Source organism: Macaca mulatta, chromosome 5 (genome assembly GCF_049350105.2).
Source record: "Macaca mulatta isolate MMU2019108-1 chromosome 5, T2T-MMU8v2.0, whole genome shotgun sequence".
NCBI classification, from domain to species: Eukaryota; Metazoa; Chordata; class Mammalia; order Primates; family Cercopithecidae; genus Macaca; species Macaca mulatta.
Window position 1 is genome coordinate 65,767,472 of NC_133410.1, and position 106,746 is coordinate 65,874,217.

Consider the following 106,746-nt stretch of genomic DNA (forward strand, 5'->3'; position numbering starts at 1 on the left):
AAAATCAAACAACCCCATCAAAAAGTGGGCAAAGGATATGAACAGACACTTTTCAAAAGAAGACATTTATTCCGTCAACAGACACATGAAAAGATGGTCATCATCACTGGTCATCAGAGAAATGCAAATCAAAACCACAGTGAGATACCATCTCACACTAGTTAGAATAGTGATCATTAAAAAGTCAGGAAACAACAGGTGCTGGAGAGGACATGGAGAAATAGGAACGCTTTTACACTATTGATGGGAGTGTAAACTAGTTCAACCATTGTAGAAGACAGTGTGGCAATTCCTCAGGGATCTAGAACTAGAAACACCATTTGACCCAGCCATCCCATTACTGGGTATATCCCAAAAGATTATGAATCATTCTACTGTAAAGAAACATTCACATGTATGTTTATTGTGGCACTATTCACAATAGCAAAGACTTGGAACCAACCCAAATGTCCATCAATGATAGACTGAATTAAGAAAATATGGCACATATACACCATGGAATGCTATGCAACCATAAAAAGGATGAGCTCACATCCTTTGTAGGGACATGGATGAAGCTGGAAACCATCATTCTGAGCAAACTATTGCAAGTACAGAAAACCAAAGACCGCATGTTCTCACTCATAGGTAGGAACTGAACAATGATAACAGGTGGACACAGGGTGGGGAACATCACACACCGGGGCCTGTTGTGGGGTGGAGGGATGGTGGAGTGATAGCATTAGGAGAAATACCTAATGTAAACGATGAGTTAATAGGTGCAGCAAACCAACACAGCACATGTATACATATGTAACAAACCTGCACGTTGTGCACATGTACCCTAGAACTTAAAGTATAATAAAAATAAATAAATGAATAAATAAATAATTAAAATACCATAGGCTAGGTGATTTAAACATAAGATTTAATTCTTACAGTTCTGTTGGCTGCAAAGTCTGAGATCAGGCTGATCACGTGGATGAGTTCTGGTGAGGGCCATTGTGGCTTGAAGATTTTTGCCTTTTGACTGTATCTTCACATGGGAAGGGAGGGGGGAGAGAGAGAGAGAGAGAGAAAGAGAGAGAGAGAGAGAGAGAAAGTGAGAGCACACTCTCATCTCTTTTTATAAGGATGCTAATCCCATCATGAGGGGCCTGCCATCACCACCATATCTGAAACTGCCTCCCAAAGGCCCCACCTCCTATAATACCATCACATTAGAGGTTAGGGCTTCAACAGATTAATCTGGGGAGACACAAGCATTCCATCCATACAGTGTCTGAAGGCCATCCCTCCCTCTTCAAGTAAGTAAATCACATCCCCGACTAAGATGCCCCATTGCTGTTTTTCTTCTCACTGTCTAGTGATGTCTTTCCATTTTCAGACATCTGCATAACATCCATTTGTCATTCATGAAAACAGTCATCATCCTAAAACAGTGTTGAGCCCCCATGTGAATGGTATCCTGTGTGGAAACCCCTATTTTCATCAGTCTACTCAATGAGGAGTGGTGGTGTTGTGGAAAAGGAAGCTCAGCATCAATAATTGAGTGGAACTGGACAGTGACAAATTCCTATACCAGTTCACTCTTAGCTCTGTGAAAGCTATAGAGACACTCTTATCTCTGTGAAACCATTTCCTCCTAGTCTTCCTCCTACCTCACTAGCAGTTTTTCCTCAGTGTTTTTCCTTTTCCTCTTCTACCTAACATTTATGTGGGCTCATATTTAGGGATTCTTGGTTTGTTTGTTCATTCTCTCCCCCTTGGGAATATCACTCAATTCTATATATGTATGTGTGTTTGTACATACATGTTTGTACACAAAAAAGTGCATGCATATGTATATAATTAAATTTATTTATTTATATATAATCTACATTAATATACAAATTTATATATATTAAATATATATAATTAAATTTATATATTTAGCTCAGATGTCTCTCGTGTGCTATGGATTCATAGATCCAAATTCCTACTTGGTTTCTCCAAATGCACAGCCATTAGACATCTTAAACTAAATAAGTCTGTAATGTTATAATGGACTCTCCATCTCTCCCCTAAATCACTTTCTCATCTAGTCTTCCCATCTCAATGAAGGCACCAACACTGCCCATTTTTTTCAAGCCAAAACCTGGGATTCATCCTTTATTCATCTTTCACTGGTGTCTCATATCCAGCCTGTCAACAAGTCTAATTGATTCAGTCTGAAAAATATTTCCCAAATTTCTATCTCCATTTTGCAAATCTCCATTTCACAAATTTATATCTCCATTGTTACTGATCTAGTCCTATCTGTCATCACTTCTATCACCTGATTAGAGCCACATTCTTCTCACCGATTCCCTATTGCTCTCCTATAACCGATTCTCCACTATGCAACTAGAATGCTCTTTTCAAAATATAATCAAAATGTAACTCACTTACATAAAATCCTTAATGACTCCCCATTGCACTTAAAGTAAAATCTGGATTTCCTTCCTTGATGTTCTAAAGAAACTTTGAACAATTGTTCCTGGCTTCAGGCTGAAAGGCTTTGGGACTTCGACAATGTAACATTTTTCCTTCTCCTGGGAAAAGATAGAATTAATAAAATGTCATCATGTTCCTAAAGAATAACACAGCAAGGCCTACCCTATACTCCAGGGAAATATATATGTGTATACATAATATGTATTTTATAGATATATCTATATTTAATTTAATAGATGCATGTGTATCTGTGTATACACATATATACACATGAATATATACATGTATATAGACATATATACACATATATACATGTGTAATACATATACAAAATATATATTATATATGCCTGTATAATATATAATTTATATGTAATATAATTATAAATATAATTTTTATATCATTTATAATGCATATAGATTATATATATTTGTAATTTTATAAATATATTTATATATACATAGTAAGAGAAATAACATACGCAAAGCTCTGCAAAATTCTTTGTGATACCTTTGTGTGGAAATGATACAAGTTTGCTATCTCAATGTTTTTATTAGATACTAGAGAAAAATACTACCTTTATCAGTTAGAATGCTTTAAGCTACAAGTAACTGAAAACACAACTAAAAATGGCTTAAGCAAAAAGACATTTACTATTTCACATAACAATCAATCCCAGGGTGAGTTGATTCAGAACTCCAGTGAATTTGGGACTTTAGCATATTCACTCTGTCAGTTTTTGATCTCAGGCTTCTCCATAATGGTCAGGAGAAATCTCTAACAGCTGCAAGTGTCACTCCCTCATAGAACAAGTCCAAAGACACAAAAAGGAATATTTTCTTAGCGTGTCTATTCTTTTTTTTTTTTTTTTTGAGACGGAGTCTAGCTCTGTTGCCCAGGCTGGAGTGCAGTGGCCAGATCTCAGCTCACTGCAAGCTCCGCCTCCCGGGTTCACGCCATTCTCCTGCCTCAGCCTCCCAAGTAGCTGGGACTACAGGTGCCCGCCACCTCGCCTGGCTAGTTTTTTGTATTTTTTAGTAGAGACAGGGTTTCACCGTGTTAACCAGGATGGTCTCGATCTCCTGACCTCGTGATCCGCCCGTCTCGGCCTCCCAAAGTGCTTAGTGTGTCTATTCTTATCAAAAGGAAGAATCTTCTTTAGTCACCCATCTGTAAGACTATCCCACACTTATCCAGAATTGTCTTACATGCCAATGCCTACGTCAATTCACTTTTGAGTAGACTGGGATTATGATTATTTTAGACCAATTGTTACAGGACCACCAGGTTCATATGCCTGCTGTGGAATAACAGACCAACACACTGAGACAGCAGAGTTAGCAGCAGAGAGTTTAATGATTACAGGGCAGCTGAGCAAGGACATGGAAAAAACCCTTAAATCCATATCCATGATGAGTTCTGGGCTGAGGTTTTTAAGGGGTTGTGGACAGCTAGGGGTTGGAAAATTGAGGTTGCTGATGGGTCAGAAGAAGAGAGATGAAATCATCAGGATGTGAAAACTACATTCTTTGGTGAGTCAACACCTCATGGGGTCCTTCAGACCTGCTGGCATCAGTAGTTTCACATCAGTAGTTTCACCGGTATGCAGGACTTCAAATAATATCTCAAATGGAAAAAAGCTTCACAATGCTTAAGATGTTATCTAGGGGAACTATAATCTTGTGACAGGGTCTATATGATTCTGGGGCAACAGGCAGGAAACAACCATGAGGAAGCAGGTCAGACAGCAAGCTGACTGAACGATTAATGCTGAATGTTCTCCAAGCTTGGTTCATTTTTGTTTCTCTCCTTCCCTTCTTCCCTGGTTAATTTTATGCAGTTGATAGGGACAGTTTCACAGTCATAGCTCAGTGTGAAGCACTAGGGAAAAACAGCCTGCCATGAAGCTCATGGCAGCACTATATCTGAACAAAATTGGGGTCCTGTTAGCAGGAAGAAAGGAGATCTCTTAAGAAATAAGGTATATGGTGTCTGTCACACTTTCAGCAACTAAATAGAATTTGCAATTAGGTGTCATCAATGTCCATCATTTCTGTCCAGTGGAAGTAATAAAAGTAATGGGACCATCTGGCACTTAAAGCATTCATCAGATTTATCCACAAAACTTTAAGGTGTAAAATCTATTTCTTACCTATTTCCTTCATCTTCAACTTCCCAAGACATGGAAATAACTATGGAATCTCACCAGCAGAGGGCTAAGAATTTATGCAGGTAATTTTATTATTATTATTATTATTACTATATTATCTTTATTTGATAATAAAGAACATGTAGGAAAACTTTTTGAGTAGTGTTTACCTCTTGGCATACTAAAACTGTCATTTCACTGCTTCATAAAAATAAATACTTTGATTCTCAGTTAGTAGGAGATGATAACCTGGACTTAGTATTTGCTCTCACATCTTTACTTCCTATCCCTGCCACTATGCATTAAAGCATCCCTAACTACATCGGTGAGGGTATTATCCAGATTGTAAATAACTGGTAGGAGTTCTAACGCATGGAATATAAAATTTAGCCCAAATCCAATGCCAAACAATAAGAGCATTCTGAGAGAAGATGACTCTTTCAACACCTTCTTCAATGGGACTATTGTGGTCAAGCATGACTCCACAAAATTGTTTGTGGACCTAGAGCCAATATTTGCTGATGAAGTTTGCCCTAGGATGCGATCACTAGCAAAGAAGATGCATCAAATAGCTTTGCCTCTAGTCACCACACTATTGAAAAGGAAAGCATTGACCAAGTGTTGGATAGGATTCAGAAGCTAGCTAACCTAAATACAGGTCTTCAGGCTTTTTTGAATTTTTGTTGGTTGGTGGTAAATACAGTTTTTATTTTGCCTTTCTGTTGATAGAATCTCTATCAGTTGATTATAGGACCAAAATTCTCCATTTACCCAGCTCCTTAGCTTTCCTTAGCTTAAGCTGAGGTCTTCAACTCCAGCAACTCTTTAGCACTTTGATAGTGTCTTCATATTAGATAATGAGGCCATCTGTAATATTTATGTAGAAACCTTAATATTGCATAGCCAATATACGACAACCTTAAGCACATTTGCAACCAGTGTGTATTTTCCATCACTGTTTCTCTCAAATTTCATGGTGCTTTGAATGTCAACATATCAAAATTTTATACTTATTTTCTATCTTTATGTTTACTTCCCTCCATATAAATATCCCACTTATCTCTGCTTGGAAAACCTACCACAAACATTTTCTGTAGCAGAGATAACTAGTGCTTGCTCTGAGCTAGCCAACCAGATGATATGTGACACTTGAAATGATAAATGTATGACTCACTACCTATTGTACAGTATTATGGTGATAATGTGTTATTACTATATCAGCATAATATGGTTTCCACAAATATGAAGGTTGCATTGCCACCATCAAGACAAGTTTGCAGATCTGTGCCTCTCTGGCTTCAAGGTTGGCATCAATTATCAGTGTCCCACTGCAGTTCTAGTAAAGACTGCCAAAACAAATGCAGTTGTGTGCTCATGGAGCAATACTGCAGTCACAGCTGAAGCCTGGGCTTGCCTAGACCACAAGTTGGTCATGCCAAGAGTGCCTTTGTTTACTCTGTGTAAGGGTGAAGAGATGAAAGAAGGGGAGTATTCAGAAACATGGATGGCCTAGGGAAAGGTTATAAGGTAATGTGGATTTCAGAGGATGGGGGAAAGGAGAGAAATATAAGTTGTCTATTCCCTTTAACTTGCCACATCTTAGCACAGCTTATCTTTAACTTAAATCATCAGTGTCTGGTTAGATTGTCTTTACTTTCAAGTGTAATCACTCCTACATAACTCATGTGTACCTACAAATTTTTTTTCTATTTTCATCCATGAAAGTAAAGGCTTTAACAAACAGAATGACATATAGATGTGTGTATGCATGAGGGTGTGTGGAGAGAGATGACAGAATAAGTTTAAGGGTGCGTGTGGTGGCTCACACCTGTAATCCCAGAACTTTGGGAGGCCCAGGCAGGTGGATCACTAGATCAAGAGTTCAAGACCAGCCTGGTGAATATGGTGAGACCCCCCTATACTAAAAGTACAAAAATTATCTAAGAGTCATGGAGGACACCTGGAGGGTGCCTGTAATCCCAGCTACTCAGGAGGCTGAGGCAGGAGAATCAATTGAACCTTGGAGGCAGAGGTTGCAGCAAGCCAAGATCTCACTACTGCACTCCAGCCTGGGCAAAAGAGCAAGATTGCATCAAAAAAAGAAAAGAAAAGAAGAGAAGAGAAGAGAAGAGAAGAGAAAAGAAAAGAAAAGGCTTAGGAAGGAAAGGTTATCATCCCTGAACTCGAACCTGAAATACCTGTTGTATTTACAAATCCCAAGTAACTCTGCTCATGCTCCTCTCTAGTTTTATTTTTCTTCCTCTTACTGACTACAGTCTAGCTGCATTAGCAGGCAGATCCTGATGCATTTAGACCATAAAGCCTAGAAAGTCATTTTATGTTATACACTTTTATTATTATATTTTGAAGTTATTATATTTTGTCTCCAGTCACTGTTTCTTAAGTAGTTAAGTCGAACAATAAAGTGTGAAGATAGTGGTGTTGGCAGCAGCAGAGGAACCAGCGGCCTGGGCTGGTCCCAAGTAGCGGAGGCAGCAGAGCTGAGTGGCACCCCAAGTGCTGGATGCCTCAGCTGGAGGCCATCAGCAAGCTGGGCTGCTGTCACTCGCTGGAAGAGGCAGTGAGGCCAGAGCGCCACCCAGTGCCCCCAGGCATGCCTGCAGTTGCCCAGCCAACTGCTCTGCCTGGCTGACCTAGTGAAGCAGTTACGTTGTCTGGGGTATATACCCTGGAGTTCGTCCTTGCATGCCAGGAAAATTTAGGACATGGACACACACCAAGAATTTTGGAGAGGAGGTTTAATAGGCAGAAGAGAAGAGATAGAGAAACAGCTCTCTTTATAGAGAGAGGGGTCTCTGAGCTGAAAGGACTGGCTGCTCGGCCAATGCACCTGATTTTTTAGTCAGGTTTGAGGAGGCAGCGTCTGATTTACATAGGGCTCACAGATTCGTTCGGTCAGGTATGACTTTTACATAGCGAGTGAGAAAGACTGGTCACCCCACCCTGATCTTATTATGCAAATAGATTTTCCAGTTGATCCTGGCGCCATCTTGTCTGCTCCTAACTGTACACTGGCTGCAGAGAAGGGAGGATGGAGCCGCCATCTTGAACATATCTAGTCCCTAGTTCCTGCTGGCATTCCTCCCTGCAAGCTCCCAACTTGCTTGTCTATGTCTGCAGTTCAACTTTACAGGCTGCCCTTTGTTAGAAAATGATTTGGGGCTGCTTTTCCTTAAAAAGAAAAGCATTACCGAGGACTCCCATACCCTTACTATTGGCCTAAGTAATTTCTTCTTTATCACCAGCAGAAAGTGCAGCACTCTAGCTGCACACCTGCTGGGCCTAGGCCTGCAGCATGCCATGTGGCCCCAGTGAGGCCCTACAGAGCAGGCAGCCATGGGAAGTGTGCAAGGTGCTGTGCAGGGCACTGTGCAGCTGTCCTACCTGGCAGTGGGCTTAGGAGACCCTTCGTTTGTTCCCTACCTGGGCACCATGTGTTTCCATTGTTGAAGAAAAGACTCAAACTTTGTAAAATATTTGGAGAGATATTTATTCTAAGCCAAATTTGAGTGATCATGACCCGTGACACAGCCCTCAGGAGACCCTGAGAACATGTACCCAAGGTGGTCGGGGAGCAGATTGGTTTTATATATTTTAGGGAAACATGAGACTTCAAGTACATTTAAGAAATACATTGGTTCCATCCAGAAAGGTAGGAGAACTCAAAGTGTGGGGAGGGGAGGGGAGCACGGAACTTCCAGCTTATAGGCAGATTTTAAAAATTTTTAGTTGACTATTGGTTAAGTTTATCTAAAGACCTGGGATCAATGGAAAGGAAATATCTGGGTTGCTATAAGAGGTTATGGAGAGCAAAGTTTTATCATACAGATGAAGCCTCCAAGGTAGTGGGCTTCAGAAAGAATGGGTTGTAAAAGTTTCTTAGACTTAAGGTTTATGTTGATGTTAATGCTGGAGAGTTATAATGAGGCATGTCTAACCCCCACTTCCCATCATGACCTGAACCAGTCTCTCAGGTTAAATTTTAAGAGCGCCCTGGCTGAGGAGGAAGTCCATTCAGGTAGTCTGGCTGGTGGTGGATTTAGAATTTTATTTTTGGCTTACACCATTAGCTCAGAGGCTCATTGATGATATCCCTCAAGTCTGACAAGTGGAGACCTCTTCTGGTGGTGTTACTGCAACACTGGCATGAGTTCTTTGGCTCACTCATAAGTAAAAATTAACACCAGTGTAAACAGGAATTTATTTCAGGCAAGTTTTAATAGGCTTGTGGCTCTAGCAGCACAAGGGAGCAGTGTATAGAAAAGGAGTCCTGATGTTATCTCCCAAAAGGGTTCTGCTCTTGTCATTTTAAGGAAGTTGAGGCAGGAAAAAGGAGCATTGTGTAGGCAATGTTTAGGAAGGGTATTCTCTGTACCTACACAGTACGGTCTCATGCCCAAACATGAAGCACATGTGTCAGAGGCATTTGAACCAGAGTCACTCCATCTTGAATAGGGGCTGGGTAAAATAAGGTTGACACCTACTGGGCTGCATTCCTGAGAGATTAGGCATTCTTACTCACAGGATGAGATAGGAGGTCGGCACTAAGTACAGGTCACAAAGACCTTGCTGATAAAAAGAGTGGTAAAGAAGCCAGCCAAAACCCACCAAAACCAAAATGGCAACAAAAATGACCTCGGGTCATCCTCACTGCTCATGCATTAGCATGCTAAAAGACACCTACCAATGGTGGCTGAGGCTCCAGCAGGAGAAGAAGCCCAATATCTTGAACAACACGATCAAGGAGTTCAGAGCGGTACCTGGGAATGTGGACCCAATGCTGGAGAAGAGGTCGGTGGGCTGCTGGCGCTGTGCTGTTGTGGGCAACTCAGGCAACCTGAGGCAATCATCGTATGGGCCTGAGATAGACAGTCACAATTTTGTGCTCAAGATGAACAAGGCACCCACGGCAGGGTTCGAAGCTGATGCTGGGAGCAAAATAGCCCACCTCTGGGGTACCCTGAGAGCTTCCGGGAGTTCGGGGACAATGTAAGCATGGTCCTGGTGCCCTTCAAGACCATTGACTTGTTGTGGGGGGTGAGAGCCACCATCACGGGTGCCATTTCCCACACCTACACCCCGTTCCCTGCAAAGATCAGAGTGAAACAAGATAAGATCCTGATCTACCACCCAGCCTTCATGAAGTATGTCTTCAATAACTAACTGCAGAGCCACAGGTGGTACCCATCCACAGGTATCCTCTCAGTCATCTTCTCAATGCACATCTGCGATTAGGTGGACTTGTATAGCTTCTGAGCAGACAGCAAAGGGAACTTACACTACTACTGGGAGAACAACCCGTCTGTGAGGCCTTTTTGCAAGATTGGGGTACACGATGCAGACTTTGAGTCTAACATGACGGCCACCTTGGCTTCATCAATAAAATCCGGATCTTCAAGGGGAGATGATGCAGTGAAGGGTTGAGGATGGATGCACTGTCATGCCTCTGTGTTTCCAGCCCCAGCATCTTGCCAGAGCCAGTTCATCCAGGAGCTTGGAGGGTCAGCCTCAGGTGTGTGCCTGGGTGCCACTCACAGCCTCTTGCACCCAGCCGTTGGCAGTATCTACTCAGGAAAGTCACTACCCGGCATGGCAGAGCACATCTCAAAACCTGTCTTGGGTGGGGACAACGTCCCCCTCACTGCTGCCCCAGGGCTGGGGAGATGCTGGAAAAGGTTCAACCTCCACACATTAAAATCATTTTGACTTCTGGGGTGGGCTTGGGGAACAAATGTGGAAGATGCCCATATTCTGAGAGACATCATGGATTCCCAAGGAAGATAGAGAGACTTGAGTGGTGATTACCTCCAGCGCAGAGACAAGCCAGGTGGTGTCGGCACTGGGGGCGAGATGCTGCCCTTCTTTGCATGAAGCTTGGCCTCTCCCTTGGCGTGATAACCCTGTCATCCCCGTCTTCCCAAAGCTCATTTAAGCACCACCAGAGGCTTCTACCCCAAAGATTTTCACAGAAACTTGAGGCCAGGTGCCGTGGCTCACACCTGTAATCCCAACAATTTGGGAGGCCACGGCAGGAGGATCACTTGAGCCCAGGAGTTTGAGACCAGCCTGGACAACATAGTGACACTCCTGTCTCTGCAAAAATAAAAGATTTAAAAAAAATTAGCCAGGCATGGTGGCATACACTAGGAGCCCCAACTACTAGGGAGGCTGAGGTGGGAGAATCTCTTGTACCCAGGAGTTCAAGGCTGCAATGAGCTGTGATCATACCAATGCACTCCAGCCCAGAGTGAGACCCTGTCTGAAAGAAAGAAAGAAAGAAAGAAAGAAAGAAAGAAAGAAAGAAAGAAAGAAAGAAAGAAAGAAAGAAAGAAAGAAAGAAAGAAAGAAAGAAAGAAAGAAAGAAAGAAAGAAAGAAAGAAAGAAAGAAAGAAAGAAAAAAAGAAAAGAAAAGAAAAGAAAAGAAAAGGAAAGGAAAAGGAAAAGGAAAAGAAAAGAAGAAAAGAGAAGAGAAGAGAAGAGAAAAGGGAAAAAACAAAACAAAACAAAACTTGGCACCGTGTTTCTGACTCCTGAAGATGCCTCTTCCCAAGCAGATATTCCTTTGAGCAGATCAGACCATTTCCATGTGCCTTTGTATTTGGTGAAGAAAAGCATGTATTGGCTGAAATAAAGCAAAAGCCCCTATTTGGGAAAAGGGACCCCCACAGGTGGCCCCACTTGCTCTGTAGCTGGAAACATCTTTTACATCTTTTCTGGTTTCCTGAGCTAGGACCTGAATTGGAACAAAGCTCTGAGGATACTCAATGCCCCCCAGCAGCATGTCAGAATGGGACCGTATATTCTCATTCTCATTCTCAGACTATTCAGTATTGTGCCCTTAACCTCCAAGGCCACACAGGAGGCTTCCAGCAGCATTTTCCCCAAAGGCCCGAGCTCAGGGTCAAGTCCCTTCTGGCCACCTTGGGGCTGCCACTGGGAGGCTGGGTCAGGGACATCCCAGGAATGGTGACTGGCACATACTTTATCTTCTCACTCCCCAGCTACTCTCTTTTCCTCGTTAGCCTTCCTGATTATTGATTTTTTATTTTTAATTCAATTGACATTGTTTGCACTGTGGCTCTGTTGGTGGTCCTGTTTTAATGAAACTTGCCTCACCCAGCTGCTGGGAAATAGGGGGGCTTAAGGAAGGCTTAAGGAGTCCTTGGACTTGGGATATTGGCGGTATCTAGAGATTGGATGGTTTGTGGAACGTCCACAGTATCCTCCCGTTCCAATCAAACCTTCCTTCTTCCTCACTGTGGACTTGGATTCATTCTCAGGCTAGGAGTCTGCAAAACTCTGTGAAACCTTATTGCTGCTGGGTAGGGAGTGAAAAGTGACAGGCATGGTGGGGACAGTGATTGTTGACTCCAGTTACTAATGTTTAAGCAGAAAACCCACTTTTCTTGTTAAAAAAACACATCTCTTAAAAGGACACTGCTGCTCTGAGGAGGTGTGACCTTATCCTGGTGGAGAGTGAAGGAGGCATGGGGCCCGTGCTCCCAGACTCGGGGAACCCGCCTCTGCACACTCGGAGAGAGGAGCTTAGGAACACCAGTCATGGGTAACAGGTGGCTTCAGGCCATTCACAAGAGTCTCTGGAAATCGCATGCCAAATTTGGTTTTTTCCTTGGATCTCTGCATATAAGCATTTTTCTGGAGAGAGGTTCCATAGCTTTCATTAGATTCTCAAGGGTTCAGAATGTGGAAAGTGTTAAACAAACAAAAAACCTGTTTCAGCTTTAAAATCCTGCAAAACTTTAAGACTTTTTTTTCTGATAAAGGTTGGTAAACCACTGAGTCATCATCATTCACATACATCCTCGAAGGGCAGAACTCACAGACAGGTATGACATGAAGAATTAAGCAAACGTTTGTTGATGGCTAGTCAAACACTGATAGAAAGAGCGATGCTGTCTCCTGAACTCTTCCCCTTCTCCTAAAAGTGAATCTATTCAGGGATGACCGGTCCAGGCTGAGCAATCGACTTCTCTGGGGTTTGCTGAGTAAGAATAGGTCCCTTGAAATGAAGATATGTCTGTGTCTGAGCCGGATGCTGCTTGGGTCGGTCATCTGCTCTCTGTCTGGTCTCCCTCCGTCCCACCAGGATGTTCAAGCTGTGAGATACCTTCTAGCCCCCAAATTCAGCTCTCCCATTTTACTGATAAGAAAAGCAAGGCCACATTGCAGTCGGGTGGGGAGTGGAGAGTGACAGGCATGGGAAGACACTGATTGTTGACTCTAGTTACTAAGTCAACAAGACTTCTACCAAAAGAAGGCAATGCTAGAGGCCAGTCCCACCTGGATGTGACTCTGGCTTCTTGGCAAAGGTGGAATAAAACCAAAGAGAACATTTAGAACTGGGATGTTTGCTTTGAGGTAATCTGAAAACAAGTAACAGAGAAACCAAAAGAACTCACTCTCCCTCACCTGGTTAGGATCAGAACTACTTTATGCAGGGAAGCCCACGCCCTGAGGGGCCACTGTCCAGCTAAAGATCACTGGATGCCAGGCATGTCTCATCAGGAATCAGCACCTGTCCTCACCCCTATGAAAAGCCCTGGGGGTATCATTATATCCATCATGAGCATCTCGTTTGCAGCAAATGTGACTACATGCCACCAAGATCATCCTGCCCTGTGGACTGGGCTAGCCAGTTTTGATATAGAGTCAACCTCCCTCTTCTTGTTTGTCATGAAAACACCAGCTCCTGCACCCCTGGGGTGCTACCTGACACCCGTGCAAAGAAAAGGAGGAAGACTAAGAAGAAAAGGCAGAGACAGGCAAAGCAGCATCTCAGCTTGTCAGGATCAGGACATTACCGACTTTTTTTCTTATCAAAAGAGCACTGAATTTCCTACTGGCAGTGAGGCGCCTTTGCATCTCCTGTTCTCCCTCCCAGCCTATCAGGTGATACCATCACCTAGCCTCATCACTCAGCTTCTTCCTAGTACAAAACTGCCATCAGTTGCACATTCTGAGCTGTGGGATGTCAGATTTAGCCACAGCTTGTGTCAGGGCCTCCCCCTCCAAGCCCTTGCCCCTTAGAGTGATCATGGGTTTATTCCCTTCCTCCTACACAGTCATTTCCCTTCACCGAATTCCCTTCAAAGGCAAAGTTTCTTGAGCACTTTTTCCTCTGTGCAGTCTTGTGTGTTTGGCTGTTAGTGTTTTAAAATTTGCTCTCTATTCTCCCTCACCTCTCTCTGTGTTGTTGTGCAGCTGAGCACTGGTTGGGATGCATTTGAATGATGTTAGCAAGATCCTGTTTTCCTCATCCCCTGCTCTGATTTATTTATTGTTGAATATTTCCAATGATCCAAATCAAAGTGAATAAAAAAAGAGCAATTTTACTTAAAAAAGAAAAAATACTACCATAGATTGGGTGGCTTCTAAATGACAGAAACTTATTTCTCACAGTTTTGGAGTTTGGGAAGTTGAAGGTTAAGATACTGGCAGATTCGGTGTCTAATGAGGCTGCACATCCTAATTTATAGACAGCTGTCTTCTCACCTGCCCATGGCTAAAAAGGCAAGGGAGTTCTCTAAGCGCTCATATCACAAAGACCTCATATGACACTGGGAATTAGGTTTGAATATATGAATTTGGTGGGGATATAACATTGTGTATAGCACACATATTCTAATTTATAGATAATTTAAGTAGATAATTATTCACATTTATTGAAAGGGTTATTTTCTTTACCATGGAATTCCCTCCGGGTTCTAATTAGCCTCCAAATAGTTCAAATGTTACTACAACACCTTTGGGCAAAGAAGCTATTTTTCAGATGCGAAAGATCAGCTGCTCTCCAACTGTGCTCATGAAGGCCTGACCTCAGGATTCAGTATTTCCTAGTCTTTTTGATAGTCACAAAACAGATGTTCCAATTTTTTATGTCTGGGCATAATATACTAGAAAAACACTAGATTAGGAAGAAAACTAGGTTCTAGTACTGACTCTGCATCTACAATTATGTGAATTTATTCAAGCCATTTAATGTCTTTGGGTCACCCTCTGTGAAACAAAGGGCTTGAACATTTAGATGATGGTAAAGCATTCTTTCTGTGCTAATACTCAATAATTCAGGAGTATGGGGTAAAAACAATACATTTTAAAAAGCTCTGTAACTATAAAACATTGGCATCCAACACCAGGGAGAGGCCATTTCCTGATGGTCCATGCCTATTGCACTAAAGTGTTCATTGAATGCAGATGCCAGTGAGAAGCAACTTCCTGGGCATGTGCATTAAGAGACAAAATGGCAGAACATGAGCTTCTAGGGGCACAACACCGGAAAAGGGAAGAAAGCCTCAAATGGGCATACATACAACTTCCTAAACACACTGCTTGTGCTCACCTCCCAAGTGTAACGAGGGCACTCTACATGCAGGAATTTCACCTTAAGGGAAGAATTATGGGAAAGGGGTGCAAGACACGGGAAGGAGGGCCAGCCTATGAGGTCTTGGAATCAAGGTTAAACACTGCATTTGACGTTCTCAGTGCCCACTTGGGTCTCTTCCAAGCACACTTTCCTTTCTTTCCTACTCTAAAGCTTTTTAATAAACTTTTATTCCTGCTCTGAAACTTACCTTGGTCTCTTTTTCTGCCTTATGCCCCTCAGTCAAATTCTTTTTTCTGAAGAGGCAAGAATTGAGGTTGCTGCAGACCCATATGGCCCCACTGGATTTTGGACTTGCATGGGGCCTATAGCCCTGTCATTTCGGCCAATTTCTTCCATTTGAAATGGGAGTATTTATCCAATGCCTGTACCTCCATTGTATCTAGGAAGTAACTAACTGGCTTTCGATTTTACAGGCTCATAGGCAGAAGGGATTTACCTTGTCTCAGATGAGACTTTGGACTGTGGACTTTTGAGTTAATGCCAAAATAAGTTAAGACTTTGGGGTACTGTTGGGAAGGCCTGATTGGTTTTGGAATGTGAGGACATGAAAGTTTGGGAGGGGCCAGAGTTGGAATGATATGGTTTGGCTATGTCCCCACCCAAATCTCCTCTTGAATGGTAGCTTCTGTAATCCCCATATATCATGGGAGGGAACTGGTGGGAGAAAACAGAATCATTGGGGTGGATTTTTCCCATGCTGTTCTCATGGCAGTGAATACCTCTCATGAGATCTGATGGTTATATAAAGGGCAGTTCCCCAGCATACGTGCTCTTGCCTGCTGCCATGTAAGATGTGCCCTTGCTCCTCCTTCAACTTCTGCCATGATTGTGAGGCCTCCCCAACCATGTGGAATTGTGAGTCCATTAAACCTCTATTTCTTTATAAATTACCCAGTCTTGGGTATTTCTTCATAGCAGTAAGAAAATTGACTAATCCACATGCAAATGCAAACCAAATGTGAGCAGGAATAGCTGTACTTTTATATAATACAGCAGTCTTTAAGTCAAAAGCAACAAAAAGAGACAAGGTCGTTATATAATGATAAAGGGATCAATTTAGAAAGAAGACATAACGATTATAAATATATATGCAAAACATCAGAGCACCCTGATATTTAAAACAAATATTACATATAAAGGAATAGATAGGCTCCAATACAATAATAGTTGGGGATATCAACACCTTGCTCAGGCATTTGACAGATCATCTACACAAAAAATTAACAAGGAAATATTTAATTTAAACTGCACTTCAGATCAAATGGACCTAATAGACATTTATAGCATATTTCATCCAACAGTCAGAGAATGCACATTCTTTTCATCACACATGGAAAATTTTCCAGAATAGACCACATATTAGGCCACAAAACAAGTCTCAAAGAATATTAAAAAATTGAAATCATATCAAGTATCTTTTCTGTCCACAATGAAAACTACAAATCAATAACAAGAAAATCTTTCAAAACTATACAAATGCATGGAAGTTAAACAACATATTCCTGAATGATCAATGGATCAATGTAGATATTAGAAAGGAAATCTAAAAATTTTCTTGAATCAAATGAAAATAAAAACATATGATACCAAAACCAATGGAATACAGCAAAAGAATATTGAAAAAAAGCATTATATTGCTATTTATAGCAATAAACACCTACATCAAAAAAATAGAGACTTCAGTTAAATCTAATAGTGCATTTCAAGGAACTAGAAAAGCAAGAACAAAACAACCTCAAAACTAATAGAAAATAAATAATAAAACCAGGGCAGAAATAAATAAAATTGAGATTAAAACACCATTAGGTAGACTAACCAAGAAAGAAAAAAAAAAAAGACCCAAATTTTAAAAATCAGAAATGAAAAAGGAGGCATTACCACTGATACCACAGAACTACAAAGGATCATTAGAGACTATTATGAATAACTATACACCAACAAATTGGCAAGCCTAATGAAAATGAATAAATTCCTGGACATTTACACCTACCAAGATTGAACTAAGAACAAATAGGAAACCCAAACAGACCAACTACAAGTAATTAAATTGAATTAGTAATAAAAAGTGTCCCATCAAAGAAAAGCCCAGGACCTGGTGGCTTCACTGTTGAATACTATCAAACATTTAAGGAACTAATATCAATTCTTCTCAAACTCTTCAAATTAAAGAGGAGAGAATTCTTTCAACTTATTCTGAGACCAGCATACCCTGATACCAAAACCAGACAAGGACACAACAGAAAAAGAAAACTATAGGACAATATCTAAGATGAACATAGATGCAAAAATCATCAACAAAATACCAGCAAACTGAATCCAGCGGCACATTAAAAAGATCATTCACCATGATCAAGTGGAATTTACCCTAGGGATGCAAGGATAGATTAACATATGAAAATCAATAAACATGATACATCACATCAACAAAATGAAGGACAAAAACCACTTAATCAACTAGGTGCAGTGGCTCACACCTGGAATCCCAGCACTTTGGGAGGCCAAGGCAGGCAGATCACGTGAGGTCAGGAGCTCAAGACCAGCCTGGCCAACATGGTGAAACTCCATCTCTACTAAAAGTACAAAAATTAGCCAGGCATGGTGATGCATGCCTGTAGTCCCAGCTACTTGGGAGGCTGAGGCAGGAAAATTGCTGGAACCCGGGAGGAGGAGGTTGCAGTGAGCTGAGATCGCGCCATTGCACTCCAGCCTGGGCAACAGAGAGAGACTCCATCCCAACCTATCCCCTCCTCCCAAAAAATAAAAAAACACACCACTTAATCATTTCAATAGTTGTTGGAAGAGTATTAATAAAATGCAACACCCTTCATAATAAAAATCTTCCAGGTATAGACTAGGTTTAAAAGAATATAACTCAATACAATAAAGGCCATATATGATAAACCTAAGGCTAAGATTATGCTAAATGGGGAAAAGCTGAAAGCTTTTCCTCTAAGAACTAAAATAAGACGTGGCTATTCATTTTTATCACTCTTATTCAGTGTAGTACTGCAAGTCCTAACAAGAGCAATTAGGCAAGAGAAAGAATAAAAGGCATTCAGATTGTAAAGAGGAAAGTCAAATTGTCCCTGTTTGCAGACAACATAATCTTATATAAAGAAAGCTTTTAAAGATTTATCAAAATACTCTTAGAACTGATTAAAAAAAAAAAAAACTCAGTAAAGTTGCAGGATACAAAATTAACATACAAAAATGAGTAGTGTTTTTATATATCAACAAGAAAATAGTGAAAACAGAAATCAAGAAAGCAATCTGATTTACAATACTTACAAAAAAAAGAAACCCTATGATATGTTTTGGCTGTATCCTCACCCAAATCTCATCATGAATTGTAACTCCCACAATTCCCACTTGTCATGGGAGGAAGCCGGTGGTAGGTGATTGAATTATGGGAGCAGGTCTTTCCTATACTGTTCCCATGATAGTGAATGAGTCTCATGAGATCTGATGGTTTTAAAATGGGGAGTTTCCCTGCACAAGTTCTCTTCTCTTGTTACCATGTAAGATGTGCCTTTCACCTTCCACCATGATTGTGAGGCTTCCCCAGCCATGTGGAACTGCAAGTCCAATAAACCTTTCTTTTGTAAATTGCCCAGTCTCAGGTACATCTTTATCAGCAGTGTGAAAATGGAGTAATACATCCTAGAAATAAATTTAACCAAGGAGGTGAAAAATTGTTATAAGGAAAATTATGAAACACTAATTAAGAGAATTGAAGAGGTCACATACAAAAAATGAAAAGATATCACATGCTTACAGACTGGAAGAATTAATATTTTTTAAATGATCACAATGCCAAAAGTCATCCACAGATTCAGTGCAATTACTATCAAACTTCCAATGACATTCTTCACAGAAATGGAAAAAAAACTCCTAGCGTTCATATGGAACCACAAAAGACCCTGAATAGCCATAGCAATCCTGAGCAAAAAGAACAAAGCTGGAGGCATCACAGTATACTTCAAAATATACTACAGAGGATCATGGTACTGGTGTAAAAACATACACGTAGAGCAATGAAACAGAAGAGAGAAACAAAAGGCATTCAAATTGTAAAGGAGAAAGTGAAATTGTACCTATTTGCAGACAACATGATATTACACTTTTTAAAAAGTCCTAAAAGCTTCATCAAAATACTCTTAAAGCTGATAAACAAATTCAGTAAAGTTCAACTTATTTTCAACAAAGGTGTTAAGAACATTCAATGGGGAAAGGACAGTCTTTTCAATAAATGGTGCTGGGAAAAACTGAATATCCATATGCCAAAAAATGAAATTAGATTGCTATATCTCATCATAGGCAAAAATCAAATCAAAATGCATTAAAGTCTTACATATAAGACCTGAACCTATGACACGCCTAGTAGAAAACATTAAGGACATACTTTAGGACATTGGTCTGGGCAAAAAATTTTGGGGTAAGACCTCAAAAGTACAAGCAACCAAAACAAAAATTGACAAATGGAATTACATCAAGCTAAAATTCTTCTGCATAGTAAAGTAAACAATCAATACAGTGAAGAGACAATGCATTGAATGGAAGAAAATATTTGAAAACTACTCATACAAGAGATTAATAATCAGCTTATATAAGTAACTCAAACAACTCAATAGCAAGAAGCCTCAAATAATCCAATTTTAAAATGGGCAAACGATCTAAATAGGTATTTATCAAAAGAAGGCATATACATGGCCAACAGACATATGAAAAAATGCTCAACATCACCAATCACCAGGGAAATGCAAATCAAAACCACAATAAGATATCATCTCACCTCAGTTAAGATTACTATTACCAAAAGGACAGAAAATAACAGATGCTGGTGAGGATGTGGCAAAAGGAGAACACTAGTGCATTGCTGGTGGGAACGTAAATTAGTACAGAAACTATGAAAACCAATATGGAAGTTTCTCAAAAATCTAAAAATAGATCTACCACATGATCCAACAATCCCATTCCTGAGTATACATACAAAAATGGAATTCAATAAATTTAAAAGGTATCTGCATGGCCATGTTTATTATAGTACTGTTCACAATAGCCAAGATATGGAATGAATATAAGTATCCATCAACAGATGAATGGATTTTAAAAATGTGTCATCTATACAAAAACACGAAATCATGTAGTGTGAAGCAACATAGATGGAACTGGAGGTCATTGTTAAGTGAAATGCCAGGCATAGAAAGACAAATAGCGCATATTCTCACTTATAAGTGAGAACTAAAAAAGTGGATCTCATGGCAGTAGAGAGTAGAATGATGGTTACTACAGGCTGGGAAGGTTGAGGGTAAGGAGGATGAAAATGGTTGGGTAATGGGCACAAAAACACAATTAGATAGAGGTAACAATTTGTAGTGTTCGATAGCACTAGAGGGTGACTATAGTTAACAATAATTTATCGTGTATTTCAAAATAGCTAGAAGGAAAGATGTGAAATGTTCCTGACACAAAGAAATGAACAATGTTTGAGGTGATGGATATCCCCATTACCCTGATTTTATCATTATACATTGTACGCAAATATCAAAATACCCTATAAACATATGCTTATTATGTATGCATTAATTTTAAAAAGAAATAAAACCATAATATTGTTGAACATTACATAAAAGCAACAGAAAAGGGAATTCCCTGAAATTAGAAAAGTTTTCCCCAAACCTGAGAGAAATCAAATAAGCATAGAATAAGAAAGTAAAAATCTGCTTTGCCATTCATCAGGTATGGGATAACAGGCATAAATAAAGCCAGCTGTGAAATTAACAGAAAATAATATTTCTCTCTGGAAGATGTTTCAAAATGTCACACATACACATACATACATACCCTTAGAGGAACTACTGATTTTTTACTCCCACAATGCCCTTTTCTCTAAAATCATAGAGAATTTATGACAATATCAAAAGATTGTCAAAAACTCTACTGTGTAAATCCTATTATTAAGGTTGAAATATCTCACTCTTGGCTAGAATATCTAAAGTCATATTGACACAGAGAAATAGCTTCTACTTCTGAGAGGCAGAACTTTGCACTTTCCAAAAAACAGAACCCTGGGTCCATCTGGTATTAGGTTGGTGCAAGAGTAATTGTGGTTTTTGCCATTACTAATAGTTTAGGTGTAGCGTAGACTTCTTTACAAACAGCCTTGCTTTCTTTTGAGTCTATCAAAGTACTACTTCATTTTAATTCCTTCTAAACTCCATACTTCCCCAAATTCCTACAATAAATCTATCTCTTCCTCTGTTGGTGAGGCACCCCATGGTTCTTCTGGAATGTGGGCTCCCTCCTTGCAATGAGCCAGTAAACCTGATGATATGGTTTGCTTTGTGTCCCCACCCAAATCTCATCTCAAATTGTAATTCCCATGTGTCCTGGGAGAGACCTGGTGGGAGGTGATTAGATCATGGGGGCGGTCCCCCCATGCTGTTTTTGTGATAATGAGGGAGTTCTCCTGAGATCTGATGGTTTTAAAAGTGGCAGTTTTTCCTGCACTCTCATTTCTCTCCTGCCACCATGTAAGATATGTCTTGCTTCTCCTTCACCTTCTGCCATGATTAAGTTTCCTGAGGACTCCCCAGCCATGCGGAACTGTGAGTCAACTAAATCTCTTTCCTTTATAAATTACCCAGTCTCGGGTATTTCTTTATAACACTGTGAAAAGAGACTAATACACCTGACTTTCTAGAATACAGTTTTGTTCCTGATAAACTTATTGGGCTAAGAAGCCTGTCTCATATTAGTTCAGGAACATCAATTTCACATAAAAATGAGCAACAACTCATGCCTGTAATCCCAGCACTTTGGGAGGCCGAGGCGGGTAGATCACGAGGTCAGGAGATCAAGACCATCCTGGCTAACACGGTGAAACCCTGTCTCTACTAAAAATACAAAAATTAGCCAGGCCTGGTGGCGGGCACCTGTAGTCCCAGCTACTCGGGAGGCTGAGGCAGGAGAACAGCATGAATCCGGGAGGCAGAGCTTGCAGTGAGCTGAGATCGTGCCACTGCACTCCAATCTGGGTGACACAGTGAGACTCCATCTAAAAGAAAAAAAAAATGAGCAACAAGAAAAGCATAAAGTTCAAATCCCATGCAAAGTTATTATGTGAAAAGAGAGAATAAGGAATATAACATCATCATCACAGATAACAAAAACATACCTGAAAGATGCACTACAAAACAGTTTATTATTTTGAAACTAGCTAAATGACATTAGAGAAATGATGCAAAATATGGAAGAACAACTCGATTCTGAATTAGAAAAACTTCAGAAATGAGGTGACAGAACTCAGGAGAATTAGTAATAACGAATAAACTAGAAGAAACACAAAAGCTAATAAATATAACAGATTATGATTTGCTGTAAAGAACCTGAGTCAATACTTAGATCAATGTTTCTGTAATACTTCTGATTGTCAGACACTCTTTCTCCAATTAATTATTCAGGAGGGGCTCATGAAAACACTAGTCTCATCAAATGTTGGTATATCAATTGTTGAAAACAGTTTGTACCTTTTGTATATGAGTTAGTTTTGCTGAATGTAAAAACCCTTGGCCTATACATTTTCCCCCTAAGTTTCCTCAATATGTCATTCTACTTTCTCATGACATAAAGCCTCACTGTCAAAAAGTTGTGATAGCCTAGTTTTCTTTCCCATTTTACATATGTGACAAAACATTAAAATCTGTTAAATCTGGTTGCTTGTTACATGCCTGAAATAATTAACACCGTATTTTATCAAATCTAACATGCCCTCAATTTTAAGATGCACCATTATTTTCTGTATTTATTTTTTAAAAATTCGTCCTCTATTCACGGATGTTAAAATATGAAGAAGTGTGGGTAATGGCAGGCCATTGTTTTGGACTAGCCTTCTACACGAGGCTCCATCAGGTCAAACCAGAATGGAGTTGCTCGTGCTAAGCACCATGTAATTAAAGTGGATTTTGAAAAACTGAGCCAGTTTTAAAAAACAAAAACAAAAAACGAAAACAAAACAAAACAAAAAAAACAAAAAACAAAAAAACCCAGGAGATTCTAGTGAACCTAGTGGGAATAATAAGGAAGTATGCTCTGTTTTAACATTTACAAAGAAAGAAATGTTGAAATAATCTGATTTTTGTTCTGTTTCTGCTTTCTTCAGTCCTTTTCTGCCCATAAAGCCAATGTTCTCTGTTCAGCTCATTGGAACACTCATTCTATTTCATAGAAAAGTTACTTTCTTAAATTAATTTTTCATTTACTTTCTATTTTTGGCTTCCCACGATGAACCTGATAAAACTGGTGAGCAATGTTATCTCTATTGTCTGCTTATTGTTTAGTCATTAGGTTCTTTATGTTTAATAGGCATTCAACAAATAGGAAGAAAATTTGTATGGAAGGGAAAGCAGAGGGAGGGAAACAAAGAAACTGACAGTATCTGTAGGATGGGCTAGCCAAATATATTTTACTTATTAACTTTAGAATAAAGAGAAAAGCCAGGGAATAAACTTAGTGCTAGAGCAGAGCCTTGAAAGAACACAACACAGATCAAGTAAATTCTAATGTGGAAAATGTTCACAACCGGATTGAGGAACACAGATAATGCTATAGGTGAGCAACATAAAGCTTCCAAGTATTTTAAGATGTGCAATTTTGAAGAGAGTAGAGGGGCACAAAGGATAATACAGTTTTGCCTGGACCCTCATCTCCACATGAGGGAGGAAAAATTTCTAATTAAAAATATGATACATCACTGAAAATTACATAATACTCAAAGTATATGCTAATTTTAAAAATCCTGCAGATGTTTATTCAAATATACAGTGTTAGAGTGAAAGACAAATCCTAATGTTATTGTGTCCAACTCATTGTTGCTTTCTAAGAAAGGTGACACGAAGTAAATGAAAAGAATTATATGAGAACTCCTTAGACATGTGTTCTGGTAATCTAACAGTTATCAGCTCTATGACCTTGACCAAGTCACTAGCACTGACCGGAAGTTCCTTTCCCTTACCCACAAATTTGAGGGACCAAACTGGATGATCTAACGTCATCTATGGCACTAAAAATCACATGATTCTATTAAATCTGAGGCAGTTCCTCACATGTAGTGGACTCCCAAAATTATTTATTAAATGTATAACATCTTTAAGTGGAATCCCCTCACTGACAATCTGGAGCTATTAGCAGCCTTCAGTTTATTTATAAAATAAAGCTGTTTCCTCTTCTTACTATAAGACTCTTTTAAGGATCTGCAACGCAATCCCATCATTTCGCGGGTTACTAGAGTCCTGCATGTTTGGCTGTAGAGCAAGGGTGACGCGTAACTTCTGGACTTTGGTTCCATCTACATCTGCCGAATGCGGATGCCAGTCGCAACAGTAACGCCCCCTTCGGCCACCTGCACCACAGCACTCCATGCGGCCACACCCAAACCGGAAACCAGGACGCCCCTAGGGTTGACGGGAAGGCGCTGCCGGGCTCCTAGCTTCCCGAGGCCCGCCCCTCTGATGACGTCGCCGCCCGCCCCTTGACCCCCGCGGTCCCGCCTCCTTCCTACCTCCCAGTAGCCGGCGGCGGTGTCTCAGGCGGCAATGGAAGGATCCAAGCCTGTGGCCGCCCCTCAGGGGGAAGAGGCATCCTGTTCTTCCTGGGGGACTGGCAGGTGAGAGGACGAGGCGGGTGAAAGTGAGGGGGTCGCGGGTGGGACCCAGGCTCCAGGTTTCTGCTTCTTTCTTTCCGGCGGGCTGGGGGCGCCAGAGAGGCCGTGGGGCCGAGCAGAGCCGGCCCTGGGAGGAGAGGGGCGCGCGGAGTGGGTGTGGCGACGTGGGCTAGGGCCTCTGCTGTTCCCGGCTTTCCTGAGGAAAAGTCCCCTTTCCGCACCTTTGAGCGCTTTCTCAGTTCTGGCTGGGATTCGGGATCCTCCTTCCTCCGAGTCACCAGACTTGAGGGGCTCCGGCCGAGAGCGAGTTCTGGTCCCGGTCACTTGGCGTGAGCTTCCTCGACTGGTGCCAAGCACCTTTCCTCCTTTCCGTAAAAAGAAAGCGAAGAGCGCCACTGTGCACCTCCACTGAGATCCTCTTTTGAAAACTGTTACCAGAAGGAACTTGGTAAGAATGAATCAGTAGCAATCTGGACACCCTGAGGCCTCTGTTGACTATGGAAGAAAAAAAAAAAAAAAGCCAGGAAAAAAAAATACACAAGTTACCCATTCTTATTTCCCACTTGGTTTTGAAATTCTTTAGGGCTTTCCCGCCCCTGTAAAATTAGGGGGGAAATATTTGTGCCAGGCCTTTACCAGTTTCTTGGTTAGTAGTTCCTCTTTCGATCATCTCATAATTAATAAAGCAGGTAGTTATATTCTGTCCACCGCTGTCAGAATACACCATGTCAAAGATAGAAGTGATGGATGTATTATTTTCAGCTGATGTGACACTTTGTAAACCTGTAGCCTTTTCGCCAGTTTCAGACTGAAGGGATGCTTTCAGTTTCATGGTATTGTCTGCCATTGCAGACACTGCCAGACTTGAGGGATATTATGTAATATAACCCGCGCCTTATTCGAAGCGTTTTTGATTGTCTTATAGATTATATTATTTTTGCATATTCTTGAAACATTCCAGTGAGGTACAACTTTCTTAATAGTGCCAGTAATGCCATTAAGCGGCAGAGCTAGTTAGAATGTAGCTCTTCTCGTTTTTATTCAGATTTACCCACTAGGGCTATTGCCCCCGCCATGCAAGGAGAGCAGCAAGTGAAAGTGTACTAGGGATAAGGTGATAGGAAAGTAGATAATAAAAAATTTTGTTGGCTGGGTGCAGTGACTCAAACGCTTGCAATCCCAGCACTTGGGGAGGTCAAAGCGGGTGGGTCGCTTGAGCTCAGGAGTTCCTAGATTAGCCTGGGCAACATGGCGAAACTGTGTCTCTACGAAATACAAAAAAATTAGCTGGGTGTGGTGGTGCACGCCTGTAGTCCCAGCTACTCGGGAGGCTAAAATGGGAAGATCACTTGAGTCTGGAGAGGTCGAGGCTGCAGTGAGCCAAGATCGTGCCACTGCACTCCAGTCTGGGTGACAGAGAGAGAGACCTTGTCTCAAAAGAAAGAAAAGAAACAAATTTTGTTTATTTTAATATTTTGTTACAATGCCCAAACAGAGTATATTGTGTATGTGTGTGTGTTTTTTATTAGATAGGTGATCTCTTAGAACACAGCTATCTTCTGATTTGCCTTGGTAATTGGAATCAGTTTTTTTAATAGCTATCCATTTAATTAACTAGAAGCTGGTATCATTTGATATGTGTCAGTGTTTGGTGTGATAAATGATAACATTTTAATTATCTTTGTTTACAAATTCTTTAGCTTATTTATCAATGCTAGGACTAGAAAGTTGGATTCCAAACCTGAATTTGATGCCATCGCACTGTTTTTAGAATCCTTTGACGATTTGAGCTTCTCAGAACTAGGAATGGCCTGCACTTCTGCTAGTATATTGATCTCAGCTCTCACAGTGGTTCAGCTCCAAATGCTCCAGACTGGTTCCCTGTACCTGGAAATTATCTCTGCTTCCCAGTGTTTCCTACAGATATGTTTTTTGAAGGCCATGCTGTGAAAAAATTGAGACAAGCACTGCTATAAATAATATGCTGCTATAATAAGTATACTTTGTCAGATTTGTATATTTAGATTTGTTTTTCTTCTTTTAAAATTTATTCATTTAACAGGTTTTTTTTTTTTTTTTTCAGTCAGAGTCTTGCTCTTGTCACCCAGGCTGGAGTACAGCGGTGGGATCTTGGCTAACTGCAACCTTCTCCTCCCGGGTTCAAGCCATTGTCCCACCTCAGCCTCCCAAGTAGCTGGGATTACAGGCGCCTGCCACCACGCCTGGCTAATTTTTGTATTTTTGGTAAAGACAGGGTTTCACCATGTTGGTCAGGCTGGTCTCGAACTCCTGACTTCAGGTGATCTGCCCGCCTTGGCCTCCCAAAGTGCTGGGATTACAGGCATGAGCCACCGTGCCTGGCCCATGTAACAGATTTTTAAAGTGCTTCCTTTAGGTCTACTATTAGAGACAGTAGGCAGTATGTGTGGTAGTCAAGAGCTAGACTGCCTGGATTCAGATCCTGGCAGTGCCTTTGCCTGCTCTGTGACTTTGGGCAAATTTTAAGTTAACCTGCCTCAGCCTCTTTTTTCCATCTGTTCATTGGAGATAGCAATAGTGCCTGCCCACTGTTTGGGCAAGGTTGTTGTAAGGGTTAACTGAATTAGTACATCTAAAGCACTTAAAACAGTGTTTTATTTATTAAATGCCTGATACTGTTTTAGTTATTTGGAATACAGTAGTGAGTTTTTATAACAGACCATACATTTTTTGGTGGTGGCAGACAAACAGTTAATGGTAAGTGATTTGAAAAAACTGACAGGTTAATGAGTTAGGCAGCAACCTAAGGATAAGAGTAGCCATTTTATTGATAGGGTGATCAGGAATGATCTGTGTGGTATTTGTGACACAATATTTTAATTGAGGCTTAATTGATAAGAAGTCAACTATTCCGAGATTTTAAGAAAGAACATTCTAAGCAGAAGAAATAGTGTAAAAACTCTGAAATAAGAGCAAGCTTGTCTTCTTGTGAAACAGCAAGTAGGTCGGTGTGGCTTGAAGATAGTAAGCAAAAAAGGAGAGTGGTGGGAGTTGAAACTGGAGAGGTAATTGGGAGACAGAACACATTGGCCCTTTCAAGTATGGTGAGGTGTTTGAATTTTAAGAGTAAAGGAAATCCACTGAAGGGTAGTCCAAATTCGGGGGATATTTTCTGACTGCATTTTAAGATATTTAGACTGTTTTATGGAGAATAAACGGGAAGGACAATGGTGGAAGTAAGAAGACTAGCTAGGTGGTCTTTGAAATAGCTCAGGTGAAATATGATGATGGTTTGGCTTGAAATTGTACTGATTGAAATAGTAAAAAGTGATCAGATTTGAGATCTTCTATGAAGGTAGAACTAACAGGTCTCAAATGGAGAAAGTTGGGGAATGATTTAAGCAGGAAGATCCCTAGATTTCAGGACTACCCAGTAAATGATGGTAGCAGAAAATGAGTTAGGAAAGACAGGAAGAATACATTAAGCAGGGGTAATTGAATTCTCTTTGGAGTTTGTTATGTTTGTGATACCAGTTAAGACATCAGAATAGTTATTGTTTTGGCAGTTGTATACAATCTGGAGGTCAGAGGAAAGATCACACATGGAGAAATAAGTTTCAATATAATCAATATATATTCATCCATTGGATTGAATGAGTTTATCTAGGAAGAGTATATATATAGAGAAAGTTGATGGTACACAATTGCTGAAATACAGATCCATTAGAATATATGTACCAAACAGCGGGGCACAGTGGCTCATGCCTGTAATCCCAGCACTTTGGCAGGCCAAGGCGGGTGGATCTCTTGAGGTCAGGAGTTCAAGACCAGCCTGGCCAACATTGTGAAACTGCATCTCTACTAAAATTACAAAATTAATTGGATGTGGTGGTATGCACTTGTAGTCCCAGCCACTTGGGAGACTGAGGCACGAGAATTGTTTGAACCTAGGAGGTGGATGTTGCAGTAAGCTGAGATCATGCCACTGCACTCCAGTCTGGGTGATAGAGTGAGACTCCATCTCAAAAAAGGGGAAAAAAAAAATATATATATATATATATTTTTATATCAGTGATAAAACAACACCTGAGATCTGAGAATAAAAGATGATGAGCTCTGTAATCTTAAAATCTACACAGGAGAGAACAAGCAATCTGATAATTTTAGGCCATTTAAAAAATATAAGTAAAGTGGTAGATAATAAAATGTATGTTTGGTTTGTGAAAACCTTTAGTAACTGTTGAATCTGAGCACACGAATAATCAAATATTATATTATAAAATGTGAATATTTAATAACCATGTTTTTTTTTTCCAGCACAAATAAAAATTTGCCCATTATGTCAACAGCATCTGTGGAGATCGATGATGCATTATACAGGTAAGAATCTCATGGAAACTGAAACTTATTTTTCTCATTAATTGTTCTCAAATAATCAAGTAGTCTCTTTGAAGATACCATTCCGCCTATGCGGAATTATATATATATATAAAATATATGTATGTTATACATATATACACATACACTATATATATATGTATAAAGAGTTCCTCTCAAGTTAAAATTAGGGTTTCTGTGATTTTTTTTAACTACATTCGGATAATATTTAAATCTCAGTTGTTTTAGGTTTAGGTGATAGGACTAAGAAGGATTTTGCCACCCTCTGCAAAATAAATCTTTCATTTTTGGACAATAATTCATATTTAAGTTCTTGATAGTGCAGGAATTCATGAAGAATAATATTTCACTTTAGTCATACAATAGCATCTAGAGAATATGATTACTTCATTATAATCTCATTAAAATATTTCCTGTTCTGTAATTTATAGACAGTGGAGAAATACTGTGTGATTGAAGAGTTGTAATTTGAATAGAATTTGATGGGACTTTTAAAACTCTGCTTTTTCAGTAAATTGGAATGCTTTTTTAGTAATTAAAGAAAGTATTGTATGATTGAATAGTTGTGTTTTGAATGGAATTTGATGAGACTTTTTAAACTATACTTTTTCATAAAATTTGAATACTTTTTAAAGTAATTAAAAAGATGCAGAGTCAATAATGGGCACTTTATTAGGAGCTAATACATACCATCTGGCATGTTGAGTCCAAATCCTGTTTTGTACTATATGCTTGGGAAAAGAGATAAAAGACTAACAATCTTGCTCATGTGAAAATTATTTTACAGATGGTTTCCTGATTATAAAGTATGGTTTAGAAGTCACCTTAAGTTGTTGTATAAGGGTTAACTGAATTAGTACGTCTAAAGCACTTAAAACAGTGTTTAGCACAGGGTTATCTATTATTATTAAATGCCTGGTACTGTTTTAGGTATTTGGATTACAGTAGTGAGTTTTTAACAGACCATACATTTTTTGGTAGGAGTGGCAGACAACAGTTAATGGTAAGTGATTTGAAGAAACTGTGATAGGTTAATGAGTTAGGCAGTGACCTAAGGATAAGAGTAGCCATTTTATTGATAGGGTGATCAGGAATGATGTGTGTGATATTTGTAATACAATATTTTAATAGAGGCTTAAGTGATAAGAAGTCAGCTATTCCAAGATTTTTAAGAAAGAACATTCTAAGCAGGAGAAATAGTGTAAAAACTCTGAAATGAAAGCAAGTTTGCCTTCTTGCAAAACAGCAAGCAGGTCAGTGTGGCCTGAAGATAGTAAGCACAAAGGGAGAGTGGACTCTTAAATTGGGATTCTTAATCTATAATTATATTCTTAATGTCCTTTTGGTCATGTTTTTCTTGATATAACAAATGGCACCTCTTTGAGATAGTATTGACTAATTTTATTCATTTTTTTAGTTTAATCCTTGTGAAACTTTTTTTATGTCCCTCCAACCCTGTAATGCTGATAAATAAACATAATTTTCAGTAGCTCAGTGACTAAACTTTCCATTTACAATGCTATGTGAGTAGGCTGCAGTTTGCTTTACTGAGAGTTATAGAATATAGCAGTTTAGCTGTTATTATTAGAGGTAAGCCATTTTCTTTTGTTTGACGGAGAGTATCTTTTGGTGTAGTTGTGTGCACTTTGTGTGCATGTCGTATTGCAAACATCTAGTTGTTTACCAATGTGCATATTTGAGTTTTAATATCTTCCTTAAGAATTGTCATGGTGAGGGCAGGAATCATTAATAAATGATAAAGCCGGAAATTTATGTGGGTACTAAAAGAGTGAATTATTAGGGAAAACTAAAAGAGTTACTGACTACATATAGGTTTTCTTAGTAGAAATACAAAGATGTGGCCTGGTGCGGTGGCTCACGCCTGTAATACCAGCTCTTTGGGAGGCCAAGGCAGGTGGATCATGAGGTCAGGAGATCGAGACCATCCTGGCTAACACGGTGAAACCCCGTCTTTACTAAAAATACAAAAAATTAGCCAGGCGTGGTGGCAGGCGCCTATAATCCCTGCTACTCGGAAGGCTGAGGCAGGAGAATGGCATGAACCTGGGAGGCGGAGCTTGCAGTGAGCTGAGATGGCACCACTGCGCTCCAGCCTGTGGAACAGAGCGAGACTCCGTGTCAAAAAAAAAAAAAAAGAAATACAAAGATGTGTATATTACAAAGGCCAAAACGTGAGATTTTCACACAAAAACTAGGTCTTATTTTCTTAGATTTTAAAAATTAACTTACATGTTCGAGAGTTTGGTGTTGTTTTTTTTTTGTTGTTGTTGTTGTTGTAGTGGCTGAATCTGAAGATTTGGGAGTTTTGTATTTTTGCTTTTTTGAGATGGAGTCTTGCTTTGTCATCCAGGCTGGAGTGCAGTGGCACGATCTCAGTTCACTGCATCCTCCGCCTCCTGAGTTCAAGCGATTCTCCTACCTCAGCCTCATGAGTAGCTGGGACTACAGGCATGCACCACCACACCCAGCTAATTTTTGTAGGTTTTTTTTTTTTTTTTTTTTTTAGTAGAGACAGGGTTTCACCATGTTGGCCAGGATGATCTCAATCTCTTGACCTCGTGATCTGCCCGCCTCGGCTTCCCAGTGTGCTGGGACTACAGTTGTGATGAGCCACCGTGCTCAGCTGTATTTTTTTGTTTTTAAAATCTGTATCTGTTGCTTATGGGGACTAGTATTAGACCTAGGACTTTGGACAATGATTAATATATTTTAGGAACAAGGCATGAAATGAGGATCCTTAGCCTCTTAACATCTCGGGGAGATAGATGTCAGTAGTGAACTTGATGAAGGTAGGGTAAGATAAAGATAAATTCCAGAAGTTCTCTTTTCTCTCCATTCTCTTTCACACAGCCACAGTTCTGACCATTTTGTTTCATAGTACAAGTCCAAATACTATAGCTTACCAAGTCATTTTGAACATAACTCCAACTTACCTTTTAAAAAGTTAGTATTGTAGTAAAAACACATAACATGAGCTCTACCCTACTAACAAGTTTTTAAGTGTGTAGTATAGTATAGTTGACACTTGAACGATGAAGAAGTTAGGAATGCCAACTCCCCAGCACCCTACCTCTTGTGCAGTCGAAAATCCACATATGACTTTTGACTCCCCCAAAGCTTAAGTACTAATAGCCTACTATTGACTGGAAATTTTACTGATAATGTAAATAACACACATTTTAAATATTATATGTATTATATACTGTATATATATATACGGCATTCTTACAATAAAGTAAGCTAGAGAAAATAAAATGTTAAAATCATAAGGAAGAGAAAATACATTTATTGTTCATTAGGTGGAACTGGATTATCGTAAAGGTCTTCATCTTTGTTGTCTTCATGTTGAGTAGGGCTGAGGAGGAGGAAGGGAGGGAGTTGGTTTTGTCTTGGGGTGGCAGAATCAAAAGAGGTGGAGGCAGAAGGGTAGGGAAGGAGAGGCAGGCACACACTGTAACTTTATGGAAATATGTAACTACTGTGTGACTTTTTTGCTTTCTCATTTCTGGAAAAATGTTTCTATACAGTACTGATCCTCCTGTCACTTTCTTTAGTTTCTTTTTGGTGCCCCTGTTGTAGAAGGGTCCATATCTTTAAAGAAATCAATGCAATCTTGAATCATCAGAACCTTCTGCCTGATTGTCTGATGTCAGTAACAACGATAGCATCTTCAATGGTATAATCTTCCAGACTTTAATAATGTTCTCTCTCTTGGGGTTCTCTTCCATAGCATTGACAATCCTTTCCATAGAGTGCTGTGTGTAATGAGCCTTAAAGGTCCTTTATGATGCCCTGATCTAGAAGCTGAATTTGAGATGCTGTGTTTTGAAGCAAGTAGACCACTTCAGCACCTTCCTTGTTGAACTTATGGGGTTCTGGGTGGCCAGGTGTATTGTCCAATAGCAAAAGAACTTTAAAAGTTCTTACTGGCAAGACACTTCCTGATCTCAGAATCAAAGCATCAACGGAACCAATCCAGAAAAGGGGTTCTCGTCCAGGCCCGCTTGTTATGTAGCCGGAGGACTGGCAGCTGGTGTTTATCTTTTCCCTCCAATGCGAAGGAGTTAGGAGCTTTATATGTAAGGGCAGTCCTGATCATAAACCTGAATGAATTTGCACAAAACAGTAGAGTTAACTATTCATTTCTGCGTTAAATCCTGGTGCTTGCTTCTCTTCCTTACTAATAAATGTCCTTTGTGGCAATTTTTTTTGGAATAGAGCACTTTCTTCTACATTAAAAACCTATTCAGGTAGATATCCTTTATCTTCAGCGAGTTTCTTCATGGTGTCTAGAAACTCATTGCTGCCTCTTGGTTGGCAGAAACTGCTTCTCATGTTGTGTCTGACTTTTTTTTAAGCCAAACCTCTTTCTAAAATTATCAAACTATCCTTTGCTAGCATTAAATTCTACAGCTTTACTGCTTGGGTGATGGGTGCACCAAAATCACACAAATCACCACTAAAGAACTTATGTAACCAAATACCACCTATACCCCAGTAACCTATGGGAAAAAAAGAATTCTACAGCTTTATATCCTTTACCTTCTTTTTGCTTTAAGTGGTCTTATAATGACTTCGCTTCTTCTCAAATCATGTTAGAGTCTATAAGTATGACTTTGTTTCAGCAATTCTGCACCCATATCAGTGCTGCATTTTCAATACAAGATAAAAAGATCTTTCACGAAAAGTGCAAGGTTTTCATACTTGCTGGTGTAGTTACAATGATGGCTTTCCTTTTTTTTTTTACAATGGTCCTTCCACTGGATTCATTTTATCTTGAAATGGCAGGCAACCACAGCTGCAGGCCTCAGTCTACAGTACATATCAAGCAATTCAACTTTTTGTTGTAATGTCATGACTTTTCTCAGCTTCTTGGGAGCACTTGCAACATTACTGGTGGCACTTTGTATGGGTCCCATATATGTCATTCAAGATTTACAGTATTGCACATTAAACATGATGGAAAAATATGCAAGAACCTCAAGACATCACTTTTTCCTGCAATATTCAATTTACTGGAGAGAGGAACTGCTCAGGCAAAGATTATGAATAGAGTCACATGCGCTTTAACCAGATACATCACTTAAGCTCATCACAATAACAACTGGAAGTAGCTACAAAATTATTACAGTAGTGCAGTATGTGCTACAGTGACTTTTATGCACTTATGACTGATTACTGCATCTTTACATCTGTTTACATTCCTCTTAACTGCAAATGGCGACGTCTGTGGTCTGTAAGTGTAAGTTTTGATAAATTTTAACTTTTTATAATTTGTGTGTGTTTTATGGTAGTTAATGATAAAATAGATTAATATGTACATAGATTTCATGCATTCATGACATACTTTTTCTTAATTTTTGGATATCTCTAGGCTACAAAGTTCATCTGTGAGTTTTTTCAAGTTGTCACAAATGTCCAAAAAATTTTTCAGTATATTTATTGAAAAAAATCTGCATATAAATGGACCTGTGCGTTTGAAACCCATGTTGTTCAAGGGTCAGCTATATTGTTTACTCTGTGTACATTGTCGTATAGCAGATTTATGTAGCAAATATTTCTTCAAGATCTTGTTTCTAATTCTTTTGGATAAATACCCAAAATGGAATTGCTGGATTATATGGTAATTCTATTTTTTAATTTTTGAGGAAGCTTCATACTGTTTTCCATAACAGCTGCACCATTCTACATTTCCAACAGTGCACAGAAGTTCCAGTTTCTCCACATTGTTGCCAATACTTGTTATGTTTTGTTTTGTTTTCTTTTCTTTTATAATGGTCATCCATACAGGTGTGAGGTGATCGCTCAGTGTGGTTTTCCCTTGTATTTCCTTGATGATTAGCAAGTGTTGAGCACCTTTTCATATACTTGTTGGCTATGTGCATGTTTTTGGAGAAACATCTATTCAAAATGTCTATTTTTAAAAATTGGGTCAGTTCAGGGGTTTTTTGGTATTGAGTTATAGGCATTCCTTTGGATATTATTAACCCCTTATCACATACATGGTTTACAAATACTTTCTCTCATTCTGTAGGTTGCCTTTTCATTTTGTTGATTGTTTCCTTTACTGGTTTTTAGTTTCATGTAGTCCCACTTGTCAGTTTTTGCTTTTGTTGTGTGTGCCTTTGGTGTCATCCAGAAAATCTGTGCCAACACCAGTGTTATGAGGCCTCTTTTCTGTTTTCTTCTAGGAGTTTTGTAATTGCAGATCTTACATTTAAGTCTTTGATTCATTTTGATTTGATTATTTTGTATGGTATAAGGGTCCATTTTCATTCTTTTGCATTTGGAAATCTAGTTTTCCCAGCACCATTTATTGAAGGCCCCAACCACCTTTTCCTCTGAATACACTGGCCATCACTAGACTACTTCTTTTATCAAAGATAAGATAGGTAATTGCAGTTTATACCTTTTTACCTCAACTGTCTTTTCCTGTAATGCTCTTTTGTGCTTCAAAAATACCTTCCAATGATCCTTTAAGAACTCACTCCTGTGTCTGCTCTGTGATATCTTGCCTGAGTTACTTCTCATCCTTTCTGCTCAGCCCTAAAGCATCTTATTTTTATTGCTATTAAATAAACACATTATCACATAGTATTTGTTCACATGTGTGTCAACTCTGTCAGACCATGAGCTTTTCTAAGTCATAGACTATGACACAATGTCTAAGTCTTAGAAGATACTCATTAAATGATTATTGAATGACTAGGGAAGACAGTGGGTTCAGATTGGCTTGTAGTCCAGAACCTAAGACTAGGTATGTTGCCTAGGTAGTGGCAGTTCAGTGGCTGGGCAGGAACCAAAACCAAGGATGTGACAAAAAAGTCTGAAAAAGCTGCAGATGGTACTAACAATAGAAGAAGTGATGATACTAAGAAGGCACTTATAAATTCCATCCTTAGGCAAAAACCAGTGTTACTGGCCAGGTACAACATTCCCTGACTTCTGAATTCTGACATGAAGCTGCTACGATAAGATCATCCTTTATATCTGGATATAGACAGGATCTTGCTGTTGCCCAAGCTTGGGTGCAGTGGCATTATCATAGCTCATTGTAACCTCAAACCATTAAGCTCAAGCAATCCTCCCACCTCAGCCTCCTGAGTAGGTAGGACCACAGGTGTGTGCTACCACACCTTGCTAATTTTCACATTTTTATGTAGAGATGGGGGTCTCAGAAATCCTGTTGATAGTGAAAGTTTTAAGGTGGAGATGGCAAACTCAAATGCTTATAGTGGCCACTGAGGTAATAAATGAGAGGAACAGGAAGGAATTGATTGTGGCAAATCTGGAGCACATAATCCTCCTGCCTAAACAGGGCAACTCCTACTCAACTCCATCTGTCTATTGCCTTGAGGGAATATGGATTGTGGTGCCAAATTATCTGATTTTTTAAAATATGTCATATATTTGGCATTTAATTCAGAAATGTTTAAACACTGCAAATCATTCAGAACAAGTCTGTGGGCAGGATTGAGTTCCTAGGCTTTTCATTTGCAAACAACTTTAAGAGATATTATAATTTTAGTGAAATAATTTTTTGTCTTTTATTGTGTTTTCCATGTAGTCGACAGAGGTACGTTCTTGGAGACACAGCAATGCAGAAGATGGCCAAGTCCTATGTTTTCTTAAGTGGAATGGGTGGTCTTGGTTTGGAAATTGGTAAGCAATATTTATATTCCTAATTTTGTATGACACTTTTGAGCAATGTGAGATAGTTTAAATAACTTAACTTCATCCCCTTATATTTGCTATAACAGAAATTAGATCCAAAAGTTTTTAATCTTTGTCAAGACTATTTCATGATGTTGTTATATTCTTCCACAAATAACCAGTAATGACTCATTGCTTCTTTTTGTGATTTTAATAACCATTAATTATCATTCTCTATATCCATTAATTCATTATAAGTAGCACACATACATATACTGTATTCATAAAAACATATCTGGAAGAATACATTGAAATTTTAGGAGTGATTATTCCTGGGTGTTGTGATTATGCACATTTTAATTTTTTCACTTTTAACCTGTATTTTGTAACTTTTTTAAGACAAGGAACTTAAGTACTAAAAAAAGAAGTCAAAAGTATCCAATCAGATATGTGACTAAGCTCTGTGAAGACATATCCAGTATGTATTCCCAATATTGAGCTATTCCTTTTTCTTTTGCCTTTCTAGCAAAGAATCTTGTTCTTGCAGGGATTAAGGTAAGTAAATGTCCTCTGTGAGAAAAATTGTTATGAGCCTTTTTTTGGCTCATTTGTTGTGGTAATATTGTTTTATACTTTGTTTTAATTTTTGTCTTTAATGCTTTGCTTTTAAAAAAATCACAGAAATTTCAAAAATATACAAAAGTAGAAAGAATTGTTTAACAAAACCCCACATACCCATCAGAAGGCTTCAGTTACCAACTCTTGGGGACATTTGTTTCATATATCTCCTTCTCATTCCTTATTGCCCCCAACTGCCAAATTATTTTGATGTAAATTTCAGACATTGTATTATATCATCCTTAAATATTTTAGTATCTTTAAAAGGTAAGAATATCTTTTGAAGCAGCAATACTATTTTCACACCTAAAATGTAACAAGCTCTTAATACCATTGTATTAGTTTACCTGTTGCTGTAAAACAGTTTACCCCAAAATTTGTAGCTTAAACAACATTTTATTGTCTCATAGTTTCTGTGAGTCGGGATTCGGGCATGACTCTGGTCATTATGATAAACTCATGAATTTAAACATAATTTGATGTGTTTTCATCTATCGTAGTTATTTTCATTGATGCTCAGATTGTTCCATCTTTGGTTATTTTGGTTCTCTTCATGTTTTTTGAGGCTTTTGGACACAGCCCCTAGTAGTCTCTGTCACTGTTTACAAAGTCTTTTCAGTGGGCAGAGCTGAAACGTTCATAATGAGTACACACTGAAATTTCTGATTTTCAGGTTTAGGCTTGTAAAGTATTACTAAACTTTCTAATTTTTACTTTGGATTATAGGATATTTATTTCTGTGATTTTATATTTGTGTCTTATTAGGATTTTGGTTTCTAATGATCCATTAGATGCTTTATCCTATATATCCTATATATTCTTTATCCTATTATATTTTACCTGTATGGCATAGTTTCAGAATACCAATTCCAATATTGTTAATAATAATGTATTATTGAAAAAAATTTAGTTTTTTGATCCTACCTGGATTTGGCAGGCAAATTAACTGCTTTTAAAAGTCACTTTAAATAAATCTCTGTGTATAGCAGACTCCATAAACAGTTTAGTCCATGTATTCATTTTGCTTTGGATTTTTAGAGACTGCTTTTTAGAAGTTTAGTTTTACTATTATGTGAGATTTATGATTCAAAGTCAGATTTTTTAAACAAAGTATTTTCAGATAAGTCTAGCTTCTTGCTACCTTATTTCCTCCTTCACTTACTAGGTTACTGTCTTTTTATATTTGGTTTATTCTTCATTTGTTTTTGTAGATAGGTAAATGCATACACACAAACATGTATATCTGTTTATGTGTGGGTATATATATTTATCTTCTCGCACCTTTCTCATATAAAGTGCTCTTCTTTACCTTGCTATCTCTTTACAGCATATCCTAGAGATTACTCCATATTTATAAATACATCTTTCTTTTTTTTTTTAAATAGTTGCATGATTATGCATTGTATGGATGTATCATCTTATAGCCAGTTCCCCATTGGTGGGCTTTTTGATTATTTCCAGTCTTTTGCTCTTACTAATAGTGTGCTACATTTAATACTCTTGCATATTTATCTTTTTGTATTTTTCCCAGTGTGTCTTTGAGATAGAGTCCTAAAAGTGGGATTGCTGCATCACAGAATAAATGCAGATATCTTTTTGCTAGAGATTGCCAAATTCCTTTCCTTTGAGGTTGAGCCACTTTACATTGTTATCAGTAATATATGAGAGTCACTGATTCACCTCACCCTCACCAATAGACTGTGTTGTCAAACTGTGGATTTATGCCAATCTAACAAGTGAGAAAAGTTATTTCATTTCTTGGCAAGGTTGAACATCTTTACATATTTTCAAGGACCATGTCTTTTTTCAGTATGGTCCTTTTTTCAGTATGGTCCTTGTTTATGTTCCTCTTTCTACGAGGTTTGTAGCCTGTGATATAATTTACAAGTATTTTTTTCCACTTTGTTAATTATCTTTCTTACTTGAAACATGGAATATTTTGAAGTGTTTGTTTACATGAATTTTTTGGATTTTTGTGTTGATTTTTATAACATGATACTTTTATAAATTTAAATTATCTTCATGTTTAAGGAAATTTTTCTATCAATTTATTGGGGTCTCCAGATGTATATATATCTAATTTTATATCCTTTCTAATTCTTATGCCTTTGCGTACTTTTCATTATCTAATTACACAAAATAATAATTCTAGTACATTGTTGATAGTACTAGAGAGACTGAATATCCTTGAACTCCTGACTTCAACCAATACTTTTTTCTTCTTTGAAGGCACTTACAATTCATGATACAGAAAAATGCCAAGCATGGGATCTAGGAACCAACTTCTTTCTCAGTGAAGATGATGTTGTTAATAAGAGAAACAGGTAAAGATATTTTGATGTATTATCATGAGTTTTTTAAAATTTATTTACTTAGAATATTTCCTTTATCTAGAACACCAGTCAGTCATAGTTGTTTAAATATAAAGTCTCTACCTTATATTTATACAGCTAAAGATATTTTTGTGTATTATGAGGTTTTTTTTTACTCGTTTACTTAGAATATTTCCTTTATCTAGAACACCAGTCAGTCATAGTTGTTTAATTGATCACCATAAATTCATACTACTATGGCTAAAGAAATGCTGGTATATACTTAATTTTTTGTATTTGTCAAATTTTTTATATATTTATGTAGTATATATTATATAATATATATTACATATAAATATATATTTTATATATATTACACTGCTACCTAGAAATGTATTTCCTTGAATTTATTAAAGAAAGACTTTAGTGTTGCTAAAATATTAAGAAAGTTAAGGAGCCTGGAGCTTAGAACTATTAGGGTACACTTTGAGATTGTGTGGTTTACTGTGGAATATGATAGTATATTATTTCAAGATTGTATAGTTATCTGTAAAGACAAGTAAGTCTTGGTTTCTTTCTTCTACAAGGTAAGTTTCCATTGAAATTTTGTAACTTGTCAGGTTCCTCTGATGTCATTACAGTGTCCAGCTTGAAGAGATTTGAGTATATTGAATGAAAGGACAGTAAAAGTTTATTTTATTTTTTTAGGGCTGAAGCTGTGCTTAAACATATTGCAGAACTAAATCCATATGTTCATGTCACATCATCTTCTGTTCCTTTCAATGAGACCACAGATCTCTCCTTTTTAGACAAATACCAGGTTAGTACTCCATTTTGTATTAAATGTTATTGACAGATTCCAGGGCGAAATTGTTAAGTATTAATATGTTTAACTAATTTAACCTAGTGTATTGAGAAACAGAACAAAAAAATTTCAAGGTAGAAGACATATCAGAATAAAACCTTTCAAATTCTCCATTTTAAGGAAGGGACCTAAGAACTACTGACAAAGTAGTTTTATCAGTTGACTTTTTTCTCAGTAATATCCATTGAAAACTACTCAAAACTTTGGTTTATACCAACATGCATTTATTTCTCTCCTATGTACCTGAATGTCAGTTGGGGTTTCTAGGCTGAACTCAGCCTGGATTAAACTCCAGAGTTTGGTTCTCCTCCATGTGTCTCTCTTCTGGGACCAGGAGGCTACCTAGGTCATGTTCTCATGGTAGTAGCAGAAACAGAAGGTCAAGTCCAGACACACATGCACATTTCAAGCCTCTGTTTTTGTTATGTCTATTAACATCCTGTCAGCCAAAGCAAGTCAACGTTATCAAGCCTGAAGTCAAGAAGCAGAAAAGTACTCTTCCTAAAGCCATGGGTACAATTACAGGGGAGTACAATTACAGGGCAGTACAATTACAGGGGAGTAAAAATACATGGATCAGTAGTTCAGTCTATTATAGGTAACAATTCCTTAAATAACAACAACAAAATTCCCAGGACATTGTATATTGCAAAAGTGACTAGGTTGACCCTGAATTTTTTTTTTTTTCTGTGAATAAATTATGCTGTTACCCATTTAAAAATGATTATAGATTTCTGTTCTGGACTGGATAACTTAAAATTCATCCTGGTACAAGGCACCTAGTTTTCTAAACAGACTTTCTTTTAAATGACTATCCAAGCTCAAAATAATGTTAGGAAAATCTGTTTATGTATTTCTAAACAGACTTTCTGAACAGACTTTCTAGAATTTCTAAACAGACTTTCTTTTAAATGACTATCCAAGCTCAAAATAATGTTAGGAAAATGCTCAGAGGCCACAAATGAACAGTTAGCTAAAAGACTAGTGAACTATTATCTGTAGTTACTCTTAGCAACAGGAGTTGTCTGTCACAGTAACCAAAGTTCTTGGTAATTGATGTTCACGTAGAAACAGAAGATTCAGACCTAGAACTACATAAACTAGAGAAATGGAATTGAGACCTCCCCTTCTTCATAAAGCTGGAGCCTCAGAGAGCTATGCCCTAAGTGAAAGGGTGGACAAGAACAGTCTTTAACAATCAGAACAAGAAGCTTGTCTGTTTTCTCTTGAGCTCTGGATGAAAAGTAAAGGTTTTCCTGGGGAATTCATAACCACAGGCTTGCTGTCACATAGGTTTAGAGATTAAACTTTATAATCTTTTGTGATCTGGAAATTCCTAAACTGAGAACTTAATGTAAAAAGTAGTACTACAGGCTGGGCGCAGTGGCTCACACCTATAATCCCAGCACTTTGGGAGGCCAAGGTGGGCGGATCACCTGAGGTCAGGAGTTTGAGACCAGCTGGACCAATAAGGAGAAACTCTGTCTCTACTAATAATACAAAATTTAGCCAGGTGTGGTAGTAAATGCCTGTAATCCCGGCTACTTGGGAGGCCGAGGCAGGAGAATCGCTTGAACCCGGGAGGCAGAGGTTGCATTGCGCCAAGATTGCGCCACTGCAGTCCAGCCTGGGCAACAAGAACAAAACTCCATCTCAAAAAAAAAAAATTACGATAAAAGGTAGTACTATAATGGCCATGCCCTAAAGTGCCAGACAAAAACAAAACTAAACAAATCTTGAGAAGTATACCCTCAACTAACTTACAGAGTATTCCAGTATATAAAGTCCCTTTGAGTTCACAGTACAAAATAACAAGATGGGAAAAAAAGCAGCTCATTATGACCAAGAGTCAACAAACTATTAAACCTCAAAGAATTTTTATTTATTTCTTTTTCTTTTTCTTTTCTTTTCTTTTTTCTTTTCTTTTCTCTTTTCTTTTCTTTTCCTTTCTTTCTTTTTCTTTTCTTTTTTCTTTTCCTTTCTTTTCCTTTCGTCCCCTCCCCTCCCGTCCCCTCCCCTCCCGTCCCCTCCCCTCCCATCCCTTCCCCTCTCCTCCCCTCCCCTCCCCTCCCCTCCCGTCCCCTCCCGTCCCCTCCCCTCCCGTCCCCTCCCCTCCTCTCTTTTCTTCTGGAGTCTTGCTCTGTCTCCCAGGCTGGAGTGCAGTGGCACAGTCTGGGCTCACTGCAACCTCTGCCTCCTGGGTTCAAGCAATTCTCCTACTTCAGCCTCCCGAGTAGCTGGGATCACAGGCACATGCCACCATGCCCCGCTAATTTTTGTAATTTTAGTAGAGATGGGGTTTCACCATGTTGGCCAGGCTGGTCTTGATCTCCTGACCTCAGGTGATCCTCCCGCCTTGGCCTCCCAAAGTGCTGGGATTACAGGTGTGAGTCACCATGCCCAGCCTAAACCTCCAAGATTTAGAAGAATAGATTTGTTTGAGAAATTATAAAATACAGATGTTCAAAACTACTAAATCTCAAAAGAAGTTATTAAATACATAATATTGAAAAAGACCAGGCAGATGTGATAAAGAATGAGGTACAACTTATGGAAATGAACATGAAGTCTTAAAAATTAAGACTTTTTAAGTCTTAATTTTTGACTTCATTGGATAGATTAAACAGTAAATAGATAATAGCTGGAATAAACATTAGTGAATTGAAAGATAGACCTGAGGAAATTACCAAAACTATAGCACATAGAAATAAAGAAAATATCCTAGCACTTTGGAGGCCGAGGCGGGCAGAAAACCTGAGGTCAGGAGTTTTAGACCAGCCTGGCTAGCATGGCGAAACCCTGTCTCTACTGAAAATACAAAAATTAGCTGAGCATGGTGGCGTGTGCCTGTAATCCCAACTACTGGGGAGGCTGAGGCAGGAGAATCGCTTGAACCTAGGATACAGAGGTGGTTTTGCAGTGAGCCCAGATCACACCACTGCAATCCAGCCTGGGCGACAGAGTGAGACTGTGTCTCAAAAAAACAAACAAACAAACAAACAAAAAAAAACAAAAAAAAAAACCAAAAAGAAATAAGAGAAAATACTATGGACAAATTAAAATAAATGAGAGCTTGAATGAAAAGGTCCAATTTATGAGATTGGATTTCTAGATAGCAATAGATAGCAATAGAAAAGGGCAATATTCAAAGAAAGTACGGCTGAGAATTTTCTAACATTGATAAAACTCAAATCAGTTTCAGTATGTGTTGGGTCTAGTCTTTGATTTTTTTATTATTTGCAACCTAGCCTGTTACTGTTTCACAGATGCAGGAAATATGAGATTCCTGGGTCAGACACTAAGAAGTTTATTACTCAGTGCATAATAAAAAACATGAGCATTATATTGCATTTTCTTCCTCGCCCCCTGTCCCCCAAGTCCCTCTAGTTCAAGGCAGAGGGCTCAGTGAATGCCTGCACATGTAGTAGGTTTTTTTAGAGAAGAATGCTGAGCTTGGGGAACTGGCTGTTTTAAAGCAAGCTAAGACGTCCCTTTATCCCTGAGGAAGATCTTACCTCATCCCTCAAGTTTTTACACAGCAAATACAATTCTGAGAAATGACCTCAAGTAAAGAGTGGTAAGGACCTTGCATTCATGGCATACGTTGTGAGACTGTATAGACGAGAGACCCATGGAGGAATGTCTCCCTACAGGAAGCAAACCATATTGCAAGCTAGATTTAAAAAAACTAAATCCACAGATGGACTTGTTCTAGTAGCCAACTAATGTGTCTCTTAAAAATGTTGTCAGGTTTTTAAGCTAGCATGAAAGTAATACTCTAGTAGCTAGGTTAGTATTTGTGTGATAGTAATAGATGAAACAAATCTAATCACTTAGAGTCCATAAATACCACATAGAATATTAAGGTTTGCTTCTAATCGTAAAGCCTGCGATGGTTATCAAGTTTTATGTGTGCAGGTTTTCCCCTGTATATGTTATTTTTACTTTTGTTATCTGTACTTTGTGAAGGTATTAACCTTGGAATGGAATTCCATAGGATTGTAACTTTTCAGTGATATTAGTGATGTGTCTTTAGCACAGTGCAAACTGACATGCTTCTGATTATTGTATATTACAAAAATAATTACGTATTTTCTAGTTTTTAATTTGTTGTTTTCTCAACAGTGTGTAGTATTGACTGAGATGAAACTTCCATTGCAGAAGAAGATCAATGACTTTTGCCGTTCTCAGTGCCCTCCAATTAAGGTAATTGTATCATTTAGTAATGACATGTAGTTAACCACTTTCTCTACTAGAATTTTTAACTTATTGATGGGTTGTATAAGAAACTTTTTACATAATAATAACAATAAGATTTTTTTCATTAATTTTGATATATTCATTTCCTGTTTTTAAAACTAGGATCTAAGTTTGGTTTATAGACAGATTGCCAAAACTAAGGAAGAATTAATGTTAGGAATGGAAAGGATGATAAACATTGAAATCATCATCTAATTTTTTTTTTTTTTTTCGAGACAGAGTCTCATTCTGTCGCCCAGGCTGGGGTGCAGTGACACGATCTTGGCTCACCCCAACCTCCACCTCCCAGGTTCAAGCTGTTCTCCTGTCTCAGCCCCCTGAGTAGCTGGGATTCCACGTGCCCGCCACCATGCGTGGCTAATTTTTTGTATTTTTAGTAGAGACAGGATTTCACCATGTTGGCCAGGCTGGTCTCGAACTCCTGACCTCAGGTGAGCCACTGCGCCCAGCCTTTATTTTTAAATGTTATTATGGTGCTGATTTTCTAGAAGTCCAGTGGTTCATTCAATGAATATTCATTGATTATCTATGTACTGGAGATAGTTACAGCCATTAGAAATACATTAGTGAATAGAGACAAATTTTCTTACTCATGAAAATTACCTTCTGCCTGGGAAGATGTACAATAAACAAGAAAATAAATACATCATGTGTTTTTAAATAGTTTCAAGTCCTGTGAAGAAAAAAAATCTGAATAAAGAAAAATAGAGAATGATAACTGCATGATGTAGGGAGAAGGGCCAGTTCTGGTTCTCTTAGATTAGAAGATTAGAGAAGTCTTCACTAAGGAGATGACGTTTGAATAGAGCCCTGAATAATGAGAAAGAACAGGCTATATAAAGATCTGGGGGAAAGCATTCAAAGCAGGGGAATCAGCAAATGTAAACATTTGCAAGTGTAAAAATTAGGTTGGTGGTTTTGAGGAACAGTAAGAGGCAAGCAGGACCAAAACAGAGTGGTAAAGAGGAGAAGATAGTAGGAGTAAAATATACCAGAAGATTAGTTTGGGAGAAGTAGGTTGGGGCCATACGTTATAAGATCTTTGAAGACATTTTGAGTTTTTAGGCCTGTGAGTTTTAATCTGTTTTATATTTTTAAAGGATCACTATGGCTTGCTGTATGGAGAGAAGACTATAATTGTATTTTTCAAAGGGTGATCCAGGGACACTAAGAATCCCTCAGACCCTTACAGTGGTTCTACACAGTCAAACTTCTTGTTTTCATATTACTAAGATGTTATTTGCCTTTTTCATTCTGATTATCTTAGGAGGCAGAGTGGAGTTTTCCAGAGTCTATATGATGTGTGGTGATATCCTTGCTCTGACAATGGAATGTGTATATTCTTGTGATTTAAATTTCTCTCAGTTTTAATTTCTAACACAGTAAATATTGATAGGTGTAACTCACATAAACAAAAGCTCTTTGGGTCCTCAATAATTTTTAAGAGTATGAAGGGGTCATGAAAGATAACCAAAAGAAATAGAACTGTTGGATTATAAGAGTAAAGTAGAGGCAGCTAGACTAGTTAGTAGTTACTGCAGTAGTTCAGCTGAGAGATGCTGGTATCTTAGATAGAAGACTTGGGAATAGAGAGAGACAGAAGTCATTGAATTTGAGGTGTCTTTTGTTTAAGAAAAAGGGCAGGATGGGGTGGGGGCCTAACAGAACTTGTAGATAGATGAATGAGTTGTGAAGGAAAGAGTGAGTGAGCAAGAATGACTCATAGATTTTTAAATCTCCAGCATAATTAGGTGCACAGTGACATTGGGAAGAGGTTTAGATGGAAAAAATCACAGTTCTTCGCTTGTAATTGAATTCATTATTAACCTCATCTCTTTTGTTTTGGGGATTGTTTCACTGGAAAAAGGAAAAAGCTAATTGTTTCTTTGAGTTAGGCGCTAAGTCAAAAATCGTAATTTATGATGTAGGTGTGTTGAAAATTTTTGGATTGTGGTATTTACATAGCATATTTATGCTCTGTAGAGCATTTGTGCTGTGGTTTACAATTTAAGCATGTGATTAAGACAGAATAGCCAGTGAACTTACAATAGGGCACAGAAGTGTTACAAAATAACTACACAAGGTTATAAATTAAAATATTTGTTTACGTAATTTATATATTCTTTAGAGTTAAACTTTAAAAAAAAGCTTCTAAGTTTCTGTCCGGTTTTATGTCTTGTTAAAAAAAATGCTATATGTACCCATTTTGATCACTAAAGTCAACATATGATCAAGTGGGAAGTGGTCTTCTGTTATCTGTATCACTACTTCATGTAATTGGGATTATAAATTATTTTAATATGTTCTTATATCATAATATCAATATACTTAATTATGTTAGAAAAACATTATTTTATGCAAGATTGGGTGCATTACAGAATAAGGATCTCTCTTTATTAGCAGTAGCTCTAAAAATAGCTTTAAGCCCAAAAATAATTTATTTACAAATTCTCAGAATGGAGACAATGCATGTGTTAGAAAAATTGCTTTTAATAAAACATTTGTGATTTAAGAACTTAATATTTTACCTTTCATGGCTTTGATTTGTGGTGTCAGTTTTTCAGCCTTTTTTTCTGTAGACTCTGCTCTCAGCTTTTAGCTCTATTCTATTTTCCATTAACTCTGCTGCTTTGGGTAAATGAGCACTTCATTCCTCTTTCCTAAAATAACAAGTAAGAATTCAGTGCTGGACTATTAAGCCAAAGTATCTGTTTCTTTTATGTTGTGCCTGAATTTTGTGACAAGCACAAAATTTTAAAATCACAGAATTTTTGTTATTTAAAAGTCATAGAATTTTTAAATATGATATGCTGATATTCTTATTTTGTTGTACTGGACATTCATTTACTAAAAGTACTGAAAATCTTTGATTCCTAAACCAGTCTACATCAGTTTATCCTGTTTATTATTTACTTTGTATTCTATAGGTTCTACAGGGTATACTTAATTATAAGTGAAATTGTCATGAAATGGGCTAGGAGAGTAGAGTTTTTTTTTTCTTTATATAAATAAGCTTGAACTTGTTTTTGCCATTTTACAGTTTATCAGTGCAGATGTACATGGAATTTGGTCAAGGTTATTTTGTGATTTTGGTGATGAATTTGAAGTTTTAGATGCAACAGGAGAAGAACCAAAAGAAATTTTCATTTCAAACATAACGCAAGTATGATTATATTAATGAACTTTTAAAATAAATTTTGTTAAAGTTGATGTGAATGCTATTTTCAAAAAGGCGGTGTCAGCAAAGTATTACAGTATGTAAAATTTCTTTTATAGTGTTTTAAGATAATGAGGGAATATGTAGCTAATTTCTTGACTTCATTATATTAAAACTAAATTAAAACTGGAATATTAATTGTTAAAAATATTCTGGAGTTCCTCTAACAAATAATACTTGATAGGGCCAAGCACGGAGGCTCATGCCTACAGTCCCAGCACTTTTAGAGGCTGACAGGGGTGGATCACTTTAGCTCAGGAGTTTGAGACCAACCTGGGCAACATGGTGAAACTCCATGTCTACCAAAAATACAAAAAATTAACTGGGCATGGTGGTGTGTGGTCCCAGCTACTCAGGAGGCTGAGATGGGAGGATGACTTGAACCTGGGAGGCGGAAGTTGCAGTGAGCCAAGATCACGCTACTGCACTGCAGCCTGGGTGACAGAGTGAGACCACATCTCAAAAATAAAGAAAGAAAAAAAATAATAATAATACTTGATAGAGCAACATTTGCTTGTCATAAATTTTAATTTTAATTTTATTCTCTGTTACCTCCTGTGGGTCATGAATTGTGATTCAGTGTTTACTGAATTGTTTATTGTGTTAGATAGTGGATGCACTAAGTATGTTGTAAGTCACCTAGTCTAATACTATAAAAAGGCACACTTAAATCATATTAGAGAAAAGCATTTCTAATTTGTTATATTTCTAAAGCATTATTTAGAAGGTATAGAAAATTTTGATTAACCTTCAAATTCAAAAGTCTGAATTTTCTAACCACACTCTTGATCATGCATAAGCTCAATTTTTTATTCCATAAAAGAACCGGAGAAATCATTATGATCCCCTTTTACTATTCTTTTACACAAATAATTTACTTTGTTTGTATTCTTTATAATCAACTTACGTTGAAGTCCAAAAGAAGACAAAATAAGGGAATGATAATATACTTTAACATACTAGTATTTGTAATTCGTATTTCTTGTTTTTATACTTTATTTTTAAACCCAGTGTAATCTCATGGTGATAGAGACCCAGTACTCTCTCTCTCTCATGCCTTTTTAAGAAAAATTTATTGAAAAGTCAATCTGTATATCTTTCTGCTTACAGAGTGATTTATTATTCTACCTGAGTTACTCTTTCAGGCATATTACTATTTAACCTTTTACCTTCTCTAGTTGATTTTAGTTTGTCCCTGAGAAAAACAGAGAATAAATTCCAAAATGTGGTGTGGATTCTTATTGCATTGGTGTTATCTTTTATTGAATACTATAGGAAATGTAGCTGATAAGCTACACAATATTTCTTTAAAGCATTGAGCAAGTTGTAAACTACCAGATTCCCATCTTTAAAATTTCTATCCTCCTTCTTTACTATTCTTTGATCTTCAGTGTCAGGCTTTTATCATTTATGCCCATGGGTTTTTTCTCACATTTAAAACTATTAGATAACTTGGAATGTTTTTTACAAGTTACAGGAGTTTTTGAATCTATTAAATATTTGATCTTTTCTGTGGAATCTTTGCACATCTCCTACCAAACATAGAAATTATATTTTCAGCATTCATTTAAAAAATAGTAATAATTTGATCATTATTTTGTGATCGCTTTTTAAAGGCTTGCTTTTACTAACAGAAGAATAGCGTAGAATTTTGGTTTTGAGAATTTTATGATAACTTTGTCATTTTTGCTTAAGATTTCAATTTGTACACCAAGAATATATGAACTTCTTTTTTAATAGAGTACTCTTATTTTTAGGCAAATCCTGGCATTGTTACTTGCCTTGAAAATCATCCTCACAAACTGGAGACAGGACAATTCCTAACATTTCGAGAAATTAATGGAATGACAGGTTTAAATGGATCTATACAACAAATAACGGGTAAGTCAATGTGTTTTCTTAATTCATTTATACTTATTCAGCAAATTTATAGTTCAGACACTACACTTAGTATTGGGAACAGAACGTCAACTCAAAGAGACATGATGTAAAGCCCTTGGCCTCAAAATATTCAATCCAAGTGAAGACTTTGTTAAACACTGATGATGTTAAGAGAATATACCCATTTTGGTGACACCAAACTTAGCAAGGAAACCTACCCAGTTTTGGGACAGCAGCAATGGGCCAGGGTGTCTTGATTAAAATGTGAAAGTTGCATTGGCTTAGGAAGGTATTGAAAAAAGATTATTTATGCAGAGACAAACAGAAAAGGCTCAGATACAAGACAGATCTAAAGGAACTACAAGAAATTAATACAGCAGGGCTGGCAGGGAGAATTGAACTCATGAGTCTTAATCTTAAGATATTTAGAAAGAAACTTGATCACATACTATAGGTGAGTGAAGATTTCTACCTGGTCAGTCAACATATTCACTTAAGGAATGCAAGAAAAGGAGTAGGTTTTGTAGATAAAGAGTATAGTTTAGCTTTGTAAAATGAGGTAGCAATGAAGTATTTAAAGGAAGATGTCTAGATGTTGGTTGGAATATATGTTCTTGTTCAGTGGCTTGAATAAAAGGGGTGAATGTCATGTCTGCAGGCAAGTTTGTAGGTTTGTTGGCAAGCAGTTGAAGGAGTCTGTTTTTTCATTGGACTAATGTGAAGGCATTGCCAAAAGGCAATGAAAGGTGCCAAAACCAGGAGGAAAGTAGACATTCTTGAAAATGGAAAGATGTCAGGCATCATATAGGGCCCATTTGAAGTTTAATATAATGAATTTATAGCAGAGTTAATCTGCGTAGTTTGTGTTTTTCCTTCAGCCACGTTGAAAAGAGTCAAAGACAGTACTGGACAAGCCATAACTATATGGCATGCTTACACATATTTAGGGAAAATTGATGCAGTTTTATCTTTAGGGCATTTGAAAATATAACTATGTATTTAATTTATAGACAGTAAATGGAATTACTTTTTTTTAATGACAGCAAAATATATCCTCAGGAGAGGGAAAAATCAATTCTTATTACAAACTGTTTATAGATAAACAACTTTGAATATATATTTAAGTATTTTTGATAACAAAACTATTTGATTTTTTTTTCCAGCTACATCTAATTATTTTAAATACAGGTTCAGATCATAGATATTAAAGAATATGTCTGTTTTTATTAAAATTAATCATTTAGGATTATTATTTGTAATTTTAGCGTGCATGTTGTATAACAAAACTATTTGATTTTGTTTCCTGATTACATCTAATTATTTTAAATACAGATTCAGATCATATATATTCATGTCTATTTTTATTAAAATTAATCATTTAGGTTTATTATTTGTAATTTTGGGGTCCATGTTGTGGTGAATTGTGGTGAAGGTTCAGATTATGAGGCTGCTTATATAAAGAGGAGCCACTGCATGTCAAGAAACAAAGAGAAAGAAAACCCACATTTTGTGCCAATAATTCTTTGGAGGGAGAGATGAGTAAGTTTAGAGTGGCTGTTAGGAAGCTTTTTTTTCCCTTAACATTTATAAATTGCTACCTACTGATCTAAAGTAATACTCTGCTAGCATGAAAAGATGTTTTTTTTTTTGTCTGTTTTTTTTTTTTTTTTTTTTTTGAGATAGCATCTTGCTCTGTTGCTCAGGCTGAAGTGCAGTGACATGATCGTGTCTCACTGTAGCCTCAGCCTCCTGGGCCCAAGTGATCCTCCCACCTCAGCCTCCCAAGTAGCTGGGAACCACAGGCATGTGCCACCACACCTGGCTAACTTTTTTTATTTTTGTAGAGACAAGATCTCTATGTTGCTCAGGCTGGTCTCAAACCCCAGGGCTCAAGTCAACCTTTCCCCTTGGCTGCCCAAAGTGTTGTAATTACAGGCATGAAGATCAAAAAAACCTCATGACCAGCCAAAAAACACTGTTAAATAGCTAAAATAATACAAACTTATTCTAGATATATATGTATGTGTATATGTTTAAATAGGGCTAAAAATGAATTTTACTTCAGACTTCCTTTCCTCTCCAGAGGTAACAGCAGCTAAGTTTGGTGTTCACTCTGCTGACCATTCTGTCTACTTTATATATTTATTATATATACACATATATAGTATATATTACATATTATATAGTATAGATGCCTGTATTATATAATATATTAAGTAAAGGGGAGGGCTTACTTGGTTTTTTTAACTTAATTTTTTGAATAACCAAATGGTTCAGAAATGAGAAACAGTAAATGTTTACAATGAAAAGTGTTCTGCCCAAACTTGATTTCACCCTCACAGTTCTCATCCACTACCACAGGTAACTGTTAGTCTTAGTTTATTGTGTATTTGTTTGTTTGTTTGTTTTTAACACAGAAGGAAGCACATTATACATAGTGCTGTCCTTTATCTTTTTATTAAACAAAATATATTTGTGATCTTTTCTCATTAGTAATTGGAGAACGTCCTTTTTTTTTTCCTTTAAATTTTCTTTTATAGCTACCTAATATGTCATAATATAGATGAAAATGTTATCAGACCATGTTTTTTCTTTTTAAGAAATGAGGGTCTCACTTTGTTATTCAGGCTGGAGTACAGTGGCTATTCAAAGGTACAGTTTAGCACACTACAGTCTACTGGGTTCAAGTGATGCTGCTTCCTTGGCCTCCTGATTAGATGGGACTACAGGCACATGCCACCATGCCCAGACAGAGCATAATATTTTCCTGGTTTGCCATTTATCTTTTGATGTTGCTTATGATGGGTTTTTGTCATGAGGTTTTCTTTTTTATGTTTTCATAATCAAATTTTAATTATTTTCTTTTATGGTTTTTATTTAGAGTATTACTTAGAAAAGCCTTCCTTACTACATGGTTTTAAAGAAATTTTTCTCTCATGCTTTTATCTAAGAAATTGTTAGCGTCTTTTTTGACACTTAAAACTTTTGTCCATTTGCAATAGGTGTTTTCCCAGATGTCTTTTTTCTGTATCAGATTTATTGAATAATCGATCTTATCTTTTCCTTACTGATTGAGGTGCCACCTTGATTTTGTCCTTTGTGTACTTGAGACTGTTTCTGAATTCTCTGATCTTTTCCAGTTGTCTGTTTATTAACCAGTACCATATTATATTATTATGATAGGTAGTTGTTATTATGTTATTGAGGCTTTATGATATATTTTAATATCTAATAATGAGTAGCCCTCATTACTCTTTTTCTATAAGTTTCCTTCGTTATTTTTAAGTCCTGGAGTTTCACATTGGAAAAAACACTCTGTCTAGGTCCCCATACTCCTCCCAGCTCTTCATTAAAAAACAAACAAACGAACAAAAAACCACTATGCTGGAATTTTTTAATTTTGTAAATTGGGAATAATTAACATTTTATGACAATAAGAGTTGAAATTTAAATATCTGTTTCCCCGTGTAATTTTTAAATTTTTTTTCTTCTAGTGATATCGCCATTTTCTTTTAGTATTGGTGACACTACAGAACTGGAACCATATTTACATGGAGGCATAGCTGTCCAAGTTAAGACTCCTAAAACAGTTTTCTTTGTAAGTATTTTTTTTTCTGCTTAAAAAATATTTCTTCACAGAAAAAGAAAGGCAGAAGAGACAATGAAATTACTCAGTTAACCAAACAGGTTAAATGTGAAACGGATTTTTTTTTTTTCGTTTGTACCTGCTTTGAGGGAAATGGAATTAATCTAATGAAATAAATGAATAAAATGGATATTAACAAAAAATTTACGCATCTTTTATAGCCAGAATACCATATGCATATAGTTGAGCTAAATGGGTATACCCGAAAGGAACTATACCTTTGTGAATTATCAAAGAGTTTATCATACTTATTACAATTTACTTTCTAAGACAAGAAATAAAACTAATGTATTTTCAAGATTTAGCAAGAGGTTGTTTTACTTTATTATTATTTAATTTTCTAAAATGAAGATATTCAAATTATACTTGTTAATCCTGGTTTTTAAAATTTAATTTAATTTTATAAATTTCAGAAAACAGTATATATGTTGGAAATGTAAAATAATTTCTAAAAACGACTGGCATTGAAAGGAAAATGTAAATAGCTGAATATAGAGAATGTAGTGTCAGGAAACTAAGGGATCTTGTGCAACTAAAATCCTTGGGCTCCTTCTCAGGATAAGCTAACACATCTCTGTTTTTTCTTACAAGTTCTCAAGGTTTTAACGTAATTGCCTTTTCTTTTCCAGAACTATTAACAACTCTAGTCATTTACAAGGCTTTGTTCAACTCAAAGTTAGAATTAAAAAAAAATTAAAATAATATATCTAGTCAGATGTGCTCCTGCATATCTCCTTGTGCTTTGTCTCCGAGTTTTAATTGGATATGTCTCAATTTTAGATTGGGTGGATATTTTGGTTTTTGTTTGTTTGTTTCTTTTGCCTTTGTGTTCTTCATACAGAATTTAATAAGTCTTGATAGCCTGGTATTAGAAAGATATGGTAGCTTTTAGATTAAAATAATAAATTTTTTTAGGTATGCAAATGTTTTTACTAATTGTTCCCAAATTTACTGTGTGGAGCAGGTTGTTTTATTGCTTTTAACTTTTTTTTTTTTTAAGTATTGTCATAAGAGTGGTAGCTAGTTTCTATTTCAGTTAAAACATATCAGCCCAACCCTACTTATTTCAGACCCTTGGGAGAGTTCCCTGGTTTTTAGTGCACTGACATATAGCAGTATATTTTGTCCAATAATCACTCACTTACTCTGAAGTAATGATTTTTTTTTTTTTCCATATCAGGAGCCACTGGAGAGGCAGATAAAACATCCAAAGTGCCTTATTGTGGATTTTAGCAAACCTGAGGTAAATAAACACAGGTTTGAGAGAGGCAGCAGAATCAGATGAGAATTAGTGAGTGATTATAAAGTTAAAATGGAATAACCATGTAGATATCTTACTGTTAGGCCTTATAATGTGAGTATATTAAAGGTTATACTCACATATCAAAAGTTGACTTCCGAGGATTAAAAATGGGAATGTGTATCATAGAAAAAATGTTAAAGTAATAGGAAAAAGTTTCACTTTTATAATGATTTGCCAACTTTGATAATTAAAAGACGATTTCAATAACTTGTATAAATGATCTTATTAAAAGATTTTCTGAATCGTACCATTTTTATATAATGCATATTTCTTACCAAAAAAGCTTTGAGTATGTATTCTATTTTTTTTTTAAATGGATGTAATTTTATAGCAGGAAATGTGATAAGGAAGGAACTAACAGTTTCCAAATTTGTAAATTTTAATAAGGAAAGGGGATTAAATCATTTACCTTCATGGCCTTGAGGTTAAGTCATTTAACTTCTAACCTTCAGGTTTCTTATTTGTTAAATAGAGTTAATAATAGTATTAAGCTAATGTGTTTATTGTGATGGTTAAATAATGTTTTAAAAGCATTTAGCCCAGTGCCTGGGACATACAAGCACTCAGTAAATGTTGGCCAATTTTTAATGTTCTTAATAGGCACCTTTAGAGATTCACACAGCTATGCTTGCCTTGGACCAGTTTCAGGAGAAATACAGTCGCAAGCCAAATGTTGGGTAATGTTTTAAGTTTAAAAATAAATATTTTCCTTTCTATAAAAGTAGTAGTTCAGAAATTATAATTTAAAAACTATGCCCTTTGTAATTACAATACCAATAGATATGCCAAGCTGTGTAAAGATTTATTATGACTTTCTAGTCCTTTTCCTGGTGGGAGTGGAGAAATTGGTTTTAAAAGTGGAATCATACTAAATGTGAATTTTCCCACTTTGAAGCCTTTAAAAATTAAAGCTTTTTAAAACAACAAAAAAAATTCTGAGAATTATTGAATTATTAATCCATAGTAACTTTTTTTTTAACTTTATACCCTGTTAAGTCAGACTACTGTTGCAGAAGGTTTTTACTTTTTGTATTTTGGATTAAATCTTGGGGTTGGGTGTGGTGGCCCACGCCTATGATCCCAGGACTTTGGGAGGCCGAGGTGGGTGGATCACTTGAGGCCAGGAGTTTGAGACCAGCCTGGCCAACATGGCGAAACCCTGTCTCTGCTAAAAATACAGAAATTACCAGGCATGGTGGTGCATGCCGTTAATCCCAGCTCCTTGGGAGGCTGAGGCACGAGAATTACTTGAACCAGGAGGCAGAGGGTGCAGTGAGCCAAGATTGCACCACTGCACTCCAGCCTGGGTGACAGAATGAGACTCTGTCTCAAAAAAAAAAAAAGACTAACCTTATTTATATACTGATATAAGTGTGATTTTGAAGTAATGTATTTATAAGTCAATCATCTTTAAATCAGTAAAACATTTTGTGCTACCTGTTGGCAAAATCCCACATTCTTTTATATATTTCCTAAATTTTAATTTTGAGTATATCCTACTGTTTATGGCAGTTGAGAAAACTAAAGTTAGGGTTTTCTGTTTTGAGTTGTAGATGCCAACAAGATTCAGAAGAACTATTGAAACTAGCAACATCTATAAGTGAAACCTTGGAAGAGAAGGTGACTATTGAAATTTATGGCTGTCCGAATATCTGTTTGTTAATACATAAGCGTTCTATATATTAGTATTCTCTTATCCTTCACATCCAGCTTTGCTACTCTGTGGCATTAGACAACTTTATTTCACTTTGTTATGTTTTAATTTATAAATCTATAAAATAGAGTTAACCTACCTTCATAGGGTTATTGTGAACATTAAATGATTTAATTTTGTAAAGTACTTAGAAATGTCATGTGACATCTAGTAATTACTATTAGCTGCTGCTATTTTTTTAAGTGTTACTATTATTCTTTATTATTCTGTTATGATTTACTTGATTTGTTAACCCACTTAAAGTTATATATGTTAACTTTCTTCTAAGTCATCTGTTTTATACATTATACATTCACATCTCTTTATCACATTTTGCACATCAGATTTAGATTTAAACATGTCACCTAGAAAATGATTTTTTTGTGTGTGTTATGATGCCAGTGCCTGCTTGTCAACAGTTTTATTTAAGCAGCTATAAACATGGTAGTGTTTGTGCAATTATTTGAAGATTCTTATTATTTTTGTTCTTATTTTATAAAAATGAGAGGGAAGTGTATTAGTCCATTCTCATACTGCTATGAAGAAATCCTGAGATGGGTTATTTATAAAGGAAAGAAGTTTAATTGACTCACAGTTCCTCATGGCTGGGGAGGCCTCTGGAAACTTACAATCCTGGCAGGAGACAAAGGAGAAGCAGGCACCTCTTCACAGGGTGGTAGGACAGAGTGAGTACAAGCAGGGGAACTGCCAGGTTCTTATAAAACCATCAGATCTCATGAGACTCATTCACTATCACTCACTGATAACCTCCACGTGGTCCTGCCCTTGACATGTGGGGATTATGGGGATAACAATTCAAGATGAGATTTTGGATGGAGACACAGCCAAAATGTATCATTTCATCCCTGGTCCCTCCTGAGTCTCATGTACTCACATTTCAAAACATAATCACGCCTTTCCAACAGTCCCCAAAAGTGTTAGCCCATTCCAGCATTAATCCAGAAGTCCAAGTCCAAAGTCTTATCTGAGCAAGGCAAGTCCCTTCCACCTATGAGCCTGTAAAATCAGAAGCAAGTTAGTTACTTCCTAGATGCAGTGAGGGTACAGATATTAGATAAAGGCTCCCATTCCAAATGGGAGAAATTGGGCAAAACAAAGGGGCTACAGGCCCCATGCACTGTAAAATCCAGTAGGGCAGTCATTAATCCTTAAGGTTCCAAAATGATCTTCTTTGACTCCATGTCTCACATCCAGGTTACACTGATGCAAGAGGTGGGTTCCCATGGTCTTGGGCATCTTCACCCTGTGGCAATACAAGGTACAGCCCCCACTTCCAGCTGCTTTCATGAGTTGGCATTGAGTGTTGCAGTTTTTCCAGATTCATGGTCCATGCTTTCGTTGTATCTACTATTCCGGGATCTGGAGGACTGTGGCGCTCTTCTCACAGCTCTACTAGGCAGTGCCAGTGGGGACTCTCTTTGGGGGCTCCAACCCCACATTTTCCTTCTGCACTGCCTTAGCAAGAGGTTCTCCATGAGGGCTCCACCCCTGCAGTAAACTTCTGCCTGGACATCCAGGTGTTTTCATACATCCTCTGAAATCTAGGCAGAGGTTCCCAAACCTCGATTCTTGACTTCTGTGTACCCGCAGGCCCAACACCATGTGTAAGCCACCAAGGCTTAGGGCTTGTACCCTCTGAAGCAACAGCCTGAGCTGTACATTGGCCCCTTTTAGCCATGAATGGGACACAGAGCACCATGTCCTGAGACTGCACAAAGCAGCAAGGCCCTGGGGCCACCCCATAAAACCATTTTTTCCTATTAGGCCTCCAGGCCTGTGATGGAGCTGTCTTGAAGACCTCTGACATGCCTGGAGACATTTTCCCATTGTCTTGGCAATTAACATTTACCTGCTTGTTATTTATGGAAATTTCTGCAGCTGACTTGAATTTCTCCTCAGAAAATGGATTTTTCTTTTCTATTGTATCATCAGGCTGCATTTTTTCCAAACTTTAATGCTCTGCTTCTCTTTTAAGCATAAGTTCCAATTCCAAACCATCTTTTTGTGAATGCATAAAACTTAATGCTTTTAAGAGCACCTCAGTCACACCTTGAACGCTTTACTACTTAGACATTTCTCTGCCAGATACCCTAAATCATCTCTCTCAAGTTCAACGTTCTACAGATCTCTAGGGCAGGGGCAAAATGCCACCAGTCTCTTTACTAAAGCATAATAAGAGTCACCTTTATTCTAGTTCCCAGCAGGATCCTTGTCTCCATCTGAGACCACCTCAGCCTTGACTTCATTGTCCATATCACTATCAGCATTTTGGTCAAAACTGATAAGTTCCAGACTTTCCCACATCTTCCTATCGTCTACTGAGCCCTCCAAACTATTTCAACCTCTGCCTTTTCCAGTTCCAAAGTCACTTCCACACTTTTGGGTATCTTTATCGCAGCACCCCACTCTCTGCCGTACCAATTTACTATATTAGTCTGTTCTCACACTGCTATGAGGAAATACCCAAAACTGGGTAATTTATATAGGAAAGAGGTAATTGACTCACAGTTCCACGTGACTGGGGAAGCCTCAGGAAACTTTACCATCATGGCAGAAGGCACAGGAGAAGCAGGCAGCTTCTTCACAGGGTGGGAGGACAGAGTGAGTGCAAGCAGAGGAACTGCCAGACGCTTATAAAACTGTCAGATCTCGTGAAACTCACTATCATCAGAATAGCATGGGAGAACCACCCCCACTATCCAGTAACCACTGCCTGGTCTCACGTTGACATGTGGTGATTATGGGGATTACAATTCAAGATGAGATTTTGGGTGGGGGCACAGCCAAACCATCTCAGGAAGTGAGAATCTTAACATCAGTGGTAAAAGCTTTAATATCATATGTTCTATAATTACACAAAGAAAGAAATAATAAATGTACTGAAAACAGTGACTCACTAGCCATAGTGAAAGACCTTGTGTTGCATATATAGTGCTTTGAGAAAATAAAATGTATGAAAAGCTAGAAATAGATTGTAGAAGTCTGTGATTAAACAGAAGGATGTGATTAGGAATTTATCAAGTTTATTGATGTGAAATTTACATAAAGTAAATTTTTCACTCTTTTTGGGTGTGTAGTTATAAAAAATTTTGTACACTATCAATTCAGATGTATGCAATTAATTCAAAGTGTACAGTAATGGGTCTACCACCACAATTAAAATATAAAACATTCCGTAATGCAAAAAAGTTCCCTCATGCCTCTTTATAATTACCTCTCCAGCCCATAACCAAACCTTAGCATCCACTATAGATTTTTTCTTTTTCAGAATGTCATATAAATGGAGTCATATAGTATATGTAGCCTTTTGAATCTGGTTTCTATCACTAATTATAATTAACTTGAGTTTTTTCCATTTTGTTGCATGTTCATTTCATTTTTGTTTTTTCTTTTAAGTTTAGGGGTACATGTGCAAGTTTGTTATATAGGTAAATTTGCATCATGGGGGTTTGTCATACATATTATTTCATCACCCAGGTATTAAGCCTAGTTAGTACCTGTTAGTTATTTTCCCCGCTCTTCCCACCCTCCAGTAGGCCCCAGTGTGTGGTGTTCCCCTCTGTGTATCCATGTGTTCTTATCATTTAGCTCCCACTTGTAAGTGAGAACACGTGGTATTTGTTTTTTTGTTTCATTGTGTACTACAGTTTGTTTTTACATCACTTGATGGAAAATATGGGCTGTTTCCGTACTGAGCAATTATGAATAGTTATTACAACTACTTGCATATAGATTTTGATGTGGACATATGTCTTTGCTTCTCTTATATAACTACCCTAAAGTGTGTTACAGAGTCTTATGATAGATGTATGTTTATTTTTTATTTATTTTCTTTTATACTTTAAGTTCTAGGGTATATGTGCACAACGTGCAGGTTTCTTACGTAGGTATACATGTGCCATGTTGGTTTGCTGCACCCATCAACTTGTCATTTACATTAGGTATTTCTCCTAATGCTTTACCTCCCCCAGCCGCCCTCCCCTGTGATGTTCCCTGCCCTGTGTCCATGTGTTTTCATTGTTCAATTCCCACCTATGAGTGAGAACATGCGGTGTTTGGTTTTCTGTCCTTGTGATAGTTTGCTAAGAATGATGGTTTCCAGCTTCATCCATGTCCCTGCAAAGGACATGAACTCATCTTTTTTTACAGCTGCATAGTATTCCATGGTGTATATGTGCTACATTTTCTTAATCCAATCTATAATTGTTGGACATTTGGGTTGGTTCCAAGTCTTCACTATTGTGAATAGTGCCACAATAAACATACATGTGCATGTGTCTTTATAGTACCATGATTTATAATCCTTTGGGTATATACCCAGTAATGGCATTGCTGGGTCAAATGGTATTTCTAGTTCTAGATCCTTGAGGAATTGCCACACTATCTTCCACAATGGTTTAACTGATTTACATTCCCACCAACAGTGTAAAAGCGTTCCTCTTTCTACACATCCTCTCCAGCATCTGTAGTTTCCCTTTTAATGATCGCCATTCTAACTGGGATGAGATGGTATCTCATTGTGGTTTTGATTTGCATTTCTCTGATGACCAGTGATGATGAGCATTTTTGCATGTGTCTGGGGGCTGAATAAATGTCTTCTTTTGAGAAGTGTTTATTCATATCCTTTGCCCACTTTCTGATGGGGTTGTTTGATTTTTGTTTTTTTTTTTTTTTTGTAAATTTGTTTTAAGTTCTTTGTAGATTCTGGATATTAGCCCTTTGTCAGATGGATAGATTGCAAATATTTTCTCCCATTCTGTAGGTTGCTGTTCACTCTGATGATAGTTTCTTTTGCTGTGCAGAAGCTCTTTAGTTTAATTAGGTCCCATTTGTCTGTTTTGGCTTTTGTTGCCATTGCTTTTGGTATTTTAGTCATGAAGTCTTTGCCCATGCCTATGTTCTGAATGGTTATTGCCTAGGTTTTCTTCTAGGGTTTTTATGGTTTTAGATCTTACATTTAATTTTTTAATTCATCTTGAGTTAATTTTTGTATAAGGTGTAAGGAAGGGATCCAGTTTCAGCTTTCTACATATGGCTATCCAGTTTTCCCAGCACCATTTATTAAACAGGGAATCCTTTCCCCATTGCTTGTTTTTGTCAGGTTTGTCAAAGATCAGATCGATGGAGATGTGTGGTGTTTTTTCTGAGGCCTCTGTTCTGTTCCATTGGTCTATGTTTTGGTACCAGTACCATGCTGTTTTGGTTACTGTAGCCTTGAAGTATAATTTGAGGTCAGGTAGCGTGATGCTTCCAGCTTTGTTCTTTTGACTTAGGATTGTCTTGGCAATGTGGGGTCTTTTTTGGTTCCACATGAACTTTAAAGTAGTTTTTTCCAATTCTGTGAAGAAAGTCCTTGGTAGCTTGATGGGGATGGCATTGAATCTATAAATTACCTGCTTGGGCAGAATGGGCATTTTAATGACATTGATTCTTCCTTTCCATGAGCATGGAATGTTCTTCCATTTGTTTGTGTCCTCTTTCATTTCCTTGAGTAGTGGTTTGTACTTCTTCTTGAAGAGGTCCTTCACATTCCTTGTAAGTTGAATTCCTAGATATTTTATTCTCTTTGTAGCAATTGTGAATGAAAGTTCACTCACAATTTGGCTATCTCTTTGTCTATAATTGGTGTGTAGGAATGCTTGTGATTTTGCATGTTGATTTGCATGTATCCTGAGACTTTGCTGAAGTTGCTTATCAGCTTAAGGAGATTTGGGGCTGAGAAAATGGGGTTCTCTAAATATACAATCAGGTCATCTGCAAACAGAGACCATTTGACTTCCTCTTTTCCTAATTGAATACCCTTTATTTCTTTCTCTTGCCTGATTGCTCTGGCCAGAACTTCCAACACTATGTTGAATAGAAGTGGTGAGAGAGGGCATCCTTGTCTTGTACCAGTTTTCCAAGGGAATGCATCCAGTTTTTGCCCATTGAGTATGATACTGGCTGTGGGTTTGTCATAAATAGCTCTTATTATTTTGAGATAACGTTCTATCAATACCTAAGTCATTGGGAGTTTTTAGCATGAAAGGCTGTTGAATTTTGTTGAAGGCCTTTTCTGTACCTATTGAGATAATCATGTGGTTTTTGTCATTGGTTCTGTTTATGTGATGGATTACGTTTATTGATTTGTGTATGTTGAATCAGCCTTGCATCCCAGGGATGAAGCCGACTTGATCATGTTTGATAAGCTTTTTGATGTGCTGCTGGATTCGGTTTGCCAGTATTTTATTGAGGATTTTTGCATCGATGTTCATCAGGGATATTGGTCTAAAATTCTCTTTTTTGTTGTTGTTGTGTTTCTGCCAGACTTTGGTATCAGGATGATGCTGGCTTCATAACATGAGTTAGGGAAGATTCCCTTTTTTTCTGTTGATTGAAATAGTTTCAGAAGGAAAGGTACCAGCTCCCCTTTGTAACTCGGGTAGAATTTGGCTGTGAATCCGTCTGGTCGTGGACTCTTTTTGATTGGTAGTTGCCCCTATTTCAGAACCTGTTATTGTTCTATTCAGAGATTCAACTTTTTGCTGGTTTAGTCTTGGGAGGGTGTATGTGTCCGGGAATTTATCCGTTTCTTCTAGATTTTCTAGTTTATTTGCATAGCAGGGCTTATAGTATTCTCTGGTGGTAGTTTGTATTTCTGTGGGATCGGTGGTGATATCCCCTTTATCATTTTTTTATTGCATCTATTTCATTCTTCTCTCTTTTCTTCTTTATTAGTCTTGCTAGAGGTCTATCAATTTTGTTAATCTTTTCAAAAAACCAGCTTCTAGACTCATGAATTTTTTGAAGGGTTTTTTGTGTCTCTAGCTCCCTCAGTTCTCCTCTGATCTTAGTTATGTATTGCCTTCTGCTAGCTTTTGAATGTGTTTGCTGTTGCTTCTCTAGTTCTTTTAATTGTGATGTTAGGGTGTCGATTTTAGATCTTTCCTGCTTTCTCTTGTCGGCATTTACTGCTATAAATTTCCTCTATGCACTGCTTTGAATGCTTCCCAGAGATTCTGGTATGTTGTGTCTTTGTTCTCATTGGTTTCAAAGAAAATCTTTATTTCTGCCTTCATTTCATTATTTACGCAGTAGTCATTGAGGAGCAGGTTGTTCAGTTTCCACATAGTTGTGTGGTTTTGAGTTTATTCATCCTGAGTTCTAATTTGATTGCACTGTGGTCTGACAGACAGTTTGTTGTGATTTCTGTTCTTTTACATTTGCTGAGGAGTGTTTTACTTCCAATTATGTGGTCAGTTTTAGAATAAGTGCAATGTAGTGCTGAGAATAATGTATACTCTGTTGATTTGGGGTGGAGAGTTCTGTAGATGTCTATTAGGTCCTCTTGGTGCAGAGCTGAGTTCAAGTCCTGGATATCCTTGTTAACCTTCTGTCTCGTTGATCTGTCTAATATTGATAGTGGGATGTTAAAGTCTCCCATTATTATTGTGTGGGAGACTAAGTCTCTTTGTAGGTCTCTAAGGATTACAAAGGAACAGTAAATATTGCTTCCTGATCCTTCCTCTGGAAGCTTCGTCCCAGAGGGGCACCAACCTGTATGAGGTGTCTTGTCCGCCCCTACTGGGAGGTGTCTCCCAGTCAGGCTACATAGGGGTCAGGGACGCACTGGAGGAGGCAGTCTGTCCGTTCTCAGAGCTTGAACGCCATGCTGGGAGAACCAGTGCTGTGTTCAGTGCCATCAGACAGGGACATTTAAGTGCAGAAGTTGTCTGCTGCCTTTTGTTTAGCTAAGCCCTGCCCACAGAGGTTGAGTCTATAGAGGCAGTAGGCCTTGCTGAGTTGGGGTGGGCTCCACCCAGTTCAAACTTCCCGGCTGCTTTGTTTACCTACTCAAGCCTCAGCAATGGCGGACACCTGTTCCCTCGCCAGGCAGCAGCCTCGCAGGTGGATCTCAGACAGCTGGCTAGCAGTGAGCAAGGCTAGGTGGGAATAGGATCCGCCAAGCCAGGCACAGGGAAGAATCTCCTGGTCTGGTGGTTGCTAAGATGGTGGGAAAAGCAGAGTATTTGGGCGGAAGTGTACCATTTTTCCAGGTACAGTCTGTGATGGCTTCCCTTGGCTAGGAAAGGGAAATCCCCTGATCGCTTGTGCTTCCCAGGTGAGGTGATGTACCACAGTGCTTCAGCTTGCCCTTCATGGGCTGCACCCACTACTCCAACCAGTTCCAGTGGGATGACCCAGGTACCTCATGTTGGAATGCTGAAATCACCCGTCTTCCACATCAATCTCGCTGGGAGCTGCAAACTGGAGCTGTTCCTATTCGGCCATCTTGGAGGACCAAGACCATGTTGAATTTCATAAGAAACAGCCAAACTGTTTTTGCAAAGTAGCTGTACCATTTTGCATTCTCACCAGAAGTGTATGAGAATTTCAGTTGTGCTGCAGCTTCCTTATACTCTGTGTTGTCTGTTTATATGATTTTAAACATTTTTATGTGTGTGTGGTAGTATATCATTTTGGTTTTCATTTTCATGTCACTGGCCATGAATTTGAGTGTCTTTTAATATGATTATTTGCCATTCATATATCTTCTTTAATAAACTGTCTTTTAAAAATCTCTGCCTGTTTTTAAAATAGTTTTTAATTATTGGTTGAGAGAGTTTTTATGTCTTTATATATTTGGATATGAGTTATAGTCTCTGAAATTCAATTTTTCAAACCACAAAAAGAATACTTTTTTTGTGGTTCGTGCTTTTTTGTCTTAAGAGCTTTTTTAACACAGGGTCAAAACGCTGTTTTCTTCTAGACAGTTTATATTTTTGTAATTTTGTAAGTTCATTTTTGCATATGGTGCAAAGTATTGATAAAGATGTGATCATACAAAGTAGAGATCAGTGTGCATGACTTTACACTAATTTTGTGCACTCTTTTGTAGTTTTATGAGTGTGTCTTTATATACTGCACAAAGTATAGATGAAAGTTAATTTTTTTGTATATGAATGTCCAGTTATTCTAGCCCATTTGTGGAAAAGACTATTCTTTATTGAAATGTCTTGGCATCTTTGTCAACAGTTTTTTTTTTACCATATATGTATAGGTCTATTTCTGTACTCTACTGTCTTCACATTGTTTCTGTTCTTTTGCCAGCTCCATCTTGTCTTGCTTATTATGGCTTTTATATTAAGTCTTGAAATCAGGTTTAGTCTATTTCTCAAAAAGAGCTCAGAATTATGGTATTCCCTGAGTTTTTATGTTTCATATTTTTTCTGTAGCTTTCATAGTTTTAAGCTTGGCTAGATGTAAAATTCTGGGCTGTTACTTTGTTCACTGGTATGTTGCTTTATTTTTTGCTGTTGAAAAATAAGATGCCAGACCAATTTTCATACTCTTAGAAGTAATCTGTTCTTTTTGCTTTAAGGCCCTATGTGTTTAATCTCTATCTTCATCTAATAGTTTTACCAGGTTATATCTCAGAGTTGATTATTCAGTAAAGTTTCCCACGTACACCATAAGCCCATTTTGATATGCAGAGTCAAATGTTGTTTAATTCTTTTCTTTTCTGGAAGGGTAGAATGGATCATTTCTGTTCTTAGTTTTTAAATTCCTGATTCAAGGTTTTTTGTGATGTTTTTTCCCCCCATGTTGCCAAGTGCTTGTTAAGAATATATAATTCACTTAAATATCTTCTGACTTTTGATTAGTTGTAGGGGTGTGGATTTTCAATAGCTGAAATGTTTTGATTCTGATTTTCTGTTTTCTTCTTACATTAGCTTTGTATTGTAGAGTGATTTTTGTGCTTACTTTTTGGACAGGGTAAGGGTTTTAGGTGCTTTTTAGGTTCCTGCTTTTGTACTACTCTCTTAGGATACTGAAAAGGAGCTTTTAATGGATGACCTTTTTGTGGTGGAGAGGTACTGGTGTGTTTTGTAGGTCTCTTTGATTTTTACCAAATTCTTAACATCTCTCTCTTTAGCTTTCTCTCTCAAAGAATGTCTCCCCTCTTTTGTTAACATCTTTCTCTCCCAGGTTGACTTTCTTTGACGGCTGAGATCTGCCACCAGTTTTATACCTCTCATCAATATTTTCTGCACTTAGTGTGGGAATTTCTTTTTCTTAGGACGTGTTTTGTTACCGTTAGGCCATTCACCTTCTTTTGTGATCTCTTCATATATTCTGCTCTCTGTCCAAGATTGTAGCAATGTGAAATCTAGCGAGAGTGCTGATGGAGTTTGCAAAAATTTATAATATTCTGTTTTCTAGTAATACTGAAGCCCTGTCACTATTTTATTTCTCTTCTTGTGATTATGCATATGTTTTGGAGATTATGTAGGGAAACTTAGGTATAGGCTGCTGTCTTTATCCTATGGTAACCAAAAATTCCCAAAATTTAGATGTTTGTTTACTAAAAAATAAAGAATCCTGGGAGGTTGCATAACCTAATGCTGAGAATAAACCTATAAAGTTGGACTTTTTGGGTCCAGATCCTGGCTTTACCATTTACTAGCTATAAAATCTTGAATAAGTTACTTAATTTTTCAATGTTTCGGTTTTCTTGTATAATAGAAATTATATCTATAAGGATTATTTTGAATGTTATGTAAGAACTTAATATAAAACCTGGCATGGTAAGTGCCCACTTATACTGTTGTTATCATTCTCATCATTGTTTTTAATATTGTCACCACCAACAATATCTGCATTCAAAAATTGCAGAATTTAAATTGTAATTGATCTTGGTTGAGGCTAGTGCTCAATAGTTGTAAATAATGAGATATGGAAAGTTGAAATGGAGGGGTGGAATAGTAAGTAGTAACCATTTTGTGTCACAAATATTTTTGAGAGTGTAATAAAAACTCTTCTCTTTCCGCTCCTAAATGTACAAGAACTCTTCTTTTACATAGGATTTCAGAAGATTAATTAGGCAAACTTGAAGTTTAGTGATAAAATTAAGATTACTGATGTTTAAATAGGAAGAGAAAGAAAATAAGCTCATGAAAAGATCTTTGTCACATGTAAGACATTGTGCTAAAATAATAGATCTAAAATTCAGTTTTCCAATATTTCCTTTAAAATATTATATTTTGAGATACGTAACTTTTAAGCGTAATTGAAAACATTATCTCTCACAATGTATTGTGTCATTATTCATTGCAGTTTTTATTTACAACTTTCAACACAAACTGATAGCTTATCATTTTTAAGATTTTATTTTCATTTATCATAGTTCAGGGTTTTGTCATAGTAGTTTTCATTAACAAACTTTTAAAAAAATCTATTTATTTGTAAATATGTCTGACTGGCATCACAGAACTGTTCTTTGACAAAAACTATAAATGGTAGATATTCGAGTTAATTATAAATGATGCCCTAGATATAGAGTCCAAAAACAAAAATGGGCAGGTACTAGTAAAGGGAGACACTACTTAACGTAACACGCAAATGGGTCTGTTATCATGAAATCGGGACATTTTTAGAGTTATTTAGTAGGGGAATTGAATAGCTTTTTAAGAAGTTAAGTTCTAATTCTCACATTTAGTCATTGAAATTTTAAGTATACCGTTTAAATGCTGTTAATATTATTGTCTTTTATGGCTTTTGTTTTAGCCTGATGTAAATGCTGACATTGTGCATTGGCTCTCTTGGACTGCTCAAGGCTTTTTATCTCCACTTGCTGCAGCAGTAGGAGGTGTTGCCAGCCAAGAAGTATTGAAAGCTGTAACAGGAAAATTTTCTCCTTTGTGCCAGTGGGTTAGTTCTGAGTTTTTAAGGTTGAATTCTTTACTCATGAAATGAAATGTGTTACATATTATAATTTAGTATTAATATATTAGAAAAGCAACCTTAAAATACATTTTGATGCATGAAAGAGATGCAAGCAGTATGCCTCCAACACTTGATTCTGTGATTGAAATTAACAAGATGATATTTTAGGGCTATTGAGATATAACTCAAAGTTGCCTTCTCAAATGTATTTCCCTTAGTTGTGACAGTAAGGGAATGAATGTTCTATCCTTATAGGTAATTGTTCTCCAGTACCATAAGCTTAGCATTCTTGGACTCTCAGGACTCTTGAATTTGTTCCATGGAATCTTTTACTATCATGAACCTTCAGGTTCCCTTTCTAGGTGTAAACTTACAAAAGTGGAGAACATGGGAGTGGTACAGGTTTTAGAGTTGCATGGGGTATGAACATCACAAGATGGAATAAAAATCCCCATGTCTTTTACCAGCAGGAATAATTGGCACAAGGTATGAAAGGATGCTGCCTCCAGGCCCTCTCTCTGTTGAAACACCATAAACATTTTGAATATAACATTTATCATTTTATTTTTTATTTTTATTTTTTTGGGACAGAGTCTCGCACCGTCACCCAGGCTGGAGTGCAATCGCACGATCTCAGCTCACTGCAACCTCTGCCTCCCGGGTTCACGCGATTCTCCTGCCTCAGCCTCCCAAGTAGATGGGGTTACAGACACGCAGCACCACACCTGGCTAATTTTTTGTGTTTTTAGTAGAGATGGGATTTCACTATGTTGTCAGACTGGTCTCAAACGCCTGACCTCGTGATCTGCCTACCTCGGCCTCCCAAAGTGCTGGGATTACAGGCGTGAGCCACTGCACCCGGCTCATTTTTTTATATTTTAATAGGTACTCACAGTGCTATTTTGCTGCTGAATTCTTTATTTTAACATAGAATACAAGTACGTTAGTAAAAATCTGGTTTAAAGATAACCATTAGGGCAGGCGTGGTGGCTCATGCCTGTAATCACAGCACTTTGAGAGACCGAGGCGGGCAGCTCATGAGGTCAGGAGATCGAGACCATCCTGGCTAACATTGTGAAACCCCACCTGTACTAAAAATACAAAAAATTAGCTGGGCATGGTGACACACCCCTGAAGTTCCAGCTACTCGGGAGGCTGAGGCAGGAGAATCGCTTGAACCTGGGAGCCAGAGGTTGTAGTGAGCCGCGATTGTTCTACTGCACTCCAGCCTGGGTTAATTGTTAATATAGATTCTGTGTTATAATACAATAAGTAACCAGTTGTTCACGTTCAAATTTAGCCACACAAGTTACTTAAATGAAAATGAGAGTAAGACTCAGTTCTTCATTAACTTTAATTATCTTTGATATTTTTAAAAAGCTGAAATTTTGGTTTCCTAGATTATTTTCCTATAGTGTGTATAATTATAGATGACATACACATACACATAGTATGTATAATTATAGATTATATATCCAAGCTGAAAAATAAATACAGAGTAGGTACTTCCTTCTCAAAAAGTAATCAAATTATGGCTGGGCACAGTGGCTCATGCCTGTAATCCCAGCACTTTGGGAGGCTGAGATGGGCAGATCGCCTGAGGTCAGGAGTTCAAGACCAGCCTGGCCAACATGGTGAAACCCCATCTCTACTAAAAATACAAAAAAAATTAGCCGGGCGTGGTGGCGCGCACCTATAGTCCTGGCTACTCGGTAGACTGAGGCAGGAGAATCACTTGAACTCAGGAGGCAGAGATCACGCCACTGCACTCCAACCTGGGCAACAGAAAGACTCTGTCTCAAAAAATCAAAAACAAAAAACAAAAAGTAATCAAATTACTCATTCAAATGTAGCTAAAATTGAATGGGGGCTTCTAAAACTTTTGTGTAGCTATGAAAAATAGATTTGGAGGTGAAATTTCCTTTGGTTTAAAATTAGGATACATCATGTTTAGGATGGCTAAGTGACATGAATCCAATTATATCTGTTAACAGTTCCTTCAGTTTTTACCGTTATTTTAATGAGAGAATATCGATATATATATTACATGTTTTTAATTATATTTTTAAATATTTTACTCTGAGTTGCCTTTTTTTATCATTTTTTCCTTCATGACTATTAAATAACTATAAAGGAGCTTCTTTTTATAGTAATTTAAGTTTTATACATAATAATTGTATTTTTAATCTTCTACTTTAAGTTATATCTTGAAGCAGCAGATATTGTTGAATCACTAGGCAAACCTGAATGTGAAGAATTTCTGCCACGGTAATAATGAAATTTCTCTTGCTTTTACTAACAGGGAAATAAATTTTAAAAGTTTTGTCTAAACATACCTTCGTTTTATATGTCTTTTCTCCTAAATCACTTTTGTAGTTGTTTTTTCTCTACTTAGTAATCATTTTAAGTGTCATAATAATGTCATATCGCTTTACTACTTGATAAATAGTGAATGCAAAGTTTTAAATTTTATGCCATGAGAAGGGTTAGCATTTAAAATACTGTAATGATGTTAGACAGAAAAAACTGCTATCTGCAGTCTTTATTTATATAAGTCATTCTTCACCTTTTTGGGTCATAAATCTTTTTGAGAATGAAAAGTTTAGAATTATTCTCCCTAAAATGCACATAACCCAAATTTCTGCCTTTGATTTAAGTGGGTTATCAGCTCCAAAGCCCATCCGTAGATTCCTCTAAGAACTTCTCTTAAAAATCTCTGGCTTAGGAAAATTTTTTTTCTAGATAAACCAAAGTTACCTTCACTTAAGTCATTTGTATTTAGACTATTAAGCCAAGTGGAAAAAGGAAAAATGGATTTCTTTATGGGGGCTTTTCTTTTTCAATTAAGATTGGTTAGGGGAAACTTTTAAAGAATATTTCCTTTTAAAGTACAACATTAAATTGGTATTAATGACAGTGAAACTAATTTTAATGGTTTTTATTTCTGCTTTTTGGTATGTGTTATTTTTTTCAGGGGAGATAGATATGATGCTTTAAGAGCCTGCATTGGAGACACTTTGTGCCAGAAACTGCAAAATTTAAACATCTTCTTAGTAAGTATGAATAATCATGGGAATAGTATGTTCAAACTGCTATCGTATATCAACTTAATTCATTAAAACAAATTTGAGTATAAGTGTGTAGAGTACAAGTGAGTAGTTGCATCCAAGACCATGTGGCCTGTAAAGCTGAAATTGTTTACTGCCTGGCCCTTTACAGAAAAAGTTTTCCATCCTCTGGTCTAATTAATATATTTAAAGTAAAAATATGAATATGATAATTTAAAAAATTAAATTATTTTCTAGAAATATGTTTGAAAATTGGTGGGTTTTTTATTTTTTTCTCACTAAATGAAAGAATATGTAAGTGTATTCTGTATCTTTTTTTTTTTTTTTTTTTTTTTGAGACAAAATCTTGCTCTGTCACTCAGACTGGAATGCAGTGACATGATCTCAGCTCAATGCAACCTCTGCCTCTGGTTCAAGTGATTCTCTTGCCTCAGCCTCCCGAGTAGCTGGGACTACAGGGGCGTGCCACCACGCCCAGGTACTTTCTGTATTTTCCATAGAGACGGAGTTTCACCATATTGGCTAGGCTGGTCTTGAAATCCTGACCTCATGATCCGCCCTCCTCACCTTCCCAAAGTGCTGGGATTACAGGCGTGAGGCACCTCACCCAGCCTATTCTGTATTTCTTAATTGTCTTAGTGCATTGGCAGGGAAATTTTCTCCAATAACATAAAACAACTCCCTGCCATTTATTGTTTTAATTATTATAATTAGCCCTGAAAATTACTGCATATTCTCATTAATCATCTTTAAAATAATGTTTTGAAAATCAACTGTTATTGAGCTTTTTACATGCATATGGAATCTAGTATTATCAATTTTAGATAATAATAGAAGTCTTAGAATAGTTTTATTCAGAAAAGGAGTTTTGAGAAATGTCCAAAAGGGAGGAATCTTTTTTTTAATGTTGTACTAATATTATATTGCATTTATTTCTATCTTACATAAGCAGTTCAATGTTTAAATTTTATTTGGAATTTTTAAATGTCTTCTGTTTAAAGAAATTATAAAATTATGCTTTTGCTTATTTGATTTATACTTTTTTTTTTCTTTGAAACACAGTGGTAAAATAAACCTGGTAAATATTTCAAAGTAAAATAATTTACAAATGGTCAGATTATTTTAATCTGATATGTACCGTTTTTCTCCTCCATAGGTAGGGTGTGGAGCCATAGGCTGTGAAATGTTAAAAAATTTTGCTTTACTTGGTGTTGGCACAAGCAAAGAGAAAGGAATGGTAAGATATCAATCCTTGAGAGTTAAAAGTTTATATTTCTGTTGTTGCCCATTTTTCAGCTGTATTTGACTGAATAAATCTGAAGTATCAATTTTTTGAAAATAGAGCATTAAACTAAAAATTGGAAGATTCTGATGCCCTTCTGACCACTTTTCGAAACTGATGTTACCTTGTAGCAAATTACTTCTCTTTCCCTTGTAGCAAATTAATTCTTTTCTCAGTTTCCTTCTCTACTACTGTGAAACTGACATTTGTACTACCTATCTCATAACGTTATTGTGATGATCAAATGTGAAAGGGCTTTGCAAACTATAAAATATGTTGTTATTTCTGTCAGATAGTGTTTATTGTTAAATGTTTAAGATAACTGAAGCTAACATTACAAAGTTGCAGAGTACTCAGATGTAGTTTCAATTAGTGAGTATTAAAAGTAGTGGGAAAAATATAAATCTCAGTGTACAATTTAAATTCTTAAGACTCTAAATGTGAGTTAATTGCAAGCCATGTCATATATTTAAACAGAAGTTTTATTTCACTGGTGCTGTTTGCCCTTTAAGATAAACTATCTTCCTTTGGTGATTTCATAGATATATCAAGGTGACTAACAGAAGACTAATTAAATGGCTAAAATTTGTATGATAGTTCACCTTTTGTAAAAGTTTATTAAACTTAGCTTATTCCAATTCAAAAGAGCATACATTACTATCATAGTTACAGGCAGATATTCTATGTTTATATTAACATTTCCTAAATACTGCTCCACAAACCACTATTACTTGTGGTGATTTTAAAAAGAAAAAAAGTCTTTGGTTACATCAGTTTAGGAATCACCTAACTACTTTAACTCCTTGGAAATTCATGATGCACATGAGTATATAAAGGTCAGGAAAATAACTGTAATGAAGAAACCTACTGATTTCAGATGACAAAACAAGGTAAGTTAATGTGGACATGCTTCTATACTACTGGAAACGCCCAGACTTACTGTATACGTTTTTTTAAAGTGTAATGTAACCAAGCTGAAAAGAGAAATTCCCAGGTCCCAGGAACCAAGAGAGAAGAAAAAGTCCTAAGTTGAAAGCCATGGGAACTTACAAGTGTTTCTATCTTGAATGTCTGTCCAAAACTTTAAGTAAAAACAGAAGTCACTAATGAGAAATTGAGACTCAGAGCATGTACCACACCGGAGTAAGGGGTCCAAAATTATATCATGTAAAAACTTTAAGCAGAGAAAGGAATATAACAAATTTAAGACCACTAAAACTTACAGCCTTTAAAACAAATGTAAAACTGCATCATGATGATAATAACACACTCAGGACTATGCAAAAAAGTCAGCCTTCATTAAAGATGATTCAGATTAAAAAATGACTGTTCACTAGAAAGGGAATCACTGCAAGAATCAGCCATGGCAAATAAAAGAATTAGTCTCCTAAGAATTATAGATAATAGAAGTGCTACCAATAATAGAATATTTTACAGAAAATATAACAAACTTTAATTTTAAAAATGATCAGAGATTAAGAGGACTAGAAATGGGAAAAAGGGTGCTGAGATTTTTACAGAAAGCCAAATAAGAATTTCTGTATAATCACTAATATTAAAATTTAAATATAACTGAGGTGAGAATGGACAAATCAAAGATAAATATAAATACCCAGAATGTAGTGCAGAAAGATATCCTTTTTTTAATGAAAGAGAATGCGTTTGCAAGGTCCAACATAGGTCTAGTAGAATTTCCAGAGACACAAATAAGGGAGAAGAAGCAATATATTCCAAAGATGATGACAAAAGTTCCCAGAGTTAAAGAAAGACAAGTGTTTTCAAATTGGAAAGATAAACTAGTACCAAACAGATCAAAAGCAAAGATTAAAAAAAGAGATTGCATAATAGACTTTTCATCAGCAATAGATAGAAGATAATGGAAGCATATCTTAGTGTGAGGGAAAATTACTATTAACCTGGATTTCCATACTCAGTTCGAGAGGGAGAGCAAAGTAAAGATAGCCGACAAATAAAATGATGAAAGATTACAAACACTTACTGGTTCTTACTGAAAGATGTTAGGTTGTGTGGACAGTGTGTAAAAGGTATGTAGAGGCATTTGTCGGCATTCTTTGATTTACGTAAGTATTGATTTTTAAAACCTTAGAGTGAGATAGTTAAAAGTTTAAGTGTAACTAATCTCATGGAAAGCAGACTGGAGAGTTCCAAATTAAATGATTTAGATAGTCTCGGTTTTCAGGAGGATAGAAATTTTAATTAATTTTATATCTTAAGTCACATAAGCATGTTAAAATTTTGAGCATAACCACATAACATGAGGCACTTAGCTTCCAGTTTGGGGAGCTGGGGGCAGTAGGAATCAAGAAAACTTGGTCAGTCTAGCACAAGGCAAAAATAGAGGGGAATGAAAAGCAGAATTGGAGGAAGTGGAAAGAAAAAGCCTAAATATCAGTGAACAATGAATTGATTAAGCTTTTTTGTTAAAAGATATTTTCTGTTTGACTTTTTTTCCATTAAAAGAGACACTTCCTAGCATAATTACACAGAAATATTAAAAATATCAGGGAAATAACAACTAAAAGAAAATGAATGTGGAATATAGTCTGAGACATTCTACATCTAGGCAAATTTTGTTTAAAATGCTAAAGTGGCAAATGCATTTTGAATACTCTTCAGATTATCTTGAGTTTGCTTTCTTCTTGCATCCTTTAGAATGACAGTCTGCAGACTTTTTCTTAAAGGACAAAATTGCAAATATTTCAGGTTTGCAGACCAAAGATCTCTGTCACCACTTACCAGTTCTGCCCCTAGGATCATGAAAACAGCAGTAGACAATTCTTAAATGGTATGACAGTGTTTCAATAAAACTTTATTTACAAAAATAGGCAGCCTGCCTAATTAGGAGGTTAGCAGTTCAAGACCAGAGTTTGTAGACCTCTGCTTTAGCCAGAGTTCCTTTCAAATTGATATATATAAGCATTCTTCCCAAATTAGTTGAGATTAAGAATAAATATCAGTTGAGAAAGAAGAACTAGCTCCTCTGCAGGTAATCCATTTCATAGTTCTAAAAAGTTTTGTTTTGTTATGAATAATAGAAAAAAGTTTTGAACAGGAATTGCAATTGGTCTCAGCTATTTTGTTTGATGTGCTATGTAAAACATTAATTACAATTAAATAAAATATAAAAGAGTAGTATTGGTAACTATTTAGGAGTGTTTGTATCATTATAACCTTTACCAACCAGACTAATTTAGAATAATTTGTCAGGACTTTTTTAGTCATACTGAAAAAAGAAAAATAGATTAAACTTTATCCATTATGTAATTTCAGCCATATTTTCTTGATATTAGATTACAGTTACAGATCCTGACTTGATAGAGAAATCCAACTTAAATAGACAGTTCCTATTTCGTCCTCATCACATACAGGTATGTTGCTATTCTGTTTCAAATTTAAATCGTGTATTATACAAAAAAGAGTAGAGTTTCCTTTTAATAAATAGAAAACAGTGATTGAATAATCATGTGTTATTTTATTAGAATCTTTCAAATTATCAATTAATGGGTATGACAAAGGGGAAAATATTAAATTATCTAATGCACAATATTGATCTTTGCATTGATTTTGGAATTGAAACCTGAGTTGTGAAACAGGCAGTATTTTTTTCATTTTGTAATCACCAGGGTATGTTGACATTTAATTTTAGAAAGTAAGTATATAGAAATATGTTTCTAATTTGAGGTTTTGGTAGTTAGCAAATTTAGCACTGTCTTTTTTTATCTTTGTCATAAATCAGATAAAAGTTTAGCACTTAGAATTTTTGTGCTCTTTTGATCATTTGACCAACATCCCTTTTTATGGTAAAATAAAGCTTGTTCTCGATTTTCTCCTGGTTTATAGAGATCAAAATATTTAAGTCAGGAAAAAAAGCATTTTTTTTAACTGTTACCATTTTATTATATACCTTTCTACCAGCAATATATGAGAATTCCAGTGACTCCACATCCTTGTCAGCACTTATTTTTTTGTTTGTTTGTTATTATACTTTAAGTTCTAGGGTACATGTGCACAATGGGCAGGTTTGTTACATATGTATATATATGCCATGTTGGTGTGCTGCACCCATTAATGTCATTTACATTAGGTATATCTCCTAATGCTGTCCCTCCCCCCTTCCCCCACCCCACAACAGGCCCCGGTGTGTGATGTTCACCTTCCTGTGTCCAAGTGTTCTCATTGTTCAGTTCCTACCTATGAGTGAGAACGTGCGGTATTTGTTTTTTTGTCTTTGCGATAGTTTGCTGAGAATGATGGTTTCCATCTGCATCCATGTCCCTACAAAGGACATAAACTCATCCTTTTTTATGGCTGCATAATATTCCATGGTGTATATGTGCCACTTTTTCTTAATCCAGTCTATCACTGATGGACATTCGGGTTGGTTCCAAGTCTTTGCTATTGTGAATAGTGCCACAATAAACATACATGTGCATGTGTCTTTATAGCAGCATGATTTATAATCCTTTGGGTATATACCCAGTAATGGGATGGCGGGGTCAAATGATATTTCTAGTTCTAGATCCCTGAGGAATCGCCACACTGTCTTCCACAATGGTTGAACTAGTTTACAGTCTCACCAACAGTGTAAAAGTGTTCCTATTTCTCCACATCCTCTCCAGCACCTGTTGTTTCCTGACTTTTTAATGATCGCCATTCTAACTGGTGTGAGATGGTGTCTCATTGTGGTTTTGATTTGCATTTCTCTCATAGCCAGTGATGATGAGCATTTTTTCATGTGTCTGTTGGCTGCATAAATGTCTTCTTTTGAGAAGTGTCTGTTCATATCCTTCGCCCACTTTTTGATGGGGTTGTTTGTTTTTTTCTTGTAAATTTGTTTGAGTTCTTTGTAGGTTCTGGATATTAGCCCTTTGTCAGAGGAGTAGATTGCAAAAATTTTCTCTCATTCTGTAGGTTGCCTGTTCACTCTGATGATAGTTTCTTTTGCTGTGCAGAAGCTCTTTAGTTTAATGAGATCCCATTTGTCAATTTTGCTTTTGCATTAGTCAAGCAAATTTGCTTTTACTTTAGAAATGTTTCAGCCAGGCGCAATAGCTCACGCCTATAATCCCAGCACTTTGGGAGGCCAACACAGGATTGCTTGAGGTTTGGAGTTCAAGACCAGCCTGGGCAACCTAGGGAAAAACCAGTTCTACCCTAAAAAAAGTTTTTGAAAAACTAAAACAAAACAGATTTTTCTTTATTGTTCAACAACTCATTGCAAGTCTTAGTAAACTAAGCTTAGTAATGTCATGAACAGAAAGTAACTAAAACAGATGTCATAGTTAATCTAATTGCCTCCCTTATCCAAATATAATAGAGAAAGTAACAGGGTCCATTGTGAACTAAAATATGTTGCAAAGTGTCTTTTCTTAACTTGGTGCATTTTACTTAGGAACTATAAAGGCCTGTTCATTCTTATTTTACTGAGTTCTAACAAAGTTTTCATTTGTTTGTACATTTAGAACACTGATAAGTGAAATGTGTCAACCTAACAATGTGAGAAGAAACAGAAATACCGTTAAAACTAGATGTGTGAATTTAAAAAATGGCCTAAAGATGTTTAGTGCCAAAGCAAATGCAAATGAACAGTGACAGCACCTGAAATAACAATCACGATTTAAAAATAGTCACTAAATCATTTTAAGAAAATAAAGAATAAATTATATTTAGAGTGCAGTAGTACCCCTTAGCAGTGGTATCCACAGTTTTGCTTGCCACAGTTTCAGTTAGCCGTGGTCAACCAGGATCTAAAAATAGATGAGTACAGTGTAGTACAATAAAATTCTGTATTTTGAGAGGGAGAGACCATACTCATATGACTTTTATTAATGTATATTGTTCTGATTGTTTTGTTTTATTGTTATTAATCTCTTACTATGCCTAATTTATAAATTAAACTTTATCATAGATATGTGTGTATATGAAAATACATAGTATATATAGGGTTTGTTACTGTCTGTAGTTTTAGGCATTTTTGGGGGTTGTGGAAGGCAGATGAGGAACTACTGTACTCTTTTTTATAAAACTGAAACACAAATAATTTCTGAAAATATATCCATCCAGAACTAATGATAATTTTAAAATGTTAGTACCAAACTGTTAAACTCTCATATCTCTAAGAACTTATCTTCTGCAGAGTTGATTTCCAATGTTTTACTGAGTGTGTTATCATTTTTTTCTAAGCACTTACCAAGTCAAACATTATTACTAGGGAAAAGTTGTGATTGGACTTTTAACTTTTTTTAAGAACTGTAAAGTACTTAACTATGAGATAGAAGGTGTTTAGATTTTTATTAATAATTTGTAAATTATTTAGACTAATGTGCATTATTAATGTAGTGTGATTACAATGAATGTAATTTCTACAAGCCAAAAATGAAAACTGGTCTCATTACTCTCTGTCTCTCTCTCTCTCTCTCTGTCTCTCTCTCTCTCTCTCTCTCTCTCTCTCTCTATATATATATGTATATATATATGTATGTATAGACTATGATTGAACTTAACACATTCTTATCACTCTGGAGTATATAGAAAAATCATAGTCCTTTTTTTTTGTTGTTGTTTAACATATTCCTTCTGCTTATATTATTTGTTTAGAAACCTAAAAGCTATACTGCTGCTGATGCTACTCTGAAAATAAATTCTCAGATAAAGATAGATGCACACCTGAACAAAGTATGTCCAGCCACTGAGACCATTTACAATGATGAGTTCTGTACTAAACAAGATATAATTATTACAGCATTAGATAATGTGGAAGCCAGGAGATATGTAGACAGGTATGTTCTTGAAATTCATGTTTCTACAGTATTATCTTTAGTTTTCACTTCTGTTTCCCACATTACTTATTGAAAAGTTATGGAATTACCTGCTTATTCTTTATGTTTCTAATGTAGTACTCCTCAAACACAAACCCTTTGATGATTTCCCATTATACTTAGAATGAAATTCAAAATCTGTATCATAACCTAAATGTTTTTCATGGAGTACTTTTCCCTGTTCACCACGCCAGTGTAACATTTACCAGTCTTCTTTGGCTCCCTTATTCTAGCTGTATGTGCTTTTCAGTTTTTTGGCTGTCTTTTGTTTTTTTCTGAATTATAAAGCTATTTTTAATACTTTGGGTGAAGTCCCACTGCAATAGAAAACACAGAAGGGGTAACTTCTTCACCCCAAGAAATGGCCCAAGGGAGAGAGGCTACCTGACAGGGAAGCACAAAATGTACCCATTGCAAACTCAGGGCAAAGGGAATGCCATCAGTACTGGGTCCTCTGAGCACTAGAGGAGGAAACATGATTGTGGTGGGACTGGCTTTAGGCCCATGGGCGAAGGGCACGGGGGTGGACACCAAACCATACAGCTACTTAGGTTCCTCCTCCTTCTCGTTTTCCCTTTTCTGCTTCACCTCCATGATCTCCAAGTCCCTCTCCTTGTGGGCAGCAGGAGAAAATCCATCGTCTTGGCACTTTCCCTTAACTGTTTGCGTATTCTTCTGTTTTTTCATATTCTTCTACCAGGCGAGCTCATGCTGGTTACCTGCAGCAGCTCTGACCTGCCCCCGCTCCTTCTGTCTGTGCCTTTAAGTTCTTACCAGGCCTTCAGCACTTTTTTACCTCAGGGACTTACACATAATATTCTTCAGCCTCAGAAAGTTCTGTTTTTCTTGCTTTAACATTCCTGATCTGTAATCTCCCTATCTACTCTTCATCTAGTTTAGCTTTTTTTCTTCATCCTTTCAGTTTCAGCCTAAATTTCTTTATCCAAACAGACTTTCTTTTCCCCCAAATTCTAAATTAGATCCTCCTATGGTGATTTTCATAGCACCATGTACTTTTTCCTTCATGGCACTTACTTTTACTGGTATACATATTTATTTAATGTTTGTGTCCTCACTAAATCATTCATCCAGGGACCATTTACTTTCCATCATTGTATCCTCAGTGCCCAACACATGATGTCATTTATTAAGTATTCCTTAAATAAGTAGATGAATGAATGACTTTAAATGTGTTCACCTTACGTGTTTATATGACTCCTCAATGTTAGGGTGTAGAGCAGATATATTATCAGAGGATAATTTATCAGTTGAAAAATATGAAAAGTATGTAATCTTGGGTCAAAGAGGGGAAGAAAATAAAACTTTAAGAAATAAAAATTTGTAGAATATGAGTATTATAAGTATTGAGAAAGAAGATTAATAATATTTGGGATAAAGAAAATATTGAGAAGAGATAGTGTGATATAACTTGTAGTTAGAAAATAACCAAAGAAGAAATATAAAGCAAGGGAAAAGGAGTAATACTGTTAGGAATTAACCGAGAGACAGAGGTTAAGAAAGTCCCAGATTTAGGGTACGAGTAGTAGGAAAGAGAGAAATTACTAGATTGAACAACAAAATTTGTATATATAGTGCAGAATAGGGGAACAGGATTGATCCACTGTTTGATAGTACTGTATCTGTTTTCCTAAAATACTGCATTCAAGAAGTGATCAGTATATGAAATGGTCAATAGAAAGTAGTAGGGGCCGGGCGCGGTGGCTCAAGCCTGTAATCCCAGCACTTTGGGAGGCCGAGACGGGCGGATCACTAGGTCAGGAGATCGAGACCATCCTGGCTAACACGGTGAAACCCCGTCTCTACTAAAAAATACAAAAAACTAGCCGGGCGAGGTGGCGGGCGCCTGTAGTCCCAGCTACTCAGGAGGCTGAGACAGGAGAATGGCCCGAACCCGGGAGGCGGAGCTTGCAGTGAGCTGAGATCCGGCCACTGCACTCCAGCCTGGGAAACAGAGCGAGACTCCGTCTCAAAAAAAAAAAAAGAAAGTAGTAGGATGTCCTTTCGTTACATTGTTATTGCTCACTTTTTTGTTTTTTACTTGTTATCTTTTCAAATAGTCGTTGCTTAGCAAATCTAAGGCCTCTCTTAGATTCTGGAACAATGGGCACTAAGGGGCACACTGAAGTTATTGTACCACATTTGACTGAATCTTACAATAGTCATGTAAGTGAATCAGTATTTTGAAATAAATGTCTTCTTTATGTCTTATAATTTTTATCTTGATCAACAATTTGATTTAGCTTTCCTAATCCTTCTGAGTTTGCTGTGCCAATGATGTTCATACATATGTGCATGTACATTTTTTAAAATATAATTGAACTTTTTTTTAATTATCAGAATTTTGTGTCTGTTGTTTCTGGAGCATTATTCTACTGTTTACTATTTATTTCTCAGAGCTGCTTAGTTTTCTAATACCCTTTGAGTTTAAGATTGTTTGATAAGAACAAACTATTAGATTGAGACTAGAACCGTCAACAAAGACATAAAATTTTATTCGCTTGCTGAGACGAAGTGAGCCATTTTAGATTAGGTAAACCAATAAACCTAGGCAAAATGTACTCTATAATAGAATGTGGATTTCTTCACTGGTACTTTATCCACAAAAAAACGACTTAGGTATTTGCCATTTATTTAATTTATCAGTTGAAAAATATGAAAAGTATGTAATCTTGGGTCAAAGAGGGGAAGAAAATAAAACTTTAAGAAATAAAAATTTGTAGAATATAAGTATTATAAGTATTGAGAAAGAAGATTAAGAAACCTGTATCAAGCATTGAGGACGTATTTCTGCTCCCAGATGTTTTTCTCTATGGAAAAACTCATGCTTTTCCGAGCATTATACTGGGTATTCCTGAATTACTTTTCAAAGCAGGGAGTGTTATAAAACTTTACATTTCACCTTGATTCATGAAGAAAAAAATGATTTATAGATGATGGTGTGTCATGAGTACTACATGGTGCTTTAAATGAGTACACAAATAATAAATAAGATTCATGTTTGGCATTACATAGCTGTTAACAAATAGGTTAAATGTCAAAAGAATTAACTTCTCTTATTGCCTAAGAGAGCGAAGATATAAAAATGTCTGGTTGGATTTTATTTATCTTTGGATTTTTAATAGCCTTAAAGCTCAAAAGTAAATTAAACCAATAAAAATTGGTCATTGCTGCTCCTTAAGTATCTGTGGTCATATTTTATAAATTAGCGGGATCCCCCAGAAGAGGAAATACCATTTTGTACTCTAAAATCCTTTCCAGCTGCTATTGAACATACCATACAGTGGGCAAGAGATAAGGTAAAAATTCCTTTTTAAATTTATTTTCTTTGAAGTGAGAAAGAAGATATTTCTGACTTTAAACAGCCTTCTATTTGTAATTTTTTTTCCTTTTCTCTGTTACAGTTTGAAAGTTCCTTTTCCCACAAACCTTCATTGTTTAACAAATTTTGGCAAACCTATTCATCTGCAGAAGAAGTCTTACAGGTAAAAATCACTACATTTTAATACAAGCTTAACACTTTGTGTCAGTGTAATCTTATTTTCAAGTCATCTACAAGTGATTTATTTTACCTCCATAAAGAGTGATTGTATATAAAAAGTGAAATGATACATAAGGAATCTTGAAATTAGGTCACAAATTATCCTTTTGGTTTGGTTGAACTATACAGAATTGTCAATATTTGACCATGTTTAACTCACAAAACAGCAATTCATATGGTTCAAGCTAATAAAGATATGATAGTTATGATAGAAAGGCTACAAATAATAGAAGGGCTTTTATTAAGCCCTTTGGAAAGAAAAAATTGAGGTAAGTTCTAGTTAAAATTTCATGAGGGAACAATTATCTCCAAGACTTATTACTCTTATAGTGAAGGCAACTTTAAAGATGTTTTCTCACTTTCTTTTAATCTTAATATAATAACAAGGCCCACTTTTTAGTATCAAATATTCATAGCACTTTTAGTAAGTACATATATTATAGTACTAATAACTTAGAGCTAGGAAAATATGAGGATAATTTGTAAGATAAGAAATCAGAGTTAAAATTTTGTGTGCTATTTCTTACCTTTCCCCTTCTCAAACAGAAAAGAAAGAGCTTAAAGAAGGAAGGAAAAGGAGCTTGAGGTGAAAAAAGAAAAGCATAAAACACATGAGTTGACACTTCAAACTTAGGCAAACTTTTGTTGGGGGATGCATATATGTTTGTAATTGGAAATATGTTGATTTTTTTTTTTTCTCTCCCATTCTAGAAGATACAGAGTGGACACAGTTTAGAAGGCTGTTTTCAAGTTATAAAGTTACTTAGCAGAAGACCTAGAAATTGGTCCCAGTGTGTAGAATTAGCAAGATTAAAGTTTGAAAAATATTTTAACCATAAGGTAAGTATGCATTGTGAGACATTAAGAAAAGGTCTGACCTTGGCTTTTTTAGTTATTAACAAATTAATTTCATTGACCTGAAATGTATATTCTTTCTTTTGGCAAGCTTTTCAGAAGTTAGTAGTAAGTTAAATGAGAACACATGCTAATCTAAAAGAAGTTTATTAAGAATAGAAGAAGCAAGAAACTGAGAAAATAGGCGTATTCAGTCAGAAATTTTGCTGGGATTTTGCTATTTCCACCCATATCCGATAATCACTCTTTATGTCTGTTTCCCCATCTGTAAAATAGAAATAATAAATTTGTACCTAATACGTAAGGTAGTGGTGAGGATAAAAGGAGGTAAGACTTATAAAGCATTTAGAACAGAGCCTGGCACATAAAAAATTACTAAATATTAGCTGTTATTCTTACCTCCAGTTAAATATGGTTGCTGAAATGTGTGTTGCATTCTCTTTAGTCTTTCCCTCTCTTTAGGCTCTTTAGTTCATCTTCCTTAAAAACAACTTGGAAAAAAAACAAACAAAAAAACAAAAACGGGGTTTCCCTATGTTTTCCAGGCTGGCCTGGAACTCCAGGGCTCAAGTGATCCCTGCCTCAACCCTTAAGTAGCTGAGACTGCATGTACACGCCACCACACCCCACTTAAAAATATTTCATTTTTACTACTTCTGTCTTTTTACTTTCGTCAGAGCTCTACTTCTTGGAAAAGTGGTCTGTACTACTCAATGTTACCACTTCCTCACCCAGTAAATTTGACTTCTTTGCTCATTACTCTGCAAATTGTTCTTAACATGGTTATCAGTGACCCCTTTTTCAAAAATCTAAGGGACTCTTTAGTTCTTATCTTCTGTGATTTTTTTTTAAACTTTTTTTATAATGAAAAATATTCAGCCATAGAAATGTAGAGGAAATAGTATAATGAACCCTAATGTAATTGTCATTTACCTATCACCCAGGTTTAGCAGTTATCAGTTCATAGATAAATCTTGTTTCATCACCGTCCCCGTTCATTCTTACCTTCCCCTAGGTGATTTTGAAGCAAATCTCAAACATGTTATCCTTTCAAAAATACAAAGTACTGTGTGTTTTTTCTGGTTTTGTTATTTAAGTATTAGCTCTTTTAAAAGAACAGAATGACATGTAAAATATGCCACCATTTATATAAAAAGGAGTGAAGTAATCTACATTTGTTTGCTATAGATACCACCTCCCAATAAACCTACAAATAGTGATAGAAAATGATATTTTAGATTTTTCATTTATGAGGGGCAGTGACAGGAGAATGGACAGATGGAATACAAGGGTGGTAGGGAGACTTCACTGTGTATCTTTTAATGTGTTTTGATTTTTGAAGCATGTGAGTATATTTACTACACACAACATTTAAAAATTTTTTTTAATATTTTTTCTCAGATAATATTAAGTAGTGGGTGTCTTTAATTCATTTTTTTTTTTCTTTAGGCTCTTCAGCTTCTTCACTGTTTCCCTCTGGACATACGATTAAAAGATGGTAGTAAGTATAAATGTTGAGAATAAATTTTAATGACATTTATTACTGGCTACATACATTGAAAATAACATTTATATCTTTTTGCCAGGTTTGTTTTGGCAATCACCAAAGAGGCCACCCTCTCCAATAAAATTTGATTTAAACGAACCTTTGTAAGTATTTATATTTAGTTTGATATGTATCCTTTATTATGTATTTCTTCACTGTAAATTCCTTAACTGTACATTGCAGAATGAAACCCTTAGGCTCTTTAATGTTAAATTATTTCATCCCTGTTCATTTAAGAGTTAACAAGTCATTCTGACCAGGAAAGCCAGCCACAACCCTTCCCACACAAATGTGAATCCATTCATTTACATGGTAAATAACCTCATTATTTATAATAAATATCTAAAGTGAAACCAAAATCACCTTTTTTACTTTATCCATAAATTAGTAAAATGACAATTTGTTTTTACATTTAATGAAATCAAATATAAGAATCTTCAGTTATATGGAGGAAGAAATAATTACTACTGAATAACTCCCTAAATCTCAAATTATTTTCAAAGGAGTTGGTCTTTGTGTGAATACCTCGAAGCACTATATTAGATACACATTAGATTCACACTTGTGTGTGTGTGTATGTATATTTTTTCTATTTCTTTCTTTTTTGTTGTTTTTTTGAAAGAGACAAGGTCTCACTATGTGGCCCAACCTGGTCTTGAATTCCTAGGCTCAAGCAACCCTCCCACCTCAGCTTCCCAAGTAGCTGGGATTACATGTGCATCCCACCAACCGCACCCAAACTTATGTATATATATTTTTAAACACTTAGCTTGCCTTCACTAACCTTACTTTCAGCAGATAAGTCCATGCTTAATTTTCTTATCTGGTGGTGGTTTTAGGCTTCCAGTCACCTTATGTTGGACTGCTTCTTCTATAAGACTTTCTTTTTTTGTTTTTAAATAAACACATTTACTTAGTGTGAACTTGATATATACTCATTAAGAACAAATATATAATATTTCTTATGACTTAAAATGCATTATTGTTCACTGGTCTGAGTTTTCTGCTTCTGTCCGCTCACTCTTCTTCCCAAGGTAGTCATGATCACTACCTGAATGTTAAGTGTTTTCGAGAATAACTGTTCGATGTTTTGTGTTTTATAACTTCTGTAGTATTTTGGTGTAGACCAGAATATTTTTGTCTAACTTAAAAAAAAAAAATCCTGAAATAATAATTCTGTGGTTATATTTCTTCAAACTACATTTAAAGGCTATAGTTCGTAATGAGGTAAATATCATCTTTAAAACTGTGCATTCAAATTTTGCTTTATTTTTTAATTTCAAAAGGCACCTCAGTTTCCTTCAGAATGCTGCAAAACTATATGCTACAGTATATTGTATTCCATTTACAGAAGAGGTAAGATATTCTTTAAGCCTTAGCAAGTGGTGCAAAACCAAATTAGAATTAGATGACTGATGTACTAATTGCATCAAAACATGTTTATTTGTTGTAAGAATCATTCTTTTGATGTAGAATTTTTATTGTATTTTTACCCATACTAACATAATGGAAGCTGAAAGCTCATTGCAGTATTGCTAAGTAGAAGTCGGATTTTTCTTTCTGAGTTGAAGCAGTGAAAAACAGCATTATTTGTTAAAAGCAGTTAAACTTTGTTTTAAAAATATTTATAACTTGCTTATCAGCTTCAGTTATCCTAGTTATTCTAAAAAGCCACAGCAAACCATTTCATCGCAATTTTGAAATATTTCAAAGATATTTTCTTTGTTAACATTTGTTTGATTTATTTTGTAATAATTTACGTGCTTTTCAGGCAATCTGAAAATGCTCCCTTATATTGACATTTCTTACTTTAGCATCATACTCATTCTCTTAAACATCATGTTCATTGACTAACATCTAAAGAGCCTAATACGGTTTTATGTGAGAGGCATCTGTCTCTTTTCTTCACAAATGCATGTTCTAGCTAAGTAAATTGCTGTACTTTCAGGTGCACTGAACAGAGAAATATGAATCAGATCCCATAATTAATATTGGCTATTTTGGATTCAGATAACAATGTCTGTTTTAGATTAATCCTTTTTGGAATTCATACAAATAAACTGTAAATATTTGGTAAAAATAGTGGCATTCAGTCTGATATTCTTTTTGGGAAAATCAGTGGTAATTTCGTGGTAAGTGTGGTAATTGACCTCAAAAGCACTATGTCTCAGCTTTTGCCAAACAGCTTCTCAATGATAAATGTAAATGCAACCCATAGCTTTAAATTCATCTAAGTTCATCTTTAATCATTTAAATATTTCCCTCCTTCATAAGGTATGAATTCCATTTACTTATTTTACTTACTGAGTATAACTTACTTCAGGAAACTTTGTAAAACATTAAAAACATAAAACATAAAGCTAAGGGAATTAAAACTGACTGATCATGTCACTCAGTTTTATATTTACAACCAGTCCTAAAACTGCCTTTTAAAAAATTTGCAGAAGGACTAAAATTTCAAGTTTGTTGACTAATAAGTACTTTTTTACCCCTTACCTTCTCCTCCCCCATAACCTTTATGGGGGGATATTTTTATAGAAATAAAGGTAAATGTCTCAAATGGATGTCTACATATTCAGATAATGAAGTGTTCACATATTGTAATATGATTAAGGACCTTTTGTAGGATATTTTTAGCTTTAGAATTTAGAAATAGAAGAAAATGTTTGTTGGTAAAATTACTTTTTTAAAAACAGGACTTATCAGCAGATGCCCTCTTGAATATTCTTTCAGAAGTAAAGATTCAGGAATTCAAACCTTCCAATAAGGTATGTTTAAAAATTCATTCATTCAGCAAATAGTTTGGGAATTTGGACTTGTATGAAGTCCCATTCTAAACCTGGAGAATATCACAACGAATGGTTCTTGCTCTTGCTCTTGTCAGTGCAACTTGAGTTTAAAGTAGATTTGTCAGAATCACAAACTGTTGATTAATACTTATTTTATTCTAGTGTGGAATTTTTAAAAAGATCAGTATGGAGTTAGATTGTATGAGTTACTCAGTAAATATTTTTTATGCCCACTATATCATCGTGGGTATTAAAAGTTAGATATATTGGAGTTCTGTCAGTGAACAAGATACATAAAGATCCCTGTTGTTATAGAGCTTACATACCTGTGTGAGAAGATAGATAATAAAATACATACATGAATAATATCATAATACTTTCTAAAGGAACATATAAAATAAATTGGACCACTGATTAATAATATGAAAATATAGAGAGAAAATATTTTCTGTTTGTAATTTGATAAAACAGTTAAATGCTAACCAAACTTAGATGCAGGAAATAACATTAATAAAATTATATTCATATATTCAAAGGTTGTTCAAACTGATGAAACTGCAAGGAAACCGGACCACGTTCCTATTAGCAGTGAAGATGAGAGGAATGCAATTTTCCAACTAGAAAAGGCTATTTTATCTAATGAAGCCACCAAAAGTAAGGGAAAATCTTTATAAAAATGTTTTAAACTGGGTGAGTTTTCATTTCCACCAAGCTCTACACCTAAGAATTTATAGAATTTAATCACAGCAACAATAATGATGATAGTATTGATTGATTTCATGATCATATTAAAGTCAGTATTCATCTTTAACTGTGACTAAATTCATCATTTTCCCCACTATTGCCCTCAAAGATTGAAGTCTAATTCTCCAAATCACATTAACTGCTTTGTTACTGTTTTTCTGATTGTTTTAGTTCTTTAGATGGTGAGCAGGTCTAAAACCATGAATGAATAGCTCTGTTTTTAAGGAATTAAAAATTCAGTTTAATGGGGTCCTTGTGGAAACTAATCTTTGGACAGACCCATTTAAATCACTTTAGGATAAAGAACTATAAACAGAACTCTTCTTAGGTTCTTAGTCTTCATAATTACTGATAGGGAATACAGAATGACCTATATACACTTCCTTGCTAGATGGACTTAAATATAAAAATACAGGAAAACTGAATTTTTAATTCCTTACAAACAGCCATACACTCATCTGTTTTGACCTGCTCACCGTCTTTTAGTTTTATAAATTAGTGGTTCCCAAACTTTTGGGATTTTAAGCATGGACCAGTAGAATTTCAGGAAAAATAACCCAGAATAACAATAATTAGAAGGATCTTGGGAACCACTGATCTACAAAGATTTCAGAAATTACTTATTTTAATTTGACCAACTGACCCTATTCTTAGTTACCAGAGAGAAAATGTTTCAGAGTAGGATTTGTGGAATAAATTTTTGAACTATACCTAATGTTGGCTTTTTTTTGTAAACCACTTGATAGCAGATGTGCAGTATACAACTTTCTTATTTTGCTATTTATTAAAAATTTTTTTTAAATACAGAAACGTCTCTAGTTTAGTGGCATTAAAACTATCATTTTCTTTCTTTTTATTTTTTAATTTTAAAAATTGGCTCTCTTTAATCATGGGAAAAGCTGTTTTCATGGCCTTCAATATTAGTTGCCTGGATTATTCTTATGTTTCTCAGTCATGTAAAAATATAGAAAGGAATCTTTAAAAGTTAGTAAACCCACATTGCTTTTTACCTATTAAAATCTTTACTGCTTGCTATGGAACTTTGTTTTTCTGGTTGGTGTAATCAGGTGACCTTCAGATGGCAGTGCTTTCATTTGAAAAAGATGACGATCATAATGGACACATAGATTTCATCACAGCTGCATCAAATCTTCGTGCCAAAATGTACAGCATTGAACCAGCTGACCGTTTTAAAACAAAACGCGTAGCTGGTAAAATTATACCTGCTATTGCAACAACCACTGCTACAGTTTCTGGCTTGGTAAGTTTATTATTCCTTGAATAAAAATGCTCCTTTTTCATTGCTTTTTCCCTGACTTCCCCATCATACCAACCGAGTCACTCAGAGATATTAGAGAGGGAAGGATAGATATTAGATCACATAATTTAAAATTTCAAAATACTTTCTGAAAATGCAGTCATCTGTATTTTGAAGTTTTACCTAAATATGCATTGTTTTGTTTTGTTTTGTTTTTGAGATGGAGTCTAGCTCTATCGCCCAGGCTGGAGTACAGTGGCGCGATCTCGGCTCACTGCAAGCTCTGCCTCCTGGGTTCACGCCATTCTCCTGCCTCAGCCTCCCTAGTAGCTGGGACTACAGGCGCCCGCCACCATGCCCGGCTAATTTTTTTTGTATTTTTAGTAGAGATGGGGTTTCACCTTATTAGCCAGGATGGTCTCGATCTCCTGACCTCGTGATCCACCCGTCTCGGCCTCCCAAAGTGCTGGGATTACAAGCGTGAGCCACCACGCCCGGCCCTAAATACACATTTTTAAAATAAAAAATAAGCTCAAGATAGATTATAATTTTTCTTATAGGCAATAATCTTTTCACTGATCTTTACGTCTTTCATACAAAGCAGGTACTCTGTTTTTCTTGAATAAAATGAACTTCCCTAATCTGTATTCATAATGATTCAGAATCTTTAAGTGCGGCCCTAGTTATTATACCATATTACATCATTACTCTATATAATTATCTGTGAAGCTATGTAGTTATTTATCCCTGTATTAAGTGATTTTAGACCATTGTGTTTTTTGAGTTCTAGCATGTGCTTTCAAAGTAGGGAGAATATATGGTTGAATTAATATTTTTTTAAATAACTGTTACCATGTATAGAGCAGGTTGAAGATTTGAAAGTATAAAATATACTAAAAGTATAGAGAGCTATAAGAAATTTACATTAGTCTTATAGCTGCTTTTACTATCTACAGAGAAATGCTTGAAAACTTGTGAAAATTGAATAGATCCAATTAAAAATCACAGATAGTTTTAGGCTATTTATATTATCAGATCACCTTCTTTTATCTAGGTTGCCTTGGAGATGATCAAAGTAACTGGTGGCTATCCATTTGAAGCTTACAAAAATTGTTTTCTTAACTTAGCCATTCCAATTATAGTATTTACAGAGACATCTGAAGTAAGGAAAACTAAAATCAGGTATGTATGAAGGTCTATTTCTCTTGTATAATGAGAATGAAATAAAATACCTTTTAAAAGGAAAAAATACTAGCTTCACCTCTTTTTTTCCTCTATTGTGTATGTGTAAATTCTTGCCATCACTTCAAGATCAGCTCAAACCTCATCTTCATTAAATATTTCTGACTAAAGAAGCCAAAGAACCCTTACAATACTTTATCTGCCACATTATTTGGCATTACGGTTTCATCTGTGTCTGCTAGATGAATTAGAAGGTACCCTGGTGTCTGACTGTGTAGGTCATGAGATTTAGAAGAATTCCATAAGATTGTTACAAAGCAGAACAATTCCTGGGCCTGTACTTTTTAGTTTTCAGACTGGCAACAACCAAAAACTTGAAAAAAACCTATCTTAGCAAGGGTGTGAGAAAGGAGGCACTCTCATACATTACTAATGAGAGTACAAAATTGTCCAGTAACAGGGGACTGGAACATCCACACAATGAAACCCATGCAGCCATTTTAAAAAGAGAGAGACAACTCTGTCTTGCTAAAACATACGGATTTATAATGAGACACTGGAAGGATCAGCAAGGTACTGATTAAAAGTGGTTATCTATATGATGTGATAGGGAAATAAGATTGGAATATTTTAGAAGGTATATTATCCTTTATTTCCCCACATTAATTTCTAGCCCAATCACAAATAATGGACTTCTGGAAGTGTTTTTTTGTTTTGTTTTGTTTTGTTTTCTTGTATCATCACTAAAGGGAAGAAAATTACAATGTTTCTGTTCTGAATATTTTTCTGTAACAGAAATGAAATATCATTTACAATTTGGGATCGATGGACTGTACATGGAAAAGAAGATTTCACCCTCTTGGATTTCATAAATGCAGTCAAAGTGAGATACTTTTATTCATTTGGTTCATTAGTAGCTTTATGTCTGTTTTCTGTTTTGTTTTTATTTATAATTTTATTGGAAGTTATATTTAGCATGAATTTGCTTTTTTTACTGGTCATAAAACATTGTTTAGGAACAATGTTAAATAAGCATTTTATGTTTGAGCGAGGCTTTCATCGTTTCTTTTTTGGATATTCACTTTTAGGAGAAGTATGGAATTGAGCCAACAATGGTGGTACAGGGAGTCAAAATGCTTTATGTTCCTGTAATGCCTGGTCATGCAAAAAGATTGAAGTTAACGTAAGTATTCAACGTTATATGCAGCAAATAACAAGAATTTAAAAATAAGTTGTTGCACACTAAAAAATTAAATATAGTGGTTACTATAATTCAGATAAAAGCATTAGTCTTGTCTAATGACGTTAATAAAGACAGTAAATCTGCCAGGTGAAGGCCAACAGACTACTTCTCGAGATTCAGCTCTTCAGTTAATAGGTTTAGAAACCTGATTTTGTCAGTACACTTAAGTAAAAGTGGATCCGTCTCTTATGTTGAAACACTTAATGACCAGGCTTATGAGGAATCAAATTGCCAAATCACATTTATTCAACAAATTATTGTTTAAGGTGCCAGCTGTGTGCCAGGTACTGTTCTAGTCATTAGGGAGATAGCAGTTAGCAAACCACAGTTCTTTCCTACTTAAGGAGTTTGCATAACAATAAGGCAAGTATGTTAAGTGGTAGTAAGTATTATGGAGAAATTAAAGAAGAATAAAGGGAAAAGGAAATATGGGAAATACGGGGAGTTGGGGGTGTTGAGTTGCTATATTATACTGAGTAGTTTCCCTCTCTGCCTGTCGTAGTCTCACCTGTTAAGGTGGCATTTGAGCAGAGACTGAAAGCAAGAAAGAACCAAAGAAAACTAAAGTCTTTGTAGTGGTCTGCAAGGCTCTAAATGATTCCTAGTTATCCTTCTAAGTTCCTTCCTTACTTTCCCCTCACAATATTCCAGCTACACTGGCCTTATTTGTCCTTGAATACTCACTCTAATCATTCTCCAGCATGGGACCTTTGCTTTAGTTCTCTCTGCTTGTAACTCTGAGACAGTGACGTGGCCAAGTCTCACCCCTGGTCTTTGCACTTCCTAAAGAGGCCTCATTTAATATTGCAACCTGTCCCTGGCCCCCGTCTAGTATGCCTAGTCCCCTTTACTTTTCTCTACTTTTTCTTTTCAGAGCACTTATTACTGTCGTATGACTGCTGTGCTGCTGTGTATTTTGCTTATATTTATTGTTTGTTTTTGTTTTTGTTTTTGAGGCAAAGTCTCACTGTGTCGCCTAGGCTGGATTGCAGTGGTGCGATCTCAGCTCACTGCAACCTCCGCCTCCTGAGTTCAAGCGACTCTCCTGCCTCAGCCTCCTGAGTATAGCTGGGATGACAGGCACCCAATACCACACCTGGCTAATTTTGTAATTTTAGTAAAGACGGGTTTTACCATGTTAGCCAGGCTGGTCTTGAACTCCTGACCTAAGGTGATTTCTCCCGCCTCAGCCTCCCAAAATGCTAGGATTACGGGTATGAGCCACCGCACCCGGCCCATGTACTGTATATTAGCTATTTACCTGCTACTAAAACATGTATTTCACAGGAGTGGGAATCTTTATTTGATCTTGTCACTGTTGTATCTCAAGCACTTAGATAATAAATACCTGGCACATAAAAGGTTATCAACAAATATTTGTCAGACGAGTAATTGAATCTCTGCGTGATGGCTGTGTTTAACGTATCTATTGGCTATGATAATCAGTTGAGGTTAATCATTCTTAAATTATAATCCAGTCTGAATTATTTATACCTTAAAAAGTAAAACTACTATTTTATTAGCTAAGGCATTAATTTGCCTTATATTGTTTTCCATTAGGATCGCTCAGTATCTTTTGGAGAAAGCAAGAGTAGTGTTTAGAATTCCTTTATTTTATGCTGCAGTGGACTGTATGTGGTCATAAAGTGTATTGACTAGTGGAGTTTAAAATTTGCGGCAAATTATTTAAAAATGCTTTTAAGATTTGGCCAATATTTGAAACTTGCAGCTTGATAATATTTTTCATTTTAATAGATTGTCCTTTTAGCAAGTATTTATTGAGTACCTGTTAAGTACTGAACACGTTCAGTCAGTCAGTGGGATTGTGATTAATAGCATGAGGTTGACTTAGAAAGACCTGGGTTCACATTCTTGCTCAGCTACTTAGTTTTGTTACCTGGAGTAGCTTTTGAAACTTAGTTTCAAAAAGCTGCAAGTCCACAAATAGGGATGATTGTGCTCATAGTTGAACACTAAAATAATAGTAAGGGCTAATAGTGTAATGGCACGTAAGAAGTATTCCACAAATGTTAGTCCTGTTAATATTTTATTATCATACATGTTCATCAAGCCCTGCCCTCAAGCAGTCTATTAAAGGAAATCCATTCCTAGTTATCCTGCTAAGTTCCTTCCCTACTTTGCCCTCACAATATTCCAGCTACACTGGCCTCCTTATTTGTCCTTGAATACTCACTCTAATGATGCTCCATTGTGGGACCTTTGCTTTAGTTGTTCCCTCTGCTTGTAACTCTTGAGACAGTGGCCTGGCTAGGTCTCACCTCTGGTCATGTTAATCATTAAAGTATAATTGAATAACTGTGATAATGAAAATTTTTACAGAGTATTGTGCTAACTCAGACCTCTAGTTCAGGGTAGATTTCATTTGAGCTACCTTTGAAGAAGGATTATTCCAGGCAAAAACAACAGTCTTTGCAGCTAAAAAGAGCATACATACAAAAGTAAAACTACTGTTATATTAGCTAAGGCATTAATTTGCCTTATATTGATCTTCATTAGGATGCCTGAGTATCTTTTGGATAAATTAAGAGTAGTATTTAGAACTCCTACTAAATTCTAAATTTGGGAATTTAGAATTCACATTTTTTTTTTTTTTTGGAATGACTCAAGCATGAGGTGGTAATCATGAATGGTGGAAAGAATGAAAAGTTTATGTACCAGACAAAATATCTTTGTGAAATGGAAAGAGCTACTGAGGATTAAATCGATTACGTAGTTCAGAGCCTGGCATGAAGTAGGTACACAGTGTATAATAAATAACATTATTATAGGCAGGAGAATACATCAAATTTATATTTTAAGAGAATTCTAGGAGCAGTGTAGATTGGAGGTAGAAAAGAGACTAGAGAAAGCTAGCTAGAAGATAATATAATTATCTAAGGGATATATAGATGTTGACTTCATTTAAGGCAGTAGTGACTATAGCAAAGAGTGATTTTTTCAGTAAATAGGATAAAGATTGGATATAAGGGAAAAAGCTGAGAATGTCTTTTATTTCATATTTCTAGCTTGCATTTTAAGGTTTAAATTCTAGCTTGCTTTTTTACTGTTTACAGAGAAATGTTTGAATTTATGATGCCTCCACACTTAAGAGGAAGTTTAGGAGGAGAATCAATTTTTTAAAATCGTTGCAACCTCCGTCTCCCAGGTTCAAGCAGTTATCTTGCCTCAGCCTCCTGAGTAGCTGGGATTGCAGGCATGTGCCACTGCTCCCATCTCGTTTTTATATTTTTAGTAGAGATAGGGTTTCGCCATGTGGGCCAGGCTGGTCTCAAACTCCTTACCTGAGGTGATCTGCCTGCCTCCGCCTCCCGAAGTGCTGGGATTACAGGCATGAGCCACCACGCTGAGCCTTTTTGTCTTTTAATAAATGGTTTGTATTCTTTATCATGACCAATGTGTCCAAATTTATTCACTGTTAGGTAAATGAGTGTCTTGAGTTCAGACCTTTTAGTAAAGGAAAATTAATATATGAAAGCAGATTATTATTAGATGTTAAAGTCTAGATACAAGTCCAGGTTCTCTGGATGGCATTAGTCAGCAAATCATTTTTTCATTTTATAGAATTTACCGAAGTGTTCATTCTTGCTTATTTTTCTTAGAATGCATAAACTTGTAAAACCTTCTACTGAAAAGAAATATGTGGATCTTACTGTGTCATTTGCTCCAGACATTGATGGAGATGAAGATTTGCCTGGACCTCCAGTAAGATACTACTTCAGTCATGACACTGATTAATACAGGTTGTCTTAATGTTACTCCAGGACCACTTAATTTTGGAAAGAGTGCATTTAATTCAGAAGCTAAAAAAAATCAGCTCATGATACTATGGATTTCTCTTTCATTAAGCCTTAATTTTAAGGGAAACATCAGTAAGAAACTGCACTGAAGAATTATAAAACATTTTGGGGCATAGTATACACTTGTCTAACGGTTCACACATGGCTATGATCACAAGCAACTTTGAACTGGAATGCCGTTTACGAAAGTTTTGTGTATTAATCTGTGTATTAATCTCTCTGGATAAAAAGAAGGAAAAAATATGTATGACCAGAACAGATATGGATGAAGAAATTGAAAGCAACAAATGCAACTATCCAAAAAGTTTTATTTTATTTTATGAATTTCTTTTTTGTTTAGTCTTGAAGACTGATTTTCTGTACAAATAGTGTTTGGCACCCTGCACCTCTCATGATTAGGCTTTGAGAATTTAATGCCACTGGGAAGAAGAGGTATGGTAGTGGTGGATGAAGGGTGGACATTTTAAATTGTGCAGTTACAGTTTATCGTCCTGTTACCTCTGCTGGTTTAACCAGAGTTTGTTATATCACTGTGTCCCCCAAATCAGGATTTTGTTGATAGCATCAGTGTTGTAGGAGCAGTAGGTCAGATGAGACATATTAACTTAGACTAAATGTGAACAGTATTATATGGACTCACACAACGCTCTTAGAGAATCCGTGAATATGAACAGACAAATGTGGCTAACCATTTGATTCTTCAGTATGCCTTCTAATGTGGGTATTTTATTTATGTGAGACTCTAAACCTGATTGTTCTAATATATAAAACTAAAAGATTTTATAAAGGGAGTGTCTTTAGAAATAGATGAAAAGTAGAATGTTAAACATTATTGCTAGGGTAGTCTTTTTTTTTTTTTTTTTTTTTTTTTTCCAGAAACCTAATTAGGGTATTAAATTTTTTTTTTTTTTTTTTTTTTTTTTTTAAAGAGAAGCATGTTATTTCATTCCCATTCCGAGAAAGGGAGTTAATGAAGATAAAAATTTATTTTTTAAGGTCTTTATTGAGAGAAACTTTCTGTTTTCTGATATGAACTATTGCAGATGTTTTTATAAGTACTTTCATTAAAATGATGTAAACAGTAGTACCCAACACTGTAAACTCAGTGAAAATAGTAAATGATTCTTTTATAACTAAGACTATCATGCATTCTGAAGCAATTGGCTTTTTTTTAACCATAGAAAGTCATTTCCCTCTAGCTCCTTTCCTTCTACTCTCCTTCTCAGAACATTAGTAGGTACTTTGTTAAATAAAAAACTAGATTAACATCAGTGTTACTCCAATTTGGTATCTTTTTACACTATGTATTATACTTTCTTTTTATTTCATTTACAAATACTTTAAATTACTTTATCAACCAGCTGTATTGTTTCCCTCTTTTGAAAAGTACCAAAGTGGGGAAAATGTATGTGGAAGTGGAGAGTGAATTTGCATGACTAAAGGATTATCTGTACATAGGGAAGTGGGCAAAAGTGGATAGGATGAATTTAAAGAAAATGACTTACTTTTGGAAAAAATAAATTAAATTTTGTTCACATAGCCTACCCTTTCCCATTGTGCATATCCCAAGTGTCATATTTAAAATTAAGGTTACTTAAAACAGAATCCAGGAATATCAAGGCTCTGTGGCTTGGAATTTTAGAGGATAGGACTAATAAAAGGACTTTTGCAAAGAAGACTTTTTTCCATGTTCACTTCGTTTTGTGTTCTTTGAAAGTAACTGATATTTTCCGGGTAGTCATTCAGCAATCCATGAATATGATCCAGTAACTTGCTTATATTTTATTGAAGTCTCAACATCTCTTCAGAAGTAAATTTAGAACGATGCTGTCAGTGCATATTTATAGATATTAGTCTTTTAGCATATAAAACAAAATCAACAAAAATTAAATTCATTTTGTGATTAAACCTGCAACCATTTTTCTATTACTTTTTTTCTATAGTTAATGGTTATTGCTATAATTTCTTCTGTTTGGTTCTACTAAGCTAGAAAGGCAGGATGAAGTTAATGATAATTCCCATTATTTTATTTCTGTACCATGAAATCACTGTTGATGACTGAAATAACAGGTGCAAAAATTAATGATTTGATTTTTGTACAGTTTCACTGAGTAATTTTTTACTTATTAAAAATAAATTAAGAAATGTAAGCATATCTTTGTAAATCATGTTTCGTAAGTTGACTCCAGAGATTCTGATTTTGCTATTTATTTTGTGAGTAATGTTGCTTTGGTGTTTCCTAATTTTCAAGTTTGCAATCATGGAGATACAGCAGTTATTAGGTATGGAGAGACATTGTCCTCCTCAAATGTCCTCAAATGGCTCCAGGAAATTCTTTTAAAACAGTTGGAGAGAGACAGTCGTGACCATCTAAAACCTAGAAGATGTGGTAAATCTCATACTACTGGTTAGGGATTTGTAAAGTCCATTTCTTTTTAGAGTTCAAAGCAGTTCTATTACTTGTAAGTTCTTCATAAATTGTCCCAAAGGTAGGATATGGAAATAAATGTGTATCTTTATATTTTAATCTTCTTTGTCACACTCTGGTGAATTCATGGAATATTAAAAAAGCAGTTATGTTTATAATTATTTTATAATTAGTATAATGAAGACAGAAAATTGTTCTTTTGGAATTTTGGGGGGAAAAAAAATCTTGTGACCTAAATCTTTCCACTATAATGAATATAATCAAATTTATTGTGATTGCACATATCTAATTTTATATAATCACTGTGTATGAATTTAGTGATTTTACTTTTCATAGATTCAAAAACATATAATCCGAATGCTTTCTCTGAAAAAAAAATCAGAGAGTTGAGCTCTTGAGGATCAGAGTAATTATCCATTGATAATATGTGTTCATTTTGCTCTTTCTATGTCATAGCTTTGTTTTTTATTGAGAAATATATATTCAAAAATACATACATATTCAAAAGTACATAAAATATAAATATGCAGTTCAAGGAATAATTTTAAAGTAACTCTATAACTAGCAGTCAGCTTAATAGAATATATTGACAGCAGTTCAGAAACTACCCATGTAGTTCCTTCCCAGTCACAACCAGCTAGCTCCCTGCCACATACGCTTTGGTAATTACCACTATCCTACCTTTTATGATAATTGTCTCTTTCTTTTTATAGTGTTATCACCTATGTGTGTAAACTTAATACAGTTTGCTTGTTTTTGAGTTTTATTTAAAATCATACATTCTTTTGTATTTGCTGCTTGTCATGCGCGTCCATGTGAAGAGATCACCAAACAGGCTTTGTGTGAGCAATAAAGCTTTTTAATCACCTGGGTGCAGGCGGGCTGAGTCCAAGAAGAGAGTCAGCGAAGGGAAATAGGGTGGGGCTGTTTTATAGGAGTTGGGTAGGTAAAGGAAAATTACAGGCAAAGGAGGGTTCTCTGGCAGGCAGGAGTGGGGTTCACAAGGTGCTCAGTGGGGGAGCTTTTTGAGCCAGGATGAGCCAGGAAGAGGAATTTCACAAGATAATATCATCGCTTAAGGTAAGGACCGGCCATTTTCACTTCTTGTGGTAGGATGTCATCAGTTAAGGCGAGGCAGGGCATTTGCACTTCTTTTGTGATTCTTCAGTTACTTCAGGCCATTTGGGCGTATACGTGCAAGTCACAGGGGATGTGATGGCTTGGCTTGGGCTCAGAGGCCTGACAATTCTTTTGTTCAGGATGGGATTTATTCATGTTGGTTGTAGCTGTACTTTATTCTTCATTATGTCTGTGTAATTTACTTTTGTATTAATATGCCACAATTTATTTACTGTAGACAATTGGGATGTTTTTAGTTTCAGGCAACTACAGTTTCACAATGAACATTAATTTACGCAACTCCTAGTACAAAGAGTATATATCTAGGAGTAGAATTTTTTGGTCATAGGGTATTCATATCTTACATTTTATTAGATGATTACAAATGTTTTCCTAAGCATTAGTATGTTGGTTGGTTTTGTGTTGCTATAAAGGAATACCCGAGACTCGGTAATTCATAAAGAAAAAGGGTTTATGTAGCTCATGGTTCAGCAGGTTGTACAAACATTGCACCAGCATCCTTGCAATCATGGCAGAAGGCAAAGGAGGAACTGGCATATCACATGGCAAGAGGAGCAAGAGAGAAATAAGGGAAGTCCCAGATTATTTTTAAGAATCAGATCTCACATTAACTCATGGAACAAGAACTCGTTATCTCAACGAGGACACCAAGCCATTTATGAGGGATCCACGGATCCATCTCCATAACCCAAACACCTCACAGCAGTCCTCACCTCCAACATTGGGGATCACATTTCAACATGGTATTTGAAGGGGACGAATATCCAAACCATATTTCTCCATATCTTGGTCAGTGCTGGTATTAACAGTTTTTGTTTTTAATTTTGCCAATCTGGTGGATATGCAGTTGTATCTCATTGAAGTTTCACTCTGTATTTCGCTAATTACCTGTGAAATTGAGTATTTTTCCATAAGTTTATTGGCCAATTTGACTTTCTGTTTTTGTAAAGTATCTTGTTAGGACTGTCACAAATGTTTTTGTTGTGTTGCTAATATTTTTTCTCATTGATTAAGGATCTTTGTTGGCTGTATTGTTGTAAATATCTTCTCCCATTTTGTGGCTTGCCTTTCCTTGTCTTATGATGTTCTGTGATAAAAACAATTTATTAATGGTTAAGTACTAGGAAGTATGAGTGTTTTAAAATTAGAGTGTGAATTGTTTTAAAAAACTATTCCCTACCCTGGAGTCATGTCTTCTATATTGTCTTCTAAAAGCTTTAGTTTTGCCTTTCAGATTTAAATTTTTTTCAAGAGGAATTAATTTGGTGTATGCTAGGAGATGCCTCACCACCATTTATTTAAAGTCTGGGTTTTATTCCTCCTTTCTATAGTGCCACCAAAGTCATGTATTATATCTGTATGTGAATACATCTGTTGATGAAAAGAGTCAAACTCTGTAAATATTTTCAGAGATTATTCTGAGCCAAAGATGAGTGACCATGGCCTGTGACCCAGCCCTCAGGAGGTCCTGAGAACATGTGCCCCAGGTGATCAGAGTACATCTTGGTTTTATATATTTTAGGAAGGCATGAGACATCAGTCAAATACATTTAAGAAATACATTGGTTTGGTTCAGAAAGGTAGGACAACTCAAAGCGGGGGCTTCCAGAGTATAGGTAAATTTAAAACATTTTCTGGTTCACCATTGGTTGAGTTTATCTGAAGACCTGAGATCAATAGAAAGGAAATATTCAGGTTAAATAAGAGACTGTGGAGAACAAGTTTTATTGTGCAGAGGGAGCTCTCAGCAGACTTCAAAGAGAACAAGTTGTAAAATGTTTCTTATTGGATCTAAAAGGATGCCTGGCTCTTAGTTGATTATCTCCTGGATTTGGAAAGGAAGGAAGGGCCAAAAAAAAAAAAAAAAAAAAAAGGTCGTGGGGAAAGGGGATTCTTTATAGATGGTAAATTTTTCCCACAAGGGATGACTTTGCAGGACCATTTCAAGATATGGCAGAGAAACATGTTTTGGGGTAAAATATTTTGATTTTCTTTCTTGTTATGCCGGAGTCAGATTGGAAAGTTTAGTCACGATATACAGGGTTAAATAAAACTCATCTGATGAAAATTTATAGTTTGTAGAGCATGACTCCCCAGACCTCTTAGACAGGAATTTGGGCAAGATAAAATAATATCAGAACTTAGTCCTTACATCTCAAACTTTTTTTTTTTCCCTTTTTTCTATCCCTGTGCTAGTATACCATCCTCATCATTGTAGCTGATATATTCTTGATATCTGGCCAAACAAATCCTCCCAACTTATTGTTCTTTTAGAGTGTCTTGGTTTAGAGTGTCTTGGTTATTCTTAGCTGCTTGTATTTTCAGTTCTCAAATTTCTAATTGAAAGCATGTAAATTTGTCACTCCTGCAGTTTCTAATTGTCTTGCTGAAATTTTCAGTCTCTTACTGCTTCAAAATGAAAAGCATAATTATTTTCTAGTCTGTGTCTAATAATTCCAGAATCAAAACCCGCCTGTGGGTCTGTTTTTATTTTGTTTCTTTTAGTCTTCATTCTTACTATCTTGTCTCCTTGTGTGCCTGGTTATCTTTAATTATTTACCAATATTGTATTTGAAAAAACTAGAAATAACTTGATGCTCAGAATGATATTTTTATCCTCCACAGAGTTTTTTCATTTGCTTCTGACAGGTACTTGGGCATTAGTAATTTAGGATTATTTTGATCCAATTTCAGAGACTGAGATTTTCCAGGTCACCTAGGTGACTGAAAGCTGAGCTACAGACTTTGGTAGTGCTCTTCTGTTCATCCTTATTTCTAGGGTTCAACCATTCAGGGTTTTGAAGTGTGATTTGGAGTTACCAGGCCCTCACCTCTTCACTGACCCTGGACTCTATTTTTGAATCTTTATCCCCTTAGCTCTATCTACTCAACTTCCCAGTGGCCTTTTGCAATCTATAAATGCTCCTAACATAAGTCCCAAATGAAGGGTTCATTTTTCTGAATTTCTGTCTTTTTCCAGATATTATTGGCATGGTAATTACTCACCAACTTATCAGCTCTCTGCTGCCTTCCCACATGTTTGAAAAGTATATTTTATCCAGCTTTTCTGAATGTTTTCAATTGAGAATGTTAATCCAGATTACTTAGCCCACATTATTTCCTGTTGATTATGTGTAAAATACAGTTGGTTTATTTGTATTATTTTTGTACCTGGAAACAATAAACTCTCTAGTGATTCTCTAAATTATTTGCACATTTTTTTTAATTTTCTTTTTTTTTTTTTTTTTTTTTTTTTTGAGACAGAGTCTCACTGTGTCGCCCAGACTGGTGCAGTGGCATGATCTCGGCTCACTGCAACCTCCACCTCCTGGGTTCAAGCAATTCTCCTGCCTCAGCCTCCCAAGTAGCTGGCACTACAGGCGCCCACCACAACACTCAGCTAATTTTTGTAGTTTTAGTAGAGATGGGGTTTCACTATGTTGGCCAGGCTGGTTTTGAACTCCTGACCTCATGATCCGCCCACCTCAGCCTCCCAAAGTACTGGGATTACAGGCGTGAGCCACCACACCCGGCCCATTTTTAAAAATTTTCTACATAACCTTAGCTCCAAACAAAAATAGTTTAATGTTTTCTAAGATCCAAATTTTGGTTTTGTTGATCCTTTCTATAGTATGTTTGTTTCCTATTCCATTAATTTCTGCCTTTATCAATATTATTTCTATTTTATTAGGGATTTTTTTACTATTCTGTTTCTAACTTGTTGAGATGGGTTACTTCTTTCATTTTTAACATGTCTTCCTTTTCAACATATACATTTAAAAGTTATCTCTATACTATTGTAATATAGTTACATCATACTCAACTATTGTCATAGTCCACAAATTTTGATACATAATGCTCATATTTAGTTAAAATATTTTCCTAATTTTCATTAGAATTTTCTCTTCAACCCTTTTTTAGGAGAGTTTCTTTTTTTTTCCAAACATGGGCTTTTCTAATTATGTTTTTTGATTTGCAGTTTAATTGAATTTTTGTCATAAAAAATCTTTCTGATTTTAATTATTTGAAATTACTTGAGACTTGCTTTATGGCCGAGAATATGTTAAATTTTTAATCATTTTTATGCATTTGAAAACAGTATATTCTGTAGTAGTTAGGGACGGTGGGAAGGGGAGAAGTCTCTTCTCCGTATCTTCAGCATTCTAGTCTCCTAGTACTCGTTATTTGTGGCGCCTAAAAACAAGCCATCTACTGTGTCTTTTAGGGTTGTTAATTATGTTGTTTAAATCTACTGTATCTTTACTGATTTTTAATATACCTATTATGTCAATTACTGAAAGAAATATGTTTAAAAATCGCCCACTATGATCTTGATTTGTCTCTTTCCCCTTGTATATGTTTCTGGTTTATATATTTTGAGGATAATTATTAACTGCATGAAGTTTAACATGTTATATTTTTCTGATGAATTATACTTATCACTATGCAGTGTATCTGTAATATGTTTTGCCTTAAAGCCTGTTTTCTCTGTAGCTATACTAGCTTTCCTTTAGTCAGTATTTTCACAGAATAACTTTTTTCATCTATTTAATTTTAATATCTCTGTATCCTTATGTTTTAAATGTGTATCTAGTAAACAAAATAGATTTAGGATTTTAGTGAAGTTTTTTGTTTTGTTTATTTTTAGATCCAGAGTCCCTCTCATGTTGCCCAGGTCAACGTGCGGTGGCTCAAGTGGCCCTCCTGCATCAGCTCCCTAAGTAGCTGAGACTGCAGACGTGCACCACCACACCTGGCTTTTATTATTATTATTTTTTAATCTAATAGAACAATCTTTGTCTTAAACTGGACCACATATGCCATTTACATATAATTACCAATATATTTAGATTTGTTTCTGCCATTTTAGTTTGTTCTGGGAGAGTTTAGGGTTTTTGTTTTTGGGTTTTTTGGTCTAATCTATTTTGTGATTCTTCTTCTGTTTTCTTGCCTTTTAAAATTAGTATTGACTTACTATGTTATTCTGTTTTTTCCAGTTATTAATTGATTATCTCTCAACTGCAGACTCACTTATCTGTATTCTGGGACTTTGTACCTAGAAATTTTTGCAAACTGTGCTTCTCCTTTGCCATCTGGCTTGTTTTTAGGTCCCACAAAGAAAGAGTACTAAGAGACTAGAATGCTGAAGATACGGAGAAGAGACTCTCCCCTTCCCTTTAGCCTCCCAGTATTGTCAGCATCACCTCAGCAATGGTTCTTGTTTTAGCAACTATGGTTGGTTTCTATACTCCAACTTTTCTCCGGCATTCTGGAGGGTATCTCTTAAAGACTTCTAGGTTCTATTAATCCCATCTTTTTGCCTTTAATAATTGTGTCCCTAGTAGACATTTTCAGTTTTCTCAAAACCTGTTTACCAATTCCTTGTTAAATTCTTTCTTAAAATAAATGATGATGTTTGTTCTCCTTGAGCAACACATATTTTTTTCTCTTTACTAGTTTGTCTTTTAATAATTACTCTATATTCCATCATATATATTCAGATTAAATAAAACTAAAGTTAATCATTACCTTTACCTTTGGCAGATTATATTTTTTCAAAAATAGCTACAGCAATATTTTCAATCCCACATACTCTTCTAGAAGCTTACTATACTCTAGTCCCCATTAAGACCTCTGAGGTCAAGTCATAAAAGGATATATAGCTGGCTTCCTCTTGACTATCTCTCATTCTTTTACTTGCTCTCTCTTGGAAAGCTAATCTTTGGAACCTAGACACCATGTTGTGAGGAAGCTCAAACTATCACACATGGAGAAAATCTCATGCTACCAGCCTGCAGGCAGCATCAGGTGGTCAGACATGTGAGTAGGCAGACTTTCAAATGATTCTAGATCCTAGACTTCACACAGCAGAAACAAGCCATTCCTACTGTGCTGTGCTGTGCCATACCAAACCCCTAAACCCACCGAATCTATGAACATGGATTGTTTATGCAACTAAGTTTTAGAGTTATTTATTGTGCAGATATAATAACTAGAACAACTCTTTAATTTCCAAGTTATGTACTATTGTCATATTTTATCTATATTGTGTGTTTTAATTCTGTTGTCATGTACTTTAATGTTCTTTAATTCTAAGACTTACATAGTCAGTGTTTGTGTTTATACATACACACATATATAAAACTTTCTTTGCTCTTCAGTATTTTTTGTTTCTAAGGCTTACTGCTATGGGCTGAACGTTTATGTCTTCCCCAAATTTGTATGTTGAAATTCTAATCTTCAAGGTGATGTAATTTGGAGATGGGGCCTTTGAGGGGTGATTAGGTCATGGGGGCAGAGCCCTTATAAAAGAGGCCTGAGATCTCTCACCCCTACCATATGAGGACACAGCAAGAAGGTGCCATCTTTGAGCCAGCATGTGGACCCTCATGAGACTCTGCATGAACCAGTGCCTTGATCTTAGACTTCCCAATCCCTAGAAATAAATTTTTGTCACCTATAAGCCAGTTTATCATGTTTTGTTACTGTAGCTTGATTGGACTAAAACACCATCTGGGATAAATTTTTATCTGAAATACTTGCTTTAAAATTTCATTTTGTGAGAGTCTGCTGATGGCATACTTGCTCATGATTTGTTTTCTGAATATATCTGTATTTTTTCCTCATTCTACAAAGATATTTTTGCTGAATATAGATACCTAATTTGGCCTCTATTGTCGTTCAGCACATTGGCATTGGAGATATTTTTTCATTTTCTCATGACTTCCTCTG

At 36.2% G+C, this 106,746-nt stretch overlaps 1 protein-coding gene and 1 pseudogene across 1 annotated transcript; both read left to right on the forward strand.

The window, feature by feature from the left end:
• Positions 1-9,167: 9,167 nt before the first annotated feature.
• LOC100423170 (CMP-N-acetylneuraminate-beta-galactosamide-alpha-2,3-sialyltransferase 1 pseudogene) lies at positions 9,168-10,032 on the forward strand (annotated as a pseudogene).
• Positions 10,033-24,575: 14,543 nt separating this feature from the next.
• Positions 24,576-98,597, forward strand: UBA6 (ubiquitin like modifier activating enzyme 6). Its single transcript, XM_015138616.3, has 33 exons — positions 24,576-24,693; positions 28,987-29,049; positions 36,656-36,750; positions 37,268-37,296; positions 39,589-39,683; positions 40,380-40,491; positions 44,662-44,742; positions 47,837-47,959; positions 49,771-49,894; positions 53,389-53,492; positions 54,721-54,783; positions 55,444-55,520; positions 56,397-56,463; positions 68,105-68,248; positions 70,464-70,531; positions 71,238-71,316; positions 72,488-72,568; positions 75,925-76,002; positions 79,232-79,413; positions 81,531-81,636; positions 82,680-82,769; positions 82,875-82,955; positions 83,723-83,851; positions 85,316-85,367; positions 85,453-85,516; positions 86,699-86,768; positions 88,109-88,180; positions 88,738-88,855; positions 90,013-90,206; positions 91,258-91,385; positions 92,181-92,268; positions 92,474-92,568; positions 96,249-98,597. Exons 1-33 carry the CDS (start codon positions 24,623-24,625, stop codon positions 96,382-96,384), a joined length of 3,159 nt encoding a protein of 1,052 aa, XP_014994102.1. The 5' UTR covers positions 24,576-24,622; the 3' UTR covers positions 96,385-98,597.
• The last annotated feature ends 8,149 nt before the right edge of the window (positions 98,598-106,746 follow it).

Coding starts and splice junctions, on each gene's coding strand:
- UBA6 (XM_015138616.3), top strand. CDS start 24,623: ATGGAAGGATCCAAGCCTGTGGCCGCCCCTCAGGGGGAAGAGGCATCC. Junction 39,684..40,379: donor GTTGTTAATAAGAGAAACAG/GTAAAGATATTT, acceptor TTATTTTTTTAG/GGCTGAAGCTGTGCTTAAAC. Junction 82,770..82,874: donor TACAGTGGGCAAGAGATAAG/GTAAAAATTCCT, acceptor TCTCTGTTACAG/TTTGAAAGTTCCTTTTCCCA.